This window comes from Paramormyrops kingsleyae, chromosome 15 (assembly GCF_048594095.1).
Source record: "Paramormyrops kingsleyae isolate MSU_618 chromosome 15, PKINGS_0.4, whole genome shotgun sequence".
NCBI lineage: Eukaryota > Metazoa > Chordata > Actinopteri > Osteoglossiformes > Mormyridae > Paramormyrops > Paramormyrops kingsleyae.
Genome location: NC_132811.1, coordinates 20049268 through 20160396, shown reverse-complemented (window position 1 = coordinate 20160396; position 111129 = coordinate 20049268). Strand labels below are relative to the sequence as shown.

General features: G+C 46.2%; 3 protein-coding genes across 4 annotated transcripts; 1 reads left to right on the top strand and 2 right to left on the bottom strand.

Annotated features, from left to right (window-relative positions):
- The first annotated feature begins 14773 nt into the window (after positions 1-14773).
- On the top strand, positions 14774-18784 carry LOC111834835 (somatomedin-B and thrombospondin type-1 domain-containing protein). The gene is given in 6 exon segments (XM_023794585.2): positions 14774-14779; positions 16604-16840; positions 16842-16863; positions 18253-18388; positions 18390-18460; positions 18726-18784. Coding segments are annotated over 6 exon segments (531 nt in total).
- Positions 18785-19692: 908 nt separating this feature from the next.
- Positions 19693-30607, bottom strand: terf1 (telomeric repeat binding factor (NIMA-interacting) 1). Its single transcript, XM_072700090.1, is given in 11 exon segments — positions 19693-20403; positions 20558-20652; positions 20654-20925; positions 21378-21416; positions 21542-21586; positions 21706-21797; positions 24659-24808; positions 26190-26276; positions 26466-26593; positions 29257-29352; positions 30457-30607. Coding segments are annotated over 11 exon segments (1323 nt in total). The 3' UTR covers positions 19693-20235.
- Positions 30608-35210: 4603 nt separating this feature from the next.
- On the bottom strand, positions 35211-92156 carry kcnb2b (potassium voltage-gated channel subfamily B member 2b). 2 transcript variants are annotated; one of them, XM_023794757.2, is made up of 4 exons: positions 91810-92156; positions 91554-91648; positions 89513-90200; positions 35211-38823 (listed from the first exon to the last, which is right to left on the bottom strand). In XM_023794757.2, the coding sequence occupies exons 3-4, from the start codon at positions 90092-90094 to the stop codon at positions 36946-36948; spliced, it is 2460 nt and encodes an 819-aa protein (XP_023650525.1). In that variant the 5' UTR covers positions 90095-90200; positions 91554-91648; positions 91810-92156; the 3' UTR covers positions 35211-36945. The 2 variants fall into 2 exon arrangements, with proteins under 2 accessions (XP_023650525.1, XP_023650524.1); XM_023794756.2 differs by having other exon boundaries at positions 91554-92156.
- Between the last annotated feature and the right edge of the window lie 18973 nt (positions 92157-111129).

The window sequence follows — 111129 nt, the reverse complement described above, 5'->3', positions numbered from 1 at the left end:
CTTAGACAACTGCCCATTTTCCCCTTGTAAAGGATCCACAACTGTTCAAATCCGTCCATAGTTAGAAATAAACGAAAGGCGGTGACATTTATAATGATCACAGCATCTCGGGTGGAAAATCCGAGACAACTTTCAGACTCCGGGATGATATTCTAAGCGGTTTAGATTCGAATCCAAACCCTGGAGGTGTGTGGAAGCAGCACCATCCACCGCACCCCCACTAGGTGGTTGAAGCATGCAAACGCTGGGTCGCGCACATTATGTTTCATTGTTTCATCAGTTTTACTTATAACTTAAGCTTAATATATTATATTTTTGAATGTTTTATTTTCTCACATATTCTGAAAACTATCTCGCGACTCTTACCTGTCTAAGGTAACACCGTTAAACGGTTGTAACTCAAGTGAGAGACACATTATTTGACAATGCCGTAACAAACTCAGTGACGTCATACACAAAAACCGGTCCCTAACATCGATAACGCGCTTTTTATTACTTAAACATGTAACAATGCAGTTATATCAAACTGCAAGACAGACATACTCTATTAGATAAGTTTTATAGTCCAGAAGGCAACCTCATCTATTTCAGTGGCCAAAAAGTGGATTTTTCTGCGCGCCCGTGGTGCGGTTTTTCCCTTTCAAATCAAAAATCGGATAAGCGAGACATAGACCGTCACCTACTAATTTAGGTAGGCTATTTGATGTCTGTCAAAATACCATACAACACAACCGATTATATAAATATACATTTATTTAGTTCAATTTATAGGCCTATTTATTCCAAAGTTTAATTACAATTAAAATGAATTAAATTTAAATTTAATTAGGCCTTAATTAGGTGTAGGGCTTGAGCAGACGGAGCGCAGACTGCTTGGAGCCAGATCTAGAAGTCTGGGGACTGGGCTCCGACACAAATTAAGCACTGGAGACACTTATAAACGTAAACCCCACGCCATGAACACGATAAGACTTTACTAGACATATGGAAACTTAAAAAATATATGTTAAATTTATGTTAAATAAAACACTTAAACGATCGCGTCTTTATATTGTATGATCCGTATCAAAATAGCCGTAGAGTGAATCTAAAACTGCAGAAAAAATCTATATATCAAGACGTTGATGGTGGGAAAATACTTTTGCGTTCCCTCGCAATAGTTTTGCGCTACTACTAATAATTATTGTACTATGTCCGTTTAAAGACAACACAAAATACAATTAATGGACTAATAAGTATAAACCTAAATGATACAGACATGCCCAGTTAAGTGTGATTTAAGCATTAAACTAGGGGGCATAATGGACCATGTAACTTTCATATGTGCTTTTATAGCCTATGTATTTATTAATAATTGCACTTAACTGTCCATTCACCGCCAGTAACTGTAAACAAGACACTTGGGCTATTGAATAGTACCTCCCTGATGTTCTCGCTTTATGGTGTATGTGGGGATATGCGGATATATGCTGAAATATTCCAAAAATCGGGTTCCAGTTTAAACCTTAACTGTAACACCGCAATAAAGTTAGCTTTATATGCCGATTTCTGGCTGTAATATCTTTGTTTGTGATATATTTCAGTGTTTGTATGTGTGTATACTTCACGTTCAATGGACCAGCTGTCTTGATTAAGTCACTGGCGGTGAATGGACAATTATTAATAAACACGTATAAAACATATAATAAAAAAGTTACATGATGTACATTGTCCCCCATAATTTAATGGTAAAACCATACTTTACAGGACATGTCTGTATTATTTAGGATTATCCATGCCGTTACGCTGCAGCAAATAGGTTGAAAAGTGTAGTGAGATCTCAAAAGCGTTACGTGGGAACGCAGAACTATTTCAAAAAATACTTCCTACCGTCACCTCTTAGGGGCTCCGTACCTAGGAGCTCCATATAAAAGAAAATAGGCTGAAGCTGGCTAGTTGTTACCCAGGCTTAATATGATTTTTCTTTTGTAACAGTAAAATGGCAGCAGGGCATGGAGAGCAAGTGGACAGACTGATTTGAATAATAGGAATTTGGAGGTCTTATTCATCTTGGGCCAGGCAAATATGAAATGCATAGCAGGTATGCCGCTGTAAGGAAACACTGAAAATAGCCTGAAAACAGCTCGTTACATGACATGCTGAGTAACTAAATAAGAAGCCAGAAGTTCAGCTATAAAACCAATTCACCTGCATAGCAGCGAGTTTGCCACCTCTGATTCCGGAATCATTCTAGAGGTTCCTGGTGCATGGCATGCTTTATATCAAAAATCTGCTACATACCGTCTTCCCAGGGCACTGTCACTTCAATTAGGGCTAGTTTTTTTGACACATTTGAAAGAACCATTATATATTAGGCAGATATTAATGCAGAGTTTATTATTATTTTGTAGAACGTGCATGGCTTGGGAGCTAAATGTTCTCTTGGAGAGTGAGTGTACAATTTTAGTCAGGCTTAATTTGAAAAGAAACCCTTTGGTTTACATTATATCATCTAGCTAGATACACACTGCTAAAGTTTGTATATATTCTCTCCTCGACAACTTAGTTTGTTAATATTGTTTTTAATGTATTGCTTTACTCTGCTTGGTAGCTAACGTAACATTTTTGTCTTTTATGCCTGTCATGAGCCAAAAATGACGGAGGCAGGAGCAAGCATAAGGGGTAAACAATACAGGGATTATTTAGGAGGAGGAGAAGGAGGAGCAGCAGCAGCAGCAGCAGCAGGAGGAGGAGGAGGAGGAGGAGGAGGAGCAGCAGCAGCAGCAATCACAGGAGCACACACTGGTGCAACATCAATAACCAGACTGGGGAGCAAAGGACTGGGAGGCACCCTTATACTGGAGTAACGAGGGAGCAGAAGAGGGGCAGCTGTAGTGATCCACACGAGGGCTGGAATGAGAGGTAAGACAAATGTTTAACAGGTGTGACTCATTAGAGCCATACTAGGGAAAGAACGAGGGGACAGGGTGTGACAATGCCAAGCCATGGTCTGCAGTGTAACAATGGCAGACAGCTACAGTATTCTGCTGGTGGTAGATATTTTCTGTTGGCCAGGAATTATAAATAGGAAATAGGTCTAAATGAATCACGTTATATTTCAGAACTGCTTTTCCCCGTGGTATGATTTGCATTGGTTTGCAGAGGAACACTGAATTGGTGCAGTTACTACTACAAAGTACTAATACTATACTATTACTACTACTACTACTACTTATTATAATTATAATTATAATTAGAATAGAAGAAGAACTTTTTGTGATCCCCTGTCCTGGGTTATTCCCCGCCTTGGACTCATAGCTTCTGGGATAGACTCCACACCCCTGCGATCCTGCAGGACTAAGCGGGTATAGAAAATGGATGGATGGATGGATGGATGGATCGATAACTTGTTGAAGAGAAATTGTTAATTTGTTACAGATTGTAATAGCTCTAGAAATATATTCAAAAGTCATAAAATTGAAGGAGAGTAGGTACAGATAATTAATCAGGCTGGAAGATATAATATTGTACCAACAGATGGCACTGTGGGCATCCGAACGTGCTCTTTGGGTGGAAACACAGTGTGTAAAACTAATGTACAATAGCAGGGAAGAATATATACTATCAGTCAAAAATTTTGGCACACACGGCAATTTTCTACATTTGCATGTTAACTAACATTTACTCAAAATACGCTCAATATTATTTGCTAACAAGTAAATTTACAAAATTTTCACCACTTGAGTACCTTTATCAGCAAGAAAATGTATCATCAAAGTAACCTCCTCTAGCAGTTATAACAGCAGAGAAAATTTGAGACATTCTTTCTACAAGGGACATTAAATACTGCTCCGTTTCATGGGGTTTAAGAGTTAACTAGTGCATTTAAAGTTAAAATAAGTTAAATAGCCTAGAGTTTGACTATGCCATCACCACACAGGCAGTTAATAGGATATGTACTGTTAGATATTCTTTCCACGTTATAAAGGAAATTTGTTTCATCTGAGTTATATTTTCATTTACTCAACTTTCCAATGCTTAACAAGAATAAAAAATCGGCAGTTTATGAATAAACTGAAAAGTGGTAAGTGGTGGTAGCATATATACACAGATGTCTAAATGCATAATTGTAGCTTTGCTGAGAGTGTTTCTGGACATGACTCGAAACTGTGATGATCTGTCTGTAGCTCTGTACAAAACCAACAATAACCTCCAATAACTGAACAAGGTTTTTTTTAACTGTAAAAGTCAACACTGTACCTGAATGGACTTATGGAATTCAGGATTTTGACCATAAATACAAAGTGTGTTTCTTTAGAGCCTCACTCGCACATCGGAGCCTCTCCAGTCCAAACTGCACACCTGCTCTCTCCGCACTGACACAGCATCAAGAACATTACAAACCTCAAAGAATTTTCCCACAGTGTCTCCAGGCTGCTGAACTTTGGATAAGAAGCTTATTATGAATGTCCGGGATGTAATTAGTCAGCCTGGCTCGCCGTACTATCCGAACAGGTCTCAGAAGTCTATCCAAGAGATTAATCTGATGAACGGGACAATGAAATTTAACCGCAGTTATAGAGATCCTGGGAAGTCACACAGTCTACAGGAAACTTCTCAGAGTTTGAAGGAGAGATTGGCTTTCAAACGGCATAAAAGTGTTGTGATAACAAACCTACACCAGAGCATTTAATTCACAATAGCTGTAATTCCAGATATGCTACCCAAGCAGGACGGCCCTGGCTTGTGTAGTGGAGGACAGACTCTATCAGGAAGAGATTTACTGTAACTTTCTGAGCCTTTTGCCCATCTTATTTCCATGACTGGAACACACACACACACACACACACACACACACATGTGTTAGTTCACCGCTCTTTATCACTGTAATGAATGCCTCTTTGTGCCCAAAAAGGATCTGAAGTGTAATGCTATATACATGCTCCATTATACCCTGATTTTTAGTTATAAGATCCTGACTGAGCATTATTGTGCCAAGTGACTGGATTGCAGCAGCATGCAAACCATGTATATGTGCGTTTGTGGTGGGGGGGGGGGGTCACATATATAATTGGCATTTATACACGTTGATTGGGTCAAATATCATGGGATAGTAACTAGGCAGATAAGGTAACAAAGTGCAATGAAAGTGTAATTCACAGATCTTTGTTATGAGTAAAGCTTCAGGAACTGAGGGATGTTTATGTTTGTGTGAATGTGTGTGTGTGTGCGTGTGTGTGTGCGTGTGTATGTGTGTGTGTGCGTGTGTGTGCGTGCGTGTGTGCGCGTGTGTGTGTGCGTGTGTGTGTGTGTGTGTGAATGTGTGTGTGTGTGAATGTGTGTGTGTGTGTGTGTGAAGGTACCTGTGTGTGTGTGTGTGTGTGAATGTGTGTGTGTGTGAATGTGTGTGTGTGTGTGTGTGAAGGTACCTGTGTGTGTGAATGTGTGTGCTTGTGCGCGTGCGTGCGTGTGTGTGTGTGTGCGTGTGCGTGCGTGTGTGTGTGTGTGTGTGCGTGTGTGTGGATGTGTGTGTGTGTGTGTGTGTGTGTGTGTGTGTGTGAAGGTACCTGTGTATGGGCTAATTCAGTGTAGCTGTTTAGCTCTTGCACCATGACTTTATTATATTATCAACATGTATCTCGTCTGGTAAACTGACACATGATGTCGTCCTCTGACATCTCTGCATATTCTATGTTATTAAGCCACATCTGACCCCATTATTGCTGAGAGATGCTCATTTTGAGCAAAGAGCAGTTCTGTACTGCAAGTTTCATTTTAAAATAATAAAGAGGAACATTTTTCAGAGTTTACGTGTTGATAATTTATAACCTTGGTGTATAATTCATTTCCAGGCAATAAATGCAAAGGTCAAATATCCAATAAAATTACTTTGTGATACTATGACTTTATATGCATAAATTCCATCATGCAGAGCAATTTGCACAGATACATGCATTGCATTTGATTAGTGCCAGATCGCTCCAGTTCTGCTGCTTCGGCTACATGCTCGCTCCAGAGTATTCTAATTTCAACCTTTGATTTAAATTTTATACAGATGCTCCTCTACTTACGAATGAGATACGTTCCAAACGGCCCTTCATAACTTGAAATGTTTGTAAGTCGTTATTCAGCATCATTTTAAGGGTGTATGCAAGTACTAAGAACTAGGATGCTGGGAGTATGTACGCTACACTGCTGCGCGGCGGGAGTAGCAGCCAGAAGTTGTACTACCTGGAATTGGTATGCAGAAAAAAAATTATGTTGTGGACAGGAAACGGGAGCCCAATGAACACAGAGGTTTCAGGAAGTGAAAAGTCGAGAAGAAAGAGCGACAGGAGGGAAAGGTTGGGGGGGCGGGGGGGGGGGGGAGGCATGACGGTATAGCTGCAATCCGCCCAATAGGCTGCCTTTCAGGAGCCCGGGACGTTTGTATTTAAACGATGCAAAGACATTCCCCGTTTATCGTGGGCCCTGGAGGATTTGCGGAAGTGTTTATGTAAGCATTGTTTTGAGAATACTCTCGAGTGAGCATTATCGGGAATAAGGAAGTAAAAATGTAATTATGTCAGTATTTTACTAGAGCTGTGGCATTTTTATTAGCACTGTATTGGGTTTTTCCCTGTGATATTGAACATCAAACTACACGGTTAATTCACCATTGTATTTGCCGATAGTTGGTTACAGGCCTGTATTCGCTATATTACTCCACTGGCCTCTGCAGGAAATACTAGCAAACAGTGATTTTTACAGTCTAATCTGTGAATCACAGTATGAATCACACCATTAACTTTTACTGTTGACTGCAGTGTCCCTCACGCCAGGGCAGAGAGAGCTTCCGGAAACATCCACTGTAATGTGTGAGGGCACAGGTGTGGCTGCGCCTCAGTATTTATGTGCTGTGACCCAATAAAATCTCATGTTCAAATCATTCGGGTGATGGGGGGTGGAGAGCCTGTGTCCCAGCAGAGCGTTACGTCTGACACCGCCCCCGCCCCCGCCCCCTGCCCCCCCCCCCCCCCCCCCCGCGTGAGGATGCGGCTCCTGCCATAGTAACGTCTAAATGTGCGTATTTATAGTGCTGAAGTCTGTTTCATGAAAAGCTTTAAGTCGTTTTTTCTCACAAGAGTAATGTCTGATAAAAAAAATTTAAAAAAAAACAATTGAAGAAAATTCTTATTTACTTTTGCCTTCAGCTAAATGAGGAAATTGTTAATTTATGTAAGCGGAGCTTTAAAAATCTGAAAATACGACCAAGGAGGGTGCTCAAATGGGAATGTTTGTACAGCGTCGGATGGTGAGTTTCCAGGCTCACAAGGCATTATGGGGGAGAGAGAGAATGGAAATATTATGATTGAATGGAAAATAGATTCTCTGTGAGAAGCAAAAAGGGCCCCATTAGTGCTGATGGGTCCTCTCCCCAACAGTGCTGGTACAGTGTGATGTATGCTGTAATCTGTGTACACATTTCCCAATCATTTACAGCACGCTCGTCTTCAGGACACTCTGGATAACGTAGTCAGTCTATTCATTAACTGTATTCGGTCAAGCTGTAAGCTGTGCTTAACATCAGTTACTAGGTCTTTGTCACTGCTGCTTTTTTCCTGGTACTATTTTAAACTTTTCACATTGGTTTTTGACCTATAAAAAACTGCAGCATATAATTGTAATTTATAGTGATTGTTATTATTATGCGATTTTTTGTTTTTTCAATCAACATCAAACTGACTGGAAAATTCTGAAGGCTGTCTGAAAGTGAGAAAGGGCAGGAGACCTTGGACCAGTTACTGCTTTGACCAGGCTTAAAATGTCCCTGTAAACATTACTCCCTGTTCTTTTTTCCCATTTTCCTTAATTTAATTAGGGCCAGTTCTGTCTCCAGGAATCACTCCAGTCCTGCTTCAGAATTTTTTTTCTTTATCTATGATATCCAGTATAAGCTGGTAAAAGACCGTGCAAAATTTAAATTCCATTCAAACAAAAACATACAATAGCAATATTTTTGCTGCCGTATACACACTCATTGACAGGCATATCTTTTTAGTGTAAAGTCACTGGACTCATGTGTAATGACATTTAAGCACCAATACATACATAAATCCTGTGCTATCAGGAAGTATCCATGAAACAAGGATATAATGCACATCAGTGTCCAGTTTAATGAAGAAAATGGGTACATTGGAATTTATATGTGGACAGAAGCGGTCTCTGCTGGAGTATCAGATTAAAATGGTATTGAACCATCTGAACAGAAATAGCTGCAACCCATGATTTGATAAAAGAAAAAAGCCCAGTTGTCCATCCCTCCATTTTCTATACTCACTTAGTACTCAGTAGTCGTGAGTGATAATGACAGAGTAGTGCCGGCTACAGGGCCTTGCAGTTTACGCAAATTTGAACAGCAAACACTGAAAGCTCTTATCATGAAAACAACTGCAGCATGCTCTTATAGAACATTAGCAGCCCAACAAGTGAGGAGGAACCTGACTGTCCACCTATTCACTCCCACCTCGAAGGTACTGCTCAGTATCTGAACCTATAAAATTCTTTGTAGCCACATTTTTCAGGTTAATAGCATGAATGAATATGTTTCACGCAATCTATTCATCTGTCAGACTATCCTTTCCAGCCATTTATCCAGTACAATCTGGTCCTTGGGGAACCACAGACAGACCACATTCTTGCTCCCTCCCAGTTCCTGGTAGGGTCACGGTAGGGAGCTGGGAGGAAGCAAAAATGTGGACTCCCTGACAGGGAATTTGAAGGAAGTTGAAATGTCGAATATCTGACAGGGAGGTTGGAGGGAGCAAAAATGTGGACCGGCTGTGGGTCCCTGAGGATCAGATTGGGAAATGCTGTAGTACAGGGTCACAATGAGCCTGAAGCCTGGACACATGGCAGGGGAAACCAGAGGTGGAAAGTTCAGGTCCAGAGAGTACAAATCCAGACCAACATTTTGTTTCAATCAACCAGTTGAGTACTCTGTGACTGGACTCTTCATGCTCAACTGGTTGGTTGAAACAAAACCTTGGTCTGGATTTGTACTTTCTGAAACCCCTAGATGGGATGCCAGTCCATCTCAAGACAAGTACGTACACTGTCACCCACACTATGGGCAATTTAGACAGGAAAGTTCAGGAAGCTGGAGTTCCCACAGCAATCCCACATGAGGAGAACAAGCTAACCTGAAACCCGCATCTACTCACGCAGTGTGCCACCATAGCTAGGTAGATACAGAAGATGGTCACATCTTTAAGCATGATGGCATCTCAGGTCTAGGGACCATTGCGGACCCCGGAGATGAGTCAAAATAGACAGCAACAAAAATGCATTAAACCAACACGCTATTCTATTTTACTTGTCAGGCTCTGCAGCCAGACAGCAGTCAAAGATAAACATCAGCTGAAGTGAGAATATTCTCACCTGAAAAGATTATATTATGAAGGCTTGTGAGAGCCAGAGGACATTCGCTGAGCTGTAAACAAACCATAATGTGCAGTCCAAGGTCCTTCACTTTGCACAATGATGAGCAGCGCGGAGACTTACTGCGGCAGACGCGTCAATCATTTCGAGCAGATGAATCATCTGACAGTGTTTGCCCATCAGCTGGCTAAAGAAAGGAAGAAAAAAAAGCAGTAAAGCTTTTATAAACATTATATAAGCAATTACAGGGAAAAACATTTCTTTGCTCAAAGCTGCTTAATAGATTAATTAAAGGTTAAACATTTGAGAGTCAGAGAAATGAAAAAAAAAATTCAATAGGCTCCATCAAATGTATTAAGTAATTAGACAAAGTGTGTTTTAGCAGTATGTCTGTTCTAATCCCAGCAGCCAAACGTGCTACAATATGCACCCCTTCAATATGCAAATCTGAAAGTCAGACTGCCAGTTGGCAAAGAATTCTAGGTATTTATCCATAATTATTTTTTCGTCTAGATCATCTCTGTACTGCTTATATGATGTTTTCATAATAACTTCCTTTTGTTGACTTTGGATAGAAAGAAGGCTGTCTGGTGACGTCGGAGAGGATTGTTCCGAGTTCTAACTGGACTCGCTGACCTCCCCCGTGTCAGAATCTCGCATGAAGGTCGCTGTTTGACGCTCACAGCCAACTAGCAAAGCCAAACGTTCCCTTTTTTTTTATGAGAAAACACTCATAGGGTGCGTCCGAAATCCCAAACTTACACAGTACACACTGAATTTCGCCAGAAGCCTACTACACGACCGTTAATGCAGTATCTATGTTACGTAAGCATGATAACAGTATGCATGCATTTGGACACACTGTAGTTGCCACACTGCAGGCCCAGATGTTTTCCAGTGACATAGCTTGCCCCCTGTGAAAGTTAAAAACTATTAAGGACTATCAACAAAAAATACATATTCCAGTCAACTTATGTAACTGAGCATTGTTTTCTACTTCAGTTTGTAGAGAGATGGCACTTCCTTTGCCATCTTGATAAAAAACTTGATAAAAATTATGTTCTTCAACTGCAGAATTAAAAATGCATTACAGATTAAAGATGTCATGTAAAAGTGTTTACTAGAAATACTGTACAGGGCGTGGCCGGGGTCACCAGCAGGGGGCTCATCCCTAACTGAGAGTTACACCTAGCTGCCATATTGTCTTGTCACTGCCCCTGCAGTTCCAGCTGAGTGGGACAAAAAAAAAGATGAACAAACAGTAAAGAAAGAGACTTTTATTAGGCCTGCAGAAGGCTCCGCCCACCAGCGGCCCAGACCATGTGACCACCACAGGCCAGGAGGAACCTCATCAAAAAAGTAAGCTGTTATATCAAGATACTGGAAAGGAGTATCACAGATGTGAGGTCTGGTACCTTGAGGTGGAACATCACGCTGGCCCTCGAACCCCGACGAAGAAAACCAAAGCAGACAATCCACTCCAAGGTGACGATGAAACACATCCCAGAACAAGTGAAGCAAGCAGATTTTCTCCAGCTTGAAGGTGACTCCAGACCGTCCCAGAGGAAGGTCCAGTCAGCAGAATGTTCGTAGGTGCTGACTCAGCTTGTGTGCCAGAGGCTGACATTCGGATATTGAAACAGCAAATGTAAATGGAAGGGAGAAGAACACAGAACCAGCAGGAAAAAGCAACATGCTGTCCTGCCAAAGGCAGCCATCACATCTCTCAGTTATACTGTAGGAGATTATATTCTGGAGCGAGACATCATTGGGACCAAAAGCAGAGAAGGGATCTGGTAGACAGAACCTAAACTGGGTTAATGTATTAATCAGGGTACAGTAACATTACAGGATTGTGTCACCTAAACCATGCTGATATACTCTGTAGCTGCCATGAGAGTAACCGTCGCATATTGAATATGTATCTTTGTAATCACAGCTTTGTAGTCAAAGCCTTCTCAGGAAATGCGTTGTGCAATGGTTCACCTTCGGATCTGTAGGATGGAAAGTAAAATACACAACAATTACCAGAAATAATGCTTCACCCGATGAGTGACAGAATGTTCTCACACAAGGCATCCATTCAGGTGAGCACACATCGTTCATAAATTAATTCTTGTCCTTTCTCTAAATTGTCTCCTCACACTCATTCATTTGTATTCATTCCACCAGGACCCTGCAGAGGATTCTGGGATAAAAAACACTTGTTGCCGTGGCCCTACTGAGCAGCACAGCTCTGAAAGGAGCTTCTTTGGTTTACAGCATTCCCTCCTGCTGCACTCTGACATTTCCGTGACAAACAGATTTAAATCAGTCACCTTTGCTCCTCAACCATCTTGAATTTTGCTATCCATGAAACACAGTGTCATTCGCTGAGGCCCTGTGATTGACAGATTCCCTGGCCAATCGAATGGTGGTCCTTTATCTTTACCAGCTCGCCATGTCCTTCAGTTTTCTCTTCCTCAAATGGCCAAATGGATCTTAAGAATGTAATTAGGGAATTAAAGAACAGACTAATATTCTCTCTGTGCCATTACACTTTTGCTGTAGTCCCCGTGGGAAGGGTGATGATAGACTTTGTGTCAGAGTTTAATTACAAAAAAAAACATGGATATACACGATGGCTTCACTTGGGCATCGATGTCAAAGGTTTCATCACAAGGAAATCAATTATGTGCTCATGCATGCGACCCTCAACCCACATGATCAATTCTATATGTATAAATCCACGTGCCAGTCAGTCTGGCCCAAAACTGACGTCACCCAGGCAGGATGGAATTTTTTTGGAACGGTCCTGACTGTCTCTGGATCCTGGCTTCATGTTATAAATGATATTAGTTATAAATAGGCATACAAATCCATTCAGAGCCGGAGTACGGCTTCCTCTGACAGGTTAATGAATCAGTCTGTGCAGACGCTGCCAAAAGCTGACTCACAGGCTTTTAAAAACAGCGGCAGTCCGGGGATATTTTTCCAGGTGAGAGATGACCTCCGAGTCGCGGTGTTGGGCCATGTGGGATGCATTTGTTATTCCACACCAATTAGGACCCGGAGCTGAAATGTTGTGCTCAGCTGAAGTTGGGGTAAAACATGTCAGTCAGAGAGTAAGTCGGGGCCAACTGGGCCACAATGTCTGTAAATCTCACAGGTGACGGGAAAGCTGACGTTTTACCTTTAATTACAATTCAGAATAATTCCAAAACAGGAACAACTGAGGAAGCGATACCACACCCAGGAAGACAGAGTCTGTGCCTTTTGGCTTATATATAAATACTGTTTCTGTACAATTTGGCTCACTACTACATGCGATTGGTGCCCTTGGTTTCATTTTCACAGAAAACTGCAGTTTGTAAAAACCCCTCTATTTTCAACATCTATTTTGACTGAATAGGGTAGGAGTGTTTGGCGAGATAATTTCTCTCTGACAGCCAGAGAATGGAATTATTTCATTAAGAAACAGCCAGACTAATGATCTGCCTTCATACAGTGATGCCTGAACTACAACATTTATGCCATCCATCTGCCATAATTGGCTTATAGTCTGAAACCATCCCAGGACACACTGAGCACCGTGGAAAGAACAGCAGTCTGTCACAGGATACCAGGTACAGGACAGTAGTCCGTCACAGGACACCAGGTACAGGACAGCAGTCTGTCACAGGACACCAGGTACAGGACAGGAGTCTGTCACAGGACACCAGGTACAGGACAGGAGTCTGTCACAGGACACCAAACAGGACAGCAGTAGTCTGTCACAGGACACCAGGTACAGGACAGTAGTCTGTCACAGGACACCAGGTACAGGACAGCAGCAGTCTGTCACAGGACACCAGGTACAGGACAGTAGTCTGTCACAGGACACCAGGTACAGGACAGTAGTCCGTCACAGGACACCAGGTACAGGACAGTAGTCCGTCACAGGACACCAGGTACAGGACAGTAGTCCGTCACAGGACACCAGGTACAGTACCAGCAGTCCGTCACAGGACACCAGGTACAGGACCAGCCGTCCGTCACAGGACACCAGGTGCAGGACCAGCAGTCCGTCACAGGACACCAGGTGCAGGACCAGCAGTCCGTCACAGGACACCAGGTGCAGGACCAGCAGTCCGTCACAGGACACCAGGTGCAGGACCAGCAGTCCGTCACAGGACACCAGGTACAGGACCAGCAGTCTGTCACAGGATATCGTGGACAGGACAGGAGTCTGTCACAGGACACCAAACAAGACAGCAGTCCATCACAGTATAGACCAACCCTCATTATATGCTCACTGTTCTGTCCACATCTGTCTATGAAAACGTAATGAAGACCTGCCATACCTATGAGCCTCAACAGGATGGCCGTTTTAGATACATGATGTCACTGTGAGAGCTGTGAAGTGCTGATGGCACGTCCCGGAAAACTGCCACACTCATCCCCAGTTTAGTACCCCTTAGAGGTGTCATCTGGAGTGACAGAGCAATATCTGTTGTAAAGAAGCATCGCAGGTTATAGAGTAAACCGCTGAGTTCCCCAGCTATCAGGACGCTGCCCTTCTCCTGCTGTAGGCTGATCTGATAATACCCCTGGTGTGCAGGGACATGTGACAAAAGGCAACCTCAAGACCCAGGACACTGAACATAAGACAGACTGTTGTCCTGTACCTAGTGTAGGGATGTTGTGATCACATCACGATGTAATCGCGATTATATGGCACATGCAAAATCACCTGGGCTTTACATGACGGGTGAAACATTTGTCTGGACGTTGGCTTTTCGGTGCTTAACGGCTGTTTACTTACACCCATAGTTTGGTAAGCAGAGTAGCAGTGTGCCTAAAATATTAACGATGTGTAGTGTATTGTGACACGCAAAAATTAGTGATTTGTATAAATTCTGTGTATCATTATGTTTAATAAACTTAAAAATGCAAAAAGTACCACCACACCGCCAACATCTGTCCTGTACATTGTCCTGTGATGGACAGGTCTCCCGTCCACGAAGCCCTGTGACTGACTGCTGTCCTGTACCTGGTGTCCTGTGACTGACTGCTGTCCTGTACCTGGTGTCCTGTGACTGACTGCTGTCCTGTACCTGGTGTCCTGTGACTGACTGCTGTCCTGTCCATGCCATGCCACTGGAGATAATTACTTGAGAGTTCATGACATAATGATGTTTCTGTGGCTCACACACCCTGAAGGTGTTCGGACACATTGGCTGATCTTGACATCATCATCATCGTGAAGTTTCACCTTTGCTTTGCTACCTGCGAGCCTGACCTTCCCTGATCAAAAGTCATCAAAGGTCCAGTATCTACTGTCACAGGTGCCATGGATCACTGTCTCGAAGGGGCGTCAGGCTGGAATACTGCTGTATCTTTGAGTCCATGGAGAATGAGGGTGAGCTGTGGAGTTAGAGCCTGGCTGCCACGCTAAGCTAGTCCACAGGACACGTCGCAAGTCCGCCGTGTACACATCACATTCCCAGCTAAGGAGAAAAGCCTTCAGTATCACTCTCCAGTCCCGAAAAACATCACATTTTATTTCTTATGATGGTGAAACCCAGCCCATTTGTTTGCTTTTGGTTAAAGCATTTAGTAAATATTTGGACATTCTGGTCAGTAGGTAGCAAAAATGGAAGAAAACATGACTCACATAGCAGATGGGGTTTAATAGTTTTGCACGACACGGTGCAGGCGTGGGAGAGCAGGGGTGTCTTCAGAACTTACAGCCCAATTTATATCGTGGTTCAAAAGCCAATCCTCTTAACTCCAGCTCACACGCAACATGCAAACACAACCATATGTAACAAAGCCTTAATGCAGCTGTAACTGGATGCAATACAATTAAGCAATTAGTGTCAATTAACATGAATGATAATGAGCTATGGATGGATGAGCAGTGGTGGCCTAATGGTTAGGAAAGTGTGCTTATGAGAGGAAGGTTGCTGGTTTGAATCCGTGACCAGCAAGGCACTGCTCCTTAGGTGCTAGTAATGGCTGGCTGGTATGATGTCACATATGGGTTAAATGCAGAGGATATATTTTGTTGGGGTATGTCAAGAATGACATTTAAAAAAAAAAAAAAAAAAAAAAAAAAAAAAACAGACTGATCCACATGGGATCATCAACCTGTCCAATTAAGGACAAATGTGTTCATAGCAAGACACGTGTGTCCATGGAAAAATGATTTGATTGAGGAAAAAATTTAAAAAATGTAAAAAAAACTCCTGAGATCCACCGCTACACCTGACGTAACCGTGGGAACCATGGCCCCTGACTCCAGTCTGCAAATTCACACGAGAACAGTAAAATGATGTAATAAAAATGGACACTTTCGGCTAGATCCTGCTGAGGCAACGGGAATTCCAAGTGTGAGAAATTTCCCAAGATTAAATCAAAGACTTGGAAGAAATCCATTAACGACTTCATTAATTAGCAGCCCCCGTGTAGGGTCACGGACCCCTGACTCTAAATCAACGGTATACCTACAGAGCATGCGGATGATGCAGCCGCAGCAGAGCTACAGCACTGGCCTTCCCAGCTGAGTCTGGATGTGCCGTTTTGGCTTTAATACAGACCGGAGACGTCAGGTGCGATTCCAGAAATGTCCCCTCGCGAAACTGATGGCTGTTACCCTTGATTGATCGTTAGGCAGCAAAACCAGCAGATACAGGGGTCCAACTGTTTGGTCATTTAAACCCAGAAGACCCCATCTACTCCACGGCTTGGACCGAAATCTGCCTCTTGTGGGATGGGAGGGTCTCACCAAAACCGTGCCTGCATGATTAACAGGCCAAATGGTGCTCCAGTGTTTGAAGACTTCACTGAAATTCCTCACGTGGCTGTGACCTCAAGCTGGGCCAACATGTTCACATTCCAATGTATTCACCAGGCAGTGCATTTGCAGGGCAGCGCATTCGCATTCCAGTGCTTTCATTGGGCAGCACATTTCCATTCCAGTGCATTCATTGTGCAGCACATTTGCATTCCCGTACATTCATTGTGCAGCACATTTGCATTCCAGTGCATTCCACAGGGCAGCTCTGCCCCACTGACTCTCCCCTGAGAGGCCAGATAGGAGTGCCACACTGGGGCGAGGCAGGAGGGGGGAATCGGCGTGAAAAGCAAAGAGCAGAGAGGAGGAGCCATTCCCCCAGAGTGCGTCTAAAATGAACCTTCCTCTGGAACGGTCCGAGCTGTCGCCGAGTTGCCCTTTCATCAGCTCTCGTCCCGCGACCCCCTCCCCTCCAGGTCCCACAGCTGGGACGGGGGTCCAAATGTCAGTGGTCCAGCAAGAGGGGTATTATTGGGAGTGTACCACGCAGCCCAGGCAGGCTGCTCAGGGATGTGCTGCTCCAGTACCGACCTGGCCTGAAACAGCACCGGGTGGGGGATGGACCGCAGGTTCGACACCTGCTTCTGCGACGAGGCCTGTCGGAGGACCAGGGACTGCTGTTTCCGACTATCGCAGCTTGTGTCCAGGCATGGGGGGACTTCCGGGCCAAACACTACCCAGGTTTGGACCACTCCTGTCTGGGTGCAGCACACTCTGTCCTACACTGTCGACTTAGTGCAGTTTAACAGCAAGGTTAAGATTAGACCAGGTTAGTTAAACTTGATTGAATCCAGGGGGAGATTTTTAAATACAACACCAGCATGCAAATACAATATAGAAAAGTAAACATAAAGAAAACTAAATTAAAAAGTACAGAATTATAGAATATTAAGGAATACATAAATATTTTAAATTAAATTTAAGAGATCAGCTGAGGGATGCAGTAAAAGGTCACTAATCACACTGCCTTGTGCTACACTCTGCATTGTAACTGATATTTATACTTCATTTGGGTCAGAGGTAGCTCTTATAAAATACTGGGTGGTTTACATTTGACCTGCAGTTCCCATGGAAGGACAGGGGCTACGGAATGAGTGGCATTTTATCGCTTTATTCCATGGGTCTGCAAGGCCTGTGTCCCAACAGGGGGACAGTTCAGTGAGGAGGACTTGGGTTAGCGTGTTCGCATCAGCCAGGCACCCAGAACCTACAGCATGTAAACGTCTGTCCACACAGCAGTTTATTTTACTGCGATCAGTATTTTACACAACTTGTCATAAGGTATTTCGCAGCTGATAATAAACATTGTATGTAATATTAGTGACTTTGTCCAAATATTTGAATCCAGTATTTGCATTGAATAGCCCAGTATTTAGGAGCAGCTAGATAATGCTTTTGCTCCATATTTTTGTAGATATTTAATGAAACTTTGGTCAAGTCTGATGATAAACGAGTTTATGAGACACCAGAGCTAGTTTTGCTCACAAACTATATCATAAACAAATAATTGTTTCATTCATGAAAAATAATGTTCTTGCAGATATTGGCCATGTCATTGGCCCTGGGCATCCCGAAACAAACAGAAAGGATGGGTGTATGTGTGACATGTGGCCTAAAACATGCTCACAGTGTCACACGAGTAAGCAAGCATGCTCAAGGTGTCACACGTGCAATCAAACACGCTCAGTGTGTCACACACGTAATCAAACATGCTCACGGTGTTACACGTGTGATCAAACACGCTCAGTGTGTCACATGTAATGAAACACGGTCATGGTTTCAACACATGTGATCAAACACGCTCAGTGTGTCACACACGTAATCAAACACGGTCATGGTGTCAACACATGTGATCAAACACACTCAGTGTGTCACACACGTAATCAAACACAGTCATGGTGTCAACACATGTGATCAAACACGCTCAGTGTGTCACACACGTAATCAAACACGGTCATGGTGTTACACGTGTGATCAAACAGTCACGGCGTCACCTGTGTGACCAAGCACGCTTACGGTCTCACGCGTGACCACAGCCCAGCTGTGTGTGGTCGACCCCTTGAGCTACTGGAGCGGCTGTTCCCAGCCCTGCCAGGTGACCTTCCGCGAACGCCCGCGGCGTGTCCAGCAGGAGCCCAGCAGGAGCCCAGCAGGAGCCCAGCAGCGCCAGCAAAGCCTGCCCCCCCCCCCGCTGGTGCCTGGAGTACCTCGACCACCAGGGGCAGAGCTGTGCTCTGGACAGAGGTATCTGCATCCGGAAGGGGATGCGGGGAAGGAAAAGCAGAACACGTACTTTAAATTCCTGAAAGGCTTAAGGCAAATCATCTTAGAGTATAAAAGCCAGTGACTGCTGTATGTTTGAAATACAGGCTGAGCCCGATTCATAGTCTGAGATGCTTGCTTTAATTATATTCCAATGCAGAATCCCAGAGTGTGTGTGTGTGTGTGTGTGTGTGTGGGGGGGGGGGGGGAATCCAGATTTGCATATTTCACCATCATGCCCCCTCAGGTCCTGCCTTCAACACTTCGGCTAAGTATGGCAGGGGGCGGAGCCAAAAGGACATATAAGGAGATCCGGCAGGCCAAGGGTACGTGTCACTGTGTGATGTTACAGCATGACCCGGTACACTGTCCTCTCTGTGCCCAGCCTGGGGGGATAATGGTAACTCATCGCTGACCACCGTGTGAGTTTGGGGAAACATCAGAAACAGCAGCTCGGATGCTAGGCGTGACAATCACTGTGGTGACACAGTCCATGAAATCCTGAGGGTTTTGGGGAAGGCAGTCTCTCGCACCCAGGCCCAGCCCCACCTGATTCAGGCAGGTACTCCGTGGAGTTTGGCATAACCAGGCTGTTTCCCTACTGCACGGTGGAGGGCCGGTCCTATGCCCGCGGGATACAGTACCTGCGAGACTTGTTTCCTTTACAAAGCAGGTAATCAGTGATGTAGAGAAATCCTCAGATGGCATTAGAGGTGCATCATTAAATCTTTAAAGAATTTTACAGTTGCTGGCAATGCAAAAACACTTGTTTCAACATCTGAAGTCTTACGATAAGACTATCCACAAATCACAAGGGTAATGTCAGCTTGTTTGCAAGGGAAAAAATATATAACAACCAATATGTTAACAACCATAAACCAGTATTTTCCAAATTGAGTACACACGTCGATACCTTATCTGCAGTCAAAATCTCTCAATGCAGGCCAGCCTCTCCAAAGACTATACCATGGTTATACACAAACAAAACGACCAAACACTAATTGCCCCAAACCAACTGACAATTAAATGTATATAAATTTAGCTTGTAACCTGATTTTTACTTATTTTGCTAGCATGAGTAAATATTCTATTTAAGCTCTGATAAATCTTATGAGGGTTGACAAAAACAGAATATCGTCAATGCAGAATATGTCAAAGACAGAGGCTTGGTGTGTATCTAGAGAGGGTGTGGTACAAAGTGGCCAAAACAAAAAGACCAATACTTGCTTTTAATAAGTATCTAACAAAATTAAAATGCTCAGACATTTCTGGCACCCTCTGGTGGCTTCAAGAAATGCTTACGGTTGCTGCACTTTGCAAAGTATGTTGAAAGAAACATACAAAATGTTCTGTGTGCTTAAAAAGAAATAAAACGAATACTCAAAAAGATTAAATGTTTATTTTTTCAAACTGGGGAACCCATGAAAAGCTACTTCTGACCATGAATTGTAATTCCACCGTAAGAGGCTCCCTATGCTGCGATGCAGCTCCCTCAATTCAGTCTGATGGTGGTACTTTCTGGAAAACCATCGGTGGCAGGGAATTTCTGTAGTACATGACAGAGCCATGGAAGTAATCTCTCTGAAGGGGGAGATGGTGAACCCAAGTCTGCATTCACGCGAAGCCTGAAGTGACCAATGGGGTCTTTTGGTCACAAAAACAGGGACCTAAGAGATTCACCCAGACTTGCAGGGCCGCAGGATGCTGACGGTGTGGGATCAGGGCTGGCGTGAGCACCCTGGCCCCTGTCCAGCTCATCACCTCCCTCCCACCACCTTCTGCTTCTGCAGTGTTCTCCACCGATCCTTCAGCATGACATTGGTGCGGTCCTCAAAGTCGAACTCCTGCAGGATCTTGGCCCAGTTGCCCATGCCGTAACGGAACACGCCGCTCTTCAAGTCCCGGTCTTCTTCATACGTCCATTTCTGCATACAGTCAGAGAGAAATGTGATCACCTAGACTCCACGTCCAACCACGTGACCCACTCACACATCACATCACACACTACGGTCACAGCGTTGATAAATTCACCAAGAAATTATCGAGCAGCGAAAGAAATTCATCCAAAGGGACACAAACCTTTCTTGTTGCTCTACTTGATGGATTTGCCGACTTCTGCAGCTGGGAAGGCTGGCAGGTAGAACGGTCTCTCCCTACGAGATACATACAGTCATGCATCTTTCTCAGCAGAGGGAATGTTATGGTGGATCCTGTGAGCTGTCCTCAAAGGATCAGCAACAGGCCAACGGGCATAAGGAAGATGGCAAAGTATCAAGGACATCACAGCACATAGGTAGCCATGCCAACATTTATTAATAAAAGCAGAAAATAAGTGCAAACACTTGCCCCTCATGTTAAAGTGCATGTGATGGCTACTTCGAGGTTTCTTGCTGCTGTCTGGTCTCCACGGCAAAATATTGTGTTTAGGAAATAAACTTCTTTTTGCCCTAAGGAAAAAAAGAAGACATTACAGAAGATTGTTTGCTTGATGTTCGTCTAAGTGACACAGATGGTCATACATTAAAAAACATCATGCCGCTATTTTACAAGGTTTATGGCGGAGCTCTCCACAAGCAGACATGGGTAGCTGCTCAGGATGAATGATTCCAGGCCCACATTTATCAGAGGCCGTGACACCCCTTTCAGAGAAAGACACCAAGACTAGCATCTCTGACTGATCATCAGTTAGCCATGGCAATTAATTCAGAAGCATCTAAGGTGAAATCTGACTTGAGAAAACAAAAAGGCAAAATGATTTTCAAAATGTCAGGCTGCCAGATGAAGGTGTTTCAAGAACAGGTGAAGATTATCCAGCAGCAAATTAACGGCTATACAATAAGTCTGGGACAGAAACACAAGATCCCTGCTTACATCAGCAGGCATTAAATGAGGCTCTTACCTTGTTTTTAAGTGGCAGGACGTTGAGGCCCCCACAGTTCTATTTGAGGGAGGAAGTGGGGGGTGGGGGTCAGGTTAAAAGGTCAGCATGACAACTATATGCAATTTTGTGGATTTTAATTAATTTCAACCATTTGAAAAATAAACTCAATCCACTGAACTCACTGATTTAGATCTGATGCCTTGAGTTTCATCTCTGCCTCGTCCATCCTAGAACAAAACAGCCAAGTCAAGGATAAAGCAGCCGGAAGACCAGTCTGAAGGCACGAGGCAGACGGCACGAGGCAGACGGCGCGAGGCAGACCACGGACTTTCAGCTTCACCACTACCTGGATGGCTCCTTCGTGTTCTCTGAGGATTCCTCATCCCCGCTGCTCATCTGCCCTGCTTCCAGACGTGACTGTGTCTCCTTTGACGCTGCCTGCAGGGGGAGGGAGGAGGTTTCCATCAAGCAACCACTCCCATAGAGGAAAAATCCACCAGACATGCAATATGAAGCTCCCACCACAGATGGATTCAGGTACTTTAAGACTTAACTTCAGCTGCCTTTTGTACAGGGCCTCCTGTCTGCTGCCAGGCAGACAGACCAATAAAGGACAATCTGCAGTTTGACAGCAATGCACATGCTGTAAATTCCCCTTTGCACTGGGAACACACACACACACACACACACACACACACACACACACACAAACTAGGGGAAAGCAACCAACCTGGACAAGTTCCATGCAGCCCACAGGAGGAGCAAACATGACAGGGAGGGAGGACAAACAAACAGAGCAACTCAAACTTAGTTTTTCAGGATAGCATAACAAGAAATAGTATTTTGTAAAATAAACTATGACAGTACGGTATTGGAAATTTATCAAATATTGCAATGTGATTTTGTTGTAATACATATTGGGGTATTTATGAAATTAAAATTTTAACAAATTTTTCACTAACAGGTCCAGGAGTGATTTAAACAGCAAGGATGGAAATGCATGCAAGGATGGGAACTCAGCATCTAGGGCAGTTTGAGTCCAACTGAACATATACTGTACATGCAGGAGTAAATCAACTTCCAATCACATTAGTCCGTACTAAAATTAAATGTTTACATGAACTTTAAACAGTTTTAGACAGACTAACACAATAATTCGATTGTCTTAGTGTGCATGTAAACGTACTGACTGATATTACTCTGCTGACCCTGGGATTTAACAACCTTCTGATCAGAGGCACAGCCTCTGAACCCAGTGAGCCACACACTGGCTGTGTGTGTGTGTGTGTGTGTGTGGGGGGGGTATTTCATTTCTGTTTTCCCGCTGAGCTGGTTTGCATGAAAAAATCTAACTGTGTCTCAGCCTTTAAAAGCTCTTTATGTACAACAAGGCTGATGTGCTTAAGCACATGCATACAGCTAGGGCTGGGCATCGTTCGGAATTTTTCCATACCAGTACCAGAATGATACCTTGATTTCAATACCGGTTCCTGGACAATACTTTTTAAAATACGATTATGTCTGTAAATCAATTTCAACAACATCAAGAATACATTAAACATTACAGCACTCATCTTTTATTTGAACAAGTCAGTTTGTCAGTTATTGGTTTAGTTATTGGGGTGATCGATCGCGATCATAAAGGGACGCCGCCTTTTATTTATATATCACCAGGGATCTCAAGTTTCATCAGAAGTGTGAAGTAAGATTACATCTGTTAGAGACGCAACGTGTTTCTCAGGTCAATGTGTGACACCTTAAAGCCCTGCCTACTGCATTCATCGGATGTTGCTCTGCCACTTCCACCGTGTTTACACTCCATGTGTTGGTGCACATTCATGCAGCAGGATCACATGCAACAAATGCTATTATCTGATTGGCTGGTAGACGGCTATTTAACTCGACTGGGACAGTCATGAACTTGGTGGAAAATTCCACTCCATATGCCGGCGCCTCGCCCATTAATCCTATATAACAGGACACATTGGTGGGTGTTAACCCTTATTTCTCAGTGTGAGAAACACAAGGTGTGGTGTGCGAGTGCGTGAACTGGTTGACATGTGTGTGTCTCACAGTCAGTGCATGTGATTTGAGAGCCCTCACATCACTTATGACCCATAACATGTTTATAATTCACAAATAAATCTGGCCAGCAGATCGATCTTTCATTTCCCACAAACTACAAAAACGCTGTAACCCCTGTTATCCCGCTAATAATCACTGGCATATTATGTTAAACAGCCAATCACCAGCGACATTACGTCTTAACAGCCGTATGCTGCATGCTTCTTAGCTCACAGATGCGGATATTTACTGTTTGGGTATTGGAATTTGACACTGAAAGAATTTTTTTTTTGATTCCCGAGAGGACTGGAGCATTTCGATCGGTACCACAAAAGTACTGAAGTTCGGTCCCCAGCCCTAGACCCAGTGCAGGGTCACTGTGAGATTGCCCCACAGTACAGGGAGCGCTCCGCTCCCTTTGTCAAATTTATATGGTTGCCCACTCACCTCTAAAAATTGTTTCATTACACATCTACTATGTGCATATTTGCACATAAGTACATTTTTAATAGGTGTCAAATTCATGACAATAATTGCGATTTTGATTAATCGCAAATGATTACCATATTTATAATTGGCCATTTGAGCCAAGAAAAAGTATAAAGGAATTAAGAGCTTGAGCAGTTTCTGGTATTATCCACAGCTCCATCGAGCCAGGAAGTAAAATACAATAAAGGGTAATGAGGGTGGATTTAGGGTCACCATCATACATTATGTGGCTTCCCAGAGAAAATTAATTTCAACAAGGGCAGTACATGCTCAAGTTCATATACACACACGCACACATGCGTTGTCCTTGTGTTTGCCGTCCTTTTAGCAAACCTTCCAAAACCAATAGGATGACAACATCTCTAAAGAAGTCAGCAGATGTCATGTATTAACTAAATGGGCCGCTATATCAGAGACAGGGCTTCTGGAGAAAGCAGGCTTGGCTTTCCAGCGAGATCCTAACTACCTAACGGCTGCTGATGTCTACTTTTGCTTAAGGATGCATCAACCAGGTACTTGAGCAGAAGAATAAGGGCACCTGTGATGAGGGGCATGTTGGTCACAAGGACTTTGTGTGCTTGTCTTATACATAAAGGGGCTCAACTACCCTGCAAATGACACCCCACCCCCAGATACAAGCTGACATTAAACAGGCATCAAGAAGAACCAACATCCCTATAGTCACACATAGCCTAAGTCAATCAGCGTGGCCCCTGCAAGGCTGGCCATGAGATGGTCTGACGCACCTTAAAGATACAGTCAGAGGGATGATCCTCCAGGAACTGGTCCAAGAACACCTTTATATTCTCCACCAAGCTGACAAAGCTGAAGGTCGTCAGAAACGTATGGTACGCATCCTTCTTGTTGAGAATCATGGAGAGCTTCATCTTCAGATTCTGCCAAATAAAAATCACAAGCATCACAACAAACTTGATCACACTATGCACATGCAGCTAGAGCGGTCATGATTACTCGATTAAACCTCATTACTTGATTATTGAAAAGGGTCATTTAAAATTTTCCTTTTCGATCACTCGAAAATACGGTGGAGGGAAGGTGGAGCAAAAGCATCATAGGTGTGGAAGCACTTAACATTAACACTGAATTAAAATGCAGTCTGTCAGTATTACAAAGCAGGCCTTAATTATCACCACAGACCAACCACAGTACAAATTCTTAAGACATTCAGGTTTGAAGAACTCACCCAATAATGAGGTTAGCCATAGCCTAGCCCGTCTGTCATCACATTTACTTAAAGCATTTCCCTTAATTCACTTTCTACAATTCCTGTATGTCAAAATAATCTCTGCTAAAACAAAGGTTAGCCCCATCCCTTAGCTGTCATCTTACATAATATGGTACATATTAAACATAATTATTTTTGAGAACAGTCTATGAATGAGTCCAATAGCAAAGATCGCATGCAGAAGCAGCAATGGTAAATATTAGACTGATTCTCACACACACACACACACACACACACACGATAATGCTGAAAAGCAACCATCCTTAAAACTGCAAAGCTTGCCAAGTTCTGTTCCCTAAGACTGAGTAAAAATATTTCAGTGCAAGTTGGATGGACTGAATCCAGCAGACTATCACGGTCCTTGCGATGTAAGTTACATGTGCATGTATGTTCACCACTGTGTGCGTGTGGCTTTTTCTGCAGATCCTCCTGTTTCCTTCCGCTGCCCAGAAACATTAAACTTAAGTGAACTGGAGTTGCCTAAACTGGCCATATGTGAGACTGAATGTGCATCATGCAACAGCCGGTTGGTTCCTGCCTCATGCCAATCACAGTCTATATTATATAATATACAGTATATACAAACCACAGTTACTGAGAGCCAGCAGACTCACTTCAAACGCAGGTTTCAGTGCATCTCCCAGACAAGCCCACTGCTTGAATACATCTGGCACATCCTGTGAATAGCTAACAACCTCCCAGGGATGCCCCCCCGCTGGCGTAATTCTCTCAGACATGCCAGAAAGATTCACTAATGTGTTATGTAAGGCGGGACGTGGGCTGTTAGACCTCAGGCCGGCTCCTCTGAGGGATCATGTGGGAGTATCGGTAACTTTCAAAGTACAGCACATGTGCTGCGGAGTATAGCAGTGTGCAGGACAGCATCTGCCCAATGCTGCAGATGGGGGGGGGGGGGGGGTTGCATCCTGCTTCGGGATTGGCCAGCATACATCACATGACCATCTCAAAACACATCAGAAAGGCGCCCCCTAGAGGAGAAGGGCACACAACAGCAGGTTTGGTAAACTTACTGGGGAAAAGATGAACTCTTCCTTCAGCCAGTCCAGGACCCACTGTGCCTTGACGTAATCACCTCTCTCCACATGCACGGCCACGGCCTGAAGAGGGAATGCCAGAAGGGGGCGCTATAAGCAGCGCATGAGACACAGCAGGACCAGCCAAACATGCATCGCGAACAGCGACAGCAGAGAAGGATGGAATTCCAGGAAACAGTTGTGCACTTCAAAAAAGAAAAACTACCTCTCAGGGGAGTTTATGATTAAACTGGCCACACACCACCCCCCCACCTGGATAAAAAGCAAATTCTTGATGTTGTTGAAGAGGGCTTTATCCACCACCACGTCCTGCAGGGACTCCCAGAGGGGAATGGCTGACATCAATGGGGTTATTCGCTCATCACTGTCATATTGGACATCTAGAAAGAGTTAAAATAAATATATATAATATAGTTAGCAGTTGGGCGTGTGGACAGTCCCAGAACAGACGCAGGCATCTAGCATATTTCGAAAGGTTAATGTTAAGACTGCAGTCACGGGAGACTGGGGTCAACAGACAATTAATCCTCTAACTCAGAGCGAGATGAGGAAGATGTGAACCTTTGGTCTCCCACAAAGCTTCTTTGGAAAGGACTTCCATTTAGGAGCTTCAGACACCACTGCTAGGGCTACACAATACTGGAAAATACTGCAACATTTATAAAGCAAAAATGAGATGAAAATGTACCCAAAATAAAATACAGCCAAACAGAACTTATCTACCAAGAGAGTCCGTCAAGTTAGTTGGTGGTGTTGCCTTGACCTGGGCTGACAAATCACTTGCTTTCGCTCAATATGGTTTCTATGGAAACCTAAATATTTTCACGTCTTATCAACCATTTCTTTGTTTCCTATGAAAGAGTAAAAATGTTTTTAGCGGAATTTATTGATGACCTTCAATGAGTGAATCTTATAAGGACCTTCTCGCCCACAAATTTTACTGCCAAGGCCTTGCTGTTCAAAAGTGTAACGTGAATCAAAATTATCCCCATTTGGAAATCCAGTGTTTTGCTATCCAGGATCAGGTAATCCATCTTACTTTTGTGCTTTCAAAGTAACATTGGATTGGATCACTCTGATCCAGATAGACTTTGAGATTACCAAATCCAGATGTACGGTGTTCTAAACGTGACTACATATCACAATCAAGGCTACTATCTATGAAAAGAACAGTAGGAAGAATAGCCAGTACAGGGTCACTTTAAATGTTTTTTGAAGAGACAGTACACAGCACAATAAAGCAATACAAACATCCCTGTCTATGTTCAATTTCTGTTAGGAACAGAACCCTCATCTTACCCACAACAAATAAATAAAACAAACAAATATATATTATTCAAAAATACATCGTGGGTATTTTGAGCAAGCGTTTTAAATCATAAAGTCTAAAAATCCAATAGTGAATAAAATAAAGAATTTCCACAGTGCATTTGTGAAGATACCAACTTGTTGAAGCTCTGGGTGTAATTGTTAAAAACTACTTTTCACTGGTTCATCTCTGATGATTGTGTTACTAATTAATATACGATAAATGACAGTTAAAATGCATTTTTTTTTTTGTTTGATATCGACAGCAGTTTGGGGAATTATTTTATGGGGACAAAGTCCTATTTTTTTTAACTTTACTATAAGGTTTAATAGGAAGCTTAACATCTACTTCATCACTGTAACAGTAAAACAAATTAAGTGCAAAGTACAAATAAATGTATATGTATTACATGATACTAAATGTTGTATTTCACCAATTTGAAAGTTTTATTACATTTTGTTTCTGAAATCCAACCTGAATCAACCTTTCTGCTGGGATCAGGATAATCCTGAATATTCTGTTCAAACGTAGTAGACAGCAGGACCTTGGAACTTGAATTTTTATTATTATTTTTTTTTTTAGTTGTGCCTTGACCTAAATCTTGGAACTCAACCGTTCCTGCTAAAACTTTTATGGGTCAAGATGCATTTAACTCTACCAATACGGACCTCAAACGGGTTGGACAAGAAAAACCTAACCGCATCTTGACTGAAAACTTGGAACACGACAAAGCAAAACAGATCTGCTAAAACTTGTACGGACTGAGATGCGTCTCTGATGGCTGACATAAAGGCAAATGGACCTACTGGGATGCTGATGCCAATGAAAAGCTCTCAGTCTCGCGGTACCTTTTCACGTGTGTTCCTGGGTTGGGTATGAATTCTTTTGTGCTTTATCTACAGTACATTTAACGATACAGTAATCATGGCCCCTAAGAAAGTGAGCAGTGATAGCAGCAAACCAAAGAGGAAAGTAGTGAGAGTAACTGTAGAACTTAAAAAGGAAATTTCAGCGAGACTTGACTTATTTCATGTTTATCGCTTTGGTATGTGGGCTTTTACATGTCTGTATTAGTTTCATATTGATTGTCAATGGTTTTTATCATTAATTAGGTAGATAAGTTTAAATAGACAGTTATTTCAGGGTCTGGAAAGGATTAAATCCATTTACATTATTTCTTATGGGGAAATTCGACTTGGACCTCGACCAAATCGCAACTCAATTAAGTTGCCTTCTGGAAAGCTGAATTAAGTTTGTGTTCCAAGGTACCACTGTACATCTAAAACGTTCTGAACAACACATACTAAAAGTTAAATCCAGATCAAAACTGTGACTGATTAGGTGATTTAATCCAATTACAGAATCATTTATTTCTTTTGAACCCATTTAAAAGATTTGTCCAATGCTATAGCATAAATCTTATCAGATTACTTTTGAACAATGGGACCCAAGAAAAAAAAAGTACTTAAAGTTTGAAAATACCACATACCATGGTATAATGTCTGGATGGTATGAAAAATTAGATAACGCCCTCATCCCAGATAATGGTCCATGCAATGTGAGAATTGCCTGTGCACAACATGCAATGCCAATATTAATATTAAGCAACACATAATATTTCTGTGCTCTTCTCTTTCCGGTGAACATGGCATCTTCACAAAAGTTACTGAAGCCATGACAGGGCCATGCCCTCAATCACTGACCCCAAACTCTAGCTTCAGGAGACTGGGTTACCTTGCTCTTTCCCATCCACAACCCGCGCAAGAAAGCTGCAGACAGTCAGCTTCTTCTTGTGGTCCCTCTGAAGCTGCTCAGATGCCTTCTGGAAAGCTGAAGCAGGTGTAGGTCCGCCCAAACATGCCCGAAGTAAGACAAAGACGAGAGAGGAGTTTTAACCCTAACCATTTTAATGCATTTATCCTGAATTAATTGCATTATAGGCACTACTGGGTCTTCCACCCAAAAATAATCACCAAATGATTCTAAAGAAAAACAGCCTATTATCCCAGTCCCATTGGGCATGGCTAAAGATCGTCTGCCTACCCAATGGCTCAAATCTTCTCTAAGTCTCACTGCGACCTGCAAGAAGGCGCAGATGGACATCCAAACCAGCCCACCGTCCGTCACCTTACGAGCGTGTCAATCATGCCCTGCTTTCAAAAAGCACTTGTCGGGACTTGCTTTTTTGCCAATATAAGGACAGTACACAGTAGCGTTGATAGCAGCTAATAACTTTCCTCCGTGAAGATGGAAATCCATATGAAACGCAATGAAAAGTCGTTTGACGACGCAGAAGGTGCTGAAGGCCGTGTTTACACTTCGTTTTAAAATGCGTCTTGGGATCATACGCAGGCAGCCGAGACGCATCGCAGGGCCGCCGGCTCTCACGGACTCGGCGTGACACTCCCGCTACCAGACTCTCACGCATGAAATCTTACGGCAATTATTCTATATTATTCCGTTTTGTCCGTAAAATCAGCTACATCAAAAACGTTGCGGGTAGTTTGCAAACCCTACAGACTACTTGTCATGCGTCTCCAAGGTGTCCAGCTAAACACTTTCGTTCGGATATAGTCACTGACCTGTCCTCATCTTGACCGTATTAGCGTTTACACTCCTAAACATGTGTGTTTAAATGCGTCCCTGTGCACCTCGGCACGCGGTCAGTGACGGGGTCACAGTGCGTCTTGGCGGTCTATGTTTAGGTCTTGTTAAATCCACGGAAGCTATATTAGCAACAAGAAGTTCTGTACCTAGTTATAGTTTGGTAGACTGTAGGCTAACTTTCGGAAATGTATGACTAGCCTGTCGAAAACTTGCACCGTCGCCACCTACTCCCTTCCCTCCTCCGTGAAAATATTGCGCCCGGCCGTCAGATTTGTTCTGGCTCCCGGTCCCCGGCCCCATGGACACACCCCAAAGGCCCGCCGGTACCTTCCAGCCAGCGCAGACAGTCCCTGAAGCGCTCATGCTGGCCCATATTAAAGTAACGGCACAGCAACACCAGACCGAAGTCGGCGATCATGCTGTTCGCCACTGCCAGCACGGCCGGCTTTTCTAACTCCGGACTTCCATTTCCCTCCATGCGAAAACGAAATTAGGAATACACACAAACAAACCAGCCCGCCGAAAGACACAGACCGCCCCTTCTCGGCTTAAAGACACAGGCCGCAGATATTCCGTGCGCTCTGGCTCGCAGCGCCACCTACCGGCGTGGAGGCGGGGGGGGGCGCCTTTATGGATTCCTGTGAATTTCATGGGACGGTACAGGACATACCCAATGTGCATGGAGCCCTGTGATCTAGCTTGGGTCCTGGACATGACGGCACAGAGGGTCTGTCGGTTTGGAAATGCTACTCTTTAAACCCGATACAAGTCACAGCTTGGAGCTTGTGGGCTGCTTGAAGCAGAAAGATCTATATTATTGGATTCAGACAGTTTTAGGCATCTTTAAATGAATATATTAGTTTTGTAGGCCTTTTGGTTGCATTTGAAGCATACCTTAGAAACACTGCAAAATGAAAATAAAAACATGGGCAGTGTATAAATAGCTGAACAGTGTACAACAGCTAATAACATAAGAACACATCAGAAAGTACTGGCAGTACTCAGAATGGCATTTTAGGGGTTTAAAGTGCCCATGACCTGTTCGGACAGTGTACAATTAGGGAAACCACTTAGGTTACCTGCTTAATGTGGCTATCCCATAATGTCATCCTACTTCCTTTTGGAATGGACAAATTAAATGCATTCACTTTGATATTCTGCATATTATTCTCTATGGTTATTGAGGTGAAGGTATTCGGCATTAATATTTATGGAGCAGATGGTTGAACTTGATGGATGATTCTTGTAGTTCTGCTTACCGGAATTGTCCTGCTTTTCTTGGCCTGTTGATGTGCTGGTCTGTCACATTCCGTTCCATTAAGTGCGTTGGGGCAACTCTGTAGTGAAAGGTGCTATATAAAAATAGATTGAATTGAATTGAATTCCACAAGGTTCTGCTGGCAGCTCCTAAGGTTGGATTTGTGTCATTTGGGTGCCAAGAACAGAAGCCCAGTGGGGCAACTGCTCTGTGACCCTGTCCACGGTGACCACATGTGATCTGTAGACCTGGGTGAGGTGTGTTACCTGAAGTCCAGGAGGATGCAGAGATCTCAGCATCTGTCCAGACTTCCGGTGGAGCTCCATGTGGTTCAGGCCAAGCTTTGTGGTGGAGCTGCTGACCCCCCATTCCACCATGCAGGTAATAAAAAGGGCATTTTCCTCCACAGAGCTGCTGCGGTCAAACCGTGAGGATCAATACGACAGCATTCGGCAGACAGGGAAGGTTTTATTGTTTTCCTACAAACTGCATCAGTTCGCCTTGTAATTATTTGTGAGTGTTATTATATAAACTAAATCAATATTCCAAATATTTTTCATTATTTTACTGAACAATAATTAGATGTTTTATAGTTGGATGAATTATATGCAGTTTTCAGAAAGGAAAAAAAGAAAAGCTGTGCTTGCCTGAAGGGAATTACTTTCACAAGAATTATGGAATTCATTAAGGGGTTCCTTTTTTTAAGTGTGTTATATAGCAATGGTCCCACAGAGGAGAGGCAATGGTTTGGCTTGAAAAATGCATCAGTGATGTTGATGATGTATCAGTTGCTGTACCACAGATAAGCTATATAGTCACAATAATCCAAAACCTGAAGCAGGTAACTCGGCACTAATCTCTCTGAGGCAGGTAACTCGGCACTAATCTCTCTGAGGCAGGTAACTCGGCACTAATCTCTCTGAGGCAGGTAACTCGGCACTAATCTCTCTGAGGCAGGTAACTCGGCACTAATCTCTCTGAGGCAGGTAACTCGGCACTAATCTCTCTGAGGCAGGTAATTCGGCACTAATCTCTCTGAGGCAGGTAACTCGGCACTAATCTCTCTGAGGCAGGTAACTCGGCACTTATCTCTCTGAGGCAGGTAACTCGGCACTAATCTCTCTGAGGCAGGTAACTCGGCACTAATCTCTCTGAGGCAGGTAACTCGGCACTAATCTCTCTGAGGCAGGTAACTCGGCACTAATCTCTCTGAGGCAGGTAACTCGGCACTAATCTCTCTGAGGCAGGTAACTCGGCACTAATCTCTCTGAGGCAGGTAACTCGGCACTAATCTCTCTGAGGCAGGTAACTCGGCACTAATCTCTCTGAGGCAGGTAACTCGGCACTAATCTCTCTGAGGCAGGTAACTCGGCACTAATCTCTCTGAGGCAGGTAACTCGGCACTTATCTCTCTGAGGCAGGTAACTCGGCACTAATCTCTCTGAGGCAGGTAACTCGGCACTAATCTCTCTGAGGCAGGTAACTCGGCACTAATCTCTCTGAGGCAGGTAACTCGGCACTAATCTCTCTGAGGCAGGTAACTCGGCACTAATCTCTCTGGCACTTACTGTCTCATGAGACACAGCAAACTTATATATGAACCTTAAAAGTATGACATACAAGAACGTTTTTAATTCAGTCATTTACAGAGGGTCACATGTGACCGTGACTGTTTGAACAGGATCATTATGAGTGTAAATACCCTGACGGACATGTTGAAGGTGGGTCAGTCCTGAACACTTATTGGCTTGTGATCATAGGAGGGTGACAGCTGACAGAGCTCGATAGGAAGCCAGGCTGTGCAGTGTTATCGTAGACAGAAACCAGCAGAGATAACAGCATCATCCCATTTACCCCACCAAGTACACACTAGCACACTTGGCGGGCATGTTCACATGCTTAGCACAAGTATCTAAGGGTGTCCCATTCCCCAAATAATCCAAGTGCAGCCTGCTTAATGTGCACTTTATCCACACGTTAGCAAATACCGCATGTAAGTGCACCACATCAGTGACGACTAATGTTTACATTGAGCATGAGGAAATCTGTCAGTGTATCAGAATGCAACATGCCTTCTAAAAAGTTTCAGTTTAAGTGCGCAAAGTTGTGACGACTGCTTACGTAGCCTAGGCTACAGTGAAGGGCATCCCCAAACGTAACTAACACAAATAACACAGTCCTAACGTGTTTCTTGTTCACCTCTTCAGATATCAAGTGTGTCCCATCGTTTTCAGGAAATGCCCAGGCACTTGAGCTCTTTACATACACTTGTGCATTTTGCGTCTCATGTCAGCCAAAGTGTGTAGTATCTCAGTGTGCTTGCACTTAGGTGGGGTAAATGGGGAGGAGCCCACCAAACCCAAACCTATGCTTGGTAGTTCAGCGACTGAACCGTATTGTGAAAACAGTGTTCCCTAGGGGACGAGGAGGGTGCTGAGTGAGGGAGCCAGGGAGGACACAGCAACACAGGCATGAGATATATACACATTTATTCATTATGCTGCATATTCTAACAGACTTAATGGGGGACGATGCTGTTCCATTTTTACAGAGATGTTGAAACATACATGTACCATAACAGAGTGTGGTCGCATAATTGTACAGACTACTACATGCAAACAAAGATGCTGATGTGTTCAGAAACAGTCTTCAGCTGAGAGAACTTTCTAGGAGCTTGTGGCGGGAACACGAGACCGTCTGATGCAGCAGATATGTGGACAGCTTGGAAAGTCGCTATGACTCAAACATGATCGACACACATCCCTCCTTCCCTCGAAAGAAAAGACAATAGTAGCTTAAGGTTTCATAGACTCTGGATGATATGACACGACTCTATGTTACTCTTCAGTCCTGTTAGTTCAGTTACAAAATCGACGATGATACTCAAAAACCAGACGTCCTGTTGATGTAGCTACGTCATGAGGAGGATTTCTGAACTGAACAGATCGAGGGCAGAATGGCAATGAAAGAAAGCAAATCACAATTTCCTGTAAAAGTGGATGAAATCATCATTTTGATAGTGAGAGATGTGGAAATGCCGTATGTGGGGACACAAGGGAAGCTGACCCTTAGCAGGCCGGCCATATGACAGATAGAAAGGAAGCAAACAGAGATCTCAGGGTTGGCCTTTAGGGGGCGCTCACTCTGCCGGGAAGCTCTGTGCTCCGGACTCTCAGCTGCCGTCTCACGTGAGGACAGCGCCGTACGTCTACCCGCTGTAGATACTGACCAGTGTGATGCCCACCCCCACCACAGCCCCCTGTCCTTATGTGCCTTGTAGGGTTTCTCATGGGTTTCCGGAACATTCTCCAGGGACTTAGCCTCTGTCCTCCCAGTCGCCCTTACAGTAGTACAGAAACAACAGCAACAACAGCAACAGAATGATAACTAGCCGCCGTTATCTGTAAATGAGAAATAAAACTACGGTATGCTAACAAAACACGTGTGTGTTATACAAAACCTGAGAACTCAATAATATTACTTGTAGCTATTACTTAAAGACCTGATTTATCCCTATAAAAAATTAGAATTTTCTGTACAATACTATATGAACAAAGCTGGACAACTTCACCTTCTCATAAATAAGCGTTTATGAAAAGGCACGCGTAATTTCAACTGCCAGACGGGAGGAAATCGTGGTCATGCTTTTGGTTTAGAAAAAATATAATCATTCTCAATATTAATTAATTCACAAAAAAACATAGAATTCTTCATTTGTGGCAATCTCAGATAATGTGATTCTAATGAAAAGATGACCTATTTCATTCCTTGTGATTTATAAAAGCCTGCCACCCCACCCCCCCCGCACCCCCCCCGCGTCCTGTAATATGTGAGAGATCTAATGAAGCTGTATTACTAGGTGTTTATTGACTGATCTGCTTTAGTCATACCTATGCATTATTATAATACGGGGTAATACTCTTTGATATTAAAGGTGTATTGAGAAATACTAGCATTCTTAATACTCTGTCTATACTCTTACAATTCCACTGGACTGTAATCAAAAGTGCCACATTTCAGGGCCTGCATAGATTACAGTGAGCTGTATTGCACTTCACTGTGTGGCATGAGTAGTCAAAGCAACAGTGAGCTACAATCGTCCTCATCTGAGCCTGACCACTGGTCATGTGGCTGCCTTCGTCACGGCGAGGCTTTTCAAACACAGATCTCTTGTTCAGCAGATGCATCGTATGTAATAAAAGGCAACAGAAGACAAACTACACTGCAAATCTACAGAGGAAAACTATGGGATTATGTTTATGCAAAACTGATTTAATCTTCAGAATAACACTATGATTTGACAGTGTGTGATAAACCACAGCTGAAAGCAACTCAGGTGGGTGAAAGGGAGTTCTGCAAGTAGAATGATTTGTATGTCTGGGCGTAAAAAATGTGTTTGTACAATGAACCACTCTATGAAGAAACTGAAAATGATGTGACACTTTTATACAATGATATCAATGTGCTTGAACAGAAAAGAAGCAGGAGAATTTGTCTTTTTGGTCCCCGGCCAGGATGGAGAGTTTTATCGTTTTCTGGGACAAGGTGTAACATTGAACTCTCGCTGTGAGGTCTGCGGATGGCATGGGAAAGATTTAATAGCGGATACTATGAAGTAATCAATAATTTAATCTGTGATAAAACAGCCTCACCTCCCAGCTCTCCAATTTATGTCTAGTTTCAATATTTTTGTCACTCTGCCACTAATACTGCCACTTGAGAGATAAAGCGTACTCTCTCTGTAAATATCATTGGCTAGTCTTTTACCATGTTTTGCTCAATGTGGAAGTTTGTCAGCAAGGAATTCTGGCTTTGGAGTAGATATAATAATTCAATAACGCCCTGAAGACTTCTGTAACCAAGATATAGTGTCATCAGGCATGATAAACTCTGACATTTTCAGTTAATATTTGGCAATTATATAAAAAAAATCAGATACAGGATCATAGAAAAATGGGGTTTCTTATACTTCTGCTCTGCGATTCTTGATTATGACACTGGTCTGAAAAGCCAACCACAATACATAGCAAATGTAATTTTCCTTGATAAAGTTTAAAAATAAAAACCATTGTGTCATTGTCATTGAAAGACAGTGCCTTACCTTAAAAAGTAATGATATGTTTTCATAGGGCGCTACTTAGCAATCTTATCAGCATGCTTCTTAGTGTCTCTCGCTCTCAGTGCCTGGAACCTTCTGTATCTCCCTGTGCATTTGCTGTCATCTCCACTGCCGTCATATTTACACTGAATCACTTGCAGCAAACTAAGCACCTTTGATTTACAGTTTTAAATGCATGCTTTTGTTTTAAACAATCAGTCCCTCTTTGTGCATTTCATACAGCAGCTAAAAAAGAGGAATAGTACAAGGTCTGAATTTACATTTCACAGAAAAAATTGTCTTTGTATGCTCGTGACCTAGAGTCTTCTTATTGGCCCTGTAGGTGCCAGCCTCAGTGTCCCACTGCATTGTGGGTGAAAGGGGCCTCATTGTACCATGCAAATATACCTCATTCCCTACATGGGCGCCCCCTTGTGGGCATCCCCTTCACACTCCACAGTCACATGCTGGTTTCACAGGGGGGTGATACAGCGCCCTCCCCTGATCTAATGTCTGGGGAGAACATGTGATTTTCCACCTTGTGTCCTGTCTGATTGTTGTCAGACTTGCTGTCCGCGGCCGTACCGCTGGCAGCCGGCGTGCAGTTCCGCGACGGCGATTCGGTGGTAGTGCTGCCCCCCCCTGCCTGGTCCTGCTCCTCGTGGGTGACACCTTCTAGTTCCTTTCGGTCCCCTGCATTGCTGTCACGCTCTTCCATTGGAGGCTGGGGGGATTCTGCATGAAGGAACCCGTCCAGTGCTTGAAGGGCGGGGCCGGGATAGGGCCCCTCCCCCTCCAACAAGCCGCCCTCCAGCTCTGGCGGAAATTCCTCCAGCGTCTCAGTGAAGTTGACCTTGCGAGCCCTGCTCCTTGAGGGGTTACTGCCGCTAAGAGTGCTCTGGTCGGAGTTCTGATGATCCTCATTAGTCGAGACTGTACCGCCGTCCAGGTTTGGAAGGACAAACTCATAGAGGTTGTCCTTGGATGGCATTCCATTGTGGTCTCCTTCTCCACCATCTGCCACCTCGACTGGTGGGACCAAATGACGGAGATCCAGGGGTGGGGGGGGCCGTGGGTGTCTCCCCCTGCCCTGCTCACCCTCGAGGGGGTCCGCCACGCAGCTAGCAAAGCTGTCAACACTCGACACGCTCTTGATTTCGGTGAAGGGTCGCTCTTTCTGGGGGAGGCTGGAGGCCAGCGGCACTGGCTTCATCTCCAGTTCCACCTCGCACTGCAGTAGGGCCGCGCTCTGTGTGCTCCCTGCCGTGTTCAGGCCGCTGAATGACTGTGACTTCGTCATCTGGTTATACATCTCCTCCAGCTTCTGCACGTTGAGGCGCTGCGGGCTCGAGCCGAGGTTTGGGATGCGATCCTGCGACCCCGGCGGAGCACCCTCCTGGTACCTTTTGTCAAGCGACTTCAGGCTGGCATCGGACATGGTGCGCTGTGGCGCGCCCCACCTGCTGGGTGACAGGTGGTTGTCCAGGGAGCGCTTCTCCTCGGACTTGTCCACCACCACGTCCATCAGCTCCATGCTGCGGGCGAACGCATCTTTCAGATTCATGGAGACGATGCTCCCATTCCTCTTGGCTCGCTCCAAGGCCTCTCGGCGTTTGATTGCTTTCTCCTGGCGCTTCTGCTCCTTGTAGAACTCAGAGAAGTTGTTCACGATGATGGGAATGGGCAGGGCTATGACCAGGACACCTGCGATGCAGCAGAGCCCACCGACTATTTTGCCCAGCAAAGTCTGCGGGTAAATGTCACCATATCCGACAGTGGTCATAGTGATGGTGGCCCACCAGAATGAAGCCGGAATGCTGGTAAATTTCGTGGCATCTTCGTCTTTTTCTGCAAAGAACACAAGACTTGAGAAGATCATGATGCCCATGGCTAAGAACAGTATTAGCAGTCCGAGTTCATTGTAACTTCGTCTGAGGGTGAACCCCAGGGACTGCAGTCCAGTGGAGTGCCTGGCCAGCTTGAGAATCCGCAGTATTCTCATGATACGGAAGATCTGGACGACCCGCCTCACGTTCTGGAACTGCAGTACGCTTTTGTTTGACTCAGTCAGGAAAATGGTGACGTAATATGGCAATATGGCCAGCAAGTCAATGATGTTGAGAGGCCCTTTGAAGAACTTCCACTTGTTGGGCGAGGACAGGAAGCGCAGGACGTACTCCATGGTGAACCAGGCGATGCACACGGCCTCCACATGAGCCAGCTGCGGGTTGTCGTTGGCCTGGCCGAACTCGTCTATGACCTGCAGCTCAGGTAAGGTGTTCAGTGATAGCGCGATGGTGGAGAGGACAATGAACAGGATGGAGATGATCGCCAGGACCTGAGAGAGACAGAGACAGGACAGGGCATCATATCACATTTGCATTTGATATATTTCATACCTCATTTACAGGGGTCAGCGTGGTCATTCTGAACAGTGTAGACAAGATTAGGGGCAGACAGAATCACCGTGGAAGGACTTCTGAAGCAGCTCAGGGCTTCTGGCTGTTTAACCTTCTCCCCCCCCCCCCCCCCCCCCCCAATTTAAATTTACTGTTGTTTATTCAAGAGCAAAAAAGACGAACAGAGAAGAGTAGATGGGGAGTCAGATTAGGAGAGGTTTAAACACAGGCTTGCTGGTTGTTCTTGTCCATGTTTCTGTGAGCGACTGAAGCCTGATCTCTGTAAATACACACATAGGCACACACACACACACACACACACAGATAAACACACACACACACCGCACGAAAATCCAGTTGTGGCTGATAACATCCTATTTAAAAAATTATAAAATGTTCTAACTTTGTGTGTGTGTGTGTATGGGTTAGGGTTATATTACATTGCGGGGACCGAATGTCCCCACAATGTGATGAAAAACGTATTTTTTGGGGACGTTTTTTCAGTATTCACAAGGGAAAACATTTTATAAAAATCTGTGAATGCAAGTCAAAAAACAAAAAATGTCAAACGTCTTGTATTTTGTTAGGTTACTTATGGTTAAGGTTAGGGTTGGGAGGGGGTTAAGGGCCTCATTGCTGGGACTACAGAAATGAATGGAGAGGCCCCACAAATTTATAGATACGTAATTTCTGTTTGTGTGTGTCCATGTGTGTTTGTAAAAGTGTATATCCATGTGTGTTTCATCTCACAAAAAAAACTCGTGTTCTGACCTTGACGGGCACAGATGGAAAAATCTCATCTCCGTCAAATGATGCAGCCGCTGCCACCCACAACCCGCAGCTGCGGCCTTCCGCTGCAGCACCATGCGTCTGCTATGTTTACAGCTGCAAGGACGTACTTCCGAAAACCCTCAGGATCCCTCCAGAATGCTCAGTAACCCTAGGTAACCCTGAGGAACCTTTGGTAGTCCTCAGAAACCCTCTGTAAACCTCAGGAACACTTAGGAACCCTTGGTAACAATGAGGAACCCTTGATAACTCACAGCCCTGTTAGTAACCTTTTTGTATAAAATTGAGTACCTGTTTAAATCACGAGCTGCAGAATATAGAATGTAAGATATGCACAAATATTTCACGATGCACTGAAATCATGCATCCTCTGATAATGAACCTTAGTATGATGATTCCTTTTCACGTTCCATCGTTAAAAGGCACACTGCATTAATCTTGCTTAATTAATCAGCAGGCAATTTGGTCACTTATGACTTCACACCTAATTGTAATACCTCATCTACCCCAGTGATGAGGGGGCAGGCCGGGAAACTGCTGGAGGAGCTCAGTAATGCTAATGTGTCCCCAAGTCTGTCTCAAACGAAACGCCGGAGATCAGATTTCAAAGGAAGCAGGACGCCATACTAAAAGAGACGAGTGAGTGAGAGATATTAATAAAGGGTGGGTTTCAGTCGTCCCCACCCTCAGCTAATGGTGATCTGACACCTACCCATAGCCGTCAGGAAGAGGCTGACAGTGAGCCAGCCAGCAGAGCTGGGGGTGGGGGGCGGGGGGCGGTGCCCCCCTGCAGGGACGGGCAGATAATAGATCCTTAACAACAGCCCCAGAGAGCAGCTGCATGCCTCAGGAGTCAAGGCGAGATGTCGGCTGCGGAATGTTCTGGGTGCTGCAGTTGGGGTTATTACATACCAAAGTTCTGTCCCCATTCAGTACGCCCCCCCCCACAAGGCTTTGCTGCCAGTGAAATGGCCTCTATGGCTACGTTCACACAGCAGGACAAATGTGGGCCAAATCCGATTTTTTGCTCATATGTGACTCAGATTGCATTTTTTCATGACAATGTGAACAGCACATGGAAGATGGAACCCGATCTTTTCAATTAGATTAGATTAGATTAGATTAGATTAGATTAGACTTTATTAATCCCACAATGGGGAAATTCTTTGAGAAACAGCAGCAATAATGAAAAAATTCCGATTTGGGCCACTTCAGTATGTGGTCATATATCGGATACAGGTCTGAGTTTTTTGCAATGCGACTCGGAATCGGAATTCATGCGACTTTTACGTCACTCTAAATTGACATTTGTCACAATTCTGCGCAGGCGGAAGTCACCATATGTCTCCGTCAGAGTGTCAAACATGGAGGAGAGCACAGAAGCTGGCCAGTGGAGGGACAGTGAGGTTCTGGATTTAATTCTGAGCACACGCCGGTGCCTCCATGCTGGAGATGGACTTCCTGCATCAATAAAGTGGCGTCTCTGTTTCTGCGCATGCGTGTCATTGCGTCTTTGTTGTTTTGTGCGCACGCCTGCCAGTTCAGTATAGTGAACCGTTCACATTGAAATCTGATATTGCCCACATTCAAAAGAGTAATGTGAACAGGCAAGCAAAAAATCAGATCTGAGCAGGAAATCGGAATTGAACATTAAGCCCTGCAGTGTGAATGTAACCTACATGCCAACAGTCCATCTGCATGTCTGTCTGCATGTTAGACTGCCTGTATATCAGTTCGTCTGCATGTCAGCCTGTCTGCATGTCAGCTCATCTGTATGTCAGTCTGTCTGCATGTTAAACTGCCTGTATATCAGTTCGTCTGCATGTCAGCCTATCTGTATGTCAGTCCACCAGTCTCAGCACTGCAGTCCACCACTTAATGCTGAGTAATGCAGGAGTGAGCAGCACCAGCAGTAATCTGTCCCGGCAGGACCAGGCCCGCATTGATTGCGGTCTCTGTACATTTACGAGCTTGAAGCCCCCTGATCGCCAGACCAGCGTTATCAGATTGTGCAGATAAATTGGGCTGTTTCTCAGCCATGATAGTTTCACTCCCGCTGAATCAATGTTCCATGATTACTGTTATGCTAATGACAATCGATTGCACCCCCCATCCCCCCCGCATCACCTGTTCTAAAAGGAAGGGTCCCAAGGATAGCCAGGACATGGCACGCCTGGAGAGACTCTGAGGCACTGGCACAGTTACGGGATCCTCCCCTTTAAGGCGAGCTTCAGGGGCTGCAGTGGCATTTAACTGCCTGGGAAATGCAGATGAGGAGTAGTGAGCCAGGCAGTGTCCACCTGATCTGAGGTCAGCCTCCATGTGTCTCTCTGTTCTCTCTTTACCTCCTTAGCCTTCCATTCCTCTCTTTCACACTTCAATCTCGCGTTAAAGCAAGAGAATTCCCTGAGTACCGTAATATTTTATTCAGACTATATTGGAAAAGAAAATCCTCCGTTGATGTTTTCCTCACTTTTCATGTTTTCTCCTGCTGAATAGGTGCCCATTACGGGCCCCATGAGTATTATGGGATTTCTGCTGCAGTGTCTCCCCAGTAAGGGCTCAGCATTTGCTTGAAGCTGCTCCCCGAAAATGCTTATCGCAGGATGCCGATAATTAGAACATATTCATTATATACAAAATGGAGCCTGAAAAATCATTATTCGCTGCCGATTTTACGCTGCGGTTTGACAGTATCCAGCGAGAGCTTAAGCAGCGCTGTAACTCTACCCCGCTGGTGTCACGGCACTCTGCGGGCGGGAGGAGGCCGCGGCAAAGCAGCCGTTTCTCTCTCCTGTCACGCGCTCTGAGTGGAGGTGGGGGGGTGGGGGCTTTCCTGCTCACAGACTGCCGGTTCATAACGATCCTACAAATCTTCAGGCAGCAATAGTATAACAATTATTATTTTACAGGTTTTCAGGCCTGGGCTCCTCCGAGCTTGCGAAGACGCCGTTACTCCAGCACATGGACGTAGCCCCCCCATAACCCTGGGGGGGGGGGTTGGGGGCCCGCCCGCCCTCAGCCGTACTACTGCAGAGCCATAAAAGGTGAAGCAGCAGAAGAAAGCGAGCCCCCCCACTCTGCCTCCGCCGCTTCCCTGAGCACCACATGAAGAACATGGTCCTAGTCAGGCATCAACAGGCTGCTGAGAGCCAGCACCGCCGGCAGGGAATCCCACAATGCAGCTGGCAGCCGCAGCATGGCAGCCGCGCATGGCAGCCGTGCATGGCAGCCGCCGACTCGGCTCAGTGTGATGCCTACTGCTTAATGACATGGACAAATGGTCATAATGGGAGGAGAGGGGCCGGGGGGCAGGGCTGAGGGGAGTGGAGCTGGGAGGGGAGGCGCTGGGAGGGGCAGGGCTGGGGCTGGGGGGTGGGGCTGGAAGGGGAGGGGCAGGGAGGTGGACCTGGGAGGGGTGGGGCTCGGGGCAGAAATTGGAGGAGAGGGACTGGGGGGCAGAGCTGTGAGGAGAGGGATTAGGAGGGGCTGGCGGCAGGGTGGCAGGGCTGGGGGGGGGGGGGGCTAAGCTGGCAGGAGGGGCTGGAGGGAACAGAGCTGGGGGGGAGCAGCACCTCTAGAGATTACAGGGCCCATAAAATTATATCATATTAGTTCCCCAACCCAGTGTTGGGAGGGGGGGGGGAACAGAGCTGGTGGGGGATGTGACGTTAGCTGGGCTTTTGTGATGGATAACATGAAAAAGCAAAGCACATAAAACAGCTCCGACCACGATGAGGAAGGGAATCCGCATGTTCCAGGCATTCCCGGAACTCCGGGGTCCACCGTGGTAATTCCGGATCAGGACACTATCCCCAGCTGTCTGGGCCAGTTGGAGCAGCACGATGAGTAGCACAGCATTCTGGGATATCACCCACGTTGCCTTCCCTTCACAGAGCTGGCTTTGCAAGCCGCTGTCTGATTTTCAGCCAGACCAGACTTATTTCTGGACCAGAACAAACGCAACACACAGCCAGCTTAGAATAAATGAATAGTGACAATGACGAGGCGTGGATTTCAGCTGCATGTGACAGGTACCGACCGTCAGGAGGGCAGGTCCTCACGCAGGGCCTGTAAAGCGTGACATCGGTGCTACTCTCCTCTCCCAGTTAAAAAGCCGGGCCCTGAGCCCCCTCTCTCTCAAGCATGTGCAGACACATATTACATGCCGGTTATGTTTCACTGGAAACACTCAACACAGAGTCACACGTCGGGAAGCCTGAGAACCCGTACACAGCGTGTACACGGAAAAACAAAGAAGCCTTGAAAACAAGAGGAGCTGGCAGAGGGGCAGGGAGGGGGGGCTACTGGTTTAATAATAGAAAACGTCAGGATATTTTTGTACGGACTTCGAGAAAGGACTATACACCAACAGATGACTCACTGGAGCTGTGCAGTGTCACACATGAGTAATTTATTTTAGGCGGAGATTTCAACCTTGATGAAAATTAAATAGCCCCCCCTTTCCAATCAAGAATATTGATGTGGGTTTATATTTAGACTCTGTGAAAAAGCCTCAGCGACAAGGGACTGAATTAGAAGCCAAATGCTTTAACTCGGAGGAATTCCTGGGGTTCTGCGGACACGTCTCTGGCAGGGGGGTAAATAAGGGCAGCAGAATGACAAGAAAACACACCGTCGCTGCTCAAACGTGACATAGGAGGCACTGTTAAATATTAAATGCTTGTTACACGCAGTCAGCAGAAAAGCAGTCCTCCCCAGACCCTGCACCGAAGGGTCCGGACATAGGACTGGGATACAGTGAGTGTATGACATGCTATAATCTTATGAGGTATAATAAAAGCAGTCACCGTTCTCTGTACATCTTCACGGGAGATTTAATCTGTTATTAAGGTAGCTAGGGAAATATACAGCACATGTAGTATGATACATGTTCAGGGATCCATGGGACAATTCACGGGTTTAAAGGTTCCCAGCTGAATGGGTCCTGTCTGATATTGGGTTGTTTTTATTTAGAAATGAAACCTTCCAAAGTGGTCCTCCTTTCCTCCAGTGGGCGCTCTAATGACGTGTGCTGGACTGAAATACTATGAGTTTGGCTCAGGGCAAGATACAGAAGCAGCTGTACGCCCCAGCCCTGGGATTCAAACACCCCCATTGTCTCCAATAAGCAAGACTTCATCTTCCGTCCTTCAGTTTGAATTGGAACAAGCTTAGAGTGCGCCGTTCACAACCGAGTGACTGCGCAGACCGCCCACACCTGCACAGAGTGGGGTCCTTCTGCCCCAGTGAGTCACAGGCTTGGCACACCACCAAAGAGGAGTTTCCTTTCCGCTGGTGACTCCCATGAGGTCAGCTTCAGAGAGTCACCGCTTCCTCCTTCATGCCGCTCTGATATTCTCAGATTTGGGCCTGGAAATATTCCTCACCTTCATTCTCTGCCTCTTGAACTTTGCAGCCAAATTTCCCGTAAACGTGCACATGCTTAGCGGTCAGACTGAAGCACTTTATAAGTGCGACGTGACTCTATGCTGGGAGGGCGATTAATTCCACCCCTGCAGAAAAACAAACAAGCGGATTTGATATAGTTATTGATATTTTGGGAAATGCGCCAGTCCTTCTGACTGGGTCGAGCCACTCAGCAGAGCAGTAAGATTTGTGCACAAGTCCTCGTAAAACTCTGAATTCATCAAGTATATTGAGAAGCTCTTAAAAAGGCCACTATTAAGAAGGACTTATGCAAATGCTCCTTGGCACAGCCTTATCACTCTGTTAGTGCATTAACTTTACATCACCGTGACCACTGAACCGAAGCTGCATCTCTATTAAGCTCAATTTTTTATGTTTAGACCAATTTATGGAATTATGCCCCGATCATTGGCCCATCATGGGGGGAAAGGGAGGGGGGGAGCTGAGGGATCCCCCCCCTATTGTTTAAGTATCTCTAAATCATCTCACAGAAAGAAGGCCAAAACCTGTCACGATATTAACACCCCTGGCCCAGATGAAAAGTGGTCTAATCCAAGCTGGTTTGGTGTTCTAGAAAAACAATGTAACATCACCGGCAGATGACTGATTCTTGAAAATTAAATCCTGAGGTTTTTTAAAAGGATAGGACTGGTCTGACTGGCGGTGGGGTCCCAAGTGCCTCGAAGATAACGCAGATGAGGGGAATTTGGACGATGTTCCCCTGAAATGGTCATTGCTGAGGCCACCCTGTCACTGGAAGAAAGGCTCTTCCTCAGGCTGGTGATTAGTAGTCTAACTGGCAGGATAGAATCATCTCCTATTGATGCTGTTTCCTGCGTGGATCAGTCTGGTTAGGGGAGTGAACAAGGTGAGGGCAACACCCATCAGCAGGGTCCCGACCACAGTGGAAATGGGTTTGGACAGTACCCAACATACTCACTGCAGCTTACTCAGTTAACAGCAGAGGGTGCTGTTACCCCCACAGACTTTTTAACACACTAGCTGTCACAATGCATGTCTGGTCGGCTCCCCACTGTGTGAACCACAACCCCAGCTGAAATGCTAGGCCCGTCCCTCCAGGGCAAATTCTGCTCCTTCATTTAGCATGTACAGAAACCTGTGCTGCCATCTGTATGTGTGATTCAGGGAAATATAATTACTACTGAGAGAGCAGGCTGGAAAACAACAGCACTGCTGGTTTTCTAGACTTGTGTTGTATCTCTGCAATGCTTTTACAGAAATGGCAGCAGGACCTCGGGAACAACTCCTCGATGATACTGGCGTACAGCAAGCTGCTCATTTCCCATCAGGGTATGGATCCCATCAGGCGCCCGAGTTCCCATCAGGGCCTGGATCCCATCAGGCGCCCGAGTTCCTATCAGGGCCTGGATCCCATCAGGCGCCCGAGTTCCCATCAGGGCCTGGGTCCCATCAGGCTCCTAAGTTCCCATCAGGGTCTGGTTCCCATCCTACTCTTGCTCCCACTATGAACTCGATGAGGCAGTGAGTTGTGAAGGTAACACTTTACTTGGGGGGGGGGCACAAACACTTAGTAGTAAGTCAGTTACTACTGAAATACAAATCGTGAACAAAAATAGTAATTACTTGAGAAAAAAGATGTCATGATTCATTAATGATGAACAAACATGAGAGTATTTCACTTGTGTTATTCATTATTTGTTCCTTTAGTAGTTTACAAAGCTACAGAATTAACAGACATAGTAACGAATGTAGTAACTGGAAACCTGGAGTGGTGCTGGCCAGTACAGATTTTCCTGGTATAGAAGGACCTTGAGGTGATTCTTGAGTGACAAGATTTACAGAATTAGTACCAAAATTAGTAACAAATCTAGTAACTGCTTGAGATAAAAGATGTCACGATTCATTAATGAGGAACAAACATGAGATCAGCATGTAAGTAAGACTTAGTTTGTGGTTAATTAATACATAAGTACCAGTATAACTATATTATTTGTACTCCCTGGAGTAAAGTGACTGCTGTCCCGTCGCTGTCCCTGATGGTGTGTGTGCAGGGTCCGGGGGGCACCTGCTGTGTTGGCTCTGCCGGGGGAACATGCCTGTTTGCTCCGGATTCGCCAAACACATGGGTCATTTCAGAGGTTTGCACACATCACACCGATAAGCCACTCAGAACCTGCACCTCCCTCTGTATAACAGAATGACCACCAAGCTTTCATGTTTTCACATTTTAATAACTTTACAGATGCTGAATAATAACAAACCAAAAGCGGGCATCTTTATGTACTACCGACCTGTGAAACAACGACCGTTGTGTGGAGAATGTGAAATCTGATCGGAGCGGCTGCATAGACTGTTGCTTCATGTGATATTGCCCTTAATTAACTAAAAAAAAGCCGCAGCAGCCAGGGCTTGGTGGGGGTGGGGGTCGACTGTCAATGGGGGGGCATAGAGGCGGGGGGTTCTGCCCCACTCTCCTCATTGGCTATGGTGTCTCCCAGCGTCTCCTACATCATTCCGGCATTCCACATGGTCACCTCCTGCTTCCCGTCTCATACCTCCATTAGTACAACTCAGTGTTTCAGAAAACTCAGGCCGGCATCGGATTATCGGGAACGGATAACAAGCCATTTATAGCTTTCTTATATCCTCACTATAGTTAGAAAGCAAATCCTATTACCATTGTGCTGAACTGTCCTCAGGCAGGGTGGACGGCTGTAGGTGCTGCCCAAGCTGCCCTGTGGAGTGAACTCAGGTTTTCACCGGGACCCCGCATCCATGCTGCATCACCCCCCCCTCCCCCCCTTTCAAGGTACAGAGTGAGGCAGGATCAGGGGCAGGGGTGATGTTTGGTCAGTGACAAGGCCTGCACTACTTGACATCAGCTGAGGTACCAGCAGTAATCACAGCTGAGAGCAGTTAGTAATCTGGTTAATTCTCTGCGACACATGAGCGCCCACTGGAGGGAAGGAGGACTTTAATTTATGGGGGGCTGAATTTCATCTGCTTTTGCTTTCAGGTATATCATACAAAACAACACGCACAGTGCAGACTTCCTAAAATTATATCACGAGGTCCATAAATACAATTTATACCCAGCTTGGGTACAATATAAGTAATTTATAAGAATCCCCTGTGTTTAAACAACTGGTTTGATTTATTGATATTTATTAGTATTATACAAAATTTCAGTTTAACACTACGGTGTCAGCCCAGCTAACGATGTATTTGTCATTTGTCATAATACGCTGTGGGGAAAGAGCTTCGGAAAAGTGAAACAGGAAGTATGCAGACCAGGTAACCCTGAAGCAGCCAACATCCAGCACAGGAGGTTAGCACATCTGGCAACCCGGAAGCAGCAGTTATCCAGAACCAAGGGTCAGCCAATCTAGCAACACGAAGCCTGAAGCAGCAGCTACCTAGCACAGTAAGTCAGCACATCTGGCAACCCCGAAGCTTGAAACTGCAGTTATCAGCACAGGAAGTATGCAAATCTGACAACCCCGAAGCCTAAAGCTGGAGTTGTCCAGCAAAGGAAATAACGGAATCTGGCAACATGAAGCCTTAAGTAGCATTTACCCAGCACAGGAAGCATGCACATCTGGCAACCCCGAAACCTGAGGCTGCAGTGACCCAGTACTGCCCTGAGGTGTCCTTCCTGGACTGCTGAGTGTGGATTTACAGAGGAGGCAGGGACCTCCTACATGCTGCTGATGATGGACGTTTAGTGTGTTTGCCCGATTTATGCAGTGGCTGTCACAGTTCAGCACGCTAACTGGCTAGCGGGCACTGCTGGTCACAGCACCCGGCTGCCCAGCTGACATGGGGGGGGGGGGGGGGTAAATTTATATCTGAATTAATGTTCAGCCTCATTGGGCAGCTCCTTTCAGTTCAGGAAGCGTTAGCCAATGGCTGCCATCTTACCGTGTTCACACACCGAAATGTACATTTTCATGTCGTAAGTGTTTGTTCCAGGCTGTGGTCTCCCCATCACTCTCCTAAGAGCTCCGGATTTGTGGCCTGTGGATATGGGTTTGCTCGCTTGGAAAGACTCTGCTCTGAAAATATGATACATTTATAGATAAGCCTCAGAGAAAACCTGGCCCACGTTCTGGATTGATGGGGGGGGGATGTGCCTCTGCTCCAATCACTCATGATTTTATCTAAAGGGAATCACACCCCCACCACCCTGAGTCCCACCCCCACCCTCACTGGAGACAAGAATCCGCTTATGTGTCATGGGGCAGATCGGAAATAGCTCTGGATTCCACCCTCACGTGCAGGAAGGATTGTCCTCTGTCTTTGGGAACATCGCGGGCCAGTCCGATGTGTGTCGGGACAGGGCGCCACCTAGCTGCTGCACGTATACAGCACTCTGTGATACAGATTTATATATTTACCAAAAAATCATATCTGGCACAACTGTAATCCAATCATTAAATGGCATTTAGCGGGTTGCACATCCTTAGCAGTGACTGGATGGACACCAGGCAGGCAGGAGCAATGTGAGACATGGTGATAACATAAAATACAAACCTGGGGGGCCTCAGTCCCAGAGAATAGCCTTTATCAGTTATTTAGTATGATGGCAAACAAACTGTTTCCGATGAGATATGATGCACCTCGGATAGCAGGCCTACGGAGTAATAACAGAGTAATAACAGAGTAATGACAGAGTAATACAGAGTAATGACAGAGCATAAGTCACACAAGTTCTCTGAGGTCCTAAGCAAGGTCTCTCCATGGTCCAGTCTGATAGCCATTCATCCCAAAGCTACCTAGATGCTGTTTCATCATTTATCTGTGCATCCTGCCCCCCAGCATGTATGGGCTGGATGGTGTATTAATGATGGAATCATCTAGAAAGGTAGGTGTGAGGAATGACCCCCCCGGCTACCCTGAGACTCTGACAGCTCTGTGTGTGTGTATGGGGATTATGTTTATATTACTTTGTGCAGGGCACATGTTCCCCACAATGTACTAAAAACCTCTTATTTTGACATTGTGGGGACCATTTTTCAGGTCCCCACAAAGATCTGTGAATATAATCAAAAAACAAAAATGTGAAAAGCCTCATATTTTACTTATGGATAAGGTTAGGACTGGGTAAGGGTTAAGGTTGTTATGTTGGGCCAGGAGTTTTCCCTATAGAATTGAATGGAGAGTCCCTACAAAGATATCATTACAAACCTGTGTGTGTGTGTGTGTGTAGGCATGTGCTGTGTATGTGAGTTATGTGTCTATGTTATGCATATGTGTTTGTGCATGCACATGTGCTGTGTATGTGTGTGTACACACATGCTGTATATATGTGTGCATGTGTTGTCTGTTATGCATGCGTGTTATGTGTGTGCTGTGCATGTATGTGTGCATGTTATGCATGGATGTTATGCACATGTGTTTGTGTCTGTGGGACGCGTGAGTACATGTATGTGTGGACCTACCATCCCCCCCCCCCCCCTGCATTAAACATCATCTCATCTTTTCAAATATTTTTATAACTTATTAGCAGATATGCAAATGCCGTCCAAAGTGTGAATTCATAGGCATGCCGGTGGCTGCCGCAGCCGTACATGCAGCGTTACATAATCAGAGCCTCTGCGCATCGCAGACTCAATGATAAATTCAGCACAGAGTCAGAGCCAAAGCGCTTCTCCCCGGCTCAGACTGACGTGTGTTTTTGGTCACCAAAAATGACGCGACCCCCCCCCCCCAGCAGAAGGTGTGCGTTTTGCTTGTTGCATGTTTGTCCTCACAGAGTGGATGGAAGAGTCGTCTAGAACGCTGTGGTTTCACCGTCATCCTCCACTGCTGGTCTGGCCCTCCAGCTGGAAAAGCCCTCAACCTGGTGAAACAGAGGGCATCAAACCATGCCAATACCCCCCACCGGTTCCTGCAGGCCAGTTCTTGGCGCCATCTTAAAGCTTCTTTCAAAGACTGAAAATGCCACGGAGATGAGCTAAACCCTGCAGAGCTGAGGAGATAGTCTTCAGCAACAAAACATATTTTTGTGTGTGTGGGTGGCGAGGATGCTTAACTCCAGACGGAAAGCTCGCTCCATTCCCACCCTGAAATTTTCCATTTTCACTCAGGCCAGCAGGAAGAATTAAACTCGTCTGAGGTTCCATGGCATTTTGCTCGGGGAAGGTAAGCGCTCGCCATGGGAGCTGGACGGGGCCGGCCGGCGGCAGGAGCAAGTCTGCAAAACCGAGTGCAGCGAGTAAGAGCAGCCAGCCGCCCGGCGGGCCGGGGATCTGATGGATTGTGTTGGCCTTATAGTGAGGCCGGCCTGGCAGGATGCTGTCATGAAGTGTCAAGAGCATGATACCCCCTTTGGCTCCGAACAACTCTCTGCGCAACAGGAGCCTCGAAGAATTCAGTGAGTCAAGCACATAGAGGCAAAAAGATGGAGCAGGAGAGAGGGAGAACGGAGAGAGAGAGAACGAGGGAGAGAGAGAGAGAGTGCTGAGGCTTAGCTTAGCAGTTTAGCCAAAAAGGGAGATTTCCCGTGTCCTTTGATGACACTGGCTGACGCACGACACCCCAAATGGATATACAGAAACACACCACCCAGAAAGCAGGGGGGGGGGGGGAGTGGGGGATCATTAGCTACAAGCCAGTGGGATGATCACGTTGTTCCACGTTGCACATATCAGAAAGCTGCGGCATAACTCAACTTCCAGCTTCATCTCCAAGCTACTTCGGGCTTTAATCTGTCCTCGGATCTTTTACTAAATTCCCCTATAAGGTAATTTTATAAAGCCCAGAAAATCGAGCGCAGTACCCATTAATTTGCAGAGTGAATGTGAACAAGAGGCAGGATGTAAAACAGACTGAGTCACGGCTGCAGAGAGGCTGTGCTGAGCGGTAATAGTACGTTTATGAGTGTAAGGAAGGAACCGGAAAAAGGGGATCTCAGAGGACACTGCGGTGAGCCGAAAGTGTGTTTACACACAAGTATAAGGGAGGGACTGAAAAGGCGGGACCTCAGATGACACTGCTGAGCAGTAACAGTGCGTTTACACACAAGCGTGAGTAAGGGACTGAAAAGGCGGGACCTCGGAGGTAACTGCGCTGAGTGGTAACAGCGCGTTTACACACAAGCGTGAGGAGGAGACCAGAAAAAACGAATTTCGGAGGACACTGCACTGAGCTGTAACAGAGCATTTACAAATCAGAGAGGAATGGACCACAAAAACTGGACCTCAGAGGACACTGCATGGAGCTTGTAACAGCACGTTACACACGAGTGTGAGTAAGGGAGCGGAAAAACAAGGCCTCGTATCAGATATCCCCCAGTGGACGGAGCTGGAGAGGCACAAATGAACAGTTATTCTGTAATAAAGATAAAACATGATACAAGGAGGTGTGTATTCCAGCAGTAAGTCAAAGTAATGAAAACATTCACTTTAAGCTGTCAAGTAAATTACCAACACACACATCTGCGCGCACACACACACACACAGACACAGGTTTGTAATTATATCTTTGTGGGGACTCTCCATTCATTTATATGGGGAAAACTCTAATTGAAACATGACCCCTACCCAGCCCTAAGCTTAACCATAAAGAACCAAACAAAATACGAGACATTTTTAGTTTTTTGATTGCATTCATGGATCTTTGTGGAAACCTGAGAAGTTATCCCCACAACGTCAAAATAACAGGTTTTTTTAACCTTTGATTTGGTCCCCACAACGTAATATAAGCATAAAACACACACACACACACACACACAAACATTTGGGTTGCCAGATTCTAGTGTTTGGCCCCACAATGTGGTAAATATAAACCCACAACCACACACACTCACTCACACATACACATACACACACAGACAGACAGATTCGAGTGTTCACAGTCCTCCTCTCTAATGTTTATATCTGTTGTAAATATTCACAGTTTACTGCCATCACCTCATGCTTCATCAAGCCTTTAAAGAGGACGGCACCAAAATGCCCAGCTGAATCAGACACTTCTACTATGTAACAGACACTCCTGCCCTGTAGTGGACACTCCTCTCCTGTATCAGACACTCCTGCCCTGTATCAGACACTCCTGCCCTGTAATGGACACTCCTCTCCTGTATCAGACACTCTTGCTGTTAAGACTCAGCATGACAAAAGAAGCGACAATCCACATAGTGGCTCCAATTAATCAGGTTTTTAGTAACAAAACAGAACATAAAGGAAGAAACAGAAAACAAAAGGACCACAAGGGGAACAACACCAGGAACAACAATGCCAAAGGTAGGAAGGAACACATGGAATTACAATAATTAATATATGGTAAGTGTAACTAAGGATCAGACAGAAAAGAACCACAATTAACCATTGAGGAGTATAACAAGAACAGGCACTTAAATGCATTGCTAACAAGACATGATGCAGGACTGGTGTGAACCATAATCAAATCAACAATCATTATAGTATGGGGCAACAGGTGGGGCAATCTACAGTTAGACACTATAGACTAAGAAACAGGAACAAACACTGATGGCTGTCAACATCAGGAGAAATCAAGGAACACAAGTAAAACAGAACATAGACAAGGAACTATAAGCCATCGAGAACTGCTGGCCAAACAGGGAGAAGACTCATGAGGAGGGCCAGACTCGTCTCCTGTGTCCGACACTCCTGCCCCGTAGCGGACACTCCTGCCCCGTAGCGGACACTCCTCTCCTGTATCAGACACTCCTGCCCCGTAGCGGACACTCCTCTCCTGTATCAGACACTCCTGCCCCGTAGCGGACACTCCTCTCCTGTATCAGACACTCCTGCCCCGTAGCGGACACTCCTCTCCTGTATCAGACACTCCTGCCCTGTAGCGGACACTCCTCTCCTGTATCAGACACTCCTGCCCTGTAGCGGACACTCCTGCCCTGTAGCGGACACTGCTCTTCAGTTTCTAGATTTACTGACAACGGAAATGTGAAAACCAAGAAATCTGTATTTACCCAAATGTTCTGAGTCCTAGTGGTGAAACGGAAACCCCAAAACTGCTCATGTTCATGTACTGCACCTTCGGCTGACGTGCCAGTTTGTACAATCTTTCCCCACCAATTAGTCGGTTAACTGTATTGGATTGTGTATGTTTTAATGTCCATATCTTAAAATGTAATATGTATTATTCATATTCTTTATATGTCTACATGTTTATATTCTATTTATTTCTCATTCGCACTATGACCTACATTTTCTGTGGGATAACAGTAAGGTCTTAGTTACAGTCACATGCAGACACCACTGTGATTTTTTTCTTAGATGTTTCTGCTGGCTGGATTGTATTTGACTGTACACACACACATGCTCCAGTTATCTGGCATAAACAAACTGTCCCACAGGTGCACCGGGCTGTATATGAAATCTGTATAATGTACCATATCGCAAACTTGTGAAAACTAAACACTAGCAAAGAAACAAAAAGTTGTTTTACTAGCATTCTTACTATGGGAATAACATATTATTTATAACACTAGAATAGTCGAGATGGGCGTGCTTACAAATGGTGAGGACAAAAAATGGCAACAATGGACTCCCTGGACTGCCCCCTCAGCCCCTCCCCAAATGACCACTACTCCTCCCATGCTGCCCAGCCTCTGTCTCTGACCCCCGTATCTTAGGGTTGGGGGTTTGCCCATGATAAATTTTGCCAAATGAAAATTCCACAGAAAACTGAAGATATTACCGTAATTGCATGCACTCTCCTCACAACCACAAAAAAATCCTTATTAAAAGTCCTACTGAAATGAAAATGATATGATCCTTTATTTACCATTTGCACAAGTACGAGTACAAAGTACTTTGGCATGTTTCTTTTCACATATCCTATAATGATCTCCTTTTGAGACATACACAGTTATACACAACTGAGAGCAAAGCTTGAGTTCTGAGGGCGGATCAGGCTATTTATCTGGCACACCCTAGAGGACTTTGTGTGACTTGTCTTAATGTAATAAGGTTCACCATTTCTGGGCCTGTTCTTTCATGTGTCACCACTGACTAGGACTCGGGTGACACAATTAAATTTCTCTATGATAGTGTCCCCCCCTTCATTCAGGTATGGGAGGGGTGAGGGTGAGGCCAAAATAAATTTCATCGAATGAAAAAAAGTAGAGTATACCAGTCTGCGCCTACCCTGCACACTCTCCTCACCTCTCCAAAAATCCTTATTAAAAGTCCAACTTTAATTAAATCCCCCCCACAATACTTTTTGCCAAGTTACCCAAACTACAGTACATTTCACCCTCCAGCTACCGGACTGCTACCAATGAAATTTGCGGAGCAGGGGGCTGACAATGAAAAAAATATATAATCTTTATTTTAGAATATTGAGACCATTATCTCACATCCCACATTGTGACTATAACTGACCTGTGCAATGTTCCTGTGTGGTTTGACACAGAAACTTTCTGATTACAGATGGCTGTGTTCATAAGATGACAAAAACCTCCCTTTATATCCTCTGATGCCACCTATCACTGCTGTTTCGATTTTGGAGCCATTTGTCTCAAATGTAACCGTTGCAGATTCTCAGTTGTAGATTAAAGATGCACCGACTGCATCAGCCGACTATCGATATTGACCGATACAGCAACAGTTGCCCATCGGCTGACGTTTAAAAATGAGCTGATATTTACCACCGATAATCATTTTTAAAATGGTGACCCATATTGCTTTGCACAGCCGCATACTAAACATTTAGAAAAATGTCTGCTGTGTGAAATTATATCAACGTTAGCGAACATGACAGTGAAAAAACATCGGTCTGCTAAAATTTCACAAGGAGGATCTACTAATTAACATTCCAACACAACAAACTTTAAGGTGAGACAGTGAAGAGTTTCTGAAAACCAAATCCATTCCAGTAAAGAAGGCTGCAGTATTGACAAATAATCCTAGTTTACAAACGGCAAAAGGAAATTCCATGAAGACGAAATACAAAGATATTACTCAGAAAATTACAGGACACTTGATGATCAGCCCTTCTCTGTTATAAATATATAAAATCCGGGACCGGGAGATACATGCATTTCAACCAGTTCACGCGATCACACACCACGCCTTGTGTTTCTCACGCTGAGAAGTAAGGGTTAACGCCCACCAATGTGTCCTGTTATATAGGATTAATTAATGGACGAGGTGCCGGTGTTCTGACGAGTTGAGCTACCTATCGAAACGTGCTATCGAGCCTTTCGGCGCATGTGCAGTTCCACCGTCTTGGAATTAGGGTTAGGTTTTAGGGGTTAGGGTAAGAGCTAGGGTTATCGATTAGCACTACGGTAGCCTAACTCGACAAAGTAGCTCAACTCGACAGAACACCGGCATACGGAGTGGAATTTTCTGCCGAGTTCATATTTGCCCTGATTGAGTTGGACAGAGTAAATAGCCACCTACCAGCCAATCAGGATACAGCTTCTGTTGCATATGATCCTGCTACAAGCACGTTATTACGTGGATGCGCACACATATGGGGTACAGACAAGGTGGAAGTGGCAGAGTAACATCCGATGAATGCAGTAGGCAGGGCTTTAATGTTTCACACATTGACCGTGAGAAACACGCTGCGTCTCTAACAGATGTAATCTTACTTCAGACTTTTGATGAAACTTGAGAGCCTTGGTGTACAGTTATAAAATATACTGCTCTGAAACTGTTGTTGTGTGCCAGACTTGGCGTTTTCTTAAAATAAAAAAAATATCTTTTCATATTTTTTTGGATGTAATAAATTTATTTGGGTGGAGTGTCCCTTTAAACTTATTTAAGCAGAACCTCCCAAACAATCGGTATAGGTGTCAGTTTTAGAAAGAATCGGCGATCAGTATGAGCCAGAAATTTCCTTATTGGTGAATCACTAGTGTAGATATAAGTGGTAACAAGTTCCATCAAAGATCAGCTTGAGTAAAAAGAATAACAATATCAAATACAGTTGTGAATAATGTTCACAAGGTCAAATATCTTATTATAGTCACCCTTCATTTTGCTGTCACTAATAGGTGTTGCTTCTATTTTGGTGTGATTTTTCTCAAAATCACAACAAAGATCCAGACCTTCAAAGGTTGAAGAAAATCTATCAAATACTTCTTGAGTTATCATGCAAACAGGATCAAATGTGTGAATATTAGCAGTACAATTAACAGCACCAGTCAGCTCGTTAGTGTTTGTAAAGGAACAGGCACATACAGCTAATCATAGACAATTAGTCTGTAAACTTTGGGTCCTAAAAAGACATGAAATATAAAGAAATACATGCTGCTTTGGAGTAAATCATATTTAAGAGGAGACATTCCTGTTACACTACAGATATCCCCATGCCCCATGGCATGAGTCAGTGTGGGAAGGGTCCTTCTTATTGCCTATTTTAGCCCCCAGCTGTTCTCCAGCACCCCCACGCGTACACATGCACAACCGCACGCCCGCATACACGTACACAACCACACATCCATGTAGAGATCAAAGGCCATTGTGTCCTTCTGCCAGAGCTGGCATTATGTAACGCATCCGCGATGAGAAGATTGCACCCTTTCATGCGCCTCGCTGCACAGCTTCCCAGGAAGCACTAATTAGTGTCAGGAAAGGATTTGTTGCTGCTAACGAGCCGACGGACTGCAGTAGGCAAAAAAAAAAGGAAAACAGTGAAAGAGCAGAGGTGCTTTCTGGGTATGAGCGCAGCGCAATAGCCGAATCGACAGGCATTTTAAAGATGACTTTAGGGCATTTCTGTGCCTATTATCTCACCCAAAAACATCCATGCAAATCTTCCAGAGACTCTCAGAAAGTATTAGTGTCAGAGTTAAAAAAAACAGAGACTTCAATGAAAGTGATGTGTAAAAAGCAACACAGAAGAATTTTAGGTCTACCAAAGAACTTGAGCAATAGACCAACTGCCGGAACTTTGTTTACAGCATGAAGAGGGAGATCCTTAATAAAAACATAAAGTCTAGTTTCTTTGGATTTTGGTAAATCATCGTAATCATTTTGGCTTTTCCTAGTGATGGTTGTGGTGATTTTGGTCCTGCTCTGCTGAAATATTGCACTCCGACAGCACAAGGGTATCAATAAAATACAGCACCCTAGGGAAGATGAGGGACAGCACCGAGCATGCGGGCCACACGCAAACCAGCCTCCCAGACGCGTGAGAAACATCCCTAAGGTACTGCCGTAAAAGTCACATGAGACTGCCGCCTTCAAAGACGGCGAAGATAACCGTTCCTTCAAAGCCACTTCTCCGCCCGTTCTGATTTTGTTTGCTTTTGTAGTGCAAATCCCGGTTTTCCGAAACATCCCCATTGATGTGAAAGCCGATCCCTCATAGTGAATGTAGGAAGAACAGACGTCCTGACCTGCCTTTGATGCCCCTAATCTTGCTCTTTGAACACATTCCCTCAGTAATATTTTATTAGACACACATATGCAGGGCCTCTATCAGGAAGAGACGCCGAGCAACATTCCTAGGAATCCTATTTTAAGGGGCTGCGTCTGTTACAAAGTGGCATCACTCAGCATTTAACAGGTGGGATATCAGATACCAGACAAGTGTGTGTGAGAGACACCCTTAGCATGAGACTCTAACAAAGATTACTGGGAACCAGTCAACAATAGTATTAAACTATTGAACTGGTTATTGAGACAAATCATCAAATTTCATTATGCATTGGGTCTCATTCACCAACCATCTTAGAGAAGAACTTTCTTCTTAGAACCGACTTATGTAGTATTCATGAAGATTCTGACATTTATCAATGTTTTCTTATTTGGGATTTGTTCTTAGGTAAGAACAAAATCTATGGACACGTGCGCATTTGAGTGTTGAACAGTTTGTGCTAAATTATTGCTTATGGTGTTTTCTTCAATTCGGCACTTGTACAATATTACAGGTTCTAAATCACAGAAACATTTTAATCATTTATAAAAAATTCCTTTCGACCTGTCTGGGATCATTTTGACCCCAATAATGATTAAAATTCTGTTTACGTGTGTGTGGGGGGGTGTTTAATTATTTAATAATCATAATTTTAAGAATAAACACTTATTTGAATAGGACTAAATAATAATTATAATATATTAAATTGTAATATTAAATATTAATTACCATTATTAAAATAATATTTTGTGAACATTTTATAATTTTATCATTATTAATTATTTTTTAGAATTGTTACTGAATAAGTAATAGCATCCCATGAATTTTGTTTTGTGTTATTTTAAATCCAGTACTGATGCTACTATATATTATATTAAACATTACAGCTCGTTTGCTGCTCACTTCCTGTGGTAGAATCTCCTCCACAGAGTCCGGTGCTCCACCATCTTTACATTTTCGTTTGGGCATTCTTGACTTCTTTCGCAAATTTTCTTCTTAATTTCCGTGTGGGCACTCAGTAGTGCAGTCTCATGCCCTTTTATGGGGATCGGCGTTTACCTATGCTAATTAGGAAAAACTGGCACACGCTTTCGGTTTACAAGGACGCTGGTATTCATCATTAAAACATATTGTAGTTTAAGGACATGTCGCAAATCTGACACAGACTTTTCTTAATACCTCAAGAACAAATTTAAAAAAACTTAGGATGACATTGGTGAATGAGGCCTATTGTTTCCACGTTAAGGCAACAAATATTAAAGTGCTTACAAAGAAGTATAAGCCACCATTTTTACCTTCTTGAAAGATGGTAGCTGTCTCTACACTGAGTGTTTTTCAGGCACACTGTGGAACTCCCCCCCCCCCCCCCCCACCACCCTCTCACTGATATTTGAAAAGGAAAAAATGTGTTCCCACCCAGATTACCCTTCGGCACCAGACAGTTGGGACAGCTCTATCAGATCGGCCTTGTAAACAGAATGGTCACGCGAGCAGCCCGCCTCACCGGCCCAACAGAGCCCGTCCAAACACATCTGTGAGAAGAGAGACGTCCAGCAGGGAGAAAGTACCGAGAGAGAACCGGGAGGTCCATACAATGATGCCTTGGGGGGGGGGGGGGTTCACAGAGGGTGACTGTTTGGGGGGGGGGGTGTTTACAGAGGTTGACTGTTGCAAGGGGGGCATTTACAGAGCGTGATTGTTGCAAGGGGGGTGTTTACGGAGGCTGACTCCAGCAGAAGAGGGGGTGTTTGGAATGGATGTGTTTTTAGACTGTTGGGAGAAACCGGAGTACCAGGAGGAAACACGAAAAACTCCACACACGTAAAGCTGGGGCAGACACCAGAGGCAACTCTGCCAACCACTGCTCCACTGCGCCACCTGGTGTTCAAACTATGATTTGATAATAGAAGATAGTAATCAAGGGTGACAATGATGTTTCATTCAGGGTGACAGACAGTAATCAGGCACAGACACACCAACAGCACAAAATTTCCCAACTGGCCAGTGAGAAACACTAATGTATCGATCAGGCTGGACTCACTGGGGTGCTTTGGGGAGAAACATGTCATATAATGGCCAGGCTACAGCTGACTGGCTCCATGGGACTCACAAGGTCACCTTGAGGTTGTGTCGCCAGCTCCGGGTAGTGAGACCGGCAGGGCCGCGCGGCACCTGCCACATGGACTGTCTGCGGAGGGATTTAACAGATGCGTGAGCTTTATAGGAGGCCACTACCCCCGGGTAGCACAGTGCTAACAGTCTGAGGCTGCTCTGTTATTGAATATAAAAATAAATATGATAAATAAGACAGAAAATGCACAGCTGGCAGGGGAGAGGGGTCAAAGAAAATGTCATTTCCCTGGAAGAGACATGCCAGAGGATTTAAATTTCAGGAAGAGGATTCAGTTGGAGGTTATTGTTGGTACAGGACCAGAGACACCACAGCCTCAAACCACCGGCATCCCTGCCTTTTCCCCACAGATATGTATCAGCCTTTGTCTGTTAATCAAAGGGTGTAGTGACCCCCTGCCTGACACGATTCCTGGGGTCAAACCTCCACCTGCATCAGGGCTCTGTGTCCAGGGGTTATTGAGCGTTGGCGCTCCTGCCCAGAGGCTGCAAACACGGCCTCCTTTCTTTCTCCCTCTCATCCTTCCTCCCTATTTTTTCTGCTTGTTTTTGTGTTTTGTTCTTCGGAGTAGTGAGTACGCCCCCATCCTTACTGTGATTTCAGAGGCATCGTGTCCGTGCGCATGATGCCATTCGGTGGTGAGTTGCACTCGGGAGGGTGCCCATAATGCATTGCAGCGATCGGTGAGGCAGCGTCCCGCCCACTGTGATTCTCTGCCATCACGCGCGGTGGTAATTATTGATCCCAGCATGCCACAGGCTAATAAAATGTTGGCGCTAATTAAGTCAGTAGTTCATCCCAGAACACAAACAGTCAGACGTGAAATAAATTTGAACGCTTTCATGATGCCTGGTTAAAATATCACCTCCATTTTTGTACAGTGGTAGAAAGTGTGAGTTTGGGAGGGGGTAGGACAGTGCCCAAGGAAGGGATCAGGGAAATACTGTGCCCCCCCCCCCCCCACACCCATCTGCAGGGTGGATCGTGAGACATTTAGAACCCAAAGCACCTCCCAGCTCACAGATGCACCCTCACGGTGACACTATGACACTATGAGATTCAGGACGTTAACACTAAAACGTGCTGTGAGCCCTTCTACGGAGCAAATGGGGGGAGCTGTAAGATCATGTTTGTGTAAAGAAGCGTGCGAGTGACAACTAAGCCAAAGGAGACGAAACTCCTTCATCCGGGGCGGGGGGCGGGGGTATGACCTCTGAGGCACCCGCAGCTGTAGGGTCCGTAATCCCCCCTGGCCGCTGACACCGCCCCTTTCCTGGAAAGAGAGGCGTCCAGCCCACAAACTATCACTGGCAGAGGGTGACGAAAGTGGGGGCCATCCGGCTGGCAGGGGCAGAAGGAAATGCGGGGCCGCCCCCTGTCTGATCGGCGTGGCGGTGGGGGGGGGGGCTTCGCCATGGCCCTGCTGAGCCGTGCTGACGAATCCCCACCGTTGCCATGGATGCCGGCTCCCTGGTAACCAAACCGCCTTGTCAAACTCAATAATGAATTTGGTTCAAAATCCTTTGCAGAGCTGTTATCGGCACAGGCAGCCCCCCCGACACGGTGCTCACGGCTGGCAAACGCAGGACATCGCCGCCGGTGTAAACAAGGGAATCGTGACACGTCGTCCCCAGGGCCAACCGGGTCGCCATGACAATTTGTGTCCCCACAACCTGTGACCCAGCAATTAGGGTGAACGCATCACCGGCATCCTATGACTGAGGGGCTGTTCCCTTGCTGCCCCAGAGTCGTGCCCCAAAACAAACATGCTGCACCGTCGCTCTGGTCTGAGACTCAATATGAGCAGAAATGGGTGTCAAAGGGACAACGGTCACCTAGGAGAATTTCAGCAGAAGGCTGGGGCAGTCGCTGATCTAAAAACATTCCCCCACCCTGGCACATCTGAAGCTGCTGGAGGCAAGAACAAGTGTGAATGAAGAGAATGAGGCAGGTTCTCCAGCACCACACGGGTCATCACCATGAGGCTCTAAGGAGAGACCCAGGTATGAAGAACTTTAGAGGAAGGAGATTGTGAGGGAATATCCTCCTGTGAAACAAACAGTTGACATTACACACTGCATTGCTCCAGCTCTCATCTGAGGGCTGATGTTTAGGCGCGCTGAGAAGGCTGTTTATATAAATGAATATGAATGTTCAGCTGGATAAAGTCAAGGACCACGCCGCGTTTTTGTGGTGCACTGTCTCAACTGCGCTGGCAATGTGACACACGGAAAGTCATCTGGCATCATTAACAGATGCATCTGCGCCCAGCTGCTGATGCAAACGGTCTTGCCCACTGAATCTCCTCTGCTACCTGCGGCATGAATGAAAAGTGCTCACAGGGTGTGGGGCTCGTCATTGTCTGTAAATGAAGCAGCCCGTGGCTCAGAATCGCTGGCTTGACCCCCCTCCCCGCCTCCCCATCTCACGCTGAGGGGTTCGACAAGTTCAGGATGGAGCTGAAGTCTAACCCTCCGTACTGAGTGCAAGCATGTCCGAGAGAAAACTGCTACCCTGAGAAAATCCATCTCAGAATGAAAGACACAGACTGGAAGAGAAACAAGATTCTGAGCCTTTTATCTCTGGGTTCATATCTAGTCTAGGCCACCAGTGAGAGGATTCCGGTGGTCTTACAACAGCCTCATGTTGTCAGGCACCAGGAAAACAAAATCAATACTCATTTGCAAGTATAAGAGGCCTGGCTGGAAGCGGTTATGTAAGCGGGAGGTGCTCGCTGTGTGGACAGCAGAGCATCCCTCGATCTGCCAAATGATAGCAGGGGAAAGCTATTAGAGAAACCCAATGCGATGCATATAGAAACCCAACACAATGCATTTAGAAACCCAACAGAATGTATTCAGAAACCCAACACGATGCAACCAGAAACCCAACATGATGCAATCAGAAACCCAACATGATGCAATCAGAAACCCAATAGGATGTATTCAGAAACCCAGCGTGATGCATTTAGAAACCCAACACAATGCATTCAGAAACCCAATACAATATGTTCAGAAACCCAACAGGATGCATACAGAAACCCAGTGCAATGCATACAGAACCCAAAGTTCAGTATACAGGCATCCTGTTTTATATGTTTGTGCACATAGCTGACCTTGCTCTCATTTTTTCAGACATACACAGGGACAGACACCTCTGGAGCATTTTGGGGGGATTAAGAGCCCAACAGAGAACCAGAGACCATCCAATCACAGGCACAGGGGCCTAACCCACTGGGCCACGCACACACACCACCTGCTCAAAGTAAAATCGTTTTCTCGCAAAGCCAGATGATCACGACATGACAGCACGTAGGTAACACCCGTCCAGCCTATATGAAGCATATGAGGACACTGAGGTCCATGTTGACATGTCGCTCGTCTGTAGCCATGGCTGTGCATGTCCTTGCGAAAACACCAACAGAGACTGCCAGCCCACACCGGGTACAGAGAGATGGCGACATCCGCCATTAAAAGCCAGTCTGCTGCCCCCAGCTTCACAGCCCTCTTAAGTCACACTGCCCCCCCCCCCCCCCAGCAGGTCATTTTCCGTCATCTCCTCTGGTGTTTCCCTGCCACAGATATATGACGCCGTGCAGCGTATCTATGGATAAGTATGCATGGTAACAGTTGCCCTTAGCTACGGCGGCTAAGAATAACTCTGTGAAGCTGAGGGCTCAAAAATCATTCATAAGAATCTGGGCAGTGTAGTTAATAAGTTTTCTGTGATAGGTCACGTATTAAACACCCAGAGCCTTCAGAGCTACATTACGATGATGTTATAGAATGAATCCCAAAAATATCATCATCCTCTGCATTCATACCTATTAAACATTCTTAGCCCAGTTCTTTATAACCAAATGTGACATATCTCCTCTCACTCATAAAATGCTAATGAAAAACAAATTAAATACAGCCTGCCGAAATGTCCGCTACAAGGCCACATACTTTTGGCTCGTACCCCAAATCCATCCTCTCAAAACAGCATCACTGAATTAAACACCCTGACATTTTTTTTTACCTCCTGCTCTATAAGAGGAATATCAGGTATTCCATGAAATATTTTGACTTCATGGTGCTTAACGTGTATATAATTAGCGCTGGGCGGCCTTCCAGCCTGAGGACCGTCGATATCCGTCAAACACTTCATCCAGGAAAAGTATTTTTGGATGCGACTGCAGTGAATGGTGTTACCTCAAATACCGTAAAACACCCCGGAGCGCATTTCCCCACCAGAACATGCAGGACGCATTCCAGCAAGGAAGAGACTGAGCGTTTAGTCAACTGAGCCGTAACAAAACGCACTGCTGTTTGACCCAAACAAGCTGAAAGCATCATCACTGGTGAGCACCACTGTTGCCTGCGTGCCTATGATTCGATAAACAGAACAGTTTGAGGACACATCCCACCCAGTGTAGGAATGCGGCCACAAACGGCGTAAGACGCGGCTTTGAGCGCTGTCGACGCGCTGGTGCGGTTTGTAATCTCCCCTCGTTAACTGCACCTCATTTGCATGCGGTTAATTACTGGAGCTCATAGCAGGTGCAGTTATTGTGAAAGCTGCCTTGCCTCCAGGAACAACGTGCCAATGTGGCTGCAAGGAGGAACCTCAGTTACTGTGTGTCGCAGGAAGAGCATGACCCCCCCCCCCAGCTACCAAGGTCCACTCTGTGACACTGAGCAGCAGGTATAGCTTAGCGCTGGTGGATGGGGGACCATATTTGGGTCAGAAGACGACCACCTTCCTGAGTAGCTGAAATTCCTCCATCCATAAGGATGACCGCTAAAGTTCTGCCCTCCCCCCCTCCCCCTGCCCCACCCGCATGCTGCCCTACTTAGCTGGAAAATGAAATAGTGGAAAATTGGCCATGGGGGACCCCCCTGTCCCATTCCTCAGCCAGCAGCGTTTGCCTCCCACCCCCCCAAAGGGCTTCCCTCAATGTTATGACCCTGTGATGCACATATAGCATAACGAGGCCTCCCCTGTCCCCTGGGTATCCCACCTGTGTGTGACGAGCAGGGGCCCTGTGATCTGAAACCCCGTCGCAGCTGCTGGGAGGGGGGGGGCGCGTTCCTTAGGCCCAGGGCGCCTTAGGGCGATCGCGGTGCTGTTCCCCGGGACGCGACCATGACCTCGGGTGGAGAGATATTGGATTCCTGACTGAGGAGGGAGGAGGAACAGACCTGGGACAAGGTGTCCCTGGGTAACGGAGGGGCTTCACTGGCAGATTACTGCACCACACACCCTCACTGCGAGGACGGCTTTAATGTTTCACTGCGGAATTTCCTCTACAGAAGGATTCTCAGAAAAATAAAAGCATTAAAATGCTACATGGTGTGACATAATTTTTGTCCCAACCAAACATCAAACATAATTTGTAAAAAAAAAACACTATATACACACACACACACATATATATATACTGTATATAGGCTGTTTAATTGTTCTAGTGAAATTTGAGGAAATTCTTTTGGAGTTGAGTTGGAAATGTATCATAAAGTTTTCCATTAAAACTAATAGAAATGTCTTTGATTGATTTATGGTGGTGTTTCAGGAACCGAGAGAAGGCTGTACGAGAGTGAGCCCCACCCACACCCCCACCCACACCCCCACCCACACCACACCCACTCTCCCCAGGGACACAATTGCAAATCCCTGGCTCTCTCCCCAAATTCCACTCCCCAATCTGGGCCTGACGGCTTTGCAGGTATCCTCTGTTTTGGTGTGTGTGTGTGTGTGTGTGTGTATGCGTGGGGGGGTGGTGCTCTACACCCACTTTTCTCCGCCTCCTTCCAATGGTCGGTCTACATTGTGGCCTGAAATAAAAACGCTCCTTGTGCAGGACACGATTTATGTAACTTCAAGGCAGATGAGGATCCGAGGAGACGCGGGGGGGGGGTAGCAGGGGGGCGGGGGGTGAGATTACATATTAGCATAACAGTTAAACAGCATTGTTTGAACTCTTCCTCTGGTAAAATAAAGAGCAACGTGGTACGGAGAGTTCAAGCTCACTCCTCACGGCGCTAGGGGGAGGGGCCACTGTCACCCAGGAAAGGGCATGACCCACAGGAGGGTCTGTGAGTCCTGATAAGAGGCATTAGGGCAGGTCTCCATGGCAACCAGCTGGACAGGCTGCTACGCTCTCCGCGGCTGGTGAGTGACCCCGTTTCCTGAGGGAAAACACCATTTAACAGGAAACACACTGTCTGACCGTACATTTTAAAGCATGGCATATATTTCATGCCACGACTGAAGCCCTTTATTTGCAGAATTTGGAAAAATGAAGCAGGATGCGGCATTGGATGCTGCAGCCCTGCGGTACGCTGCCTTTCCCGTGAATCATCCAAACGTTGACAGCTGTCTATCTCGCTGCGGTGTCCGGTACTTGGAGTCAGCGATTCCCCACCTGCATGTCACTACTCTCCGCTCGAATCCCTATGAGCCTGTCCACCTGATGTTTGGGAAGGACAGGTTGAGTCAGAGCAAACTCACTGAGTCATAGCGAGAGACAGGTCCTGTGGTTTTGGGCTTAATATATGCTGGAAGAGTCACATTCAGATCACACTCAGACTCACTGAGTCATAACAAATCACAATGAGAGCCAGGTCCTATGATTTTAGGATCAATCTATGCTATAAGAACCACACAGCCCAAACAGTGTTACAGGTGCAGTTAATTAATAAATGATTTTCAACTGAGGCATGTTTCCAGAACAGTCATTTATTAATTGCTTCGTAAAAACCTGGAAATCACTTAATTGCTTGACAGTCTATGAAATGATTGATTTTTAAATAAGCAATTTCGTATTGCGAGGAATTCTGACAGCTTTGGTTTAGTGCAATAACCTGTACTGACACAAAAATACTGATGTAAATGCGCTTTTAGGGCGAAGATACATTTAAATTTTAAATAATCGCTAAGGTAATAGAAGATTACAGCTTGAGCAGCACAGGGCCAAGGCCTTCCTTCTCTGTGTGCAGCAAATGGGGGCTTTTTCACCTCTTTCCAGGTGAATTAAACCCACAAGCTCTTCAGACAGGCACAGACTGTCCCAGAGAGAACAGGTCTCACGTCTTTGCTCCCCCCCCCCCCCCCAAGTTGAGCGATCACCAATCATGCCAGTCAGGCCTGCCCACCCCGGCAGGAAAGTTGCTCCATCTCCTCTCTTCCTCTGCAACTAAAGGCCCATGTAGGTGTGGGACTGCAGACAGGACGTATAGTTTAAAGCTGATGTATGGAAGCCCCCCCTGCACATGTAATGACATCATTAATTATGGATGCACTGCACCAGCCTGACTAATGATAGGAGGTACAGTAGGCGGAGTAGTGGTGACCGAATCGCGTGATTTACCTGCTGTTGGGAAATTGCTTTTGCCGCAGGAAAGGGTGAGAGACAGTACCGCCCCTTTAAGGTCATGTGACAGGTAGTTATCCAGCCGTCAAACCCTTATAAACATGGTGACCAATCGGCATCCTGTTTGGACCCCACTCTGAAATGTTCAGCATCGATTTAGCAGGACACTGCATGCTGTCCTTTCTGAGCACGCTTTACAGAGAGACGGCTAGTCAGATCAGCGGCTAGGTGAGGATCCCAGCAAATACGCTGAAGATTCCATCAGAAATCCACAGAAATCTCTGTGACGAAGGTGAAAATAACTGCCAGAAGCCTTCGAATCAAGTACAGACTGGTCCTTCTCAGATGCTTCCCCTCCATGAATCTCCTGGGCCGAATCGGAAATATATAATCCATAAAATACATGCAAAAAACCGACTGCCTTCCACAGTCTGCGTGTTAGACATCGATACCAAGCGAACTGCATCTTCGAGCTTCACTTCTGAGGCTGTGGGTAGTCAGAGAGCCTTGATCGTCATAAATCAGGCACTTTCGTGTGGTTTCTGTTCCGAAAAAACTCCATTACATTAATGGCATCGCTCGACGTGCCCCTAACGAGATTCCCGCTAATTGAAAAGGCGCAGGCCTGATTGCAGCTCCTTCCCGGCAGTTGGAGAAATGGAGGCATGCGAACTGAAGCGCAGGAAACCGTCCGCGAGACGGCGTGGGAATGAAGGGCAGCCCCACCTTCACATTAATCATCCACCCCTCGTTCATCGCTACGCCCTCTTTCTCCATCCAGCTCAGAGAAACGGGACATGATGGATTAAAAAGAACATCGGGTCCCATTAGCCAGTGCCCAGCTGCCAGGCTGAAATGAGGAAAGATGAATGTTGCAGCCTTTCCTAGTCCTTTAAAGAGCCAGCAGAAGCAGCCACTGTAAACGTGATCTGACAATCAGGCCAGGATGTCTGAGGTCTGCCAGATGGAGGAACGGCACCTCACTCACTCCCACAACCAGTGCTATCCATCAAGCAAGCTCTGGGATACAGGAGTCACTGGGACAGACTGGGGGGTGGAGAGGAGGAGGTCTGGAGGGGAAGCTCACACAGGACACAGGTGTCCGTGTCAGGGAATGCTGAGATCAGTGGGATTCTGGGAGAAGAAAGAAGCAGGAAATGTGGACACGAATCAGTGGTTGCCGTTTGCGGCACCAACAGACGCACTGTTGCTGGGGAAAAAAGATCCAGGTCGGAGCCAAAGTCACGTTCTAATTTTCATCTGAAGGGTCTCAGATCTTGAGAAAATGGCTCTGTTAGGGGCTTAGACTTAACTAACCAGAATCCCTACTTCCTGGTGCTGAGGTTTCTCTGCTTGCACACAGGAGGTTTACAGCCATCTCGCCGTAGAGAGCATCACTCCCCTCCTCAGTAAAAGAAAACCATTAAGGTTAATGGTGGCAGCGATGGAGGCACCCAACCCGGACAGTTTTCAAATAAGGTCGACACATGGTTGACAGGAAGCTCCTGTAACAGGAAGAGGAAGTTAACGCAGACTGACAGCATGCGAGGGCTTCACCCGCAGGGAGTGTAAATACCACCCTGAGACAGCGGGCATTAAGCAGTGAGGAAGAAGCCCTTTCATTTCTATTTGTTTGTCCTTATTATTGACAACTAATGGCGGATTTAATGCAACAACAAAGGCCTCTGTTTACCCCACGCCTGCCTGCATCCTTCACGAGACGGGACATTGGATCCAGCAGGACTTTGGCAGCTGCTGGGAGCGACAGCGACAATGCAGATGGACCCTCTTTGTAACCGCTGGAGTCTGAGACAGATGAGTGACATGTGAGTGACAGGGACTGTCAGGATAAATGTCAGCGCGACGGGGAATCCCGGTACCGTGGCAAAGCGCCACGTGCTGGGGAACAAGTTGCGAGGAGAGAATGGGAACGTCCAGCTGGGGGCGCAGTTATCACAAAGCCCATCGCCCTGTGAATGTGGAGGACAGGCTCAGCGTAGATGGTGTCCATCATGCAACAATAAAACATGACAAAGGTCTGAAGAACAAGGAAAAAAAGATGAAGGTATGCAGTGGCCCCGAGTTGAGCCAGGCAGGCGCTGAAGACAGGCCGAAGGGCATTGCCCGCGATTGCTACCGCGCTCAGGGTGTGAACTCTGCACGACCCTTTCGGTCGCTGACAGATTACAGCGGGCTGGTATCACTGCATCCCACATACACTGCAGCAGGGGGTGAGTGAGTAACATCTGCAGAAGTTCAGTTTAATAAAGGCTGGCAGAAATACAGCTAAAAGCCGGCGAGACAAGCATTCGGGGACACCGAACACAACTGACATGGTGTGTGGGGACTGTAAGAGCTACAGAGCTACAGCCTCCTGCCTCGGTTCCCCGGCTCTGAACTGGCCTTGAACTTTAACTGGGAGCTGAAGCGGCTTTGTTCCGCTTGGCTGTACAGTTAATCTCCAGGAAGTAACGCTTCCCCATCTCCGAAAGGGGGCCTCCTCATAAACACAGCCATACCAGCGACCTCACAGGAAAACCCCCTGCAGTTCCAAAATAACACCTCCTGCCACATCTACCCACTCATCAGAGGCCTTTGTCAGAGGTGAGGCCTGATTTTCACTCGTCCGAGCAACCGGAAGCACCCACTAATCCATCACGATTGCTCTAATTATGAATAAATACTCAATATCCCTTCCAGTTTGTCCCGTGCATGGAGTATTCAGCTCCCTAAGAAAGGTTCCAGACTTAGCTTCACCAGAAAAATCTGTATAGAGGGGATGAATAATAGATAACAATGGATAGCCAGCATGGAATCTGCAGATAATTCTGAGAGTTTGCAGTCTGGACCTCTAAAGCAAAGACAAGCTGGTCCAGGGCACAAACCAAGAAAACCGAAGTTGAATTGTATCTGTGAGCCTGTGTCGGTGCTGTATGCACCTTCACTGTAAACGGGTGAAGTCTGTTTATCTGGGTACATTTCTCTGCATGGAGCGAGAAGGCCAGACCAAGAGCTCTGGGTGAAGGACCGCCTTCGTTTAAATAAATGCTTTCTAACCTTAGTCATCTCATTTATGCTAAGACTCACAGCCAGCCCTCCAACAGGGTCAAAGAAAGGCACAGTAGCAGGGCACAGAACTGGGGCACAGAACCATGGCACAAATCCAGAGCATAGAACCAAAGCACAGAACTAGAGAAGAGCACAGAACTAGAGAACAGAACTGGGGCACAGAACCAGAGGTCAGACCCATTGCATAGAACCAGAAAAGAGCACAGAACCAGAGCACAGAATTAGGGCATAGAACCAGAGACTGGCATAGAACCAGAACACAGAAACAGAGCACAGAACCAAAGCACAGAACCAAAGCACAGAACCAGAGAAGAGCACAGAATGATGGCACAGACTCTGGGCTCAGAACCAGAGCACAGAACTAGGGCACAGAACCAGAAGGCCATTACGGAATCCAACATCATTGTGTGAAAACTCTAAAGCTTTGGGGGGGGGGCGCTCTTCTTAGCATCAACGCTAGGAGTGAAGCAGAGTGTCTGGCCTCCAGCTGACTGAACGCCACAATCAGGACGCCGCTGTCCAGAGAGCATCTGGGCCGAATCAATCGCTTTGGCTGAAAGGGACGAGCCGCCTGACATTAAAGCGAGTTCATGTCTGAGCCACTCGGGCCCGACTGTAAATCCTGATGAAAGGCGACCAAAAATAACAGCATAATACTGCCCCTGCTAAGTAGCTGAGACATTAACGGAGGAAAATAGCATAGCTGCAATGTATTTGGTGAGAGGGATTATTTACGGGTCATATGGGACAGTCCCATGTCAGCCCTATGACAGTCCCTGTGAAAGTCCCATGTAGACCCTGTGTAACGGCCTTGTGTAGTCCCTGTGACAGCCCCGTGTAGTCCCTGTGTAACGGCCTTGTGTAGTCCCTGTGACAGCCCCGGGTTGTCCCTGTGACAGCCCCGGGTTGTCCCTGTTATAGCCCTGTATAGTCCGTGTGACAGTCCCATGTAGTCCCTGTGACAGTCCCATGTAGTCCCTGTGACGGCCCGTGTAGTCCCTGTTATAGCCCGGTATAGTCCCTGTGACAGTCCCATGTAGTCCCTGTGACAGTCCCGTGTAGTCCCTGTTATAGCCCGGTATAGTCCCTGTGACAGTCCCATGTAGTCCCTGTGACAGTCCCGTGTAGTCCCTGTTATAGCCCGGTATAGTCCCTGTGACAGCCCCAGGTTGTCCCTGTTATAGCCCTGTATAGTCCCTGTGACAGTCCCGTGTAGTCCCTGTTATAGCCCGGTATAGTCCCTGTGACAGTCCCGTGTAGTCCCTGTGACAGCCCCAGGTTGTCCCTGTTATAGCCCTGTATAGTCCCTGTGACAGTCCCGTGTAGTCCCTGTTATAGCCCGGTATAGTCCCTGTGACAGTCCCGTGTAGTCCCTGTTATAGCCCTGTATAGTCCCTGTGACAGTCCCATGTAGTCCCTGTGACAGTCCCGTGTAGTCCCTGTTATAGCCCGGTATAGTCCCTGTGACAGCCCCAGGTTGTCCCTGTTATAGCCCTGTATAGTCCCTGTGACAGTCCCATGTAGTCCCTGTGACAGTCCCATGTAGTCCCTGTGACGGCCCGTGTAGTCCCTGTGACAGCCCTGGGTTGTCCCTGTTATAGCCCCGTGTAGTCCCTGTGACAGCCCCAGGTTGTCCCTGTTATAGCCCTGTATAGTCCCTGTGACAGTCCCGTGTAGTCCCTGTTATAGCCCTGTATAGTCCCTGTGACAGTCCCATGTAGTCCCTGTGACAGTCCCGTGTAGTCCCTGTTATAGCCCGGTATAGTCCCTGTGACAGTCCCATGTAGTCCCTGTGACAGTCCCGTGTAGTCCCTGTTATAGCCCGGTATAGTCCCTGTGACAGCCCCAGGTTGTCCCTGTTATAGCCCTGTATAGTCCCTGTGACAGTCCCGTGTAGTCCCTGTTATAGCCCGGTATAGTCCCTGTGACAGTCCCGTGTAGTCCCTGTGACAGCCCCAGGTTGTCCCTGTTATAGCCCTGTATAGTCCCTGTGACAGTCCCGTGTAGTCCCTGTTATAGCCCGGTATAGTCCCTGTGACAGTCCCGTGTAGTCCCTGTTATAGCCCTGTATAGTCCCTGTGACAGTCCCATGTAGTCCCTGTGACAGTCCCGTGTAGTCCCTGTTATAGCCCGGTATAGTCCCTGTGACAGCCCCAGGTTGTCCCTGTTATAGCCCTGTATAGTCCCTGTGACAGTCCCATGTAGTCCCTGTGACAGTCCCATGTAGTCCCTGTGACGGCCCGTGTAGTCCCTGTGACAGCCCTGGGTTGTCCCTGTTATAGCCCCGTGTAGTCCCTGTGACAGCCCCAGGTTGTCCCTGTTATAGCCCTGTATAGTCCCTGTGACAGTCCCGTGTAGTCCCTGTTATAGCCCGGTATAGTCCCTGTGACAGTCCCGTGTAGTCCCTGTTATAGCCCTGTATAGTCCCTGTGACAGTCCCGTGTAGTCCCTGTGACAGCCCCAGGTTGTCCCTGTTATAGCCCTGTATAGTCCCTGTGACAGTCCCGTGTAGTCCCTGTGACAGCCCCAGGTTGTCCCTGTTATAGCCCTGTATAGTCCCTGTGACAGTCCCGTGTAGTCCCTGTTATAGCCCGGTATAGTCCCTGTGACAGTCCCGTGTAGTCCCTGTGACAGCACCGTGTAGTCCCTGTTACGGCCCCGTATAGTCCCTGTGACAGTCCCGTGTAGTCCCTGTGACAGCACCGTGTAGTCCCTGTGATAGCCCCGTATCAGCTTCGAGACCCGGCCTCCTTCAAAACCAAATAAATCAGCCTAAGGGAAATGCACACTGTGCCCCCCCCCCACACACACAAAAGGTAATTGTAAATCAATCTGGAAAATGTATGGGCAGCCAGGAGCAGAGCCCCAGGACCCAGGACCGGGGCCAGGAGCTGTGTGGCTGTACACGGGCAACACTGCACTCTCCTGTACACTAGTGGCCTGCCAAGGTCGATTTTTAATTAACTACTTACTTATAATGACTCTCGGGTGTTCCCTAGTGTGGTCTCTAATCCCCCCCACTGCTGGACCCGTGGGCCCCTGGCCCCGTCCCGTCTGTGGCCCCTCTCCCTCATCGGGAGCATTTGGGTATGAAGCGACACAAAGACAGGGATGCGGGGAGCCCCAGTTGTCACTTCCTACGTTCCAGGACAGCTGAGGGACAGAACTGTGCTTATTTCATGGACGAGTGGGAACAAAAGACATGTCATGATGTGAAATAAAGCTTTATCTGCCATTTGCACAAGTACATGTACATTGTGCTGTAGCCCCCAAATAAATGCACACTAATTTAAAATAGGGTATTGTTTGTTGCCATTAAGTGAATTCCCCAGTAAATGCTAGAGAAGTGCACAGAACCCCCCCCCCCGTGTGTTTTACTGTGTATCATTTCATGCTGGAGATCAAGCCGTCACGCACAGAGACCCCTCCCTCTGGGGATACTCCACTCCCGTTTTGGAAGATCCCTCCTTTCTGTCTTCCCAGGGCTTGTGTATATTTGCATCCAGCCGTGCGTGTTTGTATATGAAATGCGAACGGAATGTTCCATTCGTCATGCTTATCGGCCATAAAATGCCGAGTTCTCCGGGACATTCCACGCATTTCCAGGCGACAGAAACGCTGGATTGTGGGACGCGGTGCCACTCTGTCAGTGAAATGTCGGCAAGAGGCTCCTTCCGGAGCAGATGTTACGCTAGTGGTGCCAACTTGGCACGTTCCGCAGGTCTGCAACACGAATTCTCTGAATAAATACGCATTTAAAAACTCAAGCCACATCTCCACGGAGCAGGTGCTTAAGGGCTTCTAACGCTGGCTTGTCACCACGACACTGCGGACCTGTCCACGGTGATATCTGCAGGCTCAGAGACACCCCCCCCCCCCTTGTTACACCAGGACAGGGAAACATAATATGGGATGCCTTTGAAACTCAGGACGGGTGTGATCAGTGGGGGTGGGGCTTCATGCAGACAGCCTGCATGGGGGTGTCCGGAGCGATGCTGCAGTACGGCGCGGACAGGATGTGGGGCTTATCATTTGTTAAGGACAAAGAGGAACATCTGCAAACGTGTTAGTATGGTGACAGTGACAATGACAACCCAGAAAATCTGTCATCGCCAGAGTGATGATGCATTCCCCTTCATTTAGGGACCCCAAACAGCATGGACTGCTACTGTTTAAGTATTTAGGGGGAGGGATCCACTTACACATTCATCCATCCATCCATCCGTCTGGCCATCCATCCATCCACTTACACATCCATCCATCCACTTACACATCTATCCATCCATCGATCCATTCTGGCCAGGGATGGGGGGGGGGGCTCCCAGGCAGCACAGGCCACAATCCTGGGGTACACACTGGATGGGACCACCTCCCCGGTCCAGATCCTGATCCTGCACCTGATCCTGAAGAAGATGGATTTGCGGAGCAGGGGATTCCCCCTTGTGTTTTGCTAAGACTTTGTCTCAGTTCGCCGCTGCTCTGGGTGCCACTGCCACCCGCCACCCCGCCCCATGTAACCATCCTTTCTCGCCCTGCGTGAGGCAGCGCTTAGAGGGAAAGCGATTACGGCATGATGGTCATGCTCCTCTTATTCTCTTTGCTGTGTTTCAGTGGAAACAGGACTTAAAATAGCCCCCCTCCCCGTCTTTATGGAGGATTACAGGAAGCTATTACGCTTTCCGCCCTAAGGCGACTTAAACGTGGTGTCAGGCTGCACCCTCCCTGTCGTCTGCCCCCCTCCCAGACCTAGGGGGGAGGAGTACCTGTTGGGACACGTGGGACGAGGCACAGAGGTTGAGGCAGACATGAAGCAACTGTGCAAGAGACAAGAGACGGTGACACCAGCCAGCAGCTGCACGCATCAGCAAAGCCAGCCCCTTACATGTAACTCTGCTTCACTCCTCGAAGGAGACCCTCCCTCCTGAAGGAGAAAGTGTGATTAAGTTGGCCTTGCACTCAGCAGGAGACGTCTCCCGTCCTTGGTTCTGGTACTGCCTTACGTCTCAGAGTCGATCAAGTCCATGTATCAGAACCATGACCTTCGAATCAAGCTGGGCTCACAATCGCTCACTCTCCACCTCCAGGAAGGTCCTAAAGGCTCACACAAGGCCAGCGTCGGGTGGGGGGGGGGGGGGGGCGTCTGAGGGTGCGCCAACCTACTAAATATGTGGGCGATTATTAATATTGACTGGATTGTAAAACAAACGCATTCTCATTTGAGTTACGCTGAGGAAAAGGAGCATGTCGAGTGTCCGCAGCGGACGGTCCGTGGGTCATTTCCCCTCCTTGGCCAGTTCTGTGTGACTTCACCGAGTTATAAGATAGCAGCTTGTGTCATACTCCTTTCTGCTCGATCTGTGTGTTTTTAACGGGCTTTTTTGTCAGACTTTTCGTCTTCCTTCTGGAGAAAACCCCACTGCTGGCCACCGAAGCCGTTTCTGAAAGTGCAAGGCTGATATAATTATAATTGACAGTAATAGCTGTAAGACCAAAAAAATAAAAATAAAAATAAATAAATAAATAAATAAATACCGAACAAGTGAGAAAATAGCTGCTGATTCATCTGGAAAATGTCTAGTGCTGCTCTTGGCCGAGAGAAAGAGCACAGGGCTGGCTGAGGACGTCCCCTCCGACTGAGATCTTCGGCTTCTTTGGGTTTAGGCCCAAGATGCCCGACCTGGCAGAGATCTTTGGCTCTTTGGGGTAGACAGTGTATAACTGCATTGATCCCTGTGTGGAAATTCTCTTTACAACTCCCCAAAGGGCAGCCACCTGTTGTGGCGCACAGGGAGCTGGGTGTTAAGGACCCAAGACCAGGCTGGAACCAGCGACCTACTGACCACAGGCAGTGAAGCTTAGCTGCATGATATATCATTTAAGTATCGTCAGCTCAATGTGCACATGCACAATATTCACATCACATGATGTGCAATGGCAAGTAAAGCAAATTAAATCAAACACGTTGTGCTACAATTTTTTGTGCTGCTTGATACAAAAGGAAAACTCACACAGTTCTTATTTTCCATGACTAATCTACAAGGGAAGTCAGTCAGATATCATTTAATTTAGGGTTTTGGATACATGGACTTTGTTGCTAGTGAGTAGGGCTGGGCGATGTGCGATATTGATATCAGCATGTGCACAATTCTCACATCATAAGGATGTGGATCAAGATCAGTCATTATACCCGGAGCACAAGGGGGCGGGGAGTGGGTGGGGGGGTTCAGTTTCACTAAAACCCATTTTCTTTGACATAGGAAGCAAAATTTAGCAAACTTTACAATGTTAATTATTGTTCCTTTTCAAGACTATAACAAATGTAAAAAAAAAATTCAGTTTAAAGTTTACGGGCTTTGCACGAGAGCTGCATGTGCTCTTAGCTGTTTAACACCCTCACAGACACATTCGTGAGAGATTTCACAGTGGGGAGAAGAACAGTGAACAAGGACTGGTCACTAAAACCTATATACCTTCCGTTTTCTGGAAAAATGTTGGATTCCACAGAGATGACATTGAGCAAAAGCAAGAGATTTGTCAGCACGACCCGCGGCGACACCGTCGTCTTATTTGACGGCCTCTGTTGGTAGATAATAAGCAGAGAAGTTCTATCTAGTTCTATTACATTCTATTCTGTTATACAGCTTGGGCAAAGGACCCCAGGAAAATGAGTGTCGAGGTATGACCAGGGGACCTGCCCAAACCCCCCCCCCCCCCCCACCGGACCTACATCAGCTGCTCACTTGGCGTCTGCGTGGGCGTGATGAGCATCAGTATATAGAAACAGCCCATAATAGTCCCCCGAAATGCCGCCCTGCCCTCTACGTCCCTCTGCACAAAGAACAAAGCCAACACTTCCGGATTAAGCGGCAAAGCCTGACGCTCACGATGTCATCCTCTAATTCGGCCCAATTAGGCCGCTTTGGCCAGGCCAGCAGCGCCGGTCAGCAGGGTAGATAATCCGGTGGGCGGGCCGCTCCCGCATTAATCTCATACACAAGGGTGGGGGGCCAAGGCGGCGGCGTGGTGGTGTCCATAGACCCCTGGCGCTCAGATGGCCCCCTTCCCTGGGTCCCTCCATTTAGCCTCCACCTCCTGGGATGCCCCCCCCCCCCCCGCACACATTGCACCAGCCAGAGGATCGTTTTCCAAGCTGAATTAGTGGGCAGCTCTTCCTTTGATATCTGGGTCATAATCTCTCCGAACAATCTCTCTCTAAAAAGTGTCAGCTAATCAGCTCAATGTAAAACATAAAGATACCATTCAGGGTTACACAGGTTTCACTGAAATTTGTGTCGCATTCATCCATCCATCCATCCATTTTCCAACCCGTTTATCCTACTGGGTCGCGGGGGGTCCGAAGCCATCCCCAGAAGCAATGGGCACGAGGCAGGGAACAACCCTGGATGGAGGGCCACCCCACCGCAGGGCACACTCACACATGCACACCTATGGGCAATTTAGTAACTGTGTCGCATTCATTATATATCTAATTAAGGAGGAACTGTACAAAAATTGCATAAACCTCAACCTCCATTGTACCTTCTAGTGAAATGGAAAGTATAAATTATTTCACACTAAATCAGTAGGTCACACTAAACTGACAGCTTAGACTAAATCAGCATGGCCATACTAAATCAACATGGTCACACTAAATCGGCAGGTCCCGTCTAGATCTGAATTCAGGTCTTTTTGTTTTGACATTGGCACAAGAGTGGCAAAAGAATGTCATGTGGCATTGAGTGTTAAATTAAGCATAAAACCATATATCCCATAATACCCTCTACAACGCACAAAAAACACCTCGTTCTGCAGCTTCAGAACATGATCCACCCCAGCCATCTGCCACTCCCTGCAAATTGGACCGCCTGGGCCTTCCAGTAGTGAATGGAAAAATCCGGAATTCCAGGCACTATATACAAATATGCGCGGCTTGAAGAAACAAGTCCACATCCTTTTTTTAGAGTGGAAAGAAACAAAAGAGAGGAACAGGTGCTATACTTTTGGGGGAAACTCATTTTGCTGCTAGGCACCATAATGTAATATTCTTTAATAAACACATTACAGTCTGTTTTCATGACTTCATCTCGGGGTGAAATAAACGTCAGGTCTACATTATAAGCTTGGCATTTCCTTTTGATGTGTGTATATGTGTGTGCGTTATATAATGTAAATAATGCTCAAAAACCCCTATAACTAAACAGGGCTGGAGAAGGCAGTGTTATCAGCTATTAAAATGAATGTGCGGAGCGGATGTGTGTCGGCCTGAAAGCCTTTCGAGTTTATTGATATGAGTAAAACAAGGCCTCCGTGCCCCTTCCACGGCGTCTCAGCAGAAACCCAGCATGCCAGAGGCGCGTCATCACAGGAGAACCCGCAGCGGGAGAGTGATGCGCACAGGCCTTAGGGACGGGGCCAGATTAGCACCACATGAGTGATCCGATTCATCCACAGGGGCCCTGGAGCTGTAAGGTTGGGGGGGGGGGGGGTGAAATGCTGGCAGCTGAAGCTGTGGCTGAAACTGACCACTTCCTGAGATGAGATGCTCCTATGTTAGGGAGTAGAGATACCTGCCCCTCCCTCGGATTTGAATGCACCCCCCCCCCCCACCCTCAATGCTGCCTGTCCCTTACTATCTGACTGACTGCTGTTTCTACTATCCGTGCATGCGCCCGTGTTTATTAAAACAGAAATGAAAATGTTGTCAATAGAGCCAGTAATGAGACTTCCAGATGTGCGGACTCATTGACGATGCGAGTCTGACACGTTAATTAAACAGCTAATGAAACGGTAAATGCCAGGATGCGTTTCTGCGCAGGAATGAGTGTCAGGGATTCGCTGTTTAGCCTAGAATGAGGGAAACCACAGCATTGTCTGTGGCATAGAAAGAAGCCCAAAATTCAACCAGGGTACCGAGGAGTAGTGGGGCAGAAAACAAGCCGGAAGCAAAGCCTCATGGGAGTTTTGCTTAAACAAAAAAGTTTTGAGGGCCGAAGGAAAAATGATTGGTTCCGAGATAAAAAATAAACAAGTGGAATGTGGAGGATGTGGGTCCAAGAGGAGGCAGGACTGAGACATCTGATTGTTTGTCATTTTTCCTTCTGCCCTCAGAACATTTTTATGTAAGCGAAACTCCCATGAACACACAAAGCAGAAGGTGTGCAGATCACATAACCAGCGGAACTGTTACCCACAAACGGCACCGGTAGACCTGCTAGGACCGTAAGCACAGGAAGGCTTCACCTAACCAGCACCACACCAGCTGAATAATTTTCTGGGGTTTCCTGTTTGGTTAAGGGCAATCTGATGCAGCCACTCGAGCTCTGTGCTCTCTGTGCCTTAGCCTGCCAGTCCATGTACCCATGTTATCTGGGGGGGCAGCTGATGCATGAAGGTCAGAAGGAGCAGTGCAGGCTTCCTCGAGGCAAAGAACCATGGTCAGTCAGTTTTGGCTTAACTGGGAACAGGATGTTCAGATGGGTTAAAGTTAGGGTTAACCAGGTGGAGGGTGGTCACTCGGGTTGGGGTTAACCTGGGTGAGGGTGGCCACTTCGGTTAGAGTTAAAGCTGACTTGTGTGTCACTGCGATAGAGGGGGGTGCTGTGACCCCCCCGTGCTGAAGTGATAATGAAAAGCCGCAGTAGCAGTAATTCGCAGGAACCAAAAGGGGAACGGGGAATTTAATGAGAAATACCAGCTAGGAGCTTTAAAAACTGACTATGCAGAAAAAGCTGCAAAGCTACCAGAGGATTCAGAGCTCCTTCACACGCTGATCCTCATGCTTTAAGAACATTTATGAATTTATCTCTGTCACTGGGAGAAATCCAACCTTTAGTTTTGTCTGTGTGTCACATTGCGGCTCAGTTACCTCCTATTCCCATTCAGGCTCACCTCCTGCTCCCATTCAGGGTTAGTCTCCCCTTGCTCCCTTTCATGCTCAGTCACCTCCTGCTCCCATTCAGGCTCAGTGACCTCCCACTTTCATTCAGGCTCACCTCCTGCTCCCTTTCACGCTCAGTCACCTGCTCTCATTCAGGCTCACCTCCGTCACACATTCAGGCAAAGTCACCTCCAGCTCCCTTTCAGACTCAGTCACTTCCTGTTCTCATTCAGACTCAGTCACCTCCCATTCCCTTTCAGGCTCAGTCACCTGCTCCCATTCAGGCTCACATCCTGCTCTTATTCGGGCTCAGTCACCTCCTGCTCCCTTTCAGGCTCAGTCACCTCCTGTTCCCTTTCAGACTCAGTTAACTCCCTTTCAGGCTCACTCACCTCCTCTCGTCCTTTAAAGCTGCAGGTCTCTCTGCGCACCCTCAGTGGTCATTCTCTGGCATTAGGGTACCATATATGATTTGTCTAATGTAGAGCTCCTGCTGTGAAGTTTATATCTGCACCTCACTGGTGCAGCTGAACATGGGATTTTTCACATTATCTTCCAAGTTCCATTCGGAGCTGCGTGGAAGCAACTTTACAGAAAACAGATAAAAATATTTGGTCTTCTACTTATAATCTCTTCAGTACAGAGATATAAAAATACTTCTGGACCTTTATTGCGACATTACGTCCAAATTAGGGATTTTTATGCAAGAGTCTCCATGGTAACCCCCCCCCCCCCCCCCTCCACTAAAACTATCTTTCTGCATAAGGTCAAACACAAAGAAACCAAATGAAAATGAAGGAAATGATTATTTTTTTCCCTCCCAAGCTGAACCTTGTGAGCGCACGGTCCAGTGCTGCTGGAAATGGGCGCTGCTTGACTTTGACCGCTGGCAGCTGCCTGAGCCCGGTGGAGCTGCCTGAGCCTGGTGGAGCTGCCTGAGCCCGGTGGAGCTGCCGTTCCGCGCCGCTTAGGAGGTGTACGACTCCACCCTCACTGCTTCTGGGACATGGAGCAGCGTGTCGGCGCTCCCGAGGAACGCCACCAAGGTGAGGAACCTGTACATCCTTCACGATAAGGACACGTTAAGGAGAACAGGTCTGCCTCTCCCACTACTCACCCCCCGATCCCGCACACAGGAGGTTATCAGAGGTTTATTTTTAGGGGAGTAAGTTAGTAACTGCAGATATTTTGTTGCCTTTTGTATGTTTGCGAACCCGAGGTCTTTCAGGTCCTTCTCGTGTACCAGAATCTGGTGATATGTTGCACTGGAGCATGAACCAAGTTAATGAGGCTCTTAATGGACCTCCTGGACTCATCACCTCCTCCTCAACTCCCCAGCACGGTCCCGGGGAGGACCAGCCCCCTCCCCTGTCCCCTAGCCTCTTATTAATAGTATTCTATGTTTGCTTTATGCAACTTAATCTTATTAACATTATTAATATGATTAGCTTAACCTTTTTCCTACTCATTGCACTACCGCATAAATAGTACAGAAGGCGCTGACACTTCAGCCCATAACCTTGAGGTCACATTGGCAGATAGGAACTTGACTGGTACCAAATACAAGGGCATCAGATGCCTGCTGTGTCCAGTGAGGCTTTCTTACACTCAGGGAACATCAAAACAACGTAGGTCAGTCAGGACTCGTAGCTAATATACAGACAAGAAATGATGTCGCCCCAGCATAGGGCCTGCCGCAGTAATACATTGGCTAATGTGATACATGGATTTATACCAGAGTCTTACTCTATACTCTCCCTTGTTAAGGACAGAATGAAAACAAAAACAGCCGAACCATCTATGCCTGACTTGCAGGGTCCATCTCAGGCTCTATCCATTTGTTAGAAAACACAAGAGGCCCCCATATTTAACCACACATTTAAGGGTGGTGGCAATCGAACCCGAATCGTGAGAGCCCTCATGCTGACGGAGAGCCACCGGCTGGGCCTGTGCCTCTGCCGTCCTTAGCTGAGTCTGCTTAGAACTCGCCCTTCAGTCTCAGCCAAAACACCGTGAGCGATCCGGTGCCCTCGCGCAAGGCATGCTGGGAAAGGTCCGGCGAGGCACCGAGGTGACTCCAAGGAGGGGCCGCGGCCATTATGTGTCAAGAACAGAGTCATGGACAACTGACAAAGAAGATTAATCACGCGGCGTTTATTCCGCCTGAGGCAGGAGTCATAAAAAGGGGATTGGGCGCAGGACACAGTCCCAGCAGCTCAAGTCGTCATTCATGAGGCATGGTCAGTGTGGGCCTGGGCTGAGGAACATTCCGGCATCTACCCGTCTGCGCTGCAGCTGTCACCGTCTGCATGTAGGTACCTCATGTTCTGCTTAAGGACTACAGAAGCCGCACTGATGGGGCCCAGGAGGTCGTCATGACGGCGTCTTAACTACTGCGTGTACGTCCATCCCAAACCCCTAACGCTAACCCTTTTCCAATAATCCAGTGATTGGAGTCTACTTTAAGAAGCACAATACACTACACATACCCTCCCACTCACACACACACACACACGCGCACACACACACATTGTAATTGTAATTATATCGTTGTGGGGACTCTCATTTCTATGGGGAAAACTCTAATCCCAACATGACAACCAAACCTCTACCCAGCCCTAACTTTAAAAATAAGTAACCAAACAAAATATTAGACTTTTGGCATTTTTAGTTTTTTTTTTAATGCATTCACAGATCTTTGTGGGAAACTAAAAATGGTCCCCACAACGTCAAAATAACAGGTTTGTATTACATTGTGGGGGACATTTAGTCCCCACAATGTAATATAAACATAATCCACACACACGCGCATACTCAGTCACCAATCACATACTAAGAGTCTCTCGTTTACCTGATCTCTGGATCACCACGTCCTTGTTTTGGGGGGAGGGGGGTGTATGGAGACTTGGGCTGGAATAAATGGCATAGCCCTTGAGGCGGGAGGTGGAAGCGGATTGTGACACCCTGGGCTTTAATACAGTGGCCGACATCAACATCTGCTGCGTAGTTTCTATAAAAATCAGATTTACTGCTAAGGACTGGCCACCATGGTTATGGGCCTCGATGCAGTGCCTGACACAAGGGAACAATGTTACACACAGGCACATACTTTCATGCCAAGCTAACCCTGAACCTTTATTTCACAAAGTACTGTGTGGCACTTTGGATAAGAGCAATTCATTCATTAATGCGGTCATCACTTTAAACTGCAGTTTCAGGAAGTATTCACACATTAGGAGATTCAGATAGTCCATGTTAGAATCTGTCAGACTGTAAATTCAGATAGCACACATTAGGGTTTGGCCAGCCGTAAATTCAGACGGTAGGCATTAGTATTTTATCAGGTTATAAATTCAGTTAAGACTCATCGCGATTCAGTCTCTTAGTTCAGCTTCCTAACGTGTTTGCTTTAATTGCACTTTTTCGCAATCCCGTCCTTCAAAACCTCGCTTGTGGCGGCGCTATTCCCGAATAGGAAGCGGTTCTGCCAGCAGCACCTCACGCTAATCTAACCGGGCTGTCTTATCTGGTTATGAAAGCGCAGCAAAGAGGATTTAGGGAATGACCCCCAACCACCGCCCCCTCGCAAGCACGTCCGGGCGCATCGCCTCATGTAACGCGGAGGCGATTCCCCACGCTGCTCACGTGTAGTGAAGGACACCCCTTCCTGGTGGACTGAGCGAGGACAGCATGAAAAAACCACGGGGTGCAAGTCAGAAACCAGTTTTATATAAAAAAAAAAACAACTGCAATGACGGATCCAATAATAAGCCAGAATGACAGTAAAGAGGCCAGAATAGAGGCTTTAAAAATGCCAGCGCTTATTGATTTGGGGTGCGTGGTTAGGATGAAAGGAGGGACTCGCTGCGGTGGGACTGGACCTGTGGGGGGGGGTTGGGGGGCACGGCCCGCTGCCGTGACGCTCCCCTACTTTCGATCCAAACCCTGTGCGACCGTGTTGGTTGATCGGCGTGTCCGGGGGGCCTTCTGGCGGGGACTGGGGGCAGATCGGCTCTTAGGCAGCCAACCCTGTCCACCCTGGACCGCATTCGCATCATCGACATCATGGTGTCACTGCGCCCTGAGCACTCTGGCAGGTCCAAGCCCAGTTTGTATTGACACCAGTGACCTGGGACTTACGTCTCTATCGACCGAATAATCACTACAGGTACTCATCCCAAGAATTCAAATTAAATGTGTTTCAGGAAGCTTTCTGCTCCACTGATCCCTGTTACCGGGGCCTAGAACAGCCGGGGGGGCCTGATTTTACATGCACCACCCCCCCCCTCCCATGAGTCTTCAGTGGGACCCTATGAGTTTCTGGCTGTGGGGTGTGACTGTGCACCAATGAGCCACAGATGCTGTGGTTCCATACCAGGCATGTAATGACGGGACAAGCCCCCCCCCCCCCCCCAACCTGCATAGGTTAGACTCCCCAAGGTCTGAGGAAATAACAACAGTAAATAACAGAACCACCTGCAAACCCCCCTGCGCCACAAACCCTCAGGCTTTGCCGCCAGACAGACTAATTTACACACATTTAGCAGACACTTTTACCTAAAAACGCAGAGTCAGCCAGTCCCCGAGCGACTGGGGGTTAAGGGCCTCGCTCAGGGGCCCAGTGGTGGCATCACTCTGCCAACCCGGGGATTTGAACCGGCACGGTGCCCTAACCCACTGAGCCCTGCACCGCCCCAGACCCCACACACATTCGCAGAGGCTAAACGCTCAAATCGCCAGGAGAGACTCCCTCTGAGGTGCTTAAGGACACACAGGGAATCCCGCTAATGAGAGCGGCGCGTCCAGTGGGTGACGTTTCCAGTGGGTGACGTTTCCAGTGCGTGATGCGTCCAGTGGGCGACGCGTCCAGTGGGTGACGTTTCCAGTGTGCGATGCGTCCAGTGGATGACGCCCTGGTTATTCAGGCGATTAATATCTAAATGCCAGTGTTATCTGAAGCGGCACAGTTTAGCCATGCTGTACAGATCCGATACGCTTCAGAGAAAGACATCGCAACCCCACACAAGCCACGGCCACAGACAAAACGATAAACACGCTCCTTCATCAGCCATGAACCGGCTTGCCAACTCGATTATATTAATGGCCTCATCCTGGAAGCGGTGAAGTAATCAGCAGGTTGGTCTTATCTATCCATCTCTTATCTGCTGGCTCAAACAGCCCTCTGGTCACCTCTGCTGAAGAATACAGACATTTAAGATATTTACTGCTTATACATCTCTCCATCCTGCGACCCTCAACAGGATACAGTGATGAGAAGATGGATGGATGGATGGATGGATGGAAGGATGGAATGGATGGGCGTCCCTCATTTTATAAACCATATCATTTTATAAACCTCGAATCACCTGTTTCTGAAAGAGTAGGTACTCCTGGTAATTAGCAGTGATGTGTTAATTATCTGGCCCATTTAGTGTCTATTATTGACATGTGACCGTCCAGCACATGGACAGTGGCCACGCACCAGCGATGCAGGAAATGTGCCACAGATGAAGCTCTCATCTCGCTCTGCGGGCCACTGGCCGCGTGGTGAATGGTTCACTTTGAACAGAACCTGCGCCGCAGTCAGAACCTGCGCGACTCAGATGGAACTGCAGTGTCTCCACGGTGCTTTACACTCGGTCTTCATACAAATGAGGACGGCAGACTTTGGGGGGGCAGCCCGTGCTCCTCTAACGGATACCCAGGCCTCGAGCCCACCCCCGCCCCCGCCCCGGAGCCCAAGTGGGCTCTGTCAGCACTGCTAAAGTCAAGCTGACATTTTCTATGCTCACACAGACGTCTTTCACGTGACCTGGTTTGGTCTGATGTGAAACCACAACCCATATTCAAAGTTCAGGCTGGCTTCACCTCGAACTCTTATCCTGCATCTTCTGCATGGCTGAACTCATTCGCTCATCTCATTTTAAAAATAAGCTGTGTTTTTTCCATGAGGTATGATTTGGATATGGAAGGCTGTAGGATCCCACCCGAATGTTGTCGGCTCCATCAGAGACGTGGTCATTCTGCATTACCCTGTGCCACCTGAAGGGGGACTTTGTCCTAAGCCCATAGCCACATCTAACGGGCGAGTCACTGCTTACGCGATCGCAGAAAGAGCCTGGGAAGAACGTGGCCCCCTCCCACCCCAGCACGTCGTACTGCTTCATTGCATGATAGAACTCTCCCCTCGTTCCATTTGCCTCTGGGTGTTCGGTCGGCTAGTAAAAGTGTCGTTCCCTCCCCCCGGCCTGCCGACCCCCGGGCCTCCTGTAAAAATGTAATGCTACCACTGGACAAATTTAACCTCGGTGTCGCAGCGGAAGGAGATGCTGTAGCTTCTGGACATAGTTGTGCCCTGAGCGCCAGTGTACATACATGTTACACTACATATGTGTTACATTACATATGTGATAGCTACGCCTCAGTGTACATACATGTTACACTACATACATGACTGCTAACAGTGCACGTATGTGTCTCAGTAGACATGTGTTACATTACATGTTACCTAGCCCTCCGTGCAGATATGTGTTACACTATATATGTGTTACATTATATACATGTTAGCTAACCCTTGGTGCATTATGTGTTACACTACATATGTGTTAAATTACATTATGTTAGCTAACCCTCAGAGTACATACGTGTTACATTTACATTAAATGCATGTTAGATGTCCGTGAGACGAGACGTCTTTGCTACTTGGCTCTCGTTATTAAACACAAAGAAAACAAAGTGTGTCAGGATGGTGATTCCCGGAATCCAGCTAACAGCCCTTTGCTGTGTCCCGAATGTCTCACCTGACATCAATTCCTGCCACTATCTCAGCTGTGGCTAAACCACAGTCTGGCTGAAACGCTACATGGCTCTTTTAAATTTATGCTCAGTGCCCAGAAGCATGATCTTATCGATCTAAAATTATTGAAATAAAATAGATCTACTTCATCATTCTGGATATTATGTTTGAAAATATTACATATTCAATAAACAAAGGGAAAAAAAAACGATACACACATCTGGTGGGTATTTGCAAGAAATATTATACAATAAAACACAAGAAGAAAATATAAAAAGAGGCAAGCTGTTGTTTTTTTTTTTTATCAGCTTATATCGGTAGGCTCAGAGTGGTTTTCTAAAGCGCCTTTACACATTTATGATGATTACCGGCACCTTTGATATTTCGACTCGCAGTCTGAGGTCTCGGATCAGCTGAGGAACGGAGCTGAAACCTAATCGTGTGTGACTCACGCCGCAAGTGTGCAACAAACAGGTGACGTTTAAAAAAGCGCATTGGGCAGGGACACGGCGCGTGATGCTGCTGGCGGGGGCTGGCCGGTCTGCCAAATGCGCCGGCCGCACCCCCACACAAAGCCCCGAACAGCCTCCAGCACTGATTCAGGGACTCTGCGTAAATTATGAGGGATTAGACCTCATCACGACTCCCTAGCCATTCGGGGTGACATTTAGGATCCCTTTTCCCCAATGGAGGATGTGACTAAAAGACTTTATGTTGCACATAGATGGGGGCATGAAGAAATATTTCTAAATAGAGGCTGAGCTGACGCCGCTCATTGGCTGTTCGTTTGCATGCAAGGAGAATCGTGCACTGAGCTTCAGACGAAAAACCTTCCAGGAGAATGAACTGTGGTATCTCTGATAGGTCGGTGCTGCTAGATGTCGGGGGTTTCAGTTTAGGGGCAATGAAACTAGCACTGGCCGAACAAAAACAGACAGAACGTCAGTCAGTCAGGGACGGGTCTGCCTGGGTACAGCCTGTGTCTGACTTAGTGACAGATAAGACTGGATTTGAAAGCAATGCACCGATATTCAGGGAGCAGTCAAGGGGACTCAGATGATCGCTGAGATTAATCTGTGTGGAAAACATCGTTATTTTAAGCATACCAACTGAATCGTAAAATGTCACGAAGACCATAAGAACTGCTGGGAACTCCTGCGGAAACATGCAGCTGTTTATACCAAACTCAGGCCAAATTAATAACTTTTCCCTGGACCCACAAAGAGGTTGCATACTAGAAATAAAAAAAAAAAATATTATCACAAAGCGGCGTATTTCATACCGCAAATATTTTGCTCTTGCTGCATGCAGGGTGTATATCACCGAGTGCATCATCGAGAGCATAAAAAGTAAACCACGGCAAATAGCTTCCTGTGTTTTGATGTCCGTAAATCAGATAAGAGACTGAACACACCAGCTCAGGCTAGAGGCCTGACGCTCGAGCGCGCTGACGTGCAGCTGCTGAAATGCGGCAGGACACGTGAAGCTCACACTGGTGCATCCCAGCCCTCACCTCGCGGTGCATGCGGCCGCTAAACACCTACACCTGGATGTGTATCCATCACTGACTGGGCAGGAGAGCCCTTTCCGGAAAATGCTTCACCTGTAACCAAGCTGAATGCAGCTCAGGGAGGGGGCGACCACGTCCTGTGCCACCTGGGGAGGGGACAGTCCCCTTTTTTCCAATTCGGACACAGCCAGAGAACCTTGCGATCTCGCCACCACAGGCTCAGCCTGTATTTCCTGACACCTCCACACCCGCGCCTCCTCTTGGAGGTCCTTCCTGCCGTCGCAGACGCACAGACGCCCACGCTGCGCATGCCGACCGCACCTGCCCTTACCTTGGCCGCCACAGAGGAGCTTGGCTTCTCCAGAAGGTCCCAAAGCTTCTTCCTCTTCTCTGGGCAGCAGGTGTTATCAAACTCCCCCTCGCCCTCCCTCTCCCTCAGCGTCTCCGCCTCCCTGCGAAGCTCCTCGTTCATCTGCTCCTTCTTCTGGTGGTAGCGCGCCTGGCAGCACGATTCCAGGTAGATCTCGTCGATGCCCCAATAGTCAAGCTCCTGTCCGAAGGACAGAGCACACATCTCCTCCATCATGTGCAGCTTGCCTGTCCGGTAGAAGTTCAGGATGGAAGTGAAGGCTCCAGGATGCCGGTCGAAGAAATACTCATTCTCCTTCAGGCTGTAGTCGTCGCACACCTCCATTAAGGAGTCGTGCGTGTTGCAGTCTCTGAGCTTGCCGAGCCGGGTTCGAGGGAGCCGGTCCAGGGTCCTCCACAGCACTTCATGGTTGAGGCCCCCGACATTGATGCGCACCCTCCGCGACCGCGCCTTCGTCCGGATGATCTCGATGGGCTCTGGTGGCAGGGAGCCCGTGGTTCGCGTGCTGCTTTTGGGCAACCCACAATCCGGCTTCTCGGCCATCACCGCTGAGATGGATATTTCACGTTTCCAGGAAGAAAACAAAGAAAAACAAAACAAAACAAAAGAAAAACTATCTTGGGTCCACTTTAGACAAGTCCCTCCATGGCTGAAATAAAACCAAAAACAAATCGATTCAAATGTTATTCATAACTTGAAGCACATTTTTCTTAATCTTCTTTTTAATCTAGAAAATTTAACTGGATTTTACCATGTGCGTTATTAGGACACTGGGCATTAAAAAGCTTCAAATTCCGCCAGTGATGTATCAAGAAACATAATCTGAAAAATACAGAGCAAATGTATCATGTTGTATATGTGATTTCTTTAGTGCCTCAGCATAGGGGTGGTGGATTACACCTGTTACTCGTGATCCCAACATAATTTGCGCCCTATAAGAGGATAGTTACTCCCGTTTTGCTCATAGCACTAAACATAAAAATGACCAAAAACACCAAAAGAGACTGGATAATTCAGCACTCTTCAGTCAGGTTAATCGCACTTATTACTTTGTTTCCACGCTAAACAGGACGGGCTTAGACCCGCTTGTATATTTAGTAACGCGTTAACTAAATCCCGGGTTTATGTTCACTTCACTTACAGTACTTTGTAATTGCTGGGCTATTTAAAACTTGCTTGCATTTCAAGGCTGGGATTAAAATTGCTAATTTTTATTGTAATTTACACGGGGTTTACTCGCTGTCAATCTCAGTAGAAATCTGCAAGAGCGCGTTTTATCTGCTCAAGGTTAAGATGCGTGTTATATAAGATAAAGACACGGAGCTGAATCCGCGGGAAGTTCACATGCGGGGAAATAAATAGATCGTATTAACACTATAATACGAAAATAAGGGCAGAGAATACACTTTATTTAATCGGCGATTGTTATGATCTCTCCTGACGGACACACGCGTTATATCGTCCATCTCGGTTAGGTGGTGAATGGTACCGAAGATGCAACAGTTTCCCGTCGATTCGGGTATCCGTGAAGGGAGTACAGTACCACTGCATCCCATAACACAAAATGTGCATTTAAAAAGATCACCGAGAAATAAACATAATTACATAACGCGTGATTTCACTGTGGACATTATACATTTATTTTTCTGCGACGCTTCTTGTGTCTTATCACCTGTTTTACTTAGCCGTTTTTGATCTGATTTTTTGGATCTACGGTTTTTGCATAAGCTTTCAAGTCGCGTAGTTACAGCGATCGCCGGTTTCTATTAACTTATCAAGGTTGTATGTATTTTAAAATTGATCTTTACATTATTGCAGCAGCACTGTGCGCATTGTGCTGGTATAGCCCATGCAAACATTAAAATAACGTTACGCCCACGGCTCCTGCGATCGTATCAAACACGCATAACAGTGAAACTAAAGTAACTGGGACATGCCATCCCTTGCTGTCACCCCCTATGTCACATTATATTAAAGGATTAAAAAAGCGCGGCTCTCCTACCTTACGGAAACGAGCCACCTTTTGCATGAAAGTCCCTTTTTTGACGGCGGGATCCGGGATCCCCTACGACTCCCGGCTCTCCGCGCTCCGCCGATCTGCGCTCCTCATTTTGTTTGGAGAAAATAAATAAAATTAAATTAAAACGCGTAAAGATCAGGGGGAAAGCACACAAGCTGGCCTCTTGAAAGAGAGAATGAGAGAGAAGCGGCGTCCCCGCTGCAGGGGCTGCTTGACGGCTGCGGGTGTGAAGGCGCACCGCGGCTGCATGGAGCGGACTGCGGACGGGAGCGCAGAGAGGGACGGCACAGCCGCATCACAGCCTAGAGGTGACACCTAATTGGATTGGGCTTGTACATCACCAAGGACTGCAGCAGATCATCCCCAGTGCGCACGGCTCTCCCCCCAGGTCCGCACGGCGAGCCCTCGGCCCCGATCCGGCTCCGCTTCCCCCGCTTCTGTGACGGCTCTCCCCACACGGGTAACTTCCCCGGGATGCGGCACCACGCAGAGACGCGCTGCGTCCTTCTTACATTCCCACTGTGGGGTTTTTTCAAGTTATAACATATATGCAAAAGTGCAGCGAAAGCGCACTGTTATATATATGAAGATTACCGTCTAACAAATGAGCAGTAATTGACTATTAAAGTTTGCAAAAAATAAGCATTCAACAGTTGTTCCCCAAATATTACAACAGTAGCAATGCAATAAAAAACACACACTCATTTATTAACAGGCAATAAATAGCCTTTTTATATAGAGGGATCGTGGCGCGAAATCGCCCACCTTGAAATGCAAGCGCGGCGCATGCGGCTGCTGTATTTATATTACAGCTATATTACAGCAGCGCCCGCCTTTATCTGACAGCTTTCCAGGGCTTTCTGGGCTTTACGATCATTGCTGTCGCCTTTATGCAGACATACTGTAATGTATGTGCACATGGACCCACGTCCACGGCACCCGCGGAAACGGCAGCCTTAGTGTGCGAGCCGGGAATATAGAACCAAACAACAGCACACTATCGATTGTGTATATTCAGTTTTAATAACCGGTGTCATTCATTCGGTGCTTCAATGACTGCTATTACAAAACTTCACTAGATCACACTTGCTTGTTCACCTGGGCAGGCGCACATGCAGGTAAGGGGGAATGACCGCAGTTAGCGATTCATGCAGACAACGATGTCAGTGGCAGGAGCATAATCTCTGACAAATGGAGAACAGAGTAAGCAGTGAGAATCTGGAATAACCATGAAAGATGAAAATCATTATAAGACTATTACTTGTGTAATCACACTTAATTATACAATTCCTCCCCATTTCGTTTGAATGTAGTTCGGCTCCCAGGCTGAGAATTAGGCTGTTTGTGTTAACTTGTAGGTATTCACGTGCATATGGAAGAGATGCTGAACACTAATGATGTGTGTGCCGCGTCAGGGCGCGTCACCGCTGATGAGACAGTACGTGGCTGTCATGTATGACCATTACATGTTGGCGTGTTACACGTCACGCTCTCCGCCACACGAGGCTGCCTCGCGCCCTGTGATTAACTTTGGTTCACGGCTTCATCCTATCTACTACTGCCTTAACTTAAAGTTCCTTAGAGCCAGAATTAGAATCCTTTATTCACAATTTAATTTTTAAGGAATTTAATTCAGTAAGAATCAAAAGGTATAAATAACAAAGACACCTCAAACAGAGGAGAGAGATCTTTGTATTTTTAATTCTGATAATATAGTAACCTCAGACAGGGTACATCTCATGTTTAAATAATTAGTGAGGTTCAGACTAGCTTTACTCAGAGAGGGGAACTTAACTAACCATTTGAATCGTTAACTATCCCCTTGCTTGGACCTGGATACATATTTTTTAATGTTCACACTTTTTAAATCAAGCTTCTTTTACGTGTGCTGGTTAAAGGATGGAGGTTAATTTACGGCGTCCTGAGGTGTGCCAGCCCCGGCTCTGCATTGCATTCCTAGTCGCCTAAATGTCGACAGTAAGAGCAGCACGTGTGCTGTTTCTTGCGACGAGCCTCCCTCCGCAGCCAGGGACATTAAAATAGATCAAGGGGTGGCAGTTATTAGCTGGTCAACCGGCTCTGCAGTAAAAATGCCAGGTAGTAATGATGAAAGAAACCGTCGTGTCAAAGTCAGGCGCAGAGGTCAGGCGAGGCTGGCCAGGCTGTGCACGGCCGGTGATCGACGCCGCCCCCAACATATCTGGGAGTGGAGAGAGACACCGAGCTCGTCTTGGAACGAACATGGAGGCTTTGGGACAAAAAAAACAAACACAAAACAACAAGCAGGCAGTGGAAGCCGAAATAAATTCTTGGAAATGAGAAAAGGTACTATCATTTGCCATCTGTAAGGATGTGTCAGCTTCTGGCAGCGTGTTTTGGCAGGTCCACAGCTACACTGACGGCACACACTCTGGAGAACGTGCGGTGCTTGGTATTTTAATCCGTCTTTCATATCGCTTGTGATTGCAAGTCGGATTTTTACCCTTTACCAGCAGAAAGCCTGGGGGAGCGCAAAACACATCGATAAAGGAGCGATTGGAGGCTACAGGCCCTTCCGCCATGTTTGTGGGCATCATAAACATGCTTTATAAAAACAAATCCATGTACTTTGAAAGTAGGTATTACTGCATGATGAAAGTATAATCCCGTATTTACATTATAAAGTCAATGCTACTTTTTTCTGAACCATCTATTGTGTCAGGTCACATTTGTCGCCGAGCATTGAAACGATTTCTCAGGCTGAACGAAGGGAGTGTTGAGGTGCATCTACCTGAGAACTGCACAGGAGAAAGTGAGCAGGCGGTGTTTGGAGAGATACCTGCCAATGGAGGGGAAAGGTTACCAGTCAGGTAGGAGCGTTCACATGGGAGATCTCAATTAGACAGAAGCAAGAGAGATTAAGACATTTATAGTCATTCTGTAAAATACAAGGTAATGTGAACGAAAAAGCAGTTTCTCCGGATGCTGAGTGCAAGATGAAGGTATGGTGTTCAACCATAAATAATAAGAGCAATTGGAGCAATCAATAAAAATAAATCAATTGATTCAGAAATAAATAAAAAGGAAGCAATAAAATGTACAAAATGAAAAAGAAAATGCACCATATACTGTAAGGTTCCAAGATATTGGTGCCACAACAAGCAGACATATAGTGCAACAGATAGTAGTTAGTATTGTATGTGTGCAGAATTGTAATATAATGTACACAAGTAGTGAAGACAGCAATAGGAGCAGTGATGCCTTATGTCATGTGTCACAGAGTAAATAATGTCAGAGCCCTATTACACTATGTATGGAAATGCAAAGAACAGGTTAGTTTGTTAACCGAGAACAAACTCTTGCCCTTATTCTGGGGGCTGGGGGGGGGGGGGGGGGGGGCAGTCAGACCGGTTGTCCCTGATAGGTGCAGCAAAGTGGCTCGACTGACCCACGGGGCTCCGTCCGTGGCTGGCTGTCAGCTGGGCTTTGCCCCCCCCCCCCCACGCCTCGAGCCACGCCACACGGAGCCAACACAGGGTTGTTCCTGCGCCGTGAATCACAGGCCGACTCGTTTCCACTGCCGTCTCCGTCCTGGTGGGCGGTTTGGCAGGACGGGCGGGAGAGTCGCTTACAGAATAGGCTGCGACTGACTGAACAAGGGAGTCAGGACACAAACGACGGGGGGGGGGGGGGGGCTGCAGAGTCCAGCATCGCCTTCATGGGTGGATGTGCTCACAGTTCAGCTTTTCCGTAGGGATCGCGTGAAGGCACAGAGGTTAAAAGGTGCCAGATTTACACTTTCGATTATGTCCTTAAAAGGTAATCAATCCCAGAATAGGCTGAGCGGTAGCTTAGTGGTGTCCGGATTATTTTGTAGGCGGCTGTTTAGTTTGGGCTGCATGCACGAGTGGAGAGCTTTCTAAAACGAGAAGACTCAACATTACACGCGATTCTGTAATTAAACATCTGGATCTGAAATCCAGCTTGGCCTTCACCGAAGGCCTCTGTTCACGCCAATAGGCTTCAATTTACTGTTATATAAACCCACTGGTCTGTGCAAGTATGTATTCTAATTAAACTAATTCTAAACATACCAAGCCATTATTTAAACTTACTAATATACAGCTCACACTGGCTGTGCAGTAGTTTATTCGCTTGCTTGTATTATTTTTTTTTTTTTAAATGAGTGTTTTAAGACCAAGTGACATTGTGTTCTCTGTATAATCCATCACTAATAAATTAGATTTCAGTTATGCAAAGGTGTAATATAAGGACAGTTAGTACTAAATAACATTCAGCAGGCAGTGTGTTGGACACCCCTACGTAGCACCAAGTAGGACCCCCCAGTCACTGGCAGTTGTGCTTTCAGAGATGCCTGTCTGCGCAGCACTGTAGTACTGAGCTGGTATCTGCGGCCGTCCTGTTAGCTGTAACGAGTCTGACCATTCTCTGACCGCTCTCACTGACAACGTGTTTAATGGCCATCCATTGATTGGATGTTTTTTTGTTTAGGGAAATATATAACATATATAACATATATAATGTTTATGGTATATAACAGACAGGGGCTTTCTGCCCCCTTAGCTGTGGTTACCTTTGTGTACAGCAAGGTCATACGTCACATGACATTAACCTGAGATTTGGCACAGTTTGGTCTCTGCAGAGATTTCTACAGTGTCACTTGTTCATGGGGATTAACCCCCCCCCCCCCCCCCCACCTGTGGGACACTAAGAGATTTTTCCCAGATTATACCTCAATATATTTTAATGATGTGAGGTGTTCCAGATAAAGTAAATACATTGTATTTTCACTGAAAAAGTGGAACCTCTCATGAAATATGACTAATATAACACATGGTACTTGTCAGTCTCCATAGTGCCTCCTCTTTGATGCATTTCAACCGGAAAAAAATAATCCATTATGAGCAGCATCAAAGCTTCAAGTCTCTTTTAGTGATCGGCAAAGCAGCCTACAGCAGAGGGCGCTATATCAAATTAAACTGGATGGATTCATTGATTGGAGGACGGTTTTGTCAAGAGCGTCTGACATCACGTGTGTGACATGTGCAGCAAGTGTACTGCAGGCTGTCCGGCAGCGGGCCTTATTCTTCAGAGAGCAATTAGACTCACTGGCACGGTGTAAAGGCAGGACTGTGAGGCCTTGTCTCTGCAGAATGCTAATGAATCACTGCCTAGCGTGCTCACTGCACTGCACTGCACCGCCAGGACAGCCATGTAAATTAAAGCAGGAAGACAGCACCTCTCAGTCAAAAGATTAACTTGCAAGTCGCATTGCCTCGTTGACCCAGTTGATGGTAGGAATAATCAGATATATTATCTTTTGGACATTATTATTTTAAATGACAAACAGGATACTTTGAATCGCCACATTTTCTTTACTTTTATTTTTCCAGGGTGGAACACGAGGCAGCTGACATATTTTGCAGTGTTTTTTATGGGGAGTTTTCCGTGGGCTTGGTTCATGGCATTTTTTTATGTAAAAAGTGATCTTTTAAAAACGGGAACGCCAAAGGCTGCTCTGTCTGACCTTTATCTGGAACGAAAAATGCTTATTTTTTATTAACGTTCCCATAGATCAAAATGTACTTGGCTAAGCGTGTTTCATATTAAGATGTGCGCATTACATTAATTACGGCACTATGACCATAAAGTCACGACGCCTGATGATGTAAATGTACCGTTAATTACTCATATGTTCGTTTCACGTCGTTCGTGCCCTCCGGAGGGCAGCTTGGAACAGGATGTCTTGGGGGCGGAGCCTGCAGTGACTGGGGCTGTTCATTCCCAATGCCCCACCCCCTCGTCAAATGGATATATATACTTCCCTGTCTCTGCAGCCTGATGGCCTGGCGCCTGCCTCAAGCATCTCTGTTTTTTATATGCTCATTTGGTGCTAATGTGGCATGCAGTTGAGAAAGCAGGGTTAGACATCCTTGAGGGTCTTGCTCATCAGTCTACTAACCGTAGGATTGGAACCAGCAACCATCCGATCTCAAGCGTAGCTCCCAAACCCGCCACCCCAGGACTTGCATTGCATTGAACCCTAACCCTGCTCTGCCGAAGTTCATTCACTGCCTGCCCCCCATCCAACGCTCCCATTCAACATCCTGCTTGGGGGGGGGGGGGGGGTCCTATGTCCCCCACCCAATGACCAATGGCCTGAGTGCTGCCTCCCTGCTTTGGCACTTGCGGTACCTTCTCCGTTTATAAACAGTCATTCCAGCCTAAGGTTAAGTAGATTTCTCTGCCCCACTGCTGCTCTCAGTGCGTTACCCCCCCCCCCCGGTCCAGGTGAAACAGGGACATGCTAAAGCAGCCACCCTATGCCCCCCCCCCCTCCACTCCATGTCCTGGTGCAGACTCTGGATCAGAGTGGGCCTTTACGCAGCTCTTTGATAATGAATGAGCTCTAAAGGTTAAACTCTGACAGCCATGAGCGCACTTTACTCGCATTGCTGCCTCTTGACAAATGTAAACGTCAAGAAAAATGTATATAAAGGCAGCGTGATGTCATAACGGCGAGGGCTGCAGCTCGCACTCGGGGCCGGCGTGATGTCATGACGGCGAGGGCTGCAGCTCGCCCTCGGGGCCGGCGTGATGTCATGACGGCGAGGGCTGCAGCTCGCCCTCGGGGCCGGCGTGATGTCATGACGGCGAGGGCTGCAGCTCGCCCTCGGGGCCGGCGTGATGTCATGACGGCGAGGGCTGCAGCTCGCACTCGGGGCCGGCGTGATGTCATGACGGCGAGGGCTGCAGCTCGCACTCGGGGCCGGCGTGATGTCATGACGGCGAGGGCTGCAGCTCGCCCTCGGGGCCTGACAGCACGGCGCTTTGCGTCATGTGGGCGCGCCGGGTTTAACCCTTTGCATTCCGGCACGGGGCAAGCGCCCCCCGCCCCAGAGCTCTCTGTTGCTTGCTCAGTTAATAACGCCGTTACTAACGCTCTTCTTGGTGAATTATGCAAGCTAAGTACTCAGCCACGCAGACGCGCATCTCCGCGTGGGCGGTTGCCATAGGAACCCTTTGCTGTTGCATCACGCGGCGGTGACTCTGTGGCATGAGGCTGATGGACGGCCCCCGCCCTTTCCAGAGCCTGTAGTGCTGCTGCTGGAAATCTAGTGCTGGGGGGTGGTCTGCCTCTCACTCAATCAACCTCACGTGCCTCTGCAGAGAACCAGCCCCCCACCTTTCACCCCCACCTCTCACGTGTGTCTCTGCCATAAAGTGTGGGAGAAACCATCCATCCATCCATCCATCGCTGCAGGTCCCGGCACATTTTGAAAAGTTATTTATGTTAAAGATGAAGCTCTGCTGGATAAGGGGGTGTTTTTAAGGACTGGTGGGTTTTTAGAGCTGCAGTTGACGGTGATTTGCATGTAAAATGTGGAGAGTGGAGTGGGAGGGGGGTGGGGGACAGGGACAACTATAATCTCTGTGAGCGTGCGGGGCGGCCCCGGCCTACCGCCTAAATTATTATAATAAGCGCTCAGTGGAGGGCTGCCGCTAAAAATAGCCCCCGTGCCAGAAGCTGGGTCCCAGGTGGGGGGGCAGGGGGTGAAGATGCAGCTGAGGGCTCCTACCCTCTCATTTCTTACAACGGCAGAGCTCCTGGGCGCATTCCAAGGATTAATGGCTGAGACAGTGAAGCGAACTGTGTGATCAGGGCAGGCAAGTGCACAGGGAGTGAGGGATAGCGCCCCCTGTGTGCTCGTCTGTGAAGCGGGGCATTACATGTCAATCCCACAGTCATGAACCCCTCATACGCATGATTTATGGAGTCTTTAAGAGCAGCAATACATTAGCCACCCCCTGGAGGGGCTGCCTGGTGGTTTGGGGGGGGGCCTTTTCATACTTGTAAAGGTCATTACCCACGTCGGCCGGCGTACCGAAAAACAGGAGTTATGCTTGCACATTTGTATGAAAAGGAAAGTTACATTCATGTTACAAAATGTGTTCCGCTCATATGACTATATGTGTTACTTTTGCTAATCTGAACTATACTCCAGGCTAGAAAAGCAATAAAATCAATCATGTTAAAAAAGAATCGTGACTTGTGTGAAAGAAACTGTTAAAATGATACTTTGTTACAAGAGAAAATGTTAATTTGTGATGGCCTGGCTCTGCACCTGGGGTGTCCCCTGGATCACTGGGACAGCCCCCAGACTCACTGCCACTGCCTACTGCACAAGTGATTATGGAAGATGGATGTTTAAATTGCCCGTTAGAGTTTCAGTCAGATATAAGTATGTATTTTATTCTATTTATCAGCTCTGGGATTGAGATATAGCAGATTTAACTGCTCCTTGCATGCCTGTGTGATTCTTACCTGACTGGACTTAAAACTGGTACCATGCAGGTTAGCCCATATTCTGCCTTATCTTGTGGAGTTTATCATGACTGCAAGAAGCTAATATAACATCTGTTCATCCATCTATCATCTATCCTTCCATCTATCCATCTATCAATCATTTATCCAGCACAAGGTTGTGGAGAACTTGCAGCCGCCCCAGACAGTATAGAGCACAAGGCTGGGGTAGTTCCAGGACATGAGGCAGGGGACACCCAGGACAGGATGCCAGTCCGTCACAGGGCATGAGGCAGGGGATACCCAGGACAGGATGCCAGTCCGTCACAGGGCATGAGGCAGGGGACACCCAGGACAGGATGCCAGTCCGTCACAGGGCATGAGGCAGGGGACACCCAGGACAGGATGCCAGTCCGTCACAGGGCATGAGGCAGGGGACACCCAGGACAGGATGCCAGTCCATCACAGGGCATGACACACACTTTCTTACCATTACAGTGTTTTTATGGGCAATATAGAGATGTCAATTCACTGTCACCAACAATATTACACATCACTTCAAATGCTATGGTATATAAAATATTATTTCAAGAAAGAAATTCATATTTAAATATTTATATTATGTGTATTGATCTATAAAAGGGCAAACCTGTAGCATACAGCTTAATTTCTTTGCCTTGTCACTCTCCTTTTACATGAGTTGACAGTTTTGCTTTATGCCGGTAATTAATCGTCATTAACAAGCATGCATTTAAAGGCTGCCCAGGCGTCATATTCCCCGCCAAAGTAAATCATCTCAGCAGTATCTGTGTTTCATAATTAGGTGAACTTCGAAGCCACCAGCTCTGAAATAGTCCTCAATGATCTGTAAAGAGCAATATCTAAGACGCTGTTTATCGCTTGTGTTTATCAATCCATCACAGTGACCGTATCATGACTCAGCGTTAAAAATGAGCATGTGACTTTTGGTACCAAAATGAGGTCTATTTATCTGAATGCTGCTTGTACAGTCATTGTACCAGACAGTGCTGCATGATTTCTGATAACTCTCAGCCAATAAAGATTCTGTGTTTATATCTAGTTTATGCTATTTGTGTTTATAATATGACAATAATTCCAAACATAGGTGCAGTAATCATAAAAACAGGGTGTTAATGTAACATATTCCAGCCAGTTAATTTATGACCTTTGTCTCCTGTAACATACAATAAATATTTAACAAATATTCAGAAATAGGATGCATTTTCAAACAATCACTGATGCATATAATGTATTTAATGTATTTAACAGTGTAATATATAAATTATATTAAAGCATGCATATGCATATGCGCTACACGTTTTTGGCTGACTGGCAGTTTAAATTTCATTGCTCGTATAATAAAAATGTTCTGAAAACCTGAATGAAAGCACAGATTCAATAAGAAACAACATACTTCCACCATAAAGGGGACAGTTGTTGCATCAATGTTGTTACTAATCACTGTTGCATTGACTAAGGAAAATAATTCAGTTAAAAACCAACATCACTTTTTCAGTATTTTTCCAATTTTACTGTCTACTCATAATAAGAATCCGAAAATAAATGACATTTTGGTCACAGTATCTCCAAGTATTGTTAAACATGAATCATTCTGGCAGCACACAAATGAGTGTACAGGAATAATGTCTGGTGTGGAAAGCGTCACCTTTTGAGTCTCCCAGATTTTGACATGTCAGGCCTCTCATTAAAATTCTGTCAGAGCTTGGCTTAAAATATAATTCCTTTTCCATTGTTACCGTGTTCAGGCGTGTCCCTGTCAGAGGCTGCCGTATAGCCAAACCAAAGGCTTTCCCCAAAGCACTCCGATGTTTACAACCCCTTGACATCGGCCGGCGTTTAAGGGCTCCTCAGCGACTCTGACCTGAGGTTCCAAGACGATGCACTCCATTCTGCAGGAACACTAATGGAATTCCTGGCAGGGAAACCAGGAAGGTCCTCTGCATCTTCCCCAAGGAAGCTGAACGCCAGCCTTACTGCCCGCCTCTCAGCTTCATATGTTTATGAACTGACTGCCTGTTTTACTTGAAAACTCCTACCTGAAATCGATCCTTTTGTCTGCATCCTGGCTAATTATGTTATAATTTACTGCACCATTCTCCTGTGGGCAGAGCTGATCGACGAAGCCCCCCCCCCCCCCAATTAAGCAATATGAAAAAATGTTAAGTTAAACGGCCTGCTACCATGGGTGTGTGATTCGGTGTGTAGGACACTGTGCCTGTGATTGGAGGGCTGCCAGGTGAAATCCCAGTGAAGTGATGTCACAAGTGGCTGCTTTGGGGCTTCTCCTGGATGTGAGAAAGACAGTGAAGGTGGATTCATCAGTCAACAATGCATGTTTCACATTGTCTACAGCCCAAGAATTGCGGTGCTAGCACCATTAATGTCGACGTTTGGCATTGGCACGAGTGACCAAAGGTTTGGCTATAGCAGCCTGACCATGAATACTGACTCTGTGGATCTTCCGATGAACAGTTTTGGTGGAAACAGGAGAGCATTTAATTCTGCAGTGAGTTGGGAAGCTGTGGTTTTATGTTTTTTTGAATTAGCCCCCAGGAATCCCTTTCAGGCAGCTTCCTCTTCTGTCCACTATTTCTCCTGCTAGACGTGGTCTGTCCTTTGTGGCAGTATGCCGACATTACCCTGAATACCAAAGCTCTCGAAAACACCACAAAGACTGGCTATCCTGATCACAGATTCGCCAGCCAGACGCGAACCAACAGTTTGCCCTCTTTTGATCGCTGATAGATCTCCCATTATGTTGCGTGGATTGCAATATTTTATGTACAGCTGTGCTATTGCTCTGCTAATTCAACCTCCACACTCTGCTCATACTGATGGAAAGTGCAATCAGTAATGATTGGCCACCAGAGTGTGCATACTGTATATAGGTGTGAAACCTCAAACATTATTGACCAGGTGTTTCAGTTTCATTGTTCATCCCCTGTATATGTCCACTGTCACATAAGATTGAAAACACAATTATTTAGCCTTTTGACTCAGAAACATGCCTCTGAGAAGGTCCCACAGGCCTGCCTGCCATGGTCAACATCACTCCAGCTCCTGAGATGGGAATCACAGTGAAATAGGACATGCGATTGGTTTTAAGGTGGCCGTTCAGGATGCTACATGGGTTTAGTGAAACACTAAATACTATCTACCATATGCACAAAAATAAGAATGGTGTAGCTATGTTTACTGTCAGCCTTAATCAACTTGTTGACTCCAAGGGAAATGGAAGTAATTGACCCATTAAGGTATAATTTGGTTAAGTACTTTTCACTCACTGATTAATTGCACGTTTATTTTATAAACACTACAGTTACTGATTTATGCCAACGGGTGTCAATATGATCACAAGACTTCATTGTGGTGCTTAGTGAATAGGGTTGAAGGCACTGTGTCAAAAAGTGTGTGTCAGTATCTTACAGTGTTTTCATTTAAAAATGAGCCTAAAATTTTGCTCTTGTTTCATGCATGTGTTTCACCCATAACACCGAACTCCCCATTCTATGTCATCTGCTCTATCGATTACATCACACGTCAGTGCTCTCATCACTTACATATAACACACTGCATTGACCATTCCCAGCTAAACCATACCAGACAGACCACACCCGGCCAGACCTGCCCAGCAAGACCACCCCCTGTCAGGCCATGCCCAGTCAGACCACTCCCATCTAAACCACACCCAGACAGACTACACCCAACATTTCCAGAATATCAGATAAATGTGTTGCATATCTCCGAATTAATTTAAGGGTAATAAAAGGCCATCTGTAACGTAAAACTTTGTGAAATATTGAGTCTGCTATTTGCTGAAATGTTGGCTTTCTGCGTTTATGATTTGATCTGCTTTTGGGATTCTTGCCCACTCATTGGACTTGATTTTTTTGTCTTGCTCTGGATTGTTTTCGAATTCGCCTTGTGTTTTGGCTCTGGCTCTCGGATGATGTTTCTGTGCATGTCAGTCCTCAGTGTGAAGCATTAAATATCTCACTGTTATGACAGATCCAGTGAAGCTTCAATCTGTGTTGAATAACCAGGAAGAAAAGTTAATTGAGCCTGTGCACTTGTTACAATCCCCTCCACCCCTGCCAAAAATGTTTGAGGCCTTGGAAGTTCCATCCGCTGCCGTTTACACTGTTTCAAGTTCTCCTCCATAACCATATTGATTGTCACACCTCCAGACAAGTGCAAAGGCTTCCTTACGCAATCGCCATTATACATGACCAGCCAACCAGAGCAAATTTGGTCTATATTGGATTGATGTAGGTTATAGCCCATTCTGTAGACTTAATTATCCTGTCGGGTGAGACCACCAATCTGGACCAGTACATCCAGATGTTTATTTCTATTGAGCTGTGATTCCATCTAGGAGAGGTTTAGTCACTTGTCTGATTTTCTTGCCACCCACACCACTGCACAGCACCCATGCAGCTGGGCCGAGTCCCTCCGTCTCTAGAAGAATGCTCCCACCATATTTGTACCGTCTGTGTCTATATTGTGGAGAAGCCAGACATCATCTAGCGAGCAGGCTCAGAATGTTCCACAAGCAAAAGGGCACCGTGGAGAACCATGTGGGAATTTCAGCTCTGATTAACTCAACCCAAAGGCAGTTCACAGCTGCCGTCCTGAATGCTAACGGCTGCATCACCCAATGCTTTGATAGACTCTGGTGAGGCAGGGAAATTTATAGACGAGAAACTGGCACATCTTGTCAAGTACCTTGTCAAGCTATCAATCCTTATCCCCAGGTACAGGCTCTGGACAGAGAATCCTTTGGAGATGGACGAGTCACTCAGCACACCGAACCGCTCGCAGTATAAAATGGACCATGACATTTTGAAGACATGTTATCGCTAATAATAGTTTCTTGTAAAGATCCCCTGGTACTACGTCATCCCTAAGAACAATTACATTGTCTGGCCATACCACGAAGAGGGGGATGACTTATTTGCTGAAGTGCTTAGAGTAGAATTATTCAATTAAATTCATAGTCATATAGCGCCTTTCACAACATAGGCACTCCAAGGCACGTGACAACAGTGTGTGTCAATCAAAGGAAATGGGGGGGAAAGAGAGAATGCTAGAAGACAACAGAGGAGAGAATCACAAACTACTCAGTGGGGAGAAAAAAAAATTCTGAGGGTCCAAAGTCAACTGCCTGTCCAACCCCCCACCTTGCCGGTCATGGTAACATTACAGAATATAGGTTACCTACATTGGGGATGCTTCTTAAGTTTCTGATTTTTTAAAGCTAAACTGAAAACCATTTATTTCCTTAGCCTTTGCAGAGGCTTAAAAAGTATTGGTGAGATGATTGTTTATAAGTGTGTGTATTTTATTATTTTATTATTAGTTATTTATTGAAACATTACAGTACTTCGGTCAATGCAGGTTATTTTTAAAGTGATATGTACATAAAATTTACTTGCTTGCTTTCTCACTTGCTAATACAACGAAAATGAGCTTGCTTTAATAAAAGCAAGGTATAAACTGTGACCAGTCAGAGTCCATTGGTGGGCCGGCAGATTGCGGGCCACACCCACAATGTCACACTATAACCCTCCATTGTCACTCCAGCTCTACAGCAATACAGCAAAACAAGCAATTCCACACTGTTCCTGAGACTTTGCTATCGATCTGCTTCAGAGTGCCTTTCTTCCACGGAGTAGCATTCATCCACTGTCTATTCCCAAGTCAGAAGCTATGGACAAGTGTATAGATGAGGTTGTTAGAGATTTCTTTGACCTTCTTCATCCCCTGCCGCATCCAGTTTCTTCTTTGTGTTAGAGAATGATGAGGGTCTGCGTCCCTGTATAGATTATCAAGCTTTGAATGAAATTACTGTCAGGTTCCATTATGTGCTCACGCTGATCGCAGCTGCGTGAGAACAGGTTTGCCAAGTGGCAGATTTCACTGAGTTTGACCTACACAGTTTGAATAAACCTATCAGAATTCTGGATGCATGGAAGACAGTTTTTATTACCACTAAGGGGCACTATGAATATTTAGCAATGCCGAATGAACTGATGGTTGCACCTTCAGTTTTTCAGGCAATTGTGAATGAGATTTTTCAAGATATGGTAAAACAGTTTTTGATCATGTATACTGATGATTTCCTCATTTATTCAACTGGTCTATTTCAATATGTCCAACACGTGCACCATGTCCTACAGCATCTCCATGAACCTCAATTATGTGTCAAAGCAGAAAAGTGTGAGTTCTACTAGTCTAATGTTTTGTCAGCTTGTGTCTTGACCTTGAGTTTTGGCTTATGTTTTGGTGCTTGCTCTTTACTTGGACCTCATAAAATGAATGTTTTTGATACATAAAGCTCAATTAGCTGTAGAAGATCTGACTGCAACCCCTGAGCGGCAGAGAAAATTCAAAGGAATTTAATTCTAAAAACTGATAATAGTCACAACAATTTTTTAATTGCAGTTATTTTTCTGCTTTAGTGAGGGAACAAAACGTGTTTCCAATATCTACACTTATAAAGGTGCAAAACTATGCATGGCTGTTGATCATTAGTAAGTAAAAAAAGTGTATCAGGGCGTTATTAATATGGGGGATAGGTGCAGTCATAGACTATCAAATATGCAAAGAAAACGGTACACAGAAGTGGGTAGATAGTAGATAGCGTGGAATTACAGCTTGTTAATCACCTGTTTATTCAAGGCTGCAGGGAAGTGAATAAGGTTTGCTGTGGGCTGATGGCCAGCCTATCACAGACATTTATAACAGAAGAGGCCCATTCATGCGTAAAGAACATTGTAATGGTGCTTATCAAACCTGCAGTACCCACTGGCCAAAATATTATAAAAATATATTGCTCTATATATAGTTTACATACATATGTTATTTTACAGAGGAATAAGCCTTTTCACAGATATATTTTGTAGCAGTTCACGTACATACTTATTTAATTATGCACAAAGACATTGTTAATCTGCTCTGGGCTGAATTCAGCTCATAACGTTGTTTCTCCACTCTGAAATGGACACATAGCACAAACAAGGCTTTATTCAAAGCAGGGTTATGTCTGCCAAACGCTGACAAGGATGTTGCTGAATTTGTTAAAACACAGAATTGACATTTCTGGGAGGGAAAGCTGAAATAATCTGAAATTACCAGTCGGACTTAGTCAGACGGGGAAGCACTTGACAGTGAGGTACAGCCCAGGAGATTTGAGAAAGCAAAAACAATTAGCAGACAGAGGGGGCAGTCCGATAAGGGTCAGGAAGAGGAAGTGCGAGACATGGTTATTACAGGGCTTGAAAGACGGGGCAAAATGCAGGAAAAAAACCTGCAGATAAGTTCTGTGCAAGCTGGACAATCTTAGTCATGCAGATACAATCAATAGGGCATGAGTGCTATTTAAGTAAAGCAGAGGAACTTATTATGAACAGTAAACAGCAGTGTGGATGTGAACAACCTTATGGCAAGCAAATGCAAATAGGTGACGTTTTATTGTCAGGCGACCTGCTCGTCAAAACAATCCCACACACGAACGTTAGTGTTTCACGCCTCTGTAGGCAGAGTCACATGCAAAAACATGCAAAGTGCACATGATCCATTTAAACAGCAGTGTGTTCTGCTGAAACACTGGATTACAGCATCCACAGGGCTGTGCTTCCTTTCTGACAGGTTGCTCAAAAAGGTTATAGGAAAAAAAAACACAAACTGATCATTATACATTCTTGTACAGTGGAAATGTATTTGGTAAATTATTCCCAGAGTCAGTGTTCTGCGATTTCAAAGAATAACGACCTAAGGATGCTCCCCTTTAATGCCCCACCCCCCCACCCCCCCCAGCCTGATTCACTGCCAGTAATCCCCCCTCATTTGGTGCTTCTCAGTGATAGTGACTTGAATGTGTGGCAAAAAGCATAAAAGGATCATAAGGACAGAGTCCTGAGTGGAACTGAACCAACATAAATCAGTATTAATATATTTTTTAATTAATATATTACATTTAAACATTATATTTATGTTCTGGAACTGGATATGTTCTGTAACTATTATCCCACATTATATATGAATAACGCAGTGGGAATGCAAAGAGGAGAGGAGAGGATTTATTTTAAGCAAGAAAATGGCACCTCTTCATGGAGCAAGAGAACATCGGTCTTCATGGAGCAGGAGAACGTCGGCCCTTCATGGAGCAGCAGAACATTTGCCCTCCATGGAGCTGCAGAACGTCAGCCCATCATAGAAAAAGAAAATGGTGCCCTTATGAAGCAGAACTTCAGCTCTTCATGATGCAGGAGAACTTCGGCCATTCATGGAGCAGGAGAACGCTGACTCTTCATGGGGAAAGAGAACACTGGACCTTTATGGTCGGCTGTTGGCTATCAGTCATGTTCTCTGTGGCGCTTGTGGGGATGGAGGTGCTGAGCGTGACATGTTTAATAAGAATGAATGGCTAAGGAGCTGCTCTGCTCAGTCTCATCCTTCTCCAAAAGGTGCTCATTAAAAATAAATAAATAAGTGTCACTATCCTCTTCGTTCAGCTCCCTCCCCATCTATTCTCTGGCTCTGGGTAATGATAGGTCACACAGGCAGGAAGTGTGGGGGCGTGGGCATCACGCATCAGGAAATTGTCCTCGTTTATCAGAAGATCGTATTAGTGCTGCTGTCAGCCCCCACATCCCCCACAGATGGTAGGATCCACGCCTAAGAGTTGTAGTTATGTGACACTGAGTCGCTGATGTAAATACTTGTTTATCCCAAAGATACTGGCATCTGTGCCACTGTGCCACTTCTCACTGTGGCTTCAGACGGCGCTGTAGGCAAACAGACACACACACGACATGCCGAGTCTACTAATGCACCGGGGTGTTTACTGAAGTAATCGGACTGGCGGGCAAAACCAAATCACTCGCTGTGAGAAAAAAAGCACACAAACGTCTGCTGAGACCTGTGGGCTCGCTGCGAGCAACGGAAAGGAACTAACAAGGGCCGAGGAACTCAGAGGAGCTCGGCGCAGAAGACGATGACGTGGAACACCTGTCACCATACCGCAGCGATGACTCGCCAATCACCCTGTCACCTTCCGGTCACCGAGACTCGGAAAACAGCCGCTGGAGGCCAGTATGCCTCTTCAACAGACTTTCAGCTGGCAGGATGAGATGGGCATTTCCCCACAGCAGAAGGACATCTTCGTGGCAGATAGGCCCAGCCTTTTTTCTCCACAAATTGGAACTGAGGTAGTGGAAGCCACATTGAACGCTTATAGTAGCATTTATAATTGAACAATACAGTGCAGCTGCTTCACAACCAGGCCGACTAAAGACTCGCTTCCCTTCCTCTCAGACCTGCTTCTGAGCTTGGCTACGTCTTAGCAGGAAGTGAAAGGTGACAGTGCCGCTCTCCTACTAGCCGGACACTTTGCATAAACCCGCATGTGGCACAATCCTATATAAAATATGCCCACAGCTCTTTCTATACTGGCTGAATGATCGCCCCTCCCCCAGTGAAGTGCTGATTGATCCCGGGGAGTGAGAGTCAATTAGAAGCTTGTGATTGAGGGCGCCCCCCCTCCCACCTCCGGTGCGTGCACTGGGTGGGCCGCCGCAGGGTGGTGCGGCTTTAAACCCCCCCGTCAGCATATCTCAGCGTCGGTCACGCTCCTCTGACGACCCATCTAATGGATAGGCTTTTGATATTCATGCAACTCGAGCATTTTAAAAGGTTTAAGGTTTATTTACCTGGCTCTCGACGGACGGTCAATGGCTGTTAAATGGAAACATCTTAATATCTCACATTTTAATATTTCAGTAGTGCTAATAGTGATGGTTAATAAAGCTGCTATTGAAACTCCTGAAAAGCACAGCGGCCCCCATCCTCCGTCAGTGTGTGTGTGTGTGTGTGTCTGTGTGTGGGAGTGTGTGTAGCATATCCTGGGACAGGCTCCAAACTGACTCTGGCCTGTCTTAAATAAGTGGTTATGGAAGATGGATGGATGTTCTCTGAAGAGGAGGCCTAAAGAAAACGGGCATGTTTTCTGGGATATTTATCTCCCCTTTCAGGACAGGAAGGCCCTGAAGCCTCTGTGATTTCTGATATAATGATGAAACTGTAAGTGACAAAGTGACACCGTCATGCTTCAGTTGAGATAATATGAGGTTTATGTCCTGAAACATTTTGCTGTGACTTTAGCATGTGTTAAGTGGTGGCCCGATACGAATGGGATGCTGGACCGTCCTAGTGGTTGACCAGATTCACAAAACACCTCAGGAGGCACCAATGCTTAATTTATAAATTCTGAGGTGCTCCTTTTAGCGGTCCTTCTCATTAGCATTAGCATCCACAAATGCTGCTCCTGTCCTCGCTGTCTCTGCTCATTCTTCTTAGCATTAGCATCTATAAATGCCGCTCCTCTCATCGCTATCTCTGCTTATTCTTATTAGCATCCACAAATGCTGCTCCTGTCCTCGCTGTCTCTGCTCATTCTCATTAGCATTAGCATCTATAAATGCCGCTCCTCTCATCGCTATCTCTGCTTATTCTTATTAGCATCCACAAATGCTGCTCCTGTCCTCGCTGTCTCTGCTCATTCTCATTAGCATTAGCATCTATAAATGCCGCTCCTCTCATCGCTATCTCTGCTTATTCTTATTAGCATCCACAAGTGCTGCTCCTGTCCTCACTGTCTCTGCTCATTCTTATTAGCATTAGCATCCACAAATGCTGCTCCTCTCATCGCTGTCTCTGCTCGTTCTTCCATCAGGTTTTCTGGTTCATTTCTGCTCTGCTTGGGTTCCAATGGCTTTGTTGCTCTGCCAAAAAAAAATAAAATAAAAATATTACTTTGTCTTGTTGACATTTTCTTTTGATTATTTTGCTGTAATAACCTGGCATGTGACCACCTCAGTTTTAGAGGCCAAAATTCATTTTTCGGTACGCCTGCGGTGTGGTTCTTCACTTACATATCAAAAATTTGTTAAGAGAAAGATATTTTAGCCGGATGTTTATTAAAAAGATCATACAACACAAATGATTTTATAAATACACATTTCTTTACTTCAATTTCTATTTACTCTAAAGGTTAACTCATATTTTAAGTTTACCTTGGAGCATGGACTCTCTGGCACCAATTATGCACTGGTCAGCACCACAGCAACAGGAGGCAGCAAAACAGACCCCGATTTCACTTGTGTCTTCGATTGCCTTGATTTTAGTGACAGGAAACCAGGTTAGAATGGA

What these genes read in the sequence shown, in the direction of transcription:
- kcnb2b (XM_023794756.2), bottom strand. Translation starts at nt 90,094, where the DNA reads ATGGCCGAGAAGCCGGATTGTGGGTTGCCCAAAAGCAGCACGCGAACC. An exon ending in GCTCCTCTGTGGCGGCCAAG is followed by an intron (nt 38,824 to 89,512) that starts GTAAGGGCAGGT and finishes TGTCTCTCTCAG; the next exon opens with GTCCTGGCGATCATCTCCAT.